The sequence below is a fragment of the Trachypithecus francoisi genome, unplaced genomic scaffold (assembly GCF_009764315.1).
Source record: "Trachypithecus francoisi isolate TF-2019V2 unplaced genomic scaffold, Tfra_2.0 Lachesis_group17, whole genome shotgun sequence".
Lineage (NCBI taxonomy): Eukaryota > Metazoa > Chordata > Mammalia > Primates > Cercopithecidae > Trachypithecus > Trachypithecus francoisi.
In genome coordinates this window covers 10,408,506-10,552,684 of record NW_022681462.1, presented here as the reverse complement: position 1 = coordinate 10,552,684, position 144,179 = coordinate 10,408,506, and the positions used below count along the sequence as shown (strand labels likewise).

Sequence of the window (144,179 nt, the reverse complement as noted above, 5' to 3'; positions counted from 1 at the left end):
CGTGAGCTGTTTGGTCCTGGCTGTTCCAAGCGCAGCTCTGCAGGGGTCCAGGAAAACTTCTCTTCTCTCGTGTCCTGGCACGCTCTAGTCCCGCAGTCCAGTAGAGTTTACTGGGATGATGCAAATGTTCTGTCTCCACTGGCCAATATGGTGGCCACTAGCCACACGTGGCCGTGGATCGTTTGATGTGTGGCTGAAGAACTGAATTTTAAAGTGTATTTAATTTTAATAAACTTGAATTTAGGTAGTCACATGTGGCTAGTGGGTTTTGTAGTGGGCCCTGCAGTTTTAAGGGCTCAAGTTGATCTGAGCACTTGAATATGTAGTTATGTTGTTGACCGTAAAATTTTATAAAGATTCCCATAAGGCATGGAGCATGTGCCTGTTCCACCCTAAAAGATCCTGGAACTAGGTGTGGGGGGTGGGCTGGGAAAGAAAAAGTGGTGCCAGCTGAGTTTGTTTTGTCTGTTTGGGGAGATGGTTAGGGGGTGCCCTGCGTGTGGAGTAAAGTAGCATGAGAAAGAAGGTAAAGATGAAATAGGTCCTTACAATGCGAATGGGACTGCTCAATCTTTGATCTATCGTTACAGAAAGTTTGGGACTAATCACTGTCATCTATTAAGTGGCTAAGTATATATATCCCACACCTTGAGTTCTTGGGACAAGATCATTCCACCAGAAACAATTTTAACGGAACCTGGGATCTTTTGCGGTCTTGTGTGCTCAGGAGGAGGCGTGGAGGAGGGCCGGTGTCTGCACAAGCTTGACCATCCAGCGTGAGGTTATGTTACTGCTGTTTTCTCTGGGTATGTGATAAATATGAAACAATGGCAGTATCGTTGTGTGTTAGGGTGGTGTTTATCTGTGGGATGCAAGACAGTCCTGGGTAGGGAAACTGGGGGATTAGAAGTGTTTTTCTCATGAGTTGAAATTTCTTGGTGGCAAGCCAACTTCTCACTCATCATCAGAGCAAAAGTTGAACGTAAAATTCACAAGTTGACCGGGCGCGGTGGCTCAAGCCTGTAATCCCAGCACTTTGGGAGGCCGAGACGGGCGGATCACGAGGTCAGGAGATCGAGACCATCCTGGCTAACATGGTGAAACCCCGTCTCTACTAAAAAAAATAACAAAAAACTAGCCGGGCGAGGTGGCAGGCGCCTGTAGTCCCAGCCCCTCGGGAGGCTGAGGCAGGAGAATGGTGTAAACCCGGGAGGCGGAGCTTGCAGTGAGCTGAGGTCCGGCCCCTGCACTCCAGCCTGGGCGACAGAGCGAGACTCCGTCTCAAAAAAAAAAAAAAAAATTCACAAGTTACCTGCAGCAGCAATCATCAGGGTTCTGGTGCCTCAGGAATGCCTTGTCACCTATCTCCTCCAAGAATGTAAACCAATCAGTGACTTCCATTTATTTTTATTGAAAATAAGCACGTATACCTTCTTGTAGGTTCCTTGGTCTAGTGTATTGAATCTTTCCAATACGCAATTCAATTATGTGACTGTTTTCTAAAATCTGAGGTGGATGCTACCTTTTAGCATCCACCTTTTAATCTTGCAGGTAACATTTGTGTGTGTGTATGTGTGTGTGTGTGTGTGTGTGTGTGTGTATAGAGGTACATGGTGGGCAAGGGGCAAAGATAGACCAAGAAATATTATATTCTCCTTGGAGATTCAGCATACCCTTTTACCTATTCTAAAGCATCCAGAAATAGACCTGTGAGTGCTGACATCTTATTGCCCTACAGCTGAGATGTCCTGGCAAGACTCCTTGCCCTTAGTAGGCATTCAATAAATTTTTGGTGAGTTTTATGTAAAAAGGGAAAATGGGCCAGGATTCCATATCCAAGCTATCGTTGCGGGCTGTCCATCCATCTCTTTTTGTTTTTGTGTTTTCCCCTGGAGATGTTCCCGACCACAAATAAAGAACAAGGGGGAAAATAGTTAAGCACACCTAGAGCTGCGTCCAAACAAAAGAGGAAAGAGACTAAACAAACCCAAGGTTTTCTATTTCTCCCTGAGCCAAGTAATCCCTTTGATTACATCTAATACCTGCCAAAACCCAGATGGTGTGCCCACCCATCTCCCGTGTGATAATGCCACATTGTGAAATCTACCCATTAATATTAATTGTCAGCTAGAGAATCTGTCTGAACTACTAAAGCTTGAGATTGCCTTGAGAAAGCAGGCCCTGCTTTAGCAGGGATTTTAAGATAATTCTCATTCTTTGATTCTGTATCTCACATATGTAGAATGTTAAATAATAGCCTGAGAATGCTTTTCTAATTTCAGCACATGCCTGCCTCTTGCAATCCAGGTCTTAAGCCACTGTTCATTTGGGGTCTACACCTGCTGACCAAAATATTACCTTAGACTGCTGTGGGCTTGCCAGTGACATGTAAGCACACACTGTTCACCATATAGAGAGAATTTTAACTCCCTGGGAGCTGTTTGAATTGAATGTGCCCTAGCATGCGATGCTCAACTGTTACCTTTTTATTTTTCTCCCTCTCAGTAATTGACTTGGTAATCCTTGAAAAGTATTACAAAATCTCAGTTTTTTCAATTATTGTATGGGTCTTCCTGAGATAGGAATGCAAAGGCAGAAGAGAAGGCCTGAGAAGAGAACTTGAGGTGCAGGCAAAGCTGTCGCATGGCAGAACACAGGGACCTTCAGGGGCGCTGCTCCTGGCTGATAATCCAGTCTGTGATGTTTGATTTAGACTGTGATCATAAACATGCCCAGGTCAGCTCCAAAATCCAATTTGTGCTTCCAGATCTCCACACTGAAATGTTTTAATGTTGCAGTTTCTGCTGCATTCACAGAACTTTTTTTTTTTTTTAAAGCCACAAAATTTTAGAATCCATTTATGCCTGAAATAGGTATGAAAATGTAGTAGGTGTGAGATTGAGTTTTTCCTCCGGAGTCTCCCCACTTTATTCTCATGGGTTATGCTGCAATCGCCTTTTGACAGTCATTCTTATAGCCAACACCTTAAACTTTATGAGTAAATGCAAAATCCAGCCCACACAGTGTCTTTGTTTTTGCGAGGAGCATACAGGGCTTGTGAAATGAATTAATTCAATATTCTATGTTCCTTGTTCAAGGAGGTGGCTCTTCATCATATCTTGAGCTTGATGTCCAGCTGTGGCCAGAGCTGCAGCCTTGCTGGGTAACTGACTGACTCTGGCAGAGGGACACCAAGCAAATAAAAACTGGCAATGTTCTGTTCTTTTGGGTACATCAATGAATGTTTACTTCAAAGACCTGACAGTTCTTTTATTAGCAAATATTAATTTCAACTGAAAAAAACCAGAAGACCTTCATGGTGCAGCACATTTAAATACACATTGAGATAATTTTTAAAACACCTATTGGTATGTAAAGCAACCTTCCTCATGAAAAGAAGTCACTGAACAAGTGGCAGAAGCCAGCTGGTAGAGCTAAATATTTTGATTATTTAATTTATTGCCATTATTTTACAAAACATAAAAAAAAAGCAATTGAATTGCAATTTTGTTCCCATTCCTGCCCAACTTTGCAATGCTATTTTATGACTGCTGTCTTTGGAAAGAGATAAGGGATGAGGCAGCAAATGGCTTTTTATAGAGAGAGAGGTGGGTCCCCTTACCTACTTAGTCTTCTGTTTCTACAGGGATGGTAAAGGTGAGTTAAGGCCCTCCGTGGGAGGAGACAGACCTCAGTGGGTGTTCTCAGAAGGAGCTGTTAAATGCTGGTGCGTCTCCACCTCTGTCCCGCCTGTGGATATTTTGCAAATTGTTTCTCTCAGCCTCCTTCGCAGACGGCGTCAGAAGGGAGGCTTGTATCCTGGGAGAGGGGGCTGGCTCCCTCTATCCTTTCCTCCCCTCTCACTCGAAAGTTGCTTTTTGATGCCAAAGATGGGGACAAGTTGTTATAAAGGCACCCAGAAGGCAGAAATTAGCGCTTTTAAACTGAAGGTGAATCACAAGTCCTATTTCTGCCTCCAGGGCTTCTGTTCAACCATTAAAAAGACCAAAATTAACTTTGAACACATCTATTCTTCGCATAAATAAGGAGTGGGAGGCACACCAAATCATTTTGTAAAACAGAAATCCTCTTGGAGAGTTTATGTTTCATGTGTGCCTATTTTTAAATGCCCAAAATTCAGGTTATTATGGTGTTTGAGAGAATTCGCTTGCAAGATCAGACTTTAACATTCCAAGCTTAGCTCTGAGCAACTTTCTATGACTGGTTTAGAGACCTTTGAAAAATACACTTAATTATAACAAGGCAGCATTGTGCAAACATGCTAGGGTGATGTTTACCCTACCCCGTTCTTATCAGTTAGAAGAAAAACAACAAAAAATATTAAAGAGCAAACAAGCCGAAATCAATGTGAAAAGAAAGTATGCTTAAATGGAAAAATATATGTATATAAATAATGTAAAGATTATAAAGTATCACCACACATAAGGTAATATGTGTGGTGATTTTTTTTTTTTTCTTTTTTTAGAGACAGAGTCTCACTCTGTCACCCAGACTGGAGTGCAGTGGTGCAATCTCGGCTCACTGCAGCCTCCACCTCCTGGGTTCAAGCGATTCTCCTGCCTCAGCCTCCTGAGTAGCTGGGACCACAGGCGTGTGCCACCACACCCAGGTAATTTTTTGTATTTTTAGTAAAGACAGGGTTTTGCCCTATTGGCCAGGCTGGTGTTGAACTCCTGACCTCATGTGACCCACCTCCCTCGGCCTCCCAAAGTGTTGGGATTACAGGCGTGAGCCACTGCGCCTGGCCTGGTAACATTCTTATTATCATAATTACCTATAAGCCTTAAAAGATAGTACAGGGCATGACTAGAACAGTTTCCTAATGTGTTGAAGCTTTCTGATGTTTCCTGTATTTATGTATTTAAGTTGCAGGACAATGAGCCATTTTAAACTTCTGTGTAAACCAGTTTCTATCTTCCTTTTATTCTGTGCTGCTTCAAAGAAATCTCCAAAAACCTGCAACATTTCAAATGTTCCTCATGAGAACTCTGGATGGTAAAGTCAAAATAGAATCATAAGTAGTTTCAACTAAACATTAGTTTTCAGGGAACAGAATATCATGGATGGAGAAGGTCAATTTGAAAAACAGTGTGGGGTTTTATAGGAAGTGGCCTTATTTCTGAGTCTATAGGTGTCATCTAAGCTCCACCCCCCATGCCAGTTTATGCGATTTCTTCTGTAGAGGTTACCTATCTTGGGGCCAGGCTAACCCCTGCCCACATCCAACCACTGCCCTAAAGCCAGAGCCCAAGAAGCAAAATTCAAATGTCCTGGAGGCCTTAGGTCTTTAAAATATTAGCTTACGGTTCCCACTCAGGTGGGAATAGAACCCAGGGCCTTTAAGCTGATACCCTAGGGGTTCCAGAGGCTTCCTTACCTCTAGCATGGATCTGCTATGTTCTTATAAACACAAATGAAAATAGATAAATCTCTTTGGTGTCTAATCTGTAGTATCTGAAACCAAGTTTCCTTTTGCATAAATAAATTGAGGGGGTAAAAACTTTGAAAATTACCTACTTCCTTTCAAACTAGAAAAACAGACATGAAACAGACTGCTTTATTTCATTGCCTAGGACCTTGAAATTTTTAATTGGCTAAGAGAAAGTTATTTTAAAATAATGGGTAGGGCAAAATAAATACATAATTTGATAGTCTGTTAGCAACTCTTTTACTTATTGTAAGCAGAACACTTTCTCATTTTCCCTTTGATTGTAAACAGAAACCTAGTTTATTAAGCAGAAACATAGATTATTAATAAATAAACCACTTGATGGCTGTAAAGCACTTTGAGGGTGAAAAGCCCCTACTAAATGGCAAATATTATTATTTTTATTGCAAGCTAACGGGAGGAAACTAAGCTAATGAATGCTTACAGAGCTTGGAAGTAGTCATCACACTCAAATTGCCACATACTGTAAACTATTAAACTTGTTTCTTAGATAGAGATGCTTTTACATTTTAAGTTGATACTTTTTAATTTTTGCCAAGGATGAAAAGCAATGCTTATGGGCCTGTAATTTAAAAAAGAATAACTCAAGGGTATAATCACTTTTTAGTTGAACTAGAAGTTGCCTAAAAGAGAAACTATTTTTGAAAGTACAGCTAGCAAAAGAAGATAAAAATAAAAGACCAAAACTAATTTTCTGAGTTAAATCTCAGAAATATAGCTATTTATGAATATCTCTTCCCTTGAGTAATATCATATGCATGTACCAATTTACATTAAAATAATACCCTAAACAGATAAAGTGAAGCCTGATATTTCAAGGTTCAGGCTGAAAGGTATTTTTTTTCATGCCATGACTTTTTGGTATTTGGCCTTGACACTGTGGTGTAAGACACTGATATGTAAGACAAATGAAAGCTTTTACTGTTTGATAGTTGAAATAGGGAAGAATATAAAAATAATACCAAGTCATAATTAAGACTGGAAGTAAGAATTTAAGTCTGATATTCCTAGCATTTTTCTAAAGTAAGACCATAGGTATTCAATTTTGATATCAAAGTGGATGTACTGTATATTTCTATGTATTACATAAAATTTGCTGATATGCATGTGAACTTGTGTTTATATAACTGGATCCACACATTTTGCTCATTCTTATTAAGATATTTTATTTAAACAACAACAAAAAATTTTAACAGACACTTGTAAACATACAGTAGAAATTCCTTTGTTTAAATCTAACATAAATATATATTTTAACTAAATCCTGTAGGAGAAATTTTTGAGTTGCTTGAGATTTTCCTTACTAACATGTCAAAGCAGTCTTCATTCTCAAGAGAACTAGATTCTGATCTGGGATCACAGTTAAGGTGTGCTAAGAAGAAGGCATTTAAAGACAATTGTTTTGTCTCTCCACCCTCCCACCCCTCTAAACACACATACACATTCCAGGCATTTAAAACTGACACCAATTACGTTCCATGCCCAGGACCGAAAAACAAAATCTCCTCCTGTATGACAAGATTCAGCCTGCAGTGATTTTAGCAGCCAAGATACAAGATTTTTAAATTAGGGCCTTCAGTATATTAGCAGAGCCATATTAAAACAATGCTGGCAGCCCTTATGATGATACAGGGTAATTTTCTAATTAGCAGAAGGCTATTTGAAATGCAGCATGGTATCCCATTTTTCATACTGTTGTTTTCTACTGGATAGAACTAGAAAAGTAAGACAAAAGCCGTGAAACTTCATGGTTAAAGTTCTGTAAGTTGGTCTCTCCAGCCTTGTAAAAACAGAATCTAATTTTAAAGGATTTTTAATTTACAAAACTTAGCTTTGTTGCACCAGGGATGTGTCAAAAACCAGCTCACCATCCAACCAGTTAACAGATAGCAATTGCTACTCTTTAATCATTTGATTTTAGGTAACATTTAAAAATTTATAATGGCGTGTATTATTCATCCTTGTTTTCTCAATATCTCTATTTGGGTTCATTTTTTAAAAGAAGATTCAGCAAAAGGTTGTGTGTATAGTGGATACTGAATGAATATGATTGTATAGTGGGAAGGCTTAGATATCTTCAAATGTTTCTTCCTAGAGGTAGAGAAGAGGGATTTTCTTCATAAATTTGAGTCCTACCTTTTGGCAAGGGTCAAGGGAAAGGGTAAGGGTTAGAGGCAAAAACTTGTGGGGCCCCCACAGGGAAGGATGAATTAGGTTCTTAGACAGTCCAAATATAGAAGCATTCAAAGAGTAGACTTTCTATGAGAAGATTCAGCCATCCTGTGTATGTAAATAGAAATCACTGTCAGAAGCATCATCGTCAATTATGGAGGAGAAGATGGTGAATATTTCATTCCTGGTGAGATCCAAATCACTTCATTTGCATATGGGCCACTTCCTCTGCAGATTGGCAAATAGAAAAATAAGTTGAATGGCAGAGAACAACTTGCTTCAAGCCACTCTCTAAATTGCCTCCAGCTTTCAATTTTTTCAAAGAGCGTGTCACCCACCACCCCTACTCCAAAACCTCTCATGACTTTCCATTGCCTACAGATTCAGGTTAAGACTGTGAATAACGACATTCCAGGTTCTCCCCAGACTTGCCCCAACCTCCCTTTGCAGACATCTTCCTGTCACGCCACTGTGCTTCAGCTACACCAGGCAACTTGCAGCCCCAAACTCACCAAGCCTGCCCGAGCCACTTGCTCTCGGGTCAGCCAGGACTTCCACTCTATGAGTGCCCTTCTCACATCTTCCCATGTAGCAAAGGCCTACTCATTCCTCCCCAGCAGCTGAAAATTCTCCCGCTTTGGGACACCTCCCTGACCTCTTGTCTACTGCCTGTTCCCCAGTCAGACTTGTATGTGAGTCCCTCCCCTGGACTCTGACCCATTCCACAACATGGACCTTTTCTTGTTGTTAACTTGTCTTCGGTTCCCTCAACATCTGACACAGGCTTCTGATACTCAGAAGCACCTGGTATTGAGCTGACTCTAAATAAGGGACCTGCCTATTTCACATTATACACAGTATTCAGTATTCTATGTGTTTAGAGAGATTGTTTACGAATGAAAAACAAATCAAAACAAAAGTAGCAGTACCATGTTCAAGGAAATATACTTTGAGTAGAAAGAGAGCAGCTGATGTTCAAGGTCATCTGGAGGCATTTTTTGACCAGTTAGTTCTTCATTTTCTTCTACCCAACTCCAACATGATGAAGCAACTTCCTCATCATTCCGGGGGCCTGGGAATTTACACCCTCATTTTTACCTGAACTGAAACTGAACAGTGACGGTGATAGGCATGACAACATGACATCATTTGGCTCACTCTTCCCTCCCCCTGGCAAAGGGTGATTATTGTAGACACAACTTATGAAGTTCTGGCTTTTTGATCATGGTGCCAATGTCTTTCTATAAGAAAAATGAGGCATCCCCTCCTCCCTGGGCAGTCAGAGTTTTCTTCTCTTAAAGAAGAAAACAAAAACAAAAACGAAAGAAAAATACATCATATTATTCTGTGAGTAATAGAATTGGATTTCTTTATTTTTAGGATGCTTGAAAATCAACTTGCATTATCTGTCATGTGGAAGCCTGGGATATGGTTTTAAAAACAGGACACTTACCTCTCCATCAGATCTTCTATTACATGCCCTGTACTAATGGCTCCTGGCTCATTATCTTCATTGCTTGAATGCTTACAACTTGGTACATCCTGGATGATCTGTATTCTGCTGTTTCTTCTACTGGGGGAATAGTAAGTTCCACTGGGTCCTGGATGCCAGATCATCAGCAACTGCTTTCAATAGCCCTGGATGGCAGATCCACCTACCTACTTTCTTTCCCACAAAAAGATAATTGCTTATCATAATTCTTTGTATCTATATATCTATTTGATCGTTGTGCTTTTCCCTCCAAGTCTGGGTTCATGGAGGCTTTTTTCTTCCCCCCCCCCGCTCCCAGAGGATACTTTGAATGTTCTTACAGGTCTCTGGCATAGTTGACACCGAGGACCAAATTGGGGTTAATGCACAATGCAGTCTACTTTATCATATCAACCCAGGGACTTAAGAGTCCTGATAAACAAAGCTAAGCAGATTTGCACAATATGTGGGAAAAGCACTGGAACCTGAATCTTTTGATAGAACATATGTAAGTAATTATGAAAAAAATAATTGCACGTTTGAGAAGGTGGACTCACCAGGCAGTTGTTGAACTATAAAAATGCATTAAGTATAGTCAGTTTCTTTTTTAAATTATTCAGGAATGTTGTTTATGTTATCATGAAAAAAAAGAGGTGAGAAAATATATTCGGCAATTTTTGGTTTTCCCCCATTTGAGCAGATGGTGATTCGTAGTTCAAAATTTGTAACTCAAATTATTTCACATTTTTATTAATCAGTACAATATGTTTTTAAAACAACAAACTGCACTTAGAAATATCAGTGTAAGTTCCCCAATTCTCCTAGTTCCATCAGAGAGCAGTTTGAGAATTAGAGATTTTGTTAGCAATACTGGGAAACAGGGCATTCTAGTTCAGTGTTTCAATAGTAATTATTTTTATTCCAGTGTTCAAAGTGTCTTATATGGGGGAGGGGCAGTTGAAAATAGTACAGAAAATTGCCATGGGGAGCTGTAAAAAGCTGGGAGAATCTGTTTCAAGATGTTTGCTTTTTTGGTAGAACAAAAAGTGCATTTTGTTAGAGACAAATATTTTTTGTGATAAAAAAACATTTTATGTGAAGTGTAGATTGGACTTTTAATATAAAAAAGAAATGTTAAGACATTCTATTTTCGGAAGGTTTGGCGTCTTAGAATGAAAGCTGTTAGAACTGCATATATTGGAATGTTCTCACAACTGTTGTCGTCCTATGTTCCTCTCCAAACCTGTTAAATTACATGAGTGTAGAAATAAGGGAGTTTTTTTATTATTATTAATTGACACTCATTTTTAGCTGGCATGTGCTGGCAGGCCTTTCCAGACAAACCTCAGACCTTACAAGGCAGAGCTTCAATCTGAAAGTTTGGGGACTATTCCTAAAGCTCTGTAACATGGAAGCTAGGAAGTGTAATATTAAAGTGATAAACATCTTAGATTCAGTGTAATTCACAGTTTCTTTCATTCTTTTTACTATCTATAGATCTAAATCAAAACAAATTCCATAAAAGAGGGGGTTATTTTCAAGCACATTTTCCTTCAGAGAGCTCTTGAATATTTTATCATATCTATTTCTATACATATGCTATACGTTTCTAGATCCATGTTGAACAAAATCCAAGGTGATGATATAAAAAAAATGAGACTATGACATTAGAATTCCTAGGAGATATAAAGTTAGCCCTTGTAAATGAAATAAACTTTGTTTTGGCAGGTAAGGAATACACAAGGATATTAAGTCAAAGAACAATATGTCTGAACTATTAAATTGGCTTTTTCCAGGAGGTTATTAAAAATGTATTTCAAATTACCAGAGTGGCAGGAAAAAAATAAAAAATAATAACTTAAAAACGGTTACATTTTCCTTCGTTCTTGAGAAGGCATATTGGATTTCATAGAACGTGATTTCTAAGTAGAGTCTTTTCAAGCAAATACCCACTCTAGGATGCACCAGAGGTTCACACTGCCCCCCACCTCCCTACCAGTTCCAAATAGTGAGAGCTTTTGAGCTGTCACTACAACAAACTATGAATGGGTGAGCACTTCAACTGTTGTCTGGCAATGGGAATATATGGATTTTCCGGGTGTCCCTCCAATTGTGCAGAACCCCGGGATTCAGACAAGCTCTTCACAAGGTCAAACAAAAACCAGACCCGGATCACGGTGCTGCTCAGGATCAAATGGGGCAGGAAGTATAAGCTTACGATGTGAGGATGGAATCTCTGGTGACTGAACAGCGTCTGCGTCCTCAAATGGTTAATTCCCCAAGGCTGTCATATTGCATAAACAGATCTTCCTTTAATAAAATTAATTAGGTTCTGAGCTTTATAGGGTGATGCCCACTGACCCTTTACATGCCTATTGTTCCTAGATTCAAGAGAAAGAAAAAAAAAGAGAGGCTGCCCAGTAGACGAGAGAGACCCAAGTTGAAAGATTAGAGATCTCAAGTAGGATCTGGGAGAGAGTGGAGGAAGCTAGGTAGCGTTTGCTTTTGAACCGAACTGGGAAAAAAAAATCCCCAGGAAAAAACAACAGCGCGGTGGTGGGGTTTTGTTAATTTCGCTTTTTTTTTTTTTTTTTTTTTTGCACGCGCCACGAAATTCAGGCTGCGTTTAGTTCCTGAGAAACATCCAGAGTAATTGCAGATTGCGGAGACGCACAGCGTTAGTTCAAAAAAGACCCGAGGCATTGGGGCAGGGTTAGGTGGAGGGCACCGGAGGCTCTGCACAAGAAAAGCAGGAACCTGCAAACCCACGTAGATTTCCACTACACCCTTCCCTTTTCTTCCGGCTAGCCACCCAGCACTCTCCATGGCATTGCATGGCACAAGTTGCTTCTGATAGTCTTTTAAGTTTGCTAAGGGAACTCCTTGAGGTGGAGTCGGGGCTGGGGTAAGGAATGAGGATCCTGGTCTTTTTCTTTATCATAAGGAGCTTGAGGTTCCCATCCTGGGGATTACGTGAGCTCATCCTGGGCGCCTCTTGTCGCAGATAATACGAGGCAGGGCAGCAAATACTGCCTGATTTTGTCGGAAAATTTTTTGAAAGGGAAAGAAAAGGAAAAAATCGTCGTAGACCGGATGTTTCCAATTACAGGGGAGCCAGAGAACAGAAAGTGTGTGTGTGTGTGTGTGTGTGTGTGTGTGCGCGCGCGTGCGCGCGTGTGTGTGTGTGTGTCGGGGGTGGGGGCGCGCGGTGATGGGGAGGGATGGAAGGATGGGGCAAGATTTGGAGAGGGTGTAGGTTGGAAGTGGGAAGAGACGCGGCAAGGCAAAATGCAAGAAATGAGGCTTCTGTGAGGAGAAGAGGAAAATAGGAAAATGAAGCAGAACTAGAAAAATGACAAAGTGTTGAGTGCTGATTTATTGCAGAAGCCTCTGGTCATTTCCATATATTGAAATGCGCCCAAGCGGCCAGTCAGTCAATTTCTTTTGAGCTGCTGCCGCTGCTGCCCACCGGCTGCCCACGTGACTCCCCCTCAGTCAGCCTCTTTACCACCCAGTCCCTGATACAGAGAGAAGAGGAGGAAAGAAAGAGAGTGTGGGGCAGAGGAGGCATCTGTGTACTCTAGTGGGTGATCTGGAGAAGCAGACGTCCGTGTGGGTCTTTGGGAAAGGAGGAATGTGGCCTAGGGAGGGGAGAAGAGGATTTCAAGCTCCATTCAAGTGTTACATCGTTACCTCTCTCTGTTTGGCATCTTTCCATCTGTTTCTCTCTCCTCTATGTCTCTTTTCTCTGACTCTCCTCTTTCCCTCTTTATCTCTCCCCTCTTGATGGTTAAAAAAGGGGTCAGAATTCAGAGATGGAGAAACTTATCTATCTAGAAATAGATAATGAGGATGGGTGTGGAGATGTAGGATATTCAAGTCAGATTTGATTTTGGTATCTTTGATACTATCCATTTCTTTGGTAGATTTTTCTTAAAGAAAGGCACATGTGCACACATGCACACACACACACACACACATACACAAATCCTAGATAAAAGCCAGTGAGTTGTTAAAAATGAATTTGCAGCATTAGAGCTGTTAGCATCATTCAGCAAGCAGGAAGCTTGATAATTTCCAGGTGTTGGGGAAAGCCGTTGTCCGGGAGCTCTTACAGAGCTTATAAATCCCTTTTGGGAGGGAGAAAAAAAAAATCTTTGGAGGTGAATGAAATATCAAATCACAAGACTCCTATGTAGATTTATGATTGCATAAGAGGCTTGATCATTTCCATATACTGAAATGTGCTGTTCTCCTGAGTCTGCCCAGCCCTTCCAGGAGAGGAGGCGCTCCGTTCTGCCTTGATCAATGTTGACTATGAAGCAAAAAAGGAGTGGGGGGGGGTGGTGGTGGAAAGCAGGCTGGCACCAGATGGAGCGGGGTCTCGGAAAAGGTCAAGGTTAGCCCAGGCTGCTATTGAGTCGGTAGCAGCCTCACAGATAGATCTCTGCCTCGAAGGCACCCACTGGGGCTTCTCAAAATCAAATCTAATAGAAAAGGCAGTCACAGAATGAAATCGCTTCATCTGAATGCTAAAATTGTTATTAGGCTACATTAGAGACATATCAGGCACGTGGTTACCAAAAAAGGGAGCATGCCTAGCAGTTTGTGTCTGAAAGAAAAGCTATGAATATGTTGATAACATCAGTAATGGGCAAGTAGAAGAGATGGATATCTTTTTTTTTTATCTGAAGACAGATTAACATATTAAACGAATATTCTCCCCCACCCTTTAGCAGGACTACCTATAATTCTAATTGCTTAGAGTTCTTCTTTGGGGGGGTGGGGGCGGTGAAAAATCATTCATTCCAGCAATAGTTGATCCTTATTGATCCAGAAGTTTGACTTACTGGAGGAATTTGTTGAGGTTTTTTTTCCAGGTGTGGGCCTTTGGAAATTTATTCCTTAGGCATTACATGAGGGGTTGACACTGGCTGGAAATCAGTCTTTCTGGCTTTGGACCATTGGAAATCTGTTAGAGGACTTCTTCCCTTTCTTCTTCCCCCTCCTCTTTTTCCTTTTGCATTGTTTTCAGAGACTGAACTGTTTCTGGAGAAAATTTCATTTTACAGGCAAACCTCAGCCTCGGAGAATGCCTGGGATCAGACATCCATAGCCTGTAAGGGTAGCCACACTAGTATTTTTCAGACAGTCTCTCCCCCAATTATCATAATGAAACCCACATTAGCTGTTTTTAACCTACAGCACAGCCATATCTTAAAGAAGGATTTAGTCTTGTAAAATAAATGCGGGCTACACTAGATTAAACATGATGACTGCACTCCAAGGGTTAATAAATTTAGAATTAACAGATCATCCCAGCTTGATACAGCTACTATAGATGATTTAATATGCAGCCTAAGCAGGTTGACAGTCAGCTCACAGATGCAGATAAGATCAAACAGTCTCTTGATTCAATAGATTGAATGGTTGTACGGAGTGTCTAGAAGGTGAGCGACAGAGCATATATGGCAGGGGTTCTGGGAAAGAGGAGCTTCCATTCCCAGCTGCTGTTTTGTGCATGCTGGTTTTCTTTTTCTAACAGTTCACCTTCTGTGGCAGTAAAACCTGGAGTAGGGGTTTAAAAATTCTCCTCATCATATAGAGTGATGGGTACTTGTGTAAGTTTTGGGTAAGGAAAGGATTGGTACCTTTAACATCAGAATCTATTTCTAATTAGTTCTGCCTGGTAAAAGCATCCACCAGTTTCTTTTCCTTTCTCTCCTCGTGAGCCCTCAGGTCAGAGCGCAACACACAGGATACAAGATTCCTGGATGGTGCAGATAAAGGCAGGCTCATTGCTGAAATTACATAGGTAATTTCCTCAATCCTCTACTTTGTTGTAGCTGTAAAGATCTGAAGATGGAAAAGAAGTACAGAGCTAAGTTGAAATTCAAACTTCAGTATGTAGCCACGGTGAGATGTTTACACTAGGAGAGAGCTTATATTCCTAAAACTGATGTTAAAAAATAGCAAAATTAGGGAGCGTGGGGCCTTGGGGAAGATTGAGGTGAGTCTCACAGAAAAACTTGAGCGTCTTTCATCAAGGCTTGCCTTGGTGGCTCAGAATCTAGAGTTTTTAATGTACACCTGAGTTTCTTTTGGTAGGTTTAATTTCCTTTTATCTATTTCCACTTTAGAATTTAAATAAGACAAAAAAATACCCAATTTCAATAGAAGTGTATGTGATTTGATGTGATAGACAAGTTTTAACAGTTTTTATGATTTGATCAAGAGCAAGGACTCCTCCTCAACCCATTAGATTCTGTCATGTGAATATATATTCAGGCAATTTAAAAATGCATATTATGTATTCAATAGACCGTCACAGGTCTGAATTGTATCATATTATTCTGTTCTGTCAGCTACCCCCTGCCCCGCCCATCTTAATATGAAAATCTGTAATAGAGTGACTATAGAGCTATGGCCATCACTTTTTCAATGTGCCTAACTTGGTTGTTTCATTTATTTATTTTATTTCATTTTATTTTGAATATCAAAATGTCCAGTCTACACTATAAGCTAATGGGTCACAAAATTTTCCTTTAATACATAAAGCCATTTAAAGCTGTGTAATATCTGTACATGCTGTTAACACTAACTTTTCCCTTTCTGTTCTAATGTCCTAGTAAGTGGCAGGAAATTCTTCTAATTCAGAATTTATTATCATTAGGTAACCTCTAGGAAATTCTTAAAACATTTCATTCTTTGAAAATGCTGTTTGGGATCTTGGTGAGATTTTTTTTTTTTAAACCTATCTCTATGTAACATGCATCTTTAAAGGATTTGAGATAAAAGCGAATCTTCCAGATTTTAGGCTGAGGAATGTTTAAAGTGGAATTGTGGCTCACGGGAGGAACTCTGAACTCAGGTATGGCTGTTCCTGGAGCAGGGGAAGTGGGCATTTATTTCACATATTAGCCAGATCTAAATGCTTCTGAATTTTATTCTCCCTTTCTTGGACAACCTATGATTGCAGCAGGGGGCACCACCAACATACGAATTACTTGAAAGTAGGAAGCTCCGGCTTTCCTGTTTCCCTTACTACTTGGAGGCATAACCACTGAAAACAGTTATCTCTCAGAAATTTGCATATTTATAGTGCCTCCTGCAGGTTCCTGTGATTGCTTTACAGTCAGGAAAGGTAACAGAAAAATATATATCCTCCTTTAAAACATGAAAAAGGATCATATAGGAACAGTGACTCTAATAGGAGACTAATCCTTGCAAAGCCAGTAGCATGAAATTTGTTTCCTGAATTTTTTTTGTTTTGTTTTTGGATTTGAAAGGAATATTCTGAAAGTTATAGGACTAAGTCCCTGATTCCTTGAAAATAGATATAGGAAAATACTTAATGTTTTGAGAAAAAAATCAGCATAGACTTACTTATTCATTGAATGACTACCTCTAAAGAACAGAAAATTCCTTACAGTTAAGGAAAAGCCATGCAATAGATCATTTAAAACCCTAGTTCCATGGCACATAACATTCTTTTAGTTCTCGTCATAAGGAAAGAACAAATGTGCAGTGTACCTCTGGATATAAAAGTTAATTAGGTCTCAGAAGAGAATAGTTTCATTTTTATTGGCTCTGAGTTCCAAGGATACTTTTGATATACCTTTTCTTTCAGCCTCTCTTGACTGACCCTCTTTGTGGAAGCTGTCCATGGTCCAGACACTCGGGCCTGGTTGGTTGTGGATGCCAGATTTTTGTTACTCAGCTTGCTCTCTTGAAAACCATTCCACCAAAAGTCAGCATCATAATTGAAATTACACCCAGAAAAATCTAATCTTATCTCCACCTCAGGACCAAGGTGCAGTTAATGTGCTGTTTCACCAGGGGTTTCAGTTCAGTGAGAGATTTCTTTTTTTTTTTTTTTTTTTTTTTTTGAGGCGGTGTCTCGCTCTGTCGCCCGGACTGGAGTGCAGTGGCCGGGTCTCGGCTCACTGCAAGCTCCGCCTCCCGGGTTCACGCCATTCTCCTGCCTCAGCCTCCCGAGCAGCTGGGACTACAGGCGCCCGCCACCTCGCCCAGCTAGTTTTTTGTATTTTTTTTTTTAGTAGAGACGGGGTTTCACCGTGTTAGCCAGGATGGTCTCGATCTCCTGACCTCGTGATCCGCCCGTCTCGGCCTCCCAAAGTGCTGGGATTACAGGCTTGAGCCACCGCGCCCGGCCGAGAGCTCTTTAGTTGGTGATACTTGGACACAGGAACATTCAGGGGGGAGGAGACTGAAGCTTTAATTCTGAGTCATCCTGCTTCCTCCCTGTATCTTTACCAGAACCTCTTTCTTATTTTATCACAAGTACTTAATTTCCTTTTCTTTTAAAAGGCCGGTGTACATGGTGCTAATAGAACTGGTATCAGCAATCATCAGCACATCCTTCGTGATAGTGGAATTCCATAAGACATGGCCTTCTCTGTATCTTACCCTTTCTGTGCAAATGCCTATCAAAATCAAGAGGATAAAAATAATTTTTCCTGCAATTAGGTTTTATGTAATAAAGACACCATGTAGTAAAAATAATATGTGCTATCAATAATACTGGAGACACAAATGCCCAAACAGCAAGCAGAAGGATTCTCTTATCACCCATTAGTCACCACAGCACTACGTGTTCTTATATTCTACCTCTCAGTGTAACGTTAGGTGATCTCTCTGCTCGTTACTCTGGCTGGGGAAATTTTCAGTGAAATAATTACTGCCATCATCTTATTATTTCAGTGAAAGTTTACACACAATGTTTAGGCATTTGTTATTATGTTTAAAAAAATGTACCTCAGGATTAATATTTGTTTCCTGGCTGCTGGTTAATCTCTCATCGCTAAAAAATTAATAAAAGATACCAACTAAAATCAGGGTCTTTTTTGTCCCTTTTAGCATCCATAGTGACAATCTTCTTCCTTCTAGAATGTTTAAAAATTGGAAGTATTGAAGCACTACTTTTTAGCATTGTCATAAATGTATTAATTTTGGTTGTTACTACAAATCAGACATCATGTCAATCTTACTGAGGGTAAAATAGCTGAAAACACAAGTCTGGACTCAGCATTTAAATTTATTTCTTTGTCACATTAACTTAAAGAGATCCAACCCCTTAAATGTGAAGATCAGTGGAAAGAAACGATCCATCTTGGAATTCTGAAGACGTTACTAAAGCTAAAATCATATCTTTTTTTTTTTTTTTTAAAGAAAGGAGTTCCTTTTTGGTTTGAGGCTGCTTCTCAGTTTATTTATGCTAAAATAAAAGAAAAAAATGGAGAGCTGCATGTTCTTATGAAGGAGAGCTGATTTCTTATAAAACATGTTTTTAAATGAGCATATTTAAAATTTCTAGAACCTTTAAATCAATACAAGCAGAAGATTTATAATCTTTAGCAAAACCGCCTTATGTGCTTAATATTCAAATAATGTATATGCTTCCCCCTAATATATTTGTAGTCAGAAGCTGTGTGTATTTTAAAAATCTACTAATTTGGTGTTTTCTCCTACTAATTAAGCTCTGAGTTCAAGATTCAATATGTTGAGAAGAGGAGGTCATACTTCTTTCTTCATCATATGTCAAGAGCACATAGTGATATTTCCCTTGCTCCCTGAGCCAGGACAGAAAAATCACTGTTTGGGGGTGTATGGGAAGGGGGAAAGCTCTGTGAGCTTTGCCTGTTGCAAATGAAAACCAGCTAGACAGGTCTTGATATTTAAAGAACGTAGTGTCTGGAGAATCAGCCTCCAGAATTAGTCTCTCAGAGTTACTCTGTTATGATGCTCTTGAAATTTGGCTCTTTGAATATTTTGCTGCATTTCAAAATCTGAGAATTGAGGACAATAAAAAGGACATTTTGTCTATGGTAGATAGGATTTTGAAGTTCCTGCGAATCTAAGTGGTTTACTTTGTAAGTCTTTGTTCATGTACCAGACATTTTCCTAAGGTTCTACTCTGTGCTGAGGGAGAGAAAGATGAAAATGACGGAGACTGTGCCCTGTAAGCCCTAACAACTTAGGACTTGGGTAATGTGGTGGCTTTTATGACATATATACAAAGATATTATAAACACATATATACACAGATATTATATGAAATATACACAGAGAGACATGTAATTGTTTCCCACTGATGGAAGTGGGTGTGGAGTTTATAATATGTAGGTTAAATAGCAGTGCAAATGGCCCATGTTTCTTAACTATTTAAAAAATGAAATAAAATAATTTTCTATTACTGAGTACTTATTAGTGAGCAAACGCAAATACCCATGTCTTTTTCTCTGGCAGCAGCAACTGAAAATATATCTGTGGAATTCATTCCTTGATTCAGCAAATGTATTAAGTGCCTACTATGTGTTAGGGAACCAAAATAATGTCACTTAAAAAATGGACTGGGCGCAGTGGCTCATGCCTATAATCCCAGCACTTTGGGGGACCGAGGCGGTTGGATCACCTGAGGTCAGGAGTCCAAGGCCAGTGTGGTCAACATAGTGAAACCCCGTCTCTACTAAAAAAAATACAAAAATTAGCCCGGCATGATGGTGGGCACCTGTAATCCTAGCTACTCAGGAGGCTGAGGTAGGGAGAACTGCTTGAACCTGGAGGCAGAGGTCGCAGTGAGCCAAGATTTTGCCACTGCATTCCAGCAGCAACAGAGTGAGACTCTGCCTCAAAAAGAAAAAAAAAAAAAAAAAAAAGGCACATTCACAAATACATGTTCGGAATAGTCCATAATATTGCCTACAAAACAAGTAGTAGCACAGAAAGCTCATTTCTCAAAAGTAACTGGTTAAGCCATTTGAAAACATTATAAAAACTGTGATAGTGATAGATGATCACAGATATCTATGACCAGACCTCATTATTTACCATTCTCATTTAAGGGAAATCAAGTTTTTTCTCCAGAAAGTACAAATCTGTTGTCAGAGAGACCAGATCTGTGTTGCTTCACATAGATCCTTGCTATAGGTTTAGAACCCCTTAAATTAGTAATATGAAGCTAGGGCTATACAAAATATGATAATAGTGTGCATTTGTATGGTTTTGGCATGTATGACTGGTGAACTTTATGTGAAATGCTTGTGCCTCTGTATGTGTGTCTTAGTGCCTTAAAAAACAAAACAAAACAAAACCAATCATCCAAAAGCAGGGACCACATCTTATGTTTGCACAGTGCAGTGCTCCATAAAGAAGGAAAGAATAACAATTCTTAGGACCAGATTCTTCATTTTATAGGAATCTGGAGGTTTAGATAACTGAACTTGTGCAATGATTTTTTTTTTAAGAGAAAGAGAAAACAAGCGAGTTGTGTGCAACTGGGAATGGGAGAATAGAGAGATTTGTTTATTCTCTACTAAGCTGCCAAAGAAAGATGACAGAGGGATAGGTATTTTCTCCCAGAAAAGTTCCCTTTGCTGAATTTGACAAGAAAAATAAAAAAGACTATTGACTATCATGGGAAAAAAAAAAAAGTCTTAATTTCTAGAGAAGGGACCAGAATAGTCTGGGTTGTGCAGTGCCCTCTGGGAATGACTGGCATGCAGCTGGAGTGGTTATGGGGCTAGGCAGTTTGGGGTTTATGAGACACTGGTAGAGAAGGAACTTGAGCCTGGTGACATGTTTTGATGACTGCTTCCCTTTTATCACCCATTGAATTCCAGAGGAGACCAACTAAAGCTATTGTGAAGTGAGAATGATCAAAGCCTGTGGTCCTCAGTGGCCTAATTTGGTGGTCTGATCCCAGTCAGAGGGAATAGAGGAAAGGAACTGCTCTTCTGAAAGTGAAAAGATTTCTGAATGCAGATGTGGTTGCTGCAGAGCTCTTGGTGGGCCTTTCGGTGTGAAGTCAGTGACCTTAGGGGCTGCCAACAACATCCAGCCAAGGCCCCATCTTGGTGGAGGGGCCATGAGCTCATGCATTTGAAAACTTCACTTTAACTTATCTGCCACCTGATCTTTATGGAGTGGCTTTTTTTTTTTTTTTTTTTTTTTTTATTATACTTTAAGTTCTAGGGTACATGTGCATGACGTTTATATCATGTATAACTCCCCAATGCAATCCCTCCCTCCTCCCCCCTCCCCATGATAGGCCCCAGTGTGTGATGTTCCCCTTCCCGAGTCCAAGTGATCTCATTGTTCAGTTCCCACCTATGAGTGAGAACATGCGGTGTTTGGTTTTCTCTTCTTGTGATAGTTTGCTAAGAATGATGGTTTCCAGCTGCATCCATGTCCCTACAAAGGACGCAAACTCATCCTTTTTTATGGCTGCATAGTATTCCATGGTGTATATATGCCACATTTTCTTAATCCAGTCTGTCACAGATGGACATTTGGGTTGATTCCAAGTCTTTGCTATTGTGAATAGTGCCGCAATAAACATACGCGTGCATGTGTCTTTGTAGTAGAGTAATTTATAATCCTTTGGGTATATACCCAGTAGTGGGATGGCTGGGTCATATGGTACATCTAGTTCTAGATCCTAAAGCAACAAGATTTGGAGAAACAATGTGTTAGAGCTTCTAACCTTAGCCCATCTTTCATCCTATTTCTACTGCCCTCTGGTGGACATGTTAATTAGAGAAACTGCCACTCCCCACCCTGTCAGCACTACCTTCTCCACCACCATCACCACCAGTAACATCACCGCCACCACCGCCACCCCTATTGCCACCATCACCATCATTACCACCACCATCCTTGTTTTCCTCATGCACATAATCAGCATCAGTCACATCATCACCCATAAACATTAGTTTCATATTGTGGTGATACACCAGGTTAATAGTACATATTTCAAAACTCTGGTCCATCGCATAATACAAAGTAAATTCTTCATCAGTCTGTTAACAATCAAAGTCAAGCAGAGAAATACACGGTGTTTGTGTACAGTCCTTGGGTAGCTCAGGGATGGCTGCACCATGCTATTGCCTTCCAAACAAAGCGATGCCAGGAAAGCTATACCTTTTATGAAATAAGATGTGAATACTAACTCTTATTTTTACCACACAGCTGATAGACAGGATTAAGATGATCTGAGGTGCTTTATTTTTCCTTTCTGGTAAGTTCATACTTTTTCATCGGAAGGTAGCACAGAATGCATACCTCTGTGTATATGTATGAGATCGCAACATTCCTTGGCATATAGTCTTGATTTTTAAGTTGCTTCTTTCTGTGTGTGTGCCTATATATATGTAGGAACACACACACCCACACATACATACTCCAGGATAAAATAATAAAAACTTATAAAATCGCAAAGAGTACTTGTCCAAATAAAGGACTAACTGCCTATAAAATTTCCTTTTAGACAGTGAAGTCATAGCTAGAAGTTGGCAATAAGACCATCTGAAACTACTAAAAACATTCTGAAATGTTCTGGAGGAGAGAGAGGGAGAAAGAGAGAGAAACAGGAGCGAGAGAGAGAGAAAGGGGGGGGGTTGCAGAGAGAGAGAGAGGGAGAAAGATCGATCCAAATCCAAAAGCTTCCTCAGCTGAGTTATTCTGCTTTTTATAAAACAACTTCACATCTGGACTGATAACTTGAATTCCACCCAGTGCCATTTAAATAGCCCAAGTTATAAACCTCTTAAACTTGGGGTTTATAATAGAAACACTGACAGACCCTTAACTATAGTGCCTCTATAGTAATGAAAGCACAACTATTTCATTATAGCAGTGTCTGGCAGGGCTGCTATAATTAAGAGTCTGTCAGCGTTTCCATTATAAACCCAAATTTTAAGAGGTTTTTAACTCACATTGTTTTAAATCACATTGGGCTGAAGCTGGTTGTACAAAATGTCAGACCAGATGTGTGTGCATGTGCATTGCTTTTCTTTTTATTTACGAGAGAGAGGGAGAGAGAGAGAGAGGCATATAGGTGAAGGTTGTTTTTAAGATTGGGTTTGAAAAACATGTATTAAAAAATTACTCCCTTGCTAAAGGTAAAAGATGCATGGGGTGGGGAAGCATAGAGAATCAAGTTTGGAATACCTTTTATTTTTGCTTGTTTTGATTATATATTTTTTTCCTTTAAAAGTGGTCTCATTTGAGAAAGCAGATTTGTACGTATCCAAAAAGGAATGTTAAAAAAATCATTTGATACCAGGTTATTGATACTGGCTTATTTGGAAGATATTTGATAATGTATGCTACTGGAGACGATGGAAATATCTTGTACTGTTACTTGTTCAGCTGCTCTGATATTCAAGATAATCTTTTCTGAGCTCACCATCCTTGGTGGGAATCACTTTTATGTTTAAACACACTCTTGGAATAGGGTTGCCTGATCAAAGCCTTATTAGTTTTTGGGGAAAATGAATAGAATTTGGATGGTTATGTTGGTTTCATGTATGTGGTGATTGGATTTGTTAATTTCTTATTTATCAAATTATTGTTTATCAAATAAATTTATTATTTATTATTTATCAAAGACCATTTATTGAGCATCTACTGTGTGCTGAGTATTGCATTAGGAACTCTCTAGTGCAGTACATTCATTGGACTGGCAGCATTGCCCAGCACCTACGTGTCTTTGATGTCAGTATTAGGAAGCTAAACTGAGCATTTGTCATTCAGTAGTGTTCTAACTAGAACTCTTTATCTCTTCCAAGGGGCCCCTTACTTATGTGGTAAGACTACTGCTCCCTCTTCCCCATACATTGTTGACTTAGCACACAGCAGCCTTGTCTAGAGGCAAGTATAGACTTAGAGCAGATTCAGCCCCTTCCTTCCTTCCTTCTTTCCTTCCTTCCTTCCTTCCTTCCTTCCTTCCTTCCCTCCCTCCTTCCTTCCCTCCTTCCCTCCCTCCCTTCCTTCCTTCTTTCCTTTTCCTTTTCCTTTGGATGGGTTCATTCAGGTATTTGAAGCGCTGACTGCCAGATAACTAAAGGCCTAGGAAACCTGGAGAGAAAGATGCCAGACTAATGGTTCTCCCAGGAGCCTCCTTGGGGGATGTCTGTGCCTTTGTAGAAGGTATAAATACTGTCCTCCAGGGGCCTCCCAGCCTCTGGGTCACACTGGGAGTAGAGGAGGAAAAAGAGGCTCACCCTCTTCCACAAGCAGCTCCCCAACATTTTTATTATTATTTTTTTGAGACAGGTTCTCACTCTGTAACCCAGGCTGGAGTGCAGTGATATGATCTTGGCTCACTGCAACCTCTGTTCCCCAGGTTCAAGCGATTCTTGTGCCTCAGCCTCCCAAGTAGCTGGGACTACAGGCCTGCGCCACCATGCCCAGAAATTTTTTGTATTTTTAGTAGAGATGGGGTTTCACAATGCTGGCCAGGCTGGTCTTGAACTCCTGACCTCAAGTGATCTTCCTGCCTCAGTTTCCCAAAGTGCTGGGATTACAGGTGTGAGCCGCGGCACCCAACTATCCCTAACATTTTAAAATTCATTTTTCCTTTGTCTCAACAGCAGCCTAGCACTCCCATCCTTGAGAACCCAAAATACAAAACCTATGCCAAGCATAGAATCCAAACTTAAGTTTTATTTTTATGAAGATGACTGCCTGTTCTCTATTTTGTGACCTGCCGATTAGGAAAAACAAAACAAAAAATAAAAATAAAATAAAAGAAATAAAAAGAAGAAAAAAGGCTAATGTAAAATCAAGAAGGGAATGATTGTATTTTTAATCATTCATTCAGTCATTCACTTATTTATCTTTAAGTCTATGAAGGTGTTTCCCCCTAAAGGCAGACAGCGAATATTTTATTTTAATCTTGTAGTTTCCATCTTGACAGACCTTTTAACCCTTAATCTTCCAGCTCAGCCCAAGTCCCTCGCGCCAGGCGATTCTCAGTCCGAGGGCTGGGACTGTATTAAGTCTCCCTCTTCGAGCTGTTTGTTGACCACATTCACGTTCAGAGCCCTGGAGCTAAAAGCACTTTACACCATAAAATAAAAGCACTGTCTTTTTTTTCTAAAAGGTTACGTCTGGAGGCCACGCGGCTCATACTTCATACCGAAAACTACTGAAAGGACTATGAAATCCTGTATGATTTACACTCTCTCACTGCATTAGGGTATAGATCTACTCAACTCTAAAAATACGGTGGGTTTCTAATCGACGTGAATATATGTACATTATTTCAGAAAGTCTGTTAGAAAACTTGTCAACACATTATAAAGCATAAACTAGGACTTGGCTATTAAGTACAGAGATCAGAGGCAGAATATATACTGCAGGAAGTCCTGGGGCGTCTCCTCCGCGGGCAAGATAAAAAGAGGGAGGAGGGAAGGGGAGGGGTCGTCTGCTGGCCTGGAGTTTACACGCAGTGTCGTCACCAAAGGTTTGGGAAAGAGCCCACGGAACGTAATTACCCTTTCAATGGGAGCAGCAACAGCTCCACAGCCCCAAACGAAGTTAACTGAACGGCCAGAAAATAATTTTAACGTTGTCATAAATTATGACTTTCTAAAAGCCACTTCTGGAAAGGTAAATATACTTACTGTGTATTCAAGTGTGCACATTTAAAGTGACATTTCACCCCCTCTACAAAACCACCTGCATCATTAATCAATACTTATGTAATATTTTAAAATCTCTTAAAACCACACATCTTTCTTTAAACACACATACAAACCCTCCCCTCCCCCACTTTCGGGCGCTTTAGCGAGCATCCAGCAGTGCTGAGGGAGGGGGTGTCGCCGTAGGGGAGGGCACCAGGGGCCGAGGAGGGGGGTCGACGACCAGGAGGGATCAAATGCCGACACACAGCCGTGGTTTTCTGCACTGGGTGAAATCTGGCTGGGGGAGGGGCGGAAGCGGAGGGCACTTCCCATTTCACCCTGGGTATATTATGATGGTGAAATTAAATATATGTTAATCGGGGAATAGTCGCTGCTTACCTCTCCATTGGCACCCAGGGAAAGCAGCTGCAAAACTGGCTTTTTAATGTATGTTTTAAGATGTGGTTTCGGAAGGAACCCCCGGAATCTGAAACAAGTGCAATAACATAGCAGACCTACTTGTAACTAAGTGCTTAATTTCCTATGTTTTTTTAAAAAAAGGAAAATCAATAAAATGTTGCCAGTTATTTATTGGAAATAACCACAGATAGCGGCCCTGATAGGGTGCCGTCGTTAGAGCGCACACAATTGTGTAATGAATTGTAATTCAGAAGACTGTTAAATGTGAACCACAGAACCTTTCAGAGGTAATAAAGTCATTACTTTTTACACTACAGCCAACCCCGAAAAGCTTTATACACACCATTATATATAAATCATATATATATATATATATATATATTTCCACAACACTCACTCGCTCATTTCTATATCTTCGTCATAGATAGACTTTTATGGATGGGTGGGAACAATATTCAAATCTGAAAAGCCTGGTTCTGAAAGAATCTGGCTCACTATTGTTACCTGAAGGGGCTTTTCTTTTATTTATTTATTTTTCAAAGGCCTCCCAGTTGCACTTTCTTCTTCCCTCTCTCCACCTTCCCTCCAACTGTCCCCCACTTCGTCCTCCCCCGCCACCCCCCAAGAAGACATTCTTTTGGTGACTCCAAGGCTGGTTTAACAAGACAAAAAACAGAATGCGGTGGAATAGAGATGCTGACCTGCTCTGAAGAAGTCAGTGAAAAGGGGAAATGGTGTCACACACAAGCTACAGAGCTTAAGTTCTAGTGAATCTTCCCGCTTCTTAAACAGAATTTGAGGTCTCACCGCCCCCCGCAAACTGGAGGGAAACAACAACAAACAACAAACCACATTGAGACAATCCCAGTCCAGCCCACATCACTCTCAACGTTGAGCATCAAAACCTCCTTTTCTTCCTTAGAGGGGTCCGAAGCTCCGCCGAGCTAGGCAAGCCAGTCATTTTCTAACACAGTAGACTTGAAACTTTACTAAGACGACACAGGAATAAACAGTCGCTTGCCGGCAGGGCTGCGGGATGGGTGAGCGCGTGCAAGCCCGGGACCCTCGCTTAAAACAATAAAGCCCTCCACTGGGTGGGTGAGTTTACGGAAACGACACCCCTTAGACTGAAGAGGGGGATGAGAAGACGGGGGTTGTGGAACCGCTCCGAGGAGAGGGAAGGAGGGCTCCTCGCTCTGCAGACACACTCACACATATCCACCTGCAGCTCAGGGTCTCGCGGGCCGTGGCGACCCGCCTCCACCCTGCACCCTCCGCACCTCCCTTGGACCTGAGTTCATTCTCCTCTCCCCCCAGCCCCTTCCCGATTTGGAATCGGACCGCGATCTCCCCGGCGGCGGCGGCGGCGGCTGCAGAGTGGTGCTGGCAGGCAGGGAGGCTGGGAGGCGGGAGGCGCCGGGGGACTTTACAGGCACGTTTCTGAATAAACTTTCCAATCGCAGGGGGTGCTGTTGCTGTACATTTTACGTAAAACTGAAAGTATCCCACGCCAGAGTGAAGCCCGCTTTTTGACAGCGGCAGCACGCGCGTGAGTGTGCGTGTGTGCATTAAAGAGACAGGGTTTTATTTCCAACAGGTTTTCCCTAATTTCCAGGGAACGTCTGCAGAAAGGCGAGAGGGGGCTGCTGGCTCCCGGGTGTGCGCCTCGGCGGGCGCGGCGGAGCGCCTGGGGAGCGCGGCGCTGACCCGGGGCGGTCATCTCACCACCGTGGCCTCCCCGCTGCTGCTGCGAGCCTGTCGCTCTCTCTCCATTCCCCATTTTCTCTTTCCCTGGGTAACAGCACAGGAACAGTTGTGCTCTGCCCGTAAGAAACATTTTCTTTCCATCCCTCTGTGCTTTTGCAGTTGCTCTGGAGTGGGAGGGGGTGTGTCCCTCTCAGGGACCCGGCTCGGGGACCTCCCGCGGCGCCGGGAGCACATTCCCAGGGACTGGGACTCCCGGGACTGCCCGCGCTTTGTCCTCGGCCGCTCAGAGAGGTGGACGCCTCGGCGCCTCTCTCGCCCAGGCCCCCGGCGCTACCCTCCGGGGGCCAGACTCTGGCTCCTCGTTCTTTATTCCTCGGGCTCTCTTTCCGCGACCCTTAGGAGCTGGGGCACTTGGCACTTCCAGTTGCATTCAGACCCAGTCGCTTGGCGGGGCGCTCAGATTCCGGGTCCCTGGCTCGGCCTTGGGGGCGCCCTCGGGCCCTGGCCTGCGCCGCCTCCCTCTCCCTGGTCCCCTCTTTCCAGGCCGCCCGGGCTCCTGGAGACTCGGGCGCTGCCCTTCCGGACCCGCAACCCTCCAAACTTGGGCTGGATTCCGCGTTGCCGTGCGCTCCCTCCCGTCTCCCCTCGCCCGCTGCGGAGCTGTAACTTGGAGGCTCAGCTCTCAACTTCGGGTGATTTTTCTTTGCTGTCCTCTCCTCGGGCAAAGTTTCCCGAGCGCAGCCGCGGGCTCGGGGCTTTTACTTCGGCCCCTGGCGTCCGCACGCGGGGAGCAAGCGCGGCGGCGGCGGGGAGGGGAAGTGGGTGTGCGTACGGAGGAGGGTGTCCGGGAGCAACTCTACCTGGCTTCCCTCCGCCCGCGCTTCCCCAGCCCGGGGCTGCAGCCTCCCGGTGCACTCTCGCTCTATTTTTTCCTTTTTTGAATAATCTTTCATTTTAGAGTCCGCGTGTGTGGGGGGGAGCAGGGCGCACGTCTTGCTCCCCCCCACCCTTTCCTCCCACCTCTGCCACCCCTTTCTTCTCTCCCGGCCACGCCACCGCCGCGGCGCTCGCTGCGGCCACTGGTGAGCCCGCGGCCCCAGCGCCCCCTCCCCTCGGCCCGCCCCTCCCCCGGGGGCCGCGTCTGGCGTCCGCGGAGCCCCCCGCCCCGCACCTCCCCCGCCCCGCACTGGCCATTGGCTTGTCCTGGTCTCTTTTTCATGTCCAGCCCCTGATGTGTGTCCATTGGTGTGAGCTTCCCCTTCCCTCCTCCCCTTCTCTCCTGCTCGCCCTGCCCATGTTTTGTGTGTCTCTGTCCATCCAGACTCCTGACGTTCAAGTTCGCAGGGACGTCACGTCCGCACTTGAACTTGCAGCTCAGGGGGGCTTTTGCCATTTTTTTCATCTCTCTCTCTCTCTCTTCCTCTATCTCTCTTCTCTCTCTCTCTCTCTCCCTTTTTTTTTTTTTTTTTTTTTTTGCTTAAAAAAAAAGCCATGACGGCTCTCCCACAATTCATCTTCCCTGCGCCATCTTTGTATTATTTCTAATTTATTTTGGATGTCAAAAGGCACTGATGAAGATATTTTCTCTGGAGTCTCCTTCTTTCTAACCCGGCTCTCCCGATGTGAACCGAGCCGTCGTCCGCCCGCCGCCGCCGCCGCCGCCGCCCGCCCGCCCCGCAGCCCACCATGTCTCGCCGCAAGCAAGGCAAACCCCAGCACTTAAGCAAACGGGAATTCTCGCGTAAGTAACCCAATAATAGTAATAATAATTACTAATAATCACGAGAGCGCGCAGGACTAGAAGCAAAAGCGAGGGGGAGAGAGGGGTGTGTGCATGCATTTTTAAATTTTTCACGAGAAAAACCTCCGAGAGTCGAGGTAAAAGAGATTAAAGGGGGAAAAACCGTCATCCCACCTCGAACCATTGCCGTGTATGCACTTTTGAGACAGTACGCACCTTTTAATTTTATTTAATTTTACAAAAATTTGACTCCTCCTCTTTCCTCCTTTCCGCTGCTTTATTTCTCTTTTCGAAAAGGAATGCAATGATTCCACCCCCGCCCCCCCCAGTTTTGCAAAATAATGAACAATGCTAAGGATGCGAACAACTCACATGCAAACCTGGGGGTGGGAGCTGGTGGGGAAAGGGAGGTTGCTTCCCACTCACCGTAAGAAATTGGAGGAGGGGGGAAGTGAGTGAGTACAAGTCTAAAAAACGATTCCCGGGGAGAAAAGAGGTGAGACTGGCCTTTGGACACCAGCGCGCTCACGGTCAAGTGTGCAGCGTGAGGAAAGTAGTCATCCCCACAATAGTGAGAAAGTGGGACTGTGGAAAGGGGCCCCCGGCGCTCCTGAGTCCGCCGAGTCGGGAGAGGGGCCGCGGCGGCGGGGAGAGCAGTGGGACCGGGAAGGTCAGGAGACGCGGCCGGCACTGCCGCCTTTTGTTCCGGCCCGAGGTGGGTGTTTGTCCCGCTGCCTTTTGTGCCGGCTCCTCGCGCTTGCCCTCCCGCGCCGCCGCCGCCGCCGAAGGGCAGGAGCCAGGGCCGGGGGAGGAGGCGGCCGGGGGCACGCGGGAGAGGGAGGGAGGGAGCCGGGACTGCTGCCGCCTGGGTTGCTGCTGCCCTCCCCTCCCGACCGAACCTCAGAGGCAGCAAGGAGAAGACTGGCACATAAACAAACAAATACATAAAAATAAAATAAATAAAACAAGGCAAGAGAATGTACAATTTCTTGCCCCCAAACCGAAGCCAGACGCTCTGCCAACCCTTTTCTGTGACGGCCTTCTCTTTGACTCCCCCACCAGCCCCCCTGCAAAAATCTCACAATCTCTAATCCAGAAAAAAATTTACAACCACCCTGTTCCCCAAAACCCCTTCAGTTGCAAACTTAGGGCGCCGGCGGCACGGAGAGGGAGAGAGGAACTCCCTCCTCTTACTATTTTTTGGAAGATTTTCAAAAAAAGTGGAAGTGGATTTTGATTGGGAAAAATCTCGTGTCTGAATGTTTACAAGCACCGCGTGTGCGGGAGCCTCCTGCCAACAAACAGACAGAGGACCGAGCGCGGCGCGGCAGCCCCGGAGCAGGCGGCGGCGGCGGCCTGGCCTCGCCCGGGCCTTGCCCCACCTCGCCGCGCCCCAGCCCAGCCCCAGATCGCCCACCCGGCGCCCGCCGCCCACCCGCCAGGCACGGCGGCAGGCCACGCAGTGACTCCGCGCTAGCCTGGCCCGCAGTCCTGGTCCGCCCCCAGCACAATGCCCAGACCTCTTCTCCACCTCCCACACTGCGAAATCGGCTGGGTGAAACTCGGCTTTGCAAAGCATTTTTATTTTGCAAAGCAACGGTAAAAGCGCGTTCTGCGCCTCCCCTCCCCTCTGCCCTGGGTACTCTCTCAGATGTCTCTTGTCCACAGCTCGCGACCGCGAGGAGGTCACCACGTGCTTTCCCTGCCCACCCCCCACCCTGCCCGGTCTGGCCACGAGTCCCCCTGCTCCCCGAGCACGGCCAGGCCAGGTGGCGGGGTTGCCGGGGAAGGGCAGGGCAGAAGTGTGTTTGAGTATGCATTTTGAGGGTGCTGGATCTTGGGACCCCGAGTACTTCACCCTTTGGGGCTTGCCCTCTTCCCCAGGCCTGGCTCAGTCTGAGGTTCTTGTGAGTCTATATAAGAGGTGGTGGTGTTGGCTGTCTCCCGCTAACTGCGCCTGGAAAGGCGGGCGGTGGGCACTTAGGAAAGTTTGGCAGCAAGGGAAAGAAAGGCGTGAGGGCCCACATTCCCCCCCTACCCAATTTATGATTCTTACTTTAAATTTTTGATGCAGTTTTAAAGGACCACCTATACTTGGTTCTATGTTTTTTTTTTAAAAGGGGTGGCGGTGGGGGGTGCGCACAGGGAATTGAATTTTTCACTGGGCCCTGGATCTTGTCACACACTTCGGAAGCTCCTCCGCCCCGGCACGTTGCGGGGCCCTCCCTCTCCCCACCCCCTCGCATCCCTCCCTCGCCGCTCTCCCCCGCCCCCCACTCCCCCGGCCGCGCCGGATGCAGATCAGACGCGGCGCGCGGCGGTGTGAAGTTACAGCCCGGCCAGGTACCGGCGGGAAGGAAGGGCAGTGTTCGCAGGACTCGGGAAAGTCAGGCCCTTCTTCGGAAGGATGCAGTGGGGGCTCAAAGGACAGACTGGGGCACGCAGTCCAGGCTGCTCCCTCGTACCCCTCTCCCTCTTGGGTCCATCTTGGGACACTCTAGGCAGGGAGGGTTAGTTCCCCCTCCTCCTGTCCCGGGGTTAAAGGGCCAGTTTGGGAGGGGATGAGGGGGCTACTTTCTCTCCTCATTTTCTGGGTGCGCAGAGGGGGCAGGAGCCATCCCGGTCCTCAGGACCACTCCCCCCACCCCCCGCCTTTGCTATGTGGGCTGAATGAGCCATTCGGTCGCTAGGAGGCAGAACAAGATCAAGAAAGCTCAGCGAACTTGAACCTGTACCAGAGCCTCCCCCACCTCCTGCCCGGCGATTCTCGTCCGGGGAGGAACGAGCTTTGCGAGGGTGGGGGTGGGGGTGGGGGTGGGGGGAACGAACGGTTAGGCAGAATTCCCTTTCTCTCCCCCATCACCTCGTATGTCTTTGTTCTTCATTTTGACTTTAAAAATGCTTCTGGCAGGGGCCGCGGAGAAGCGACCGGGCGCGCGGCCGACACCCCCGTGCGCGAGCTGAGACCAGCGCGCGCCGGGCTCGGAGCGGGGTGCAGTTTTTGCTTTCTTTCCGGGCCGGCATTTTTGGTAGTGAGGAACCGGGAGTGCGCGCTCTAGGGCTTCGGGGCATGGCCAAAGAGGGGGATATGGCAAGTTTGCACTTGGTCTCCAGGCTCACTTCTTCCACCCCCTCACCCCCATGGAAAGCACAGACCTCGGTGGCCTCGGCTGGCTTGCTCGGCGGCTCTGCAGCCCGGCACCCCCCTCCCCGCCTCCGGTGGCTCTCGCCTGGGAGCTCGGAATCACAATAGTAATAGTTATCATCATAATGATGCAGGCAAGCAGCGTCATTAATAATGAATAACCGCAGCCACCTCTGCGCGCACACCCAGTGCTCAGAATTGCGGGGGAAACGCATTTGCAGAGATCCCCCAAAGTAAAAAGTGTAAGCTTGTGGACACAGAATGAATTTCAGGACCCGCACTTGAGGTGTGTGCAGAGATACTGAGACTGCACCAGGTTAACCAGCCGGTTTTTCCAAACCTCACTTCCGTTTTCACCAACTGGCGGGCCCAGGGAACCATCACCCCGCGGCCGAGCTGGACGGGCATGGAGGCAGCAGTCAGGGCCCCTGGCTGCCTTCCGCCGCCGGGCCCCCGGGCCCCAAGACCCCGCGGTCGCTGCTGCACGTGTTCGCAGCAAGCGCGGCGGGAGCCTGCAGCCAGCACGCTGCTCGCTTTGTGCCTTAGAGTCCCCGCGCCCAACTTCACTTTCTGCACGGTCCACCCCTGCCGGGCCCCCTGCCCCGGGCCCGTAGCCCCCGGCTTTGCTTTTGTTTCTTTGCTTTTCCTCTATGAATTTCAGTCTCCGTTTGCTTCTTTACCCTGTTAAGACAATCAAGGGGAAGGACTTGGAAAGCAAACTTGAAGACACAGCTCCCTTTCCCCCTCCCCCTCCGCTCCTCGGCAGCTCTCGTTTCCCTCGCTCCTTACCAACATTTCTTGTAAGGATTATTTTTTTTTCGTTATATTTATTCTTTTGCAACTACACAGAGAGGAAAGAGATCTCAGTCTGCCGCCGAGAGACATTGAGACGTTCCAGGCTCTCTTGCTCTTTGAACGTAGAAGCATTTTATTTTCTATGTCTTCCTCCCCTCGTAGAGAGAATTCGCGGCTAATTATTATGATTATTTGCTCACTCCCTTCCACTTCAATCGAGGACTCCCTGCTTTGTAGCCGGAGTTTAGGCCGGAGCTTAGAAACGTTGGTATTATTGGGGCGAAGGAGGATGGAGTTGAATTGAGGGAGGGGGTAAAATGGCTGAGGTTAGGAAGGTTTTTAGGGAAAGGGGAATTTGCGTTAAAATGCAGAGAAATTATCAGATGCCCAGAAAGGAAATGTTGATTGCCACTGAGAAAAGATGTCAATGCAGATCAGTAGACTACACTATGAGAATTGTGTTTTCATATTTTCTTTGTGTCCCACTTTGTCTGGTTTTTAATAATATAGCAGCACTATTAAAACACGGTTTGGTATTTCTCTGAACATCACTAGCCAAATGTTTTGCAAGGAGACCGATGTTAAACGTATTTCATACATCAGGATATAATTCTTGTTAATTAGCAATAATTTACGTTAAGAGCATAGAAAATGTTGAGGTTACAGGTTTTATATCTGTACATTTGATCATCTTGTTATTTTCAAGAACTTTGCCTCCTATAAAATTAATTAGGTGAAATGTGGAGGTGTAATCAGCAACCTCTGAATTACCACTTCATTTCCCGGTTTTGATTGTAAATCAGTTCAGTCACTACATTTAGAAGACTTTAACCAAGTCTGTTTTGAACCACATTACTTTTAACTATTTGATACCTAGGAGAATATTTCCTTTTGCACCTAAATAATATTCCCACTTTTAGAAATGTATCAGGCCTTGGGGAAAAAAAAATCTTAACTGTGGAATTAAAAAAAATTTTTTTTGCAAAGGTTCTGTGTACTACTAACTTTGATAAAATAAAATATTTTCCTGAGTCTTCCTTCAGTCTGTAAACCTCAGAACTTGTAGCTAATGCTAAACAAAAAAGCCACATTTATCAATGTGTACTTAAAATCCTTAATTCAGACAACAGGAATATTTTGAGAATGAGTTCCCTATTCCTCACTTGGTCAAAATGGAAGCAAATGTAAGAGAAGAATGACATAAAGGCACAATGCAGAAGCACTTCCGTTTGTCTTCTTTTATTTGAAAAGTATGCATATGTATTCTGTATTTATCTTTTGGCCAGTATGTTGGGCAAAGAAACATAAATGCTTACTTTACTATCTTTATTAGTAGGAATATAACCTTCATATTCCTGTGGTGACCTTATGTTAAATTAGGAGGAGTACCAGAGGCTAGAAATTATGAGATGTCCTACTTGAGCACAGGTGCAGCTAGGCAGGGCTCTCTCAATATTATTTCACCTAGCACATCTGGGAGTTACTCCAGATCTTCCCCCTCAATATTCAGCCTGGGTAGGGTTGAAATAAATTTAACCTGAGTTCACTGGATTTTTGCACTTTATCAAAATCTGTTCCAATATTCTACACTCAAATTAAAATCTATTTTTTGATTCTCTGTGGCTTTAAGTTCATTAAATGTGAAATTGGCAGCTTGCTAAAGAAGGTCAGACTGATTAACTGTTTAAGACTTGTACATTTTCTGCTTCAGTTTTATTAACTGGCAGCATCCTGGATGTGTTTTGTATTTTGTAATTTTTTTTTTTTTTGATAGAGCAAGCATAAGATTTCATAAGCAGAGACTTACCAACTCTCTTTTCCCCTTTGGAAGGTTAAAAAATGATAGAAGCTGGTAAAGTAGATGCTGGAGTATTTTAGTACAAAGTTAAAAAAAAAAGCCAACAGGAAAAAGATATGGCTGCCTTGTTATACCATCCGCTGGTGATTATGTGTGCAGAAATAGTCACATAATGAAGCATTTTGGAGCTCATTCAGAAAATTAGTCAACTTTGACAACATTAGGTGAAGTATTTCAAGTCTAAAGAAAGGACTTCTCAGCCTTGGTCTGAAATGTGGTGTTTGCTTGACCATTCTGATTTTTATGTCATGGATGTCACCAAGTGCAAACATATTTAGAATATTTTAGGCATTCCGTTTCTCAGAATAAAAAAAAATGACTAATTGGCTTATTTTCTTAAGTACTCAAAAGTATCCCATTTAGCTAATGTGTCTGAGAAGTATTGCCAGTGAATTTGGTATTTCTTTGATTTTGTGGCACTGCTGAGAGTGAAAGCAGAAAGGTTTTTGGCAGTGTGAATTATGCTGCGACATGATTATTATTTAGATCCGTTTCATAGGTGCATGCAGTCGTTTTCTTATTACGGCAGTGTAAATATGGCACATTTTTCGTGTGACATAGTAGCTTTCTAATTTATGAAGCCATGTCTGTTTACTTAGGAGTATATACGTTCACACACAAAGGGTGTGTGTGTTTATTCACCTCTCCTTTCATTCTTTGGCACAATGGACAACTTAGTGTATAGGAAAAAAGAAACAAATTTGGTTTCTCTCCACTTTTTTTTTTAACCAGTTTTTCTTGTAGTTATTATTTAAGCTTCCTTTATGTTCCCTGTGTTAACTATTTAAGTAGCATTCTTTCTAAACTTACAAACCAGACACATTTGTTGCTGTGTGTGTGTGCACGTGTATATGCGTGTGTGTGTGTTCTCTGGAGTTATGCAAGGAAGACTGTTTTCTATACATATATGATGATTTGCCTCATTGATAAATTTGCTCTCTGGTTGATAACCTTCACATCCTTGTACATCTTGTATACTCACATTTTCTGGGTATTACATAGAGAAGCCTACTTTACATGATGTGGTAGGATAGCATGGGGTTGAGATGTGCTTTCCCCCCTTTCTCTCCTCTCTGGCACTCTAATAATTGTGCTTTTGTTTCTCCAACCACAGCCGAACCTCTTGAAGCCATTCTTACAGATGATGAACCAGACCACGGCCCGTTGGGAGCTCCAGAAGGGGATCATGACCTCCTCACCTGTGGGCAGTGCCAGATGAACTTCCCGTTGGGGGACATTCTTATTTTTATCGAGCACAAACGGAAACAATGCAATGGCAGCCTCTGCTTAGAAAAAGCTGTGGATAAGCCACCTTCCCCTTCACCAATCGAGATGAAAAAAGCATCCAATCCCGTGGAGGTTGGCATCCAGGTCACGCCAGAGGATGACGATTGTTTATCAACGTCATCTAGAGGAATTTGCCCCAAACAGGAACACATAGCAGGTAAATGAGAAGCAAGGAGAAAAGCTGTTTGCATGTTTTCTTTTCATTTTCAGAGGTGCTGTAGCCAAGCAGTAAGGAGTGGTGAAGTGCTTTCTCTATTTCTCCATGTGACTGTCCATGACAGCCCTGTAATGTTAAAATAATCATTTCTGTTGCTTACGTCCAGAACACAGAAAAATAAATATTTTCCACCTAACTGAATCAGATGTAGGCAGGACAGGTACACACACCAGACACCCTCTCTCTGGATCTGTCGATTTTGGATTTCTTTTCTTCCCCATCCCCACCTTCTCATTTTGAAGTATTGAGCTTTACTACACCTAGTCCAGTTCCATTGTCCATTTCCAGACTTGGTGACGTGTCAGAGGCAAAGTGGCCATATAGGCATTTGCAGTTCAGCTAACGACTTGTTTGACTCAGAACATCTGGCCAGGCCTCCTTAGGGGTTCAGCTCGTTCTCAAGGCTTCCCTGAAGTAGACTGGGCTGGCAGGGTAGTTGGAGGAGGTGGAAAGAGTTAACTGAGCTTCAGGGCTAGCCTTGGATCCATATTGGCTGTCAGCCCGGATGGGGCTGTAATTAAACACAGCCCCGTGGTGGGATGACACCATGACCTTGACTTTAAGATGCCATTTTCGACTGGCCAGGCCAGAGTAGAGAGGGCAGTTGCTGAAGCGCACAGACATGCTTACTCGAAAAGTTTAAGGGCATGTTGGAAATTTCAAAAGGTTGGTTTGACAGGAACGGCTGCTCCCTGCAGCCTGCCTCCTCAGCTAAATGATAAATGCTTCTCTGTGCTCTCTCTTGTCTCTGATGTGGTTTTGACAGATGTATCTTGATTTTGTTTGTGGTTTACACAGCCTCATGTCACCCTTACAAATGTCCAGTCCAGACTCCACTGTTTCTGCTATAACACAATGTAAAAATTTTCTTGGAAAAATCCATACGCATATTCAGCAGCCCTCCCTCCTTCGGTTAATTTTAGCAGGGAGGTAGCTAGGTGTGTGGGTTTCTCGGCAGCTCAAGGGAAAAGGAATTAAAGGCTAGCAGTGGGACTTAAATTCCCTGCTCTAAGTGATAAACAGCAACGCTATATAGTGACCCTCAAAACATTTTTTGATTGAGCACATTAGACAAAGTCGATACAGATTCTGTGATGACCGACATGCCTTGCCTATTGGTGGATCACTTTCTTCCATCTGCCCCCAACCCAGCTCCTGAAAGGCAAGAGGTTTGTTCAGTTTTAGGAAGGGTGGTGCATATCATCAGTTGATTCACTGGAACTTGTCTCTCTGACCTAGTTTGACCACAAAGTTGAACCATAATAGGTCAGTGGTCCAGAGGGGATTAAATGTCATATTATTTCTCCTCTCCCCCTCTAGAATTTGATCATTAAAACCAAACGTGGCATTTTCTTTCTTTTTTTAATGCTTTCTGTAATAACACTCAGATACACTCCCTTTAGTGAAATGGGAAATCTGCTACTGGGGAAGCTGCATTTGCAGAGTGTGTTTCTTGAATCCACCACATTTACCTTATGTGACATGTAGGTGAAGATTTTATCTCCCCTACCCCCCAGTAGGATGTGGGAATGACCATTTCCATGTGTTGTCTTGTGACTGGAAGGAAAATGGACAGAAGTGTAAAGCATGATTAATGAAGCAAGAGCAGGCGGAAGGGGATTTGTCGTCTTCGGAGATCCAAAGCCTTGCTAAATCACCAAATATGGAGTAACACTTGCGTGATGTAACATCGTATTTACATATCGAGCTGCTCGTTTAAAAGACAAAACACAGTGTCTGTCAAGCAAGAATTAAAACCACACTTCTTACTGAGGTCCCAAATAGGTTATTCAGTCTCAGATTAACCAGCTCAAAAATTCTGTGCCTCTGTATTTGGAGGAGGAATCTAAAAGCTGGGGGGAAGGCCTTACGTATAGTTAAGGCTTTTACTGCTGTTGTTGTGAATCTATGTAGGGGAATAAAAGATATTTGCTTGAACTCCCTGGTTGTCTAAAGGTTCTGTTATTATTTTTTTTAAAGAACAAGTACAATAGCAGGGCCTGGAGAAGCCAAAACCAAAAGCAAATTTAAAATATATTTTATAGAGCTGATAATCAATTGTTTAACTGAGACGAAAAGCTCTCTAAGATGTCTAAGATATTCAATGGGTGCACAACCAGTGCTGCGACCCAGGTGAGGTAAACCTTTCGTACATGAATAATTACAAAGTCTTGATTTCTTTCATTGTGTTTAATCACCTGTTCCCACCCTGGAACTGGCTGAACATAAATAGTGTGGTCACATCTCAAAGTGAGATGTCAGTAACTAGAATCACGACTTCTCATAATTCACACTAATGAATTAAGAGTTTCCTATGGTGAAATTAACATTCTACCATTGCACATAAATTCCGATGCTCTGGCCCTCAGGTGCCCCTGAAGCGAAGTTCTGGAAGACGGCTATGTGTGTACCCCCAGCCCATTTCTCTAAAGCACGTCTCTGCAATTCCAAGTCTGCTTTTCTTTTTATGATGAGGAAGGAAACAATAACAGTAATCATTCAGTAGATATTTGAATTGTGTCACAAAAAGAAAAGAGAAGCAATGCTTTTGTATTAAGGAAAGAGATATATTGATGAATCTCTAGAAGAATATGTTTGGCAACCACATAAAAGATAGTCATTTAAGCGTGCTGGGTAGGAAAGCCTTTATTAAAGTGATGTAAGTTGGATTTGAGTTCACTGTGAGCCTGTACCATTTTATAAGCAGGAAGCAAGAATAAAACACTGACAGATTCTCCCTAAGATAAATAAAACTTAGAGTTCGGGGCTTTCCGATAGGAGAATAAGGCAGAGTTCTTTACATGTTGAGTAAAATGGTATGCATTTTCACTGTACTCACGCCTCTCCAAGCTGAGGTTTTTTTTTTTTTTTTTTTTTGAGACAGAGTTTTGGTCTTGTTGCCCAGGCTGGAGTGCGGTGGCATGATCTTGACTCACTGCAACCTCTGCCCCTCCGCCTCCCAGGTTCAAACGATTCTCCTGCCTCAGCCTCCCTAGTAGCTGGGATTACAGGCACCCACCGCCAAGCTTGGCTAATTTTTGTATTTTTACTAGAGATGAGGTTTCACCATGTTGGCCAAGCTGGTCTTGAACTCCTAACCTCAGGTGATCCACCTGCCTCAGCCTCTCAAAGTGCTGGGATTACAGATTTGAGCCACCGCGCCTGGCCCAAGCTGAGTACTTTTTTAGAGAGGATTCTTTTTACCTGGTGAGTAGATGGGTATGTACTCCACCACTTCATCCACATACATATATGAGCTGTACACATAGTTGTTAATCAGGTTGCTTTTTTCATTTTATTTAAATATTCAACATATCGTGTGATTGTGACCCATTGAGATAATTGAAGTAGTATTAATTTAGCTGGTAATTAGCAGCTTATGTTGTGTGGGCCCAGTTCATCAATGTGTGTGTCAAATATCCACCCTCAGATATCAGCAGCCTTTGACTTGCAGTCAGAGCTTTCAATAGGGGTTTTGTTTTGTTTTCTTTTTCTTTTTTTAGTCTCATATGTTATGATGCGGGAAATATTCATGGAAGATGACTGAATGTGAAACTGCTGTTCCCTTATAGAAAAGACCCAAGCATGATCTCATCATGTCAGATTTGAGGTTTTGGCTTATTGCACATAGGAATCTTTACATTAGGTTTGGGCTGTCGTAAAGTTAGCTTTTTGAGAGACTAGAGAAAAAATACGACAAATCCTATAAAATGTAGTAAAGCCTGCTCCTGTTCATATATAACATTTTTTTCTCTTTAAAATCATAACATAGGCATTTATATCAGGGTATTTAAAATTATTTGCCTAGACAGTATAGCTGGTATTTAAATAATTATATATCAGACAGATACTCTAAAGAAGGGAGATACACTAATTCAAAATGGAAATACATTAGCATGCTACTTAAAAGTAAATCAAATATAATATGCTTTTCAGAATTTAGAAAATTAACTTACCTTTTCTTTTTGTATCCGTTCTGATTCTCTCCTAGCTCAGACTGAACTGGAGGATGTATTTGTGTAACTTGTGGTATAATTGTAAATGAGACTATGAAGTATAGTATGCTATTATGACTACTTATTTTTCTTTTCTCTTTATTTATGTGATTCTGAATAAAAACAACTGACCTCTGAATTTTCAGCATGGCAGTTAAAACAAAAAAACACCACTACCACAAAAACAATATACTGGTGAACATTTTATTTACCTTCAGAATCCAGAGAGTAGAGAATATTGTTTCCTAATAAATACCTAGGATTTTCATAGGGAGCCTATGTTTGCGAGGCCAGTATCCAAAGACTCATGTTCATGAAACTGGGAGTCCTATATACAAGCTGTATTTGTAAATAAGACAGAGAAAGGTTGTGAACTGGCAGCTTGGATGTTTTGTCAAAGTACAATGTCAGAGAAACTCTTTCTAAGACAAATTGTAAATAGAACTGTCACAGTGATTGCATGATTGAGCTGCAGAAGTGTCCTACAATTGTTGGCATTGTCAGGACTTTTGAAAGCTTAATTAAACACAGTGGCCCGCATGGCTGCTAAACTTACTAAGGAAAGCCAAAAGGAAAAAATATATATATCTAAAATGTAGCAGATCCTAAAGATCCCAAACTTCTTCAGACATTACCCTTGTGGTGACACAGAAAAGATGCATTGTGCATTTTCCTAGTCGTCTTTTATAAATAATAGTTTTGAGAATAGGTCCACGTGATATGAAGATCATCCTGTGTGTGATGTGGAGATTGTGTTAGTTTTTGTGTCTCCTGCTGTTACAGACAGTTAATGTAAAAATGGCCTTTTATTGGAAACACAAATATGTATTCACTTCAAGAACAGGAGCAGAGGGGGACAAAGTTTCCCTCCCGTTCTCTGTGTTTATTCTGTGAAAGCTTAAAAAAAACAACAACCAGTGCTGTAATTTCTTAAATCACCCCATTCCTTGTTGTGTTGCAAGTTGTGCCTTTACTATAAAGGATCTGAAATATGTTTTGCACACCTTTCTCTTAGTGAATGTGGCATTTAATTGTGGAGCTGCACATGGACTGGAAAATGCAACTGGGTGTAGAAACGTGCAGGCAGGGTCAGGACAGGCAACCTTCAGCTCAGGGAGGAGGCGAGTTGGATGCATATTAATGGCACCTTTTAGAGTCCTGGAAAATCATTAATTTCACACTGCAGCCTCCATGTAGTTTGGCTAATGTGGGAGTACTAAATTGGGGTACATAACAAACATGCAAATCTTAGGGAAACATTTTTTAGATTTTTGTGATTTCTCAATGAAAGTGTTTAATAACAGAGAAGAGGTGAATGGTGGCTTTGCGTGCTGGTCAGTAAGAAAGGAAGAAAGTTTGGCTTTCCTTTGTGGGGAGATATTAAATTTAATATCTTTCTAACCGAAGTAGAAAGCATAGCGAAGGAGATGCACCAAGACTGCGTCACTCGATGTTAATTTAATCTACTTTGGTTGGTCTGTTCACACCCTTTATTGCACAAAGAAATCATTTGACAAAATTTACCCCAAGTCCAAGTCTGTTTTAACATACAGTAGTACCAGCTTTGTGCAATAAAGAGCATTTAGCATCAAGCTGGACCCAGCCTGGCACCTTGCCACTTTTTTAGCATGAGATTTAATCACCAAGGATCTTTAGTACCTTTCTGCTTGTTCAGATTTCATTTGGGTCATGGCTATGTCAGCAGTGTTGTTATTTCAAGGATTAAAAAAAAAAAAGATTCTAACTTAGAGCCCACTTTTAACATTATTTCAAATCAAGCAGGTTTGTATGTTATGTGTCAATTTGGATGACATTAATAAAGTTCATAAAATATGTTCAGACTATATAATTTAATGGATAATGACTACTATTTTTATTTGTAATACAAATAGGAAATTGACCATTGTCTCCCTCCCTCCTTGGTTCTTTTCTCCTACCCAGGTAAATGAGCATCCTTAAACAGCTTCTTCCCTTTACGACCAGCGTACAGAGCACTGGCCAATATCAGTAAATTTACCTTTGTAATTTGCCACGTAGTTTTTACAACATGACCTAATTAATTTGAGCACGAACCATATTATTGCTTCTGGAGTCATTTTCTGTCACAAACTTAATTTCCAGGAAATGTAACCTGACAAATAAGAATTCTTTAGCTCTCTCCATGTGCTCCTAGAGACCAAAGGCAGATTTAAAATAATAATAATTTTAAAAGTGCCAGCATTATTAAAGTCAGTATGCTTGATGCCAAACTCAATTTGAAGCCAGTAAACATCAGACTGTATTTCTAATCAGTTTTAGAATGTAACGTATTCCATATTGGATTCATTGGAATTTGTCTCCTTGCTTTTTACTGGCCAGCTGCACTCCCTATGCATTTTTAAAACATTTCAGCAAAGGCTTTTGCTGTTCTTAGCAGGGTTAGTAACTTGGGGTCTATTTCTGAGCTCATTCGTCATTCTGCAATGGCATTGAGTTAGGTTGGCAAGGGAAGGATTTGAGGCATGGGGGGTGGTGAGGTCACTTCTGATCCCAGCAGGGAATAGGTGAGCTTCATTTGCCTTTACAATAGGCGCACAGTTACTGCACCTTGGAGGAGCTCTCAGGTGCCGCTCAGATGGGCGCATGTAAATGCCCTGTCAGATGTGGAGCTGGAATATTAATGCTTCTTCCACCACCGCACCATAATAAAGCTGTACACAGCAAGCTTAATATGCAGCTAGTCTGGGGAATTGTATAAACTTAGATAGCCCAGTGTGAAAGACAGCAATGGAAAAATGCTCGATATGCCACAGTGTCCATTCTTGTTCTCCTTTGATCTATAGCAAAATGAAAACATCATCCTTTTCTTCTCTTGGAGTTGTCTCCCCAACTCTGCCACCTCCCAATTCACCACCAGAATTTTTTTGCATGTGCTGGTATGGAGAAATGCAACATAATTTGTTTCATATGGTTAATTACAGGCGTTTGAATATTTAAAATTTTAAATAGCCACAGTTCCAGCTTTTCCTGTTAAAAGTATGTGATTTGAACAAAGGGAGTACAGTGTAAATATTTGTGGTGATTTGCAACACCCCTCTTTCCCCATTAAACACACACACACACACACACACACACACAAACACAGAGAGAGAGAGAGAGAGAGAGAAAGAAACATTCAGTTTAAATCTAGTACTGATCTAAAGGACTTCTGTACCTTCATTTGTACTTTTTTTAAAAAAAAAAAACTTTCACCTGGAATTCCATTAAAATATTTCACCATTATATTTTTGAGTCCACATTGCTTGAGGTTTTAAAGAAGATTTTTATAATGTGTTCATTTAACAGAATCAACAGCTGTCAGAAGCAGTTGTGGTAGATCCACAAAACGTATAAAGAAAAATACATGTTTCCTGAAACAAAACACTTGGAAAAATAAGCTGCCAAGAACTGGCGAATTAGAAGTTTGCAGACAGGGAACTGAAGTGTCGTCTCTTGGTTCACCCTGGAGACTGATGTGAGTGGATCTGATGCAATGCTGCTGGAAGATTTACCTGCGCAGGTTGGTCCTCTAAGGCAACGTGCAGTGCACGATTGACGTGTGCACCAGAGCTTAGCTGGGCCTCAGCTCGCTCCATCTTCTGCCCTATTTTTTTCCCTTTTTGATCTCTTTAGATAGATAAAATGCCAAGTTCTCAGAGTGCTAAACAACAAATTATATATACCTAAAGGTGAGATGATCAGGTTTAAACTTACTGTAAAAGAGGCGAGAAGGCGCCTTGCACACTCTTTTCCAGATAGGGCTGGCAGCATGTTATTCAGAACTGAATCGGTCTCTGCCAGGGAATTCCCAGTGGGAACCTAGAGCAGGTATGTTGATGAAGGGGATACCTGGGGACCTTTGGTCACTCACAATGAGTTTTTGTTTGTATTCTGACTGTTGTTAGCATTGCCGATGAACAATTACACCTACAATTTGATTTTAGTTTTAGATAGAGGCGAATCCACTGATTAAAAACTCCCATTAAAATAAAAAATGGAATTATTGTGAAACCTGCAAGGGTGCCTTCAGAAAGAACACCGGTGTTGTTGTGTACCTACCTCGCCTTTCTATTTGCTTTTTGAACATTCTAAAAAACACAAGGAAGCTTTTTGCTAAGCATCAGGGCATTTAAATTTATATTCATCAGTTGTTCATTTTCTTAACATGTAATGATGCATACAAAAGCTGCAAGGAAATCACATCTGTTAATTTTTAGAGAAATAAGGTGTAGCTTGGATTCTTATGTTGGAGCACAAAGCACTGTGTGCCAAGTCTGATCCTGTACGTTTTAAATATAGAGTTTTAATATTTGGCCAATCCCCCCTCTCCCCAAACAAAAACAAACCTCAAAAAACTAAGAGAAGCAAACCTGAAGTATTCTCCTTCACCAACTCAGGGTATACCATGATTTTATGATTTATTTACTTTTAGGGGGGAACCCATCCGTGAACCATTTATTCCCCATTTTAACTCCCCTGCCCCAGATCTTTTCAGTTCCCAGTTAAAACAATGCATTAACCAATGTTCAATCTTCAATTGCGTGAGTTTCTCTCTCCTACTCCATTGCACCCTAAGATTTAAAAAAAAATTATTCCTTTACATTTAAAAGTGAACATTGGCTACTGAAGAATGATTTAAAGGCTGAAAAAAATTTTAAAAATAAATCGTAACCTTCTCATGTTATGTTTTTGTTATGTTAAGGGGAAAAAATCAATAAGGAAAAATTTAATTCTGATAAAGATACTCTTGGATCTTTGAAAACAACTGCTGTCCTTTTAACTAAAACATTTGAGCAGCTTCAAAGACTATGTATTTCTTCTGATCTTGGAGCTGTGTGACTGGTAGCAAGAAAGAAAAAAAAATCTTATTCTACATACAAGTGGATTGCTTAACAAGTCAGCACAGACACGTACTTGTTTGTACAATAGAGATAAAAATTCCTGTATAAAAATAATTCAGCTGCTGACAGCAGGCATTGTTGTTGGACCTGTCTTTTGTGCTTGTCCCAGCTCTGGGCCCCCCTCCCCTCCTATCTGCTTGGGGCAGCCTGCTGCCTGCACACTCCTGACCAGAAGTTAATTGCTATATATTAAGTATATAGGTATTGTATTTAAAGAGGAATATCTCAAGGCTTCCTATATGCATTCCACTTTACTTTCTGATGTGATTGCAGTGTTGCCAGCAGGGGGGTGGCAGGCAAACGCTCTAACAGGGAAAATCACTTGAAGGCAGTTAGGGGAAATTTGGCCTTCAAGTCCCATTTGCTCTGCAGTGTAGCATCGGTTTCTAAACTTTTGTTTTTAATCTAATTCTGATTTACCCTGTCACATCCCATATCAACCCTCGTTGAACTCTACTCATGTAGAGTAACGTTAGTGTCAAACGGAATTGGTCAGGACTGTGGACCTGTGGCTCATACCGTTGGTTGTGGATGTGGGTTCCATGCAGCTCTGCATCCTATCCTTTCTAATAAATGTTAAAATGTGGCACATTTCCGAGCAGGGCCCAAGGATAAGAGAGTTAAGAAATCAGGGGGTAGTACCTGAGATTTTCTCCCTTCTCTTTCCCATTTCCTTGATAATATCCACATTTCTGGTAAGATCAACTCTAGGAGAAAGTCTGAGGCTGGGGGAGAGAGGGGGAGAAGGGTGAGGAGAGAGGTTCTTGGAATATTCTTCGATAGCAGTTCAAATGAAATCCCCACAGCAGAGAGCTTTTGGGTCTAGCAGTGGAGCGGTAAGCTCGGACACGTGGCCTTTCGAAGCTGTTATTCTCAGTCTGACTTGCACACCAGCTAAGATAGGACTTAACATATACTTTCTTGCTTTCACTTGGGTTGGAGAGGTTCGGGTTGGGTGGAAGAGGAGTTCATTGGCAATTCTGTCACTAGAATTTTTTAAATGTCAGGAGGTTAGCAAGGTGTGAGTTAGCATTCAAGCAAAGGATTCTTCTCCAGACTAGTAATTGGAAAGCCTGAAAATCCAGGTTCCCACGATACTCTAATAACTGGGGTGGGATGGTGGTGGTGGGTGGACACCACGGCTTTCTGAATGTCAGCTGATGTCTGCATGACCCGTTCACCATGGATTCAGTGTGGCTAGTGCTGAATGGGGGAAATCAGAAAGGCAGATCTCAAGCAACAGGATATGCACTCCTCAGAAGTAAACCAGACCTTGCTCCTCTCCCTCCTGTGCCTCTCCTTTCTTGCTGGTTTCCCTTTGGAAGCAGAAACTTCTAAAATTAATGCCACTCCAAGCCAGTGAAAAAGCTGTTTTTATACCACAGTGGATGTTTACACAGGAGAGACAACTTGAGGGGGAAAAGGCTTTTTGGGAGGGTGGAGGGACTCGAGTTAATCTGTTCTGTTGGAGGACTGTGCAGTACTGCCTATGAGCGACTCTGGGCTGTTTTTGATAAATTACCATGTTTAGAGATAGGTTTGGCTCTTAAGGGCTTAGTTTTATGAACAAAGTCCGTGACGATGTTTGCAGCCTCTGTTTGTCTCTTAGCCCCTTTGGCTTGACTAGAAGCTCTATGTTTAGTTTAAGCTCAGTCTGGAAGATATAACAATTTTGCATTAAAAAAATGAGGAAATCATAGGAAGAAAAACCCTTTGCTTTTTGGATGAATCTTACTGATAATTTGCTAAAGCTCATTTGAATTTTAAGCACTTCTTTAATCTTCAAAGGCTAAATTGCTTTATGAATATGCATGGTGTGGGCAGACTTCAGTTCATTACCTAGTTGTAAATTCTAATGACCATTAGGTCCTTCCAGTAATTGCGAATTGTTTTGCATTTTTGATTGGCCTATTAACATGTACATTCGGTGCACATCAGGCTGGCCTGTCAGCCTGCTGAAGGAGAAAAAAAAGGTGAAAATTGTTTATAGCACCAAGATTCTTAGATTTTCAATCTTGCAAAATTGATGATGTAAAAAAATTAAAGCAGTGTTTTTTCTTCTCAAGATTGAAAGTTCACCAAGAGATTTGACATATTTAATTTACATGATGACTTTGCACTCCTTCATTAATGCAATTTGCATATGAAGCTGTTGTTAATCACTTTTGATCATGTTTTGTGTATTAGCTGCCTCAGTGGCTCTCCTCCTCAGATGCCCCAGTAGAAAGGAGCAAAATGATGCATCTTCTTGCCAAGTTTCCTTTAGTGAATTGAGGAATTAGAAGTCTAACCTTGAGTAATTACATATGTTTTATCCGTTTTCTTTTAATGTTAAGTACAGTTTGTGAACGTGTTGGCTGGAAATCGTTCTCATTTGGGGAGAAGACTGTAAAATTTAAGTATATGATTGAGGCACTTCCAGATACATAGAGAAATATGTATTGCCAGTTTCTGTTCCCCATGAACGTTGCAGGGCAGTTTTATTGTTAGCAGTTTGATGGCAGGAAGCCTTGGCTATTCCAGTGTATTAAGACATCAGGTTTCTCCTTTGGAAGAGGGAAGGCTACAGAACTACAGACCTTTCTAACAATGCTTTAGATTTCTTCTTTAGATAGATGGCTAGCACCTAAAGAACTTGGGCCTGGGTTTGGCTGACTCTTTTATCTTTTAGATCAAGTAAGTTTTCCCATTTAGCTGCTGCTCTGAGCTACAATGTGTCCTCCCCTCATCACCAAAGTATATCCTGGTCTCCAGGCTCCCTGGGCTCCCAGTGTCTCCCTCAAGGTACACGAGTGCCCTGGTCATGAAAACAAGGTGCTAACTAACGGTTTCCAATTTTTGAGAGCCTGTGATTTTGGTGTTTGCCTTTGCTGTTGAATAACCTGTGCTGTATTATTGATGTTCATCTTGGGTTTGTGAGTTTATCACTGGTTAACAAGCAGAATCAGAACACTGAAAGTGATATTCTGATTAAAAGGAATGTTTAATGAAAGAAAATAAATTGTGATGGAAAATGAACAGTGTGTAAGAAACATAACTCTAATTTTAACCTCCGAGGGACCTAGCACTGCCCTACTGCGACTTCCATCTATACCATGCTAAAAGCATGCTTCAGTTTAAAGTTGTTAATATTCAGCTGGGAAACAGTATCCAGAACACAAATAAATTATTAAGTGCATGAACTTTTTAGGCAGTAAGATGAACTGATGGGGTCCATCTGTGAGATCCAGGGGCTTTTTATTTGTGTGTGTCGAGCGATTCTGCCCTCTCCGACTTCACAGCCTTTGGTCTCCGGCCAACTGCATGCATAATTGATTCCACACGCACTATCATTTTCTTGATGTAATTGCTTTACTAAGATATGATGAAATCTAATGGATAATTTGCTATTTGAAAATGGGCAAAAAAAAAAAAATCTTCATACTTTATGTGGGACTGAGTGGGCAGTGGAGAAAGGGGTATTCAGCTGACCTGGTATTTAAGAAAACAAAACAAGCAACACTGACTTATGCATGCTGCTTCAGTCGCGTTGGCTGTGGATAGGAAGGTCTTTGTGACATATGGAAGCCAGTGTATAAATCTCTCTCCTTCTATCTTGCATCACTCCCTTCATTCCTTCTCTCTTTCTCTCCTCTCTCTCTCCCCCAAACTTTACAAGAAAGGGATCCTAACAAGGTAAAAAGTAAACAATTTAGTCATCACAAGCCTTATTATTCAGTCTATCCAGGAGTTTTGCCATGTCGGTTTATTTAACTTCCAGGAATGTAAACACTGACACAGCCCTAGAAGCAGCAAGAAAGATTACAGTATTAGAGTTAAAAACATGAGCATGGAGGAGCTGTGCTTTATACTCTGCTATAATAACACTTTACATTGAAACATAATGGTAAGTCAAAAGCGGACTGGAAACTTCTGCTTATATGGAGTACAAATTTCATTCTAATAGATTGGCATAATCTAGTGTACCCAGGGTAGATTGTTATATAATGGAGAAACTGTATAAATGTCAAGTACACAAATAATTCTACAGGAAGTAAATGAAAAGTATTAGAATTTCTTAAGTCACCATTAAATTTTGTTGGTGGGACAATCTCATTAGCTGCTTCAAAATCATGTGGCTTTGCATAAGTCTTTCGAAAATGTATTTGCAGGGAATTTACAGACGGTGAAACATTGTTTTAATCCAAACCAGTTCATGCTTTAAATGTACCTTTAAAAAAATTGTACTGTTTTTCGAAGTACTTAAAGGGAGTGGAGGGGTAGAAAGCATATAAGTGAATCCATCTCACTGTGGCAAACTGTTTTTCAAGTAAAGTCATAATAATGAACAACACATGATCTGAAATTTGATCAGCAAACATATACTTATGCCAAGGAATTTTCTTTCTTTCTTTCCTTTTTTTCTTTTTCGCCATTCACATAACCAAGGTTCTGTAAATCAGTAAACCAGGCAGAGAGTAACTATTGTAAGGGGGAAACCAAATCATAATACCCAGAATGGCCCAGAAGCTGCCCTTCTGAAGAAACATTAATACCACCACCACCAAAAAAAGAAAAACAAAAAAACAAAACAAAACAAAACCTTTTTACAAAACTGGAAATGACAGAATCGTTTTAAAAGAAAAAAAAACCACCTTCTGATGCTCAAAACTTCAAACTATTAATAGACCACCAGTGAGATAGACTGTCTTTGTGCCTTGAAATGCAAAATGAGGGAAATAATTAGCAGAGGAACAAAATTCTCAAAATTTGAAGAACTTCTGTGATTACTGGGGGTACAGTGAAAAGAAAATGCAAATTTCTTCCTGATCTTAATTAGATTCGATTGTGCGGTGGGTGTGTTGGATTGGGGGGAGGGGCAGGGGCAGGGAGTGCTGGGGTGAGGCGTGAGGCAGAGTGTTGTGGAGACAGGTTAGCAGGGGCCTGGCGGTGTGGCAGGAACAAAGGCAGCTTCGAAGGCTGGTGCAGGATTCCGTGCCTTAACCCAGATGCTCATGGTGCCCCAGTCTTGAGTCCTTCATTTAGGTGGGCTTATTTCTCACTGGGTCTGGGGGATTTCATTTGTCTTTTGAGGGGCAGGGTGGACACTGACAGAACAGCTGCCTGGGGAGCCTAGGAAGAGGGAAGCAGCCTGTGGGTAACTTTTCTTGATCACATGGGAAGGCTAAGATGTTATGGATCCTGCCTTGGGCACTGGGGTCAGCGTCTCCTGGTGGTGTCTGCACAGGGCCCCCCAATGCCAGGGCACTGCCAAAACACACTCTTGAGTTTAATGGTAGTGGTTGGTCTGAGTCCTGCCAAAGTGTATGGAACAAGTTTCATTGGCTGGACTTTCCCCTTGCATGAAATAATAAAAGACCTGGCCAAGGCTTATGAATCTATTTCTGTTTCATTAATATTATTTATTATGTATTTTATTAATATTTTTAGGAGGGACTGTGCTCTCATTTGACCATTTGTAGTTATAATTAATACATTCCGTACTGGTTGTAAAAAGTGTACTTGCATTTAATTGCAAGGCAGGGTAAATTAATGGATATGATTTAAAACAAAACTCACTTAAAATATTCTTGCAGAAAGCAGAGGGGGCAGTCCCAGTATTTAATTTATTTTCTGGGTTAGTGTCAGTGGTGAGAGGGTCGAAAAGATTGTGTGGGTCCAACGGGATTTGTGTCTGTGTGTGCAGGATGGTGGGGGCAACACACAGGGAGGAGAAAAACCTGGGCCGGAGGAGGGGTAGCCAGGAGCTCTTTTTTTTTTTCCTCTAATTTCTGAGGTTGCCAGGAGGGGCTTAAGCAAAGTGGTCAAGTCCATCTGCTCCGGAGAAGGTGGTAAAGAAAAGAGGTTAGTGGCAAGAGGGAAGGAGCACAAAGGGAAAATTGTACATTGGGAGCGTTACTCTCCCTGGCCGTGGTGTAGCCAGACTGGTTTAGCAGACAGAATGATAGATTGTTTTGTCAGGGGTCCCAGGGTGCGCCCTGAACTTGAAGCACTTTGTTTATCTTGAATAGAAAGGGAAAAGCGCAGACATAATCGATGTCTAGTTTTTAGGAGCTCGAAAGAGGTAGGATAACAGAGAAGACTCGGGAGGGGTAGTGGGAGGTGGGGGAGGTGCGGGCCCTGGTTGTGGTTGTCCATTAACAGATGAACTTGGCCGAGGGCCAGGCTTTAGATGAGAGCGTGTCAGGGCCCCAGTGCAGCCAAGCCTTTTCAGTGTTTTTTTTTTTTCCTTTTTCTTTCTTTCTTTTTTAAATACCTGCTGACTGTACATCAAATGCTCCCTGGTCTTTTGGCTAAAGGCAAAAAAATAAAAAATAAAAAATAAAAAATAAAAAAATAAAGAGACGCACAGCTCAATTTTTTCCCTCCTCTGAACCAGTTGAGGCCAGTCTTTTGGCTACACACGCGGGTTCTATCATCTTTCCTGGCTTGCCATTGGGAAAAAAAGAGTTGTGATAACGCCAGTAACCCGAGGGCCAGATGGGAAGGGTTTGGTTGTGTTCAGGCGACCAGGTGTGAGAGCTCGTGGTGCAGTGGGGTGGGGCGTGGCCGGCGTGCCTGCGTGTGCAGGTAGGAAATCAGTGGAAACTCTTTTTTTTTTTTTTTAATGGCTGAAGTTTAACTTGTTGGAAGGGGCCTGTGAATTAAGCTGTCGGGTGGCTGAGAATAATGTGCAAGGAAGGCTCAGGAAAGGCCAGGGGTGGGGAAAAGGTGCTCTTGCTAGAGGCACAGCCTTTCCTGGGCAGGACCGATGGCAAACCCATGTGTTTGGGCTTGTTTTGTTCTCGATTTTCTTATCTTCTTGGCCTCTTCCTGTGTTTTTTCGTTTATTGTGACATTATGCATTCATATATGAATGTTGGCAAGCAAGAGTCATCATCCCAATAACTTCCTGACATTTTTAGCTCTTTTAATGTGCAGTCTTTGCCCTTCTGCCACAAGTGGCGAAGTAATTGAATTTCCCTGTTACTAACTGGCAGGAGGCATGTTCTAGTTCCCACCAGAGGAGCTGCTGGGGCTAAAGCTGGGTTCATAGAATCCCACCTAGGGGACACCAGGGCTTTCTAGTGGTTTGGGGACCTGTCTGAAATGAGATTCACACAATAAAAAATATTTTTCCCATCATAGACTTGAAAATCACCATTGTGCACATCTATATAAAATGTGATAAAATCACATTTACTTCTCCTGGCTGAGGCCTCATAAGGGAGGCGGGATTTTCTTCTCCTTTTCTAGTAGCAAATAAAAACTGGGAAAATTTGGGGGCCTCTGGGTTTATCCCATGGATACCGCCCCCAACTCAGCCAAGCCCTTGGAGGCAGTCTTCTCTCCCACCTAGGTGTCTTTGTAACCTGAGCTGGTAAGAAAGGGAAGAGGGACTGAAAGAGGGGAAATATGCCCTTAACGTATGGTTTCTCTCCTTTCTTTTCTTCTTTCCTTTGATTACACGAAATAAAATGGTTTACGCTGAGGTTAAAGAAGTAATACCATTTCTAGTTGTGTGACCTTGGGCAGATTTCATTCCCTAAGCCTCCGTTTCCTCAATCTGTAAAGTTGGGTGAATCACGGGGCTCACTTCATAGGGCCTTTGAGCATCCTATGAGAGCACGTGGGGGTGCTGGGCTCAGTGCTGGGCACATGGTAAAACATGTCACAAAAGCTCATTACTATTACGGTTATGACTCATGGCTTGGAACTGTGTGCTCCTGGGGTCTCAATGTAGTTCCCCCACTATGGGGTGACCAGGTTGGGATGAGAGTAGAGCAGGGCGGGTGGGGCTCTAAAGAGCTCAGGGCCTCATGATGTTTCTGGTGGCAGTTCCCTCAGTGGGTGGGAATCCCCTCTCCCCATAGGCATGTGCTGCCTTATGAGAGGCTTGTGCCTGGGTGTGTGACGCAGTTACTCTGGGTTCAGATTTCTACATCACCGCTAACTGGTTGAGAGAGTCTGGGGGAATCATTTCACCTCTCTGTGAAATGGAGACAACTCAAGGTCCCTTACCTTACAGAGTCCATGTGAGAAGTAAATGAGGGAAAGCACAGACATTACTTGCTCTGGGGGCTGCACCTCCAGAATTGCTGTTGTCATTACCATGTGTGTGACACATTGATATTCCATCCCACAACAACCCCGGAAAGGAAACACTCCCATTAGCCTCATTTGGTAGAGGAGGAAATTGGGATTCATCAAGGGTTAAATGACTTCACTGAGGGTCCACAGTTGTTCAATCCTTTGGCCTGCGGCCACCATCCTCTTCTACCGCCTCAGTACGTGTGCAGCTTTCTTCAGCGGTGCCAGGCAACAACTGGGCAGGAAGCTCTGGTGCTGGACAGTTGTCCCTCCCATGGGTTCTGTGGTCAAGTTTTTCAATCTTCTGGGAAAGGGAAGAATGTTCCCCTCCAGTTCTGGGCATATTGAAGGAGCACGGAGCTGTTGGGAAAAATTGCAATGTAAGGAATTCTGCTTTGCAAGTAGTCATTTCCTCATCTGTCCAGAATGAGCCAGAAATTGAGTGAGGGTCCTGAGCAACAGAGGGAGGAGGTTTTACTGTTTGTGTGTGGCTTGGTTAGGAGACTGCAGTAGGCTGAATGAGAAGCCAAGCTAGGACTTTTAAGGAGTGGTGAGACTTGGCCTGCAGCAGTTCTGTGTGTTGTCTCTGTGGCATTCACTTCTCGGATTGTACCTTCAAAGGGTGGGGAGAATCAGAATTATACAGGGAGGGAGAGACTGAGTGTGAGTGAGTGTGCATGGCAGGGGTGCTTCTGAGGACGATGGGTACTGGGGGATCATAATCTGCTTCGAGGAGGTTTTCATTTCTGGCTGAACAAGTGCTGTGGTAAGGCAAGTCCAGAAGGCATGCTGGAAACTTGAGGGAAGTTTTGAATGGAAACTGCAGTCAACAGCTCCGTATGATCCGCATGTGGCTTCCCCAGAGGCAAGTTTTCAGCTGCATGGTGGCCTCTCCCAGTCACTCCACAGGCTGCCCTGACACTATTAATATTTGCTGAAGCAAGACCTGAGCTTCGTTGCAGATGGATTACACAATGTATTCCAAAACCAAATGTCACTGTTTTCCTGTACTCTCCATCCTTCCGAATTGGCCGGGCCACCATAGACCTCCACTGATAAATTTCAGAATCATGTGGTAGTTGAGAAGCGCCTACTGCATGTGGAGGCCCCGTGAGAGGAGTGGAAGAGTTGGCCTCCGCACTGACGAGTGTCGGATGGGAGCTCTGCTCGCTTGGTAAGTCCTTCTGCTAGAACCAAGAGAGGCTGTTCAGATCCATCACAAAGAAGTTGTCGCTCACATCCAGGTTGTCTTCTGAGCTTGAGGTAGGATGGAGGTGGCTGCTGAGAACCCATGTGGGCCGAGCTCCAAAGTTTCACTTTCACTTTGCACTCTGTCCAGGGGCATGGATGTCCTCAATGGAGGTCATGCAAGCCCTTCCCTCTCACCCCTTCTCTTGGCCCTCTTCGTTGTCTCTGTATACCCCTGGGTCAAGAGTGTAGTGGTAGTGGTTCTCCTTTGTCACACTGGAGGAGAAGCTCTTAGTTTTATTTGCTGGGTCTCCTAGACTGAAATGATAAAGCTGAAATGATAAAAAGCGTATGATGGCCTTAGAACCCTTCTTATTTCCCTCTCTTGCACCCCCTAGTTTTCCTTCTCTTCCCTTGAAAATCAGTGAAAATCAGGCCACATCTCTGATGATGGCCTTTTGTTTCTTTTTCTTTTTCTGTTTCTGCCTTCGTTAGGTAAGCACAAATTTAATGTCCCAAGAGGCAGGCCGGTGACCCTTCAGGCCAAGTGCCTGGATGTGGCAAAGCTACAATAAATATCGAATGGTGAGAGCAATGGAAATTTAACAAAGCCATAACCAAGGAGACCTCAGAGGGGCAGTGGACTGGTTAAGAGGCTGTTGGATGAGCCGGGTAGTATTTCTACTTCAACCTGATTGAAATGTCGACTAAAAATCAATGCTGTTGACTAGTGATAATTTACAACGTTCCTGGTGCTAAGTAGTTCCCCGCTTAAGAATGCGTTTGCTGGGCAGAGATTAGTGCAGGGAGTTGTGTGTGTCACAGTGAATCAGACGCATTATAGGTCAGCCCTTGATTTGTTTCATCATGACTTTTACACAGTTGTCGTGTAATTTATGGCTGCTTTCACGTTGTCAAACATTTTCATTGCATCTTCTTCTTTAACACACTCCTGACATAGACACACTGCACTTGAAGGCTTGGTATTGTTTCATAATCTGAGAGGAGGCCTATAAACCATCAAATGACACTATCTTTGGGCTAATCTAAATGCGCTGCAGATTAAAATCAGAGCTCATTTGTCCCTGATGCAAATTATTAAGTTCTAATTATAAATATCCATTTAATTACCCCATACGTTTTTATTTTGCGGACCCTTTTGAGCACTGCTGTCTGCGACGCGGAGGGGGTAGGGGGAGATGCATAGGAGACAATCTGCGTAATGAATGTACACTTCCCAAATGGTAAAGGATAAACATATGCTGCTTTGTTTGTCTTATTTATTGATTGATTAGATGTATAGAGACTTTGGCATGGGCACAATCTGAAGTTGAAATCCTTTTAAAAATGAAAACTATTTAAAAATCTTTTGGGGAAGAAAGAGCAAAATATAGCCAACCAATGGCTTTCTGCTAGAACACATCATCCCAAAATATGGGATTCTGAATTGGATCAAATCACCAGTTTCTGAATTGGATCAAATCTAGATTTTGCAGAAGTTCAGGGTGAGAGAAACCATGCCTGTTTTATATCTAGAAAGTGAAATCATTGTTATAGAAAAAACCTACTGTGGTTAGAAGAAAACCACATTCTTTTTTTCCCAATTCTGCTGCCATTCTCTACCAGAAAATAACAGTAGCTGCCTATAGTATGAAGACCTTCCAACTGAGAGCATTATGATAAACTATTTTTGATTACCAAACACGAATGAAGGAAGAAGATAACATAAAATTTAGTAAAGGCCTTCCAACTAGACATTTACCCTTCTGTGAAAGCCATGGAGAAATTACCAAGACTGGTTTGGAGGGAGGGCATTTAAGGTCTTTTGGGCATTACAGATTTTCTAGAACCAAAGTTTGACTTTTAGTGTTAACAGAGAGACACTGATGTGAAAACCAGGACACCTGAGTTCTGACCCTTATTGTGTCATGCTGTGAGATTTGGGGCTCCCTTCACCTGTTAGCATTTGTTTCCTTGTGTTGTAAAGTAGGTACAATAGATAGTTTGAACTGGGTGGGCCTCTGAGTCCCCATGATGTTCTAGCATAGTATGAACACCACTGACCAGTTTCCTCCCTGCTATATTTTGGAATCTGGTTGCTGAATGGGGCTCACCTGCAAAGACGGCAGAATATTTTCTTGATTTGCCTCAAAGATGGAAGCTATGGTGGAGACTAAGGCTTGGATTCATGATTGCCCAACAGAAAGCTTAAAGGCATCTTTCAAATTGCTGGAAGCAAAATTGAAGTGCAGTATAATGGAATGGTGATAATTCACAGAAGTTTCCAGCCTTACAAGCTTTCTCCATCTTTTAATTGTTGCAAGCTGTTTTTTTGAAAAACTCCAAAGAATGTAATGTGTATTTTCTCCAAGTTTGCTTTTTTGGGCAAATGTAACTACATCAAAATAGAAGTACGTTTTTGAAAAAGAAATAGTTGAATTCAAACAACCAGGTATTTTAAATTCAATTAACTGACTTAATTCAGTGATATTTTCCTCCTTCCTCCTCCCAAAAGCTGGTTTCTCTGTATGGACATAGCCTACATATGCTGAGTCCCTGGAGTTAGGAATTTTTGCTTGTTAAAGGCATCCGATGCAACATGTTTAGAAGAATTCTCCCTCTGTTAGTGTTGAAGACAGCATAAATTGAGGGAAAATGTTCTTTTTTTATTCATCATGTAGGTAAAAGCATATGGCCTGTTCTGGGACATGCGATCTTCGCAATCCATTTTTTAATCTTGGTGTTTACCATTGGCTTTTAGCACGGATGCTTCTGTTTTCCACACTGTCCAGCAAATACCATTTATATGTGGAATTGAATGAGATATGAAATGATGTTTTCAGAAGCATGCTGAGAAAGGGCATTCAAAGTTATCCTTTGGATAATGATGATCTAAAACTTTCTTTTATTATCCCATGTGCTCAGAGTAAGGGGCAAATGAATCGGTTGTGAAATATGTGTTCCTTGTAGGACACAGGCACTCTTGAGATCTATAGCTTCAATAAAAAAGTAATTTATTTAAATTACTGCCTCTTTAATTTATAATGTTTTGGGGATTTTTAATAGGCGTGCTCTATAAGGGCACTGGTAATCAGCTGTTTCCGATTTCGCATGCTCTTCTATCTCTGGTAAAAAAATAAAATCTTAAAAAACAAGAAACAAGAAAAAAAAAAAAAACCGAACAAAACCAGGGAACATGAAGTTTAACCCTAACCCAACACAAAAGCAAGTAACAGGCCAAATGAGTGGCAGCCCCCCGGAGGCTCTACTTTCCTCTTCCGTTATTACCTGAAATAAAAGCATGATAGGCCGGGCGCGGTGGCTCAAGCCTGTAATCGCAGCACTTTGGGGAGGCCGAGACGGGCGGATCACGAGGTCAGGAGATCGAGACCATCCTGGCTAACACTGTGAAACCCCGTCTCTACTAAAAATACAAAAACTAGCCGGGCGAGATGGCGGGCGCCTGTAGTCCCAGCTACTCGGGAGGCTGAGGCAGGAGAATGGCGTAAACCCGGGAGGCGGAGCTTGCAGTGAGCTGAGATCCGGCCACTGCACTCCAGTCCGGGCGACAGAGCGAGACTCCGCCTCAAAAAAAAAAAAAAAAAAAAAAAGCATGATAACATTCATGCCAGAGATAGGTGACAAAATTATGTATTCAGATATGAAGTTTAGGATTTCATAGCCCGATGTTCTCTCTTCTCCCCCACCCCTTACTGTGTTGTGTAAATGTATCAGCCATTGTATTGTTAATGTATGATAAGAAGCTGCGCTAGGACAGTCTTGGCTCACTAATGGGGTCAGCTGTGTCACAATGTGATATATGGATTATATTTACCATAGCATATTTTGTTTGCAAGCTGGGTTGTGAGATGGGAGTGGATGATAACTGAAGATACCCTCCAGTTTTCACACTAGTTCCTGTGGTCCCAAGTCTCTAAAACAATAAAGCACCCCTGATAATGGAGAGGTATTTATGGAAACATAATTGACTTCAAAGTTTTAGATCTCTGGCTGAAGTTTAAGATGGGATAGTCCATTACATTAATATCTGTGCTTAAAGCTCCTATTTGTCTTAAATAAATGATTTAGGGTTTACTGCTAAAACCTTGGTTAATTCTTGAACCTTTGGGCTAGTTAAATAACTTTCCAGTGACTCTCTGTGCCTTGGTGATTCATTTACTTGATTGAGCTCCTGTGTGCTCATATGATTTCTAAATTTATTTCTCAAGTTTTGCCTGGCAATGAATGATTTTGCTTACTGGAGTCTTGTGTGGTACACCTATACAAGGCTTATTATCTCTTTTTGAAAAAAAAATTCCCCAAACATATCAACACTGTCATCATAAGATAAAGCATATATACATATGCATCTATATACACACATACGTATGTACATACTACATATATACATATGTATATGCACGTATGAATATATGTATTAGTTGTGTGTGTGTGTGTGTGTGTGTGTGTGTGTGTCTGTGTAGAAAGGGAGAGAGAGAGTAGGAAAGTCTTTAGAATTTACCGTGATTCCATCAAACCAATATAGAAGTTTTTGAAAGCTGTCCATGTAGAAACCACTTTTCATCAAAATCTGACTTAAGCAAATTATCTCCATACTGTTTATCTGAAAGTCTATTGTTCACATAGCCCTGGATTGAGGATCATAGTGGTTAATTTAGGAGCAACAGTCCCAAGCAGGAATCCTGGATGGCAGGCTGTCCTTTGTGCCTCCCCTGAGTTGAGGAGACTGGTGTTTATTCTTTCTCTAGGTTGCAACACGTGTTGCCTTGAAATCTCCCTTCTTTACAATTCTGCCCTGAGTGTATTTTCTGTGACCTGCCTCTGCATCTGGTTAAATGGACTTCAGTAATCTGTACACAGTTACTTCTTACTTATTTTATGTCCTGAAAGATATTAAGTCCAACAAGCTTTTACCCACAGAGTCTACAGAGAAAACGGCCAGGCAATTTTTGTTTCAATCTCTGTGTCTCTCTGGAGCACTAGTTCCAGAGGCTGATCAATAGGTTTTATTGTAGACCTCACTGTCTCTAAAAGCATTGTGACCTTATCCTGTCTAAAAATAGTATTTGCTCTTGCCTGCAGAACCTTGACCTGTGAAAACCCATTTGGAACATAACTGACATATCTAGTCAGCTGTATATCCAAGACATGCTCTGTGAATGAATTCTGTGCAGAACCATCCAGGAGAACACTTTCTTCCAAGACAAATGAATTCCAGTTCTGAACACTGGGAGTGCACCTGCTTGTCTGATGTGGTGATGGGCCACATGGTGGGGAATGAGGGAGACACAGGGCCTGTGGGGCAGTCGATGTGGGAGGACTGTCACAGAGACTCTCAGGGGGTGCATTCAGCCCTGAATAGGGCAAAGGACTGCAAGGGGCAGGAGCTTGGGGGGACATGCAAGGTGGCTTTCCACAAGGCCCTTTTTAGAGAGTGTGATTCTCTGAAGCTTTTCTTGGCAGCTTCAGTCTTGAACCTCACTGATCCTCCAAAGCATGACCCAGATGGAAAGAAGTATTTCTGAGTTTAAAGTAACTCCCCTATTTGGTAATGCAGGACTTTATTTGTCACTTGATTATTTTTAGGTGTGATAATGGTTTTGCGGTTGTATTTAAAAGAAAAAAAAAGTTCTTGTGTTTAAAAAATACATACAGAGGTGTTTACTGATGAAATGATATGATGTCTGGGGTCAACTTAAATAACAAAATGGACTAGGGAGGCGATAGGGTTACAGAAGACAAGAACGACTGTGAGCTGTCGTGGTTGGAGCTGGAAGATGTGGACTTGGGGACTGATTTATAACATTCTCTCTACTTTTGTAGTATTTGAGATTTTTCCAGAAAATTAAGATATTGCCCGACTGGTAGAGAGCAATATGACCTTGTTTAGTCGGTGTTTTTTCTTCACCAAGGGTTTGGCTCAGAGGTAGCAAGGGGACAAATGTCATGTGGGCAAGAAAGTACCTGTGAGCTCCAGTAAGTTCATTGTGAAGGAGTCATTTCAGGGTCTGTACTGTGCACTGTCGCCCATTCTCCTGGAAGAACAGAGATCCCTTGGCTTTTTCAGTGCATGAGGCAGAGTCAGATGTGGCGTTTGCTTGAGTTTCAGCACAGGTGCCTCTGTGCATCGTGGTGGGCTCAGGAAGAAGCAGCTGGGACGTGCCCACTTGGCTGGTAGTGTTGATGAAGACAAGGCTCTGGGACCTTCCTATGGCCATTCGATCCCTGACTATTAGAGAAAGATGGTTTGCCTGAGAGGAGATTGACCACACTCTCAGAAAGAAGGGGACAAAGAACATGTCAAGGGTTAAGCAGCCTTCCCTTTAAGGGAGGACTGGGACACAAGATGGAAGATGAAAGGGAGCAGAGTGATAGTTGCAGAGCTGGAAAGGGGCATTTTGTTCTTTTGGTTAGCAAAAGCCAGGACTGTCGCTGTATGACTTGAAAGCTAGGTCACTGGTGGGCTTGGTGCAGCCCATCACACGGGAGCCATGGTGGGCCTGGTCTCTGCCGTACCTGCTGCCTGGAAGCTGAGACTGGCCTAACCACATCACGCTGTTCCTAGGCCCAGGCCCAGGTCCCTCTGGTTTTATAAAATGTCCGCTCCCTCTCGCTTCACACCGAGGCTATTATTAGCAAGTGTCACTCAGTTATCTGAGAGTGGCACTTTTAGCTGCCATCTAAGTGCCCGATACTTGGGTTTACAGCAGATTAAATGAAATTTTAGGCTGGTTTGGCTTCACTGGCAGTAGACAATGGAAGGCAGCTGTTGTAGAAATGTAACCTGGCACCCTCAAGGATGTGTGTGTGTGTGTGTGTGTGTGTGTGTGTGTGTGCTGACCACTAGGCTACACGTTTCCTTTTCCTTTCCCCCTCATATCATCCATTTCCAAAAAGTGTTTGTTTAGACAAATAGTTTCCCAGACTTGGTTTTATCATCCTGGGTTTACAAAGGTTGTGTACAGAGCTGGAATAATTTTTTCTTCTGTCTACTGTTGGCATATCAATATCTTTTTTCTGCAAAGAAGGGGCTAAACTTGCATGAAAACACCGGTGGGAACCCACTGGAGAAGGGTATGGGTGGTTTTTTGGTTCAGTTGGTGGCTGATCTGATGGGTGGCATAGGCAGAATGTCTGACTGCCCCTTCGGATTCCTGTAGGTTCCATAGGCGACCAACATGGGGTGGGGGCGGGGACTGTCTGCTCTTTTTGATGCAAATATCTTCACTCTCCTTGGTGCTTCTGTGGTTGTGCCTATGAATTTAGGACCTTATGCCTCATAATGTTGAGTCAGAGCAAAGCAGTGTACATCAGAGGCCACTTATTTAATTTTCCTTAGAAAACTCTGTGAGGATAATTTCTCCTTCTTATAAACGGAATGCAAACGTGTACATTATCCCACCGAAGGGTGATGCTCTTTACTTTTATAATCTAGATTTTAAAAAATTTGGTGGCACTTGATTTCAGGTCCTCAGACTCCAGAATTTATACTCACTGATTAGTAATGCATTATGCAAATAATTCAGTTTACATATCCAAATACTGTTTTGCATCATTCACACCTCATGTCTTGAAAAAAAAAAGTGAAATATTTCCTCAAAATAAACAAAACCTGCAGGAGAGTTTATTGTAAGGGTGAAAATTAAAGAGGCACCCATTTGCCTGGGAACTTTTGAGGAAAATTTTAATACTCCTGCATAAATAATTTTGCAATTATTTTTGATTCCTACCCAAAGGATCTGCCACTCAAGGTATATTCTATTCTCTTTGGCTTTCTGAATTTTTCAGTTTTCAGAAAAAGAAGCCATAGTACTACATCATACACACATTTGTGCATAAATATATAGGCATAAGTGAAAATTCAGGCCGAGTTATTTGAAGAGGATACAATAATTGCTTGCCAGTGACATGATTCTCCTGCCAGAGAGGGGAGAATAACTAGGTGCAAACTTTTAGCACTCCAAGTCTAGAGAGAATTATCCAAGCATAGCCACGAATTCCTAAGTTATGGATTGGCAACAAAAACGATCTCTTTGTCTTCACTGAGTTTTTATTGTCATTGGAGTAATTCAGGAGAATACAGGATGTGACCTGGAGCCCTTTCTGAATAAGCACAGTCCCATGCCCACGTGAATTCCTAAACCAGTGGCTCCCAGCTTCGTGTGTCAGAACAGAATTGGCCTCAGAAATCTACAAGATTCCAGTGGTTCCAGCCTCACTCCAGTGGTCAACTTACTGCTGTTGCAAAGCATGTCAGATTTCAGGGGCAATTTCCCTTGTAAGGAAAGAAGGCAGGCAGGCAGGCAGGCAAGCGAGGACCTTATTTTTTTCTCTGCAGCATGAATGCAGTCACCTTTTTCCTATGATGCTCCACACCCATCTCTCCTTACAGGTTATAGACACATTTTTGGCACTGCGTAAAGTAAGCGTTCCAATGTGTTTTTAATCTTTAACTTTCACGTCATTAAAAGGCTGATGTACTGACTTTCAGCTGCCTGGAGATAGTTCAGGGCCCAGCACCTGACAGGTGTAATGTTCTGTGTTTTATGTCTCTCAATATGGAGGTTATAGAATCAAAAAGAACGCAAAATGCCTTAAAGGTGTTGATACCCATAGACAGAGCTTGCATAGTCCTCAGGTTCCCTTTCTTGCCCCGCTTCCACACCTACTTCTTTTTTTGTAGCACCTGTATTTGAAAGGGGTTCCTGGTGTACTTGGGAGAAAAGAAGCTTCTTGGTTTGGTATTGCTTACCAGAGACTCCCTGTTTCCTGCTGGTATCAGGATTGAAAAATCCCACTTCTCTTCATTTTCTCTCAAGACTTGAGAGATGTGTGCCATCTCTCTTTTAAAGAAGGAGCTCTCCTTTTGCTGTGGATTGTAGGGAGCAGATTTGGTGCTTATTGTGGCTTCAGGACCCACCTTGAATGACAGAACGTCAGTAACAAGCAGCCCCAGGAAATACGGCTGGTGGTGAAAGACTGCCTCTTGATCTTTGCCCATCGAGCAGCAGCATGTGGATGGGGTCCATCCAGCTTGACTTGAACTTGAATAGTAATTGATGAGTCCTTAAAATCTACTCCTGGCCCCTAGGAATGCCTTGTGGCATCCCATCCCACATTCTGATTCTGGATGGACTTTTAAGTGAACTCTGTAATGATGAGTAGGCTCTTAAAACTCTTTCTCAACGTTCTCTGCTGGGTTTGTGTGTCACCTCCCATGCCCTCTCTGGCATGTGGTGATTCTCAGATCTAGAGCAATGCTTCCTGTCTTGTCCCACCATGCCTTTGCGTGTGGGAAGCTAAAATTCACATGTGTGATGCCCTCCCATGTGCCATTTTTACCTGGGCCCTTCTGCTCACTCTTTATTCGTATTTAAATACAGGTGAGTTGGAATGTCATCTTACAGGCATAATCCTGAGTCTGCTCTAACGCAGACATTTTAAAAGCAAATTAAATGTTAGCACTAAGTAGTAACCAAATTCTCAGAGTCTGCTTCATGACAGGCTGTAACACACTGGTATGGAACTGTAGGTCTAATCTTGTGACTCCTTTGTCTGTGATGTTTTATGCATTATGGGAGCTCAGCAGACGTTGACAGAGGGAATGAGACAAGATGATTTTAGGTCTAGGTTTGATAGATAAAAAACTGGGCCAAATATTATATTTTCTTTAAAAAGATAGCTAAATCTTAGTAAGTATTTTATTTTGTTTATTAAGCTTTTTGTAGAGACAGGGTCTTGCTCTGTTGCCCAGGCTGGTCTTGAACTCCTAGCTTCGAGCAGCCCTCCCTCTGTGGCCTTCCAAATTGCTGGGATTATAGGCATCATGAGCAAATGCCCCTGGCCCTCAGTAATTAAAGTCTTTTAAAATTTTTCTCTTCTCCCCTAAAATTGGCTTTTAGAGTAAGATTCTTGTTCCTCTAGTCGACAAGAGTATCTGAGGAATCATAGAAGAAAGTACAACTCTTTGAGCATAGATAGTTTCCTTTGTGGAAAGGCAGAGTGAATACTTATTGAGCATCTTCTATGTAGACATAGACTTGTGAAGTCATATCATTAACCGTGTCATTTTACAGATGAGAAAGGTTGAGGCTAAGAGGGGAGTGAGTGCCAGAGGCTACCTGCTAGGCAGTGGTAGACTTGGCCCAGAGCCTGGGGCTTCCCACTTTCATTCCTGGCTGACTGTACTAATCACACATGGCCTCTCCATGGCCAGCGGGAGCCAGAGGTGGCCCGCATGTGCTTTGCAGAGGAACTTGCACCCACACTTTTATGGGTGATGGCTGGAATGATTTTCTTAACTGAAGCTTTGTTGATGAAGAGCCTGGCAGTACTAACCTGGGGAGCCCATGATAAAACCCAAGCAACAAAACCACCACCCAATCACCTGTGCTGTTGCAGAGAATGGTCATGTTCCTTTGCCCTTTCATCTTGCCTTGTTCCTTTCTGTTTTCTCTGCCCTGTTTCGGGGCTGGTCTTCCTACCACCTTTCCTGCTAGGGCTCCCAAAGTGTGGCCCTTCTGAGGTTTACATGGTGCGCCCAGGAAATAGCTTGGCTTTTTTATCCAGATCATTGGAGATAATGGAGTAGACGGAGTTGGGGTGGTGAAGGAATGTGTAACCTCTCAGGGGCAGATGGGCCTCCAGAATTGGCCAGCCCAACCACTTCCTCACCACGCTAGTTCTATTTTTAAAGACACCTTTCAATCGCAGGAAATCCTTCCTTTCGTCTACCTTCGATCCCTTATGCTTCATTTTGAGCCCATTTCCTCTTCATTCCAGAGAAGACAAAGTATCTCATCACCAGCTTTGGGCTGAAATGCTTCATATTTTAGATTCATTCAGAGAAGACAAAGTATCTCATCACCAGCTTTGGGCTGAAATGCTTCATATTTTAGATTCTTCACTCCATTCTCTGACACTACTTCTTCCTAAATAATCTCTTTCCTGAACCTGAACTCATGGATCTATTATCTTGTAACTCATTTGTTGTTTTTGTGCCTCTCTTTAGAATCTGCTGGTTTTCCAGCTCTTTTACTCAAACATTAGCCTGATTACTGCAGAGTCCAATGGCAAGATACCTTAGTGTTTTCCACATTCTTTAGTCTTATGTCTGCCCTCTTACGTCCTGCTTGCTGTTTAAAAAACCAGTGCTTCATTGATAACTCATGCTTGGTGTCCACTAGGAATGCTAGATCTTTGTTAGCCATCTTTGAGGGCAGTTAAACTTTCACTCCCAGTTGTCCTGATGCCACATTTCTCCCATCCCAGGTGCCCCTCTCTGTCCTTGTCCATATTGAGCTTAGCTCTCCACTCCCAACACAAGTTCCCTGACTTCCTCTTTACTTCCCCGGATGACAGTGAGTTACGATCTTGTCTCCAAAGGTGCCCCCTCCCTCTTGGCTCCTCTCCCAGTGACAACTTCATGGAGGCTGAGAAATATAGTGAGTGGCCTTTCTTGCCTCACTTACTGCTCGGTAAGTTAGCTCAGGGGGAGAGCTGTTCATAACTTTACGCTGACATCTGGAGAACAAAGGTTTTGGAACAGCAGAGCCCAGATTCACTGTGAGCCAGCAGAGCCAAGTCTTTTTTGAGTTTCCAGCAAAACCTGTGTTATAATCATAGGAGTGGGTCATTGTGTTTAATAGTACAACAAAACCTAAGTGCACATAATAAGCACATCTTTTCTGTGTGCTGGGGTGAGAAGAGGTGACAGTGAGTGTGTAGGATGATATGAAAAGCATTACAGACATGGGAAAGCATCTTAGAGCACACAAAGGTGGCATGAGTCATCACAGGCTTATGGTCACAAGGCTAGATTTTCAATCCCTGCTTCCCTTTTTCATACCCCAGTTCAATGAAGACATAATTGAAGTGGTGAGAAGAGGGGCCACCGCCCTTCAGACTCCAGGGTATTTGTATTCCAGGACCCCTCCGTGGGTGTTGGCCAGGCGGTGCCCAGAGAATATCCCCTGATTGGATCTTTCTCGAATTGACTTGTTCACTTCCTGTTCTGCCCAGCCTGGTTGTGACTCGGTAATCCCCACAGTAAGACCTCACAGTGGGTTGAGTGGCCTGGGAACTCAAGTCAGGGGCAGAAATGGGGAAGCTGGAAAGTTGGGTGATCAAGAGTCATTTGGAAGCCCCTGTGTCTGTGTCAGTCCGCTCACATATCTGTCCGCCACCCACCACCAATTTCTCCCCGCCTGAAAGCACTGGGCTGTGTTTCAGAGAGGTAGCTGGGTACCACAGATATTTATGGAGTGCTTGTTTCTGTATCTCCTTCCAGTGGACTGGACCTCCCCGGGCCGTTTTTCTAGGTAACTAGGAAGGCCTGACTCTGTCAACAACTTGGCTTTCTTTGGAGGAGGTGTCACTCTGGGATTCGTTAAAAGGGGATCAGTGGTATTCACATTGGCTCGTGAGTGTATTTTCTCCTCCTCAAATTATAACCTTTTGGATGGTGGGAGTCATGTTTTATTTTTTGTGCTTTCTTGGTGCCTCACATAATGCTGGTTCACATGTAGTATTTAATCTGTACTTTGCTCAGGCTGCTTGATTCAACAGAAAAAGACCAGGCTTTGAATGGATCCCCAGTTCCCTGTCCAGGGAAGGTGTGAGGCTGGGCAAGTTTATTTCCTCCTTTCTCCCTGTGGAGAAAGTGAAAAAGTGAAAGGGTTGGGGTTGGGATAGTGGGTAGTGTCTTTGTGGGCTTCACCCCATGGTCAAGCAGTGAACTCTGCTCGTAGCTTCTGTCTCGCTCACCTGGAAGCCAGTGTTGGGGGAGAGCACATGGGGGAGGATCCTTAGGTCTAGGCAACACTTTGGAGTTAGGGGGTCCCTTGGAGGTGTGGGAAGCTGGTAGTGGCATTCCAGAAACAAGCTAGAGCCTGTCTCACCAGAGGGAGAATGGCTGAGTTCAGAAGGGACTGGGGCCTGCTTTCCTTTGGGTGGCTCTGACTGGCTCGTGGATGAGTTTAAAAGGTGATTTTCTCTCTCTCTATCTGTCTTTTCTCTCTCTCTCTCTCTCTTTTTCTGTTTTGGTGTATGTGTATTCAAGACCTTTGCTATTTGAGTACGGAAATCCTCTCTTATCAATGGAATTCACAGCCTCTTATGGTGCCTTACCCTTTCAGTGTGTTGTAAAGACAGTCAGACCAACTAGATTTATTTGTACAACTCTGATTTTTTTTTTCCTAAAAAGCTCCCCCACCCAGTTGAATTTTTTTTTTTTTTTTTTTGAGATGGAGTCTCGCTCTGTCACCCAGGCTGGAGTGCGGTGGCACGATCTCAGCTCATTGCAACCTCAGCCTCCCAGGTTCAAGTGAGTCTCCTCCCTCAGCCTCCCAAGTAGCTGGGATTACAGGTGCATGCCACCACACCCGGCTGCTTTTTTTTTTTTTTTTAAGTATAGATGGGGTTTCACCATGTTGGCTAGGCTGGTCTTGAACTCCTGACCTCAGGTGACCCACACGCCTCGGCCTCCCAAAATGCTGGGATTACAGGCGTGAGCCACCGTGCCTGGCCATTTAATTCTGTTTTTAGATGGCTTGTTCTCCAAGTCTTGGGACTGCCCAGAAACGGGTTGCCCAGTAGGCCTTGTGGCTCAGCACTTTGATCCCACCAGTGGCTGGGGTGGTCCTTAGCCTTCTAGTTCAGTTGTGGCCCTTCTGGGCTTCCTTTGCTACCACTTTCCACCACACAGCTGGAGGTAGCCCAGCCTGGAAGCCTTTCAGAGAGTCCTTGGAGCGCTGCTAGCTGCATGTGCTCTCAGGAAAGTCCTCAAGGAGATGGCTGGTGGCGGCTCAGAGTCCTTGTGTGCTGCCTCAGCCCATGCCAGGCTGCCTGTGACTGCCTGCCCTCAAGCCTGTCCTCCTTCTTTGAGGATGTAGGACCGTGAACCTAGAGAATTCAATGTAATGGAACTAGAATCCAGGTCTCTTGACTCCATCCAGGGAATTTTGCTCACCACAAGCCAGGAACAGCTTCTCTTCCATGGAGGTGTCTGTCTGGAAGGCAGCGAATCTCTGGCTTGTTGAGAAGAGAGAGCAACTACCCGACAGACTGAAAGGTGTTCACTGCATAGGACCCTTTGTAGGTGCCAACCCAGCTGTGCCCAGTGCTAGAGCTAGGACTCAGTTCTAATTTCCCAGAGGGTGGTGTGATGGGAGGCTATTTCTTTTTCTTTCTTCAGTCCCGATCAGGGACGAATCTGTGCTGTTGGGTTTATTCGCTTACTTTAGGGTGTGAGTGGGGAGATGCATTAGGTAGCAGGCCCTTGGAAGGGTGGGAAGACTCAAAAGAGAGAGGGCAGGACTGGAAAGATCCAGACAGGACATGAAGAGCTGCTCCAAAAAGAGAGAAGCAGCAGGAGTTCTGGCTAGAGGCTGACCCAGCACCCACACCCGGCAAAGGGGCTCCCATGGGGTGGCTGGCTTGAGGGAATCTGGTTGCTGGTTTCTGCTGTGGACAGCCTCAAGTGGGGCATGGAGGCAGCATCTTCCGAAGCACACAGCAGATGACTCCTGAGGGATCAGGGACTCCTTCTAATGCCACTCCTGGGACTGAATTCCTTGTCCCCTCCTTGTCCCATATTTAGCATCTTGGAGCAGTGTCAGCTGCAGAGACTGGGGTCTGGGGCATGATGGGGATGTACCTGAAACCTAGTGAGAGTCATCCTGACTCTGGGGAAGAGCCATTCAAAGATGAGAAACAGAAAGTAATTTACCACCCCCAACCCCTCACAGACAGCCATCCATGGATTTCGGTGGGGTGGTGAGTCCTCATGATCCCTCAACCTTTCGTCAAATGGTGACTGTTCTGGGGGTCCGTTCTCTGCCTTTCTCAGGGGGTAACCAGAGGTGGTGGTGTGGTCCAGTGTGACTTGTCAGCTGTTGCTCTGTGTGTTCATTTTTGAGAAAATATTAATCTCTGAGACGTCTAAGAGGTGAAACTCCTCTCTCTGTGTCTCTTCCAAATGGATGCCATGTGGGTGGGCAAAGTGGTTGGGTTTATTCATTTACTTTAGGTGTGTATTGTAGTAAAACCTGCTTGTTCTCCTACCCGTCATCAGAGGTGACTCATAGTTGAGACACTAAAAGAGAAGAAGCCATCTTCATCAGGCTGTGAACGCCGCCAGATTGCAAACCAACTTCAAGTAACATAGGGATGCCTTGATAATTATATTATTGAAACCATCTCCAATTAGATACTCAAAATGAAGTTTCTAGGGGCTTCAGTTTTCTTTAGACCAAATAATTTAGAGCTGAGAGGAGAGGCAGATACCATCTAGTCTCACTTTTTACAATTTAGCATTGGGTTTGTTGAGCAGGTACTCTCTGCAGAGCATTGTGATAGGTTCTGGGTTGGGAGGGGAGTCGGGAAGGCAAGCATCCTCTCTCAAAGCCGACTTTCTCATCTGAGAGGTGAGTGTGTGCAGCACAGGGGCAGGTAGAAGGGGACAGATCCTTTATACTTGAGAGCAAGATGTGCAGCCAGGAAAACTCAAGGACACAGGCCAAGGGAGGTGAAGTGACTTGCCCAGGCCACCCAGTTACCTAGCACTGCTCAGCCACAAACCCAAATGAATGATTCTGAGTTCCACATCAGCATATCAGGCAGCCACTGTGGGCAGTTCCACGGTGACAGGTGGGGCTCTAGGTGGCTTCCTTTAAAACGTCTGAGGAAAGCAGGCTTCCTCTCTGACAGCTCTCCAGGGGTGGTGAGCACAGGGGTTCCTCTGCAGCTCCCCTTAGCTTTCCAAGTTGTTTGAATTAAGTTGCAAGCCCAGGTGGCTGCACACATACTCATTTTGGAGTGACTGTGATGCTTGTATTTCCTGGGAAGCGTTACTGTGTCTTTGGCCAAGTAAGTATTATGCCATGAGCTGGTTCCCTTTCTTTTGCCTTTGAACACCTGCGTTGCTGAGAGGATACCTTAGTGAGTGTGCCTGGGCCACTGGGCATAGCAGAGGAAGCACCTCATCATTTTACTGATTTATTTGAAAGAAAAAAGCTCCCCCCAACCCTTGCCTTCGTAGAAACGGAGTGCTGAAAGCTTGGAGAAGAATTAATGACTCCCCTGCCCCTTAGTGTCTTACATTACTAGCTGCTTCTTTGCCTACTGCATTTTCAACTTATTTCAGCTTTTCTATGGCTTGGAAAATACATTGACTGAGTGATGATTGTTTTCATGAAATGGTGCAACATGTAAAGCAATGGTTGTCATTAATAGTGCAGTTATGTAGAGTGTAGCTCTTTGAGTCTTCAGTTTTGAATCAGATTAGCGCTCTGTTAACTTAAAATAGCCCCAAAAAAGAAGAAAGAAAAAAAAAAGAACTGTCAGAAATCAGAGGGAAATATTAGCATTATGAAACATGTTAACAAGTGGCCATTAGCACTTTATGTCTGCATGAATAGCATCTTTAAGTGTTTTATCGGTAACAGAATAGAGTGGAGTCACATAGAATGGCATTACTTCCCAAATTGGCAAGTTCTTTTAATTCAGACTTCTCCTTGTTATTGCCTACTAGGGAGCACTTATTCACCTGTCAAAATGTATGCTAGGGTGGGAAAGGGTATTTTAGCTTTTCTGGCTGCATCCCGGGCTCTCAGGTAGAAGGGATTTGTCCCTTTACCATGGCCTTCTTCTCTCCTGCCCTCCCCAACGCCCCTGCCAGGAGGAGGGAGAATCTGAAAGCAAGAATGGAGGGAGAGTAATGCCGTGGAGGCAGCTGGGATTTGTGCCCAGCCAGTGCCCCTGCACAGTAGTGGATATGAGTATGGGCATCTTGGTGTGCCTGGAAACACAGTTGGCTGCACAGCCCCAGTGAGAAGAGCACTGAGGAACTGCTGGTGGTTGGCTCTTCCCCAGGCTCTGAGCCCCCTCTCTTTCTAGAGGCTCCACCTAAGCCTTAGGAAAATGACTCTCTTTTGGTTTTTACTGGCTCCTGTCAAGGGTTCCCCCAAACCAGCTCAACCCCTCCATTTATATTATAATGCAAAACCTCTTCCCTCTGGGCCTCAGGGCCTGTGGGGAAAATGGAATTTGGCTCAAACCCAAGATCCAAAGCCAGAGTGCCCCCAGGTTGGGCTGCCTGACAGTTTTATACATAGGGCATTGAGTGGCCTCCTGGCAGTTTGGAATTGTGAAGGTTTACTCATTCATTTTTCAACAAATATTTTGAACACCTGCCACATGGCTGGGAACGGTTCTTGGTGTTGGGCGTAGAGCAGTGGTCAAAGCCTTAAAAACTCCCTGCTCTTGTGGTGCCCCCTTTCTAGCTGGGGAGAGACAGAAGACTCACCAATAAATATGTGAATTATATAGTATGGCAAAAGAAGATCAAACTGCCTGCATGAAAAAAAGGGTGGGGAATAGGGGTAAGGGGTGCCTGTGGCCATGCTTTTAAATAGGACGATTAGAGGAGGCCCACTGAAAAGCAAAGGCTCTAAGGAAGTGAGGACGTTGGCCATAAGAATTTCGAGAAGATGGTTCCAGGAAGAGTGGTAGAGAGCAGAGACCTTGTGTGTAATACACCTGGCTGCTGGAGGAGGAGTGAGGGCCCCTGGGGTCAGAGTGGAAAGAGTGCAGGAGGAGGAGGAGAGGAGACCAGCTAGCTCCTTGAAGGACGTAGAGCAGGGATTTTTGGCTCTGACTCCAAGGGAGATGGAAGCCACTGGAGGAGTGATGTCATATGACTTGGGTTTCCAGAGAGTTGCTTTGGCTGCATTTTCAGACTTGAGCATGGGAAAGTGAGGCAGAAGCAGTTAGAAGGCAAATTCCATGCAAATGATGGTGGCGTGGACCAGGGTGGTGAGGACGTGAGAAGGGGCTGGATTCTGGACATATTTCGAAGGTAAAAGCAGCAAGATTTGCTGACTGATGGGATGGGGGGTGTGAAAGGAAAAGAGGAGTCAAGATGGACCCCAAAATGTGTGGCTTGGTGACTAGGGGAATAGAATTGCTGTTTATTGGGGTGGGCCAGAAAGGCTGTGGAGGTGCTCAGAGGATGGGCATGTCTGGGGCTCCTTCTCCACTTCAGGTCTTCGGTAGATGCTGAACTACTGCCCTGTTGAGGAAGATCATGAGGGGAAAGAGAGTATCCCCCCGATTGCGGCTGTTAGGAGAGCCCCAGTTGATTGCCCATAGCCGAGATGATTTAAGTCAAACTCGAACTGTAGTTCGTTAGGGAAGGCCAGGTGTTTTTCTTCTCCTCCTAATCTTTTTCCTTCTCTGTTGTTCTTTAGCTACCAAAGACAACTTAATCTTTTGATGCAGAAAGATGCGCTTTGTTTCTTGCATTTCTTTCCCTTCGTTTGTTTCCTCAGGTCTCAGGTAGACCATCGGGCTGCTGTTAATCGGTGATATTTGGGAATGGGTTGGAAGCTGCATCTTTTCCTGGACTTCTCAGGACTCTCACTGCCACGTGTCTTGTGCTTCCACAGAATGCTTTTCTGAGACGCCCGTGTGGCTGTGCTGTGCTCAGGTCCACGGTTAGCCCCTGGCTTGGAATTTCTTCTGGAAATCCATTGTCCTCCTTTCCACAGGTTCTCCTCCTCCCTTTCCCCATTCCTGGAAAGAAGTGGGCTGGCAGATAGAGCCTTTTTCCTTGAAAGGAGAGTGCAGAGCCCTCTAATGGAAAAGTAAAAAAATTCTTGGAATCCTCATAACATCCAAGCCAGCCAAAGCTGAGACCAAGTAAATTATTGGGGGGTAATTTGCAAGAGCCTGAATCAAACAAATTGCTTTCTTGTTTCTCAGCTTGAATCTTTAGACCAGAAGCCTGTGATTTCGGAGTCTGATGAGAAACAAGAGTCAGTGTTTCCGTCTGAGCCACTTTTCTTTGGAGGAGGTCTTCTAGGCTTTAGCAATCACAGAAGAACCAGTGACAGGTTCCTTGTCATAGGAGAGCTCCTTGGTCCTCAGGACTCAAAAGACACCTTAAATAGCAGTGGTCAGAACATAAGTTTAACATCCCTCAAGGTAGGCCTTAGGTTTCCCTCTGTCCCCTCTATGGTGCTGGCTTTGCCACATGTAGAACAAACTCTTCTGGAATCATAGGTGACCCAAGGGGGAGCTCAGAGAAGAGTCCAGGCTGCCAGTGCAAAGGTCCAGCCCTGTCGCCAAGGAGACCCTCAGGGAAATGCACAGGCCTCCAGCTATTCCCACGGTCCCTGTAGCTGAGCCCCAGCTTCTTCCTGGGCCAAGCTGAGGCTGTTTCCTGCCGTGTCCATCCTCCTAGCAACGCTTCTCTTTGGCCAGTTTGCCGTAGTACCTGAGGTAAGTTTTGTCCTTTGCCTGCCAATCAAATACTTTACATCCCGGAGGAAAGCAGAATCCTCTTCAGAACAGGAAAAGTCCAGTGCGGTTCCACACTGTGCTATTCCAGAACCTCCCAGTGCATTCCTTTGCCAACTAGGTAATGTGCTAGGGATATTTGTCTTGCAGCAACTGGCAACCCCCTGTTTGGGTAAAAGTCAGACTGGGGGACCTGGCTGTAGTGCCTTCTCCTGTGGCCCCTGCAGGGAGTGTGGTCCGGGATGTAATTCTGCACACCCAAGCAGCTTCTCTGTCTCCTCCTTCACATCAGGCCTTCCCTGCATTCTGAACCAAGTGTGGATGAGTTTGATTTTCCTCCTAGTTTTTATTTGTGTAATTGGTTGTTGTTGTTGTTGGGGGGTGGGTGTAGACAACGCTGGGCCTGTCAGCATTTTAGGTTGGTTCTTTGAGATGAATAACTACGTAGCTGTTTCTCAACTACTTTTGTTTGTGAAAGAAAGGGCAGTAAGCACCGTGACATGAGAGAATTTCAGGTTTATTGTGATTTCTTTTTTGTGTTTGCATCTGTCGTGCTCAGTTAGGGCATTATCCGTAACCCCATAGGAACCAACACCGAAGACCATATGATTTTAAAGCTTTAGAAATCTGCGTGTGTAATATGTCTTTTGTGAATTTTTTTTTGTTCTTTTGCTTTAGAAACTGTAATAATAATCCATAGTAATTATCCCATAGTATGCTGTCCTTTGTTACAGGAGCATTGGATTAGTGCAAAAACGTGTCCTGTATACAGTTTCAACAGCTTGATTTTACTTCTTCCCTTCTCCCCGCACCCATCGCCTCCCACCCCACCCGCTTTCTGTCTTGTGCTATTTGGAAGACAATTTCCACATTTCTGCCATATGTCTTAGAAAAGCTGGGGACCTAGAAGCAGTAGCCGACTTAGGCCGGCGAGCGCAGCTCAGGTGGGGAGGCAGCCCTGTGTAAGAGACTCTGTTAAACAGACAGTGATCTGTTGAAACAGCTGCATGTGGAAATAGTTCTTCCCCTTGCCTGTCCTCATTTCTTGAGAGACTCCAAAACGTGTGGAAATGTACAAGCACTTCACCAGGTTTTAACTTTTCTGGCTTGAATGGAAGCAGCTTCAAGTCAACAAGAGCACAGCAGTCTTTGTAGGTTTTGGACACAGTTTTCTAGCTTTTCAAGAAAGGCATGGGCCCTCCCTCTCCCTCCTTCTCTCCCTCCCTCCCTCCCTCCTTCCTTCCTCCCTCCTTCCCTCCCTCCCTCTATCCCTTCCCTTCCCTTCCTTCCTTCCCTTCCTTCCCTTCCTTCCCTTCCCTCCTTCCCTTCCTTCCCTTTCTTTCTTCCCTTCCTTCCTTGTCTTGTTTTGCATTCTGCTGAACTGGAAGAGCATTTAATCCTTGGCCCTCTGTCTGTTGGGATATTATGTTTTTTTAATAGTGCTTGTTTATGACTAAGGTCAAAGACAGTATTTCAGAACAAAAATTAGAGTTAGTTCATAATTGAGTACATATGTATGTTACTGTTTATTTTTATAGTTTGCTAATTTATTTTTAAACAGCTCAGTTACGCCAACATGTTTATAGCTCTGTTCATCACATGCCTTAGCAGTCAGGGTGTTAAAACGCACATGCTTTTCAATAGTTTGGATCCCAAGTTAAATTAGATAATGCCATCAGGTAGCAATTTAATTACATTAATTGAATGTTTAGGCGGAAAGGTAGTTTTGCCGAGGCTATAATGAAGTCACATTTATAAGTACCCATGTATAAATCTCAGCATTATAGACATTATTTGAGGTTGCTGACAGAAAAATGGATATATATCAGGCGTTTAGAAGGAAACACACGGGGGGCTCTCATCAGTGGTAAATGCTGCCTTCGCAATTTAGGAGACTGCTGGGCACAGTTGTTTCCTTAGTGAGCTGCCTTTATCATTAGCCCTCTAAGCAGCCATGCACAAAGGTGCTTGGGTGCTGTGTTTTGTATAGCCAGGGCTTTCCTGGGACTTAGCATGCCAGCTTGGGCCGGCTCACTGAGGCTGGAAAAATGAGATACAGTCTAGTGAGGTCTTTGTCACCTCGAAGGGTCTGAGGATTGGCGCACTTGGGTTGACCCGTGTGGCGTCCTGAGCCAGCTCTGTCCTGGATCTGAGGAACACTGTCTCAAGGTTTCCAGGGGTTTGACAGACCAGAATGGAGGCCACTGGCAGGGCCTCGTGGCATTAGATGTGGCAAGTCAGACCACAGCTGGCCTGTGAAGGTGACTCTTCCTCTGATGCAGAGAGAATTAAATGAGGAGGCCAGAGCCCTAGCCGCTGGCCAGCTGCCTCCCCTCCATGCCCTCAGACAAGGTGGGAGCGCTGGCATTTGGCCAATAGGACAAGCTATTTTGGGCCCAGGTGTTCTTTCCGACCTGTCTGTGATTTCCATGGTGGGTGTCAAAGGATGGTGGGAAAAGGGGATTTTTAGGTGTGCTAACAACATCCCTTGCTTGTGAGTGATTCACTGTCTTCTTGCACCATCTGGTTTCACCCAGGCTGCAAAGCCTAGTGTGGTGTCCTATACCCTGCAAAGCCCTGCTTGGGTTATTTACCAAATGCCACCATGCCACCTCCACAGCATCTGGCAGATAAACCAGGTGGGGCTGCTATTGCTTCTGGGTATTTTACGGGATGCAGATTTTTCTGCCCATCATTGTTTTGGGAGGTATTTCCCCCTCCCTCAGGTAGGGTTGTTCTCAGAGATATCTGTAATTGTCCCTTCCCATTTAATAGTCAGCCACGAATGGCTTATTTTAAAATGATAGACCCAGGTAGAGAGGTTACCCACTCTCATCACAGAGTGGCCAGCTGTGTCCCCTGCCTCCGGGAGGTGGGAATGCATGCAGAGGGGTCACTGTTTCCTAACTCTCTGCTCTGGTAGCCTGAAGAGCTGTCTGTGCCCTGAACAAGAGCTTAGGGAGCTGGAGGAAAGAGAAGGAGGTGTGCATTTGAGGGAGAGAGGCCCACTGGGTTGGACAAGAAGGTAAGAGAGGGCTGGTTTGGCCCCTGAGGGAAGGACAGGAAAGCACTCGCTCATTCCCCTGTGGATGCAGTGTTTGTCCAGCTGAAGGCAGCCCCACTCGGCTGACTACCTGATGAGTGATTTTCCCCAAGCTGACAGCTGCTCCAACACATTTCACCTACAAGTCCTGACAAAGTGGTGTGTTCTTTTGGGGCTGTTATTACTGCAGCAGGCATTTGGAACAATCTGGAAGAATGGGGTGCCAAAGGACACCCTTGAAGCCATTTCTGAGTGTCTGTCCTGTCTCTTCTCTCCAATCCTCTAGCTTTTTTGGCTTATGAAAAATTGGGCCCATCCCTTTCGAATGTCCATTGTGCCGTTAATAATGAGGATAGAGATAAAAATCACATTTTTTTTTTTTTTTTTGAGTAAGCCCTTTGAGGAGTATTGTCAAATTGAGCCTCACCTCATGAGTAACCCTGTGAAGAGGCAGGAGAAGGGCTAGTTGAAGCTTAAAGAGGTTAAATGGCATGTCTGGTCTCATGCAGCCGCAGGGGTAGACTAGGGATTCTGATCCAGAACTCCTTGTGCCTCTGGGTCATCCCCACGCTCCACAGCCTGGACACAGGGTAGGGAAGTCGCAGCTTGCAGAAGGCTGGTTTTTTGGGGGAAGCTCTGTTTTAATAGTTTGGAGTAAGGAAGCTGGTGGTGGGCGCTCACTGGTAGGGGAGGCATCAAATTGATAGGAATCAATTTGATCTTTTAAGCATTTTCGGGGACAGAAATGTACCTGATATTCCACCTCTCTATATAATTTCAAGATTTGATTGGCATAGTACCTAAGCACCAGTAGAAAGCTTGAAGAAGCTTCTCAGCAAATACATCAGCTGTATTTCCAGGTGAGCAGTACCTGCTGAAATGCTGAGAGAAGGTTCTGACTAGGAGGGCTTGGGGGAGACAGAGACGGAGTTGGCTGTTTCAGCAGACTCATTCTTCTATTTGCTTTTTGCCTTGGACATTATTTTTCCTGGGTGCCCCAATGCTGAGCTCCCACTTCAAGAAAAACATTGGTATAAATTCACAAACCATGTATAGTCAGAGGTTGACTTTTTTGTTCTGTTATTCCTTCTTTGGGAGAGCAGGCTGGCCAGGTGGAAGGTTCAAGTGTGTCATATCCTAGCATTTGGATGGGTGGCCTCCTCTGCCTTTTCAGTGGGTGGCTGGGCTGGGTGAAACCCCACCATGACTAAGAAAAGGAAGGGTGAACCTAGGCAGACCCAGAAGGTACTGTATCTTCATCACTGATCCTGCATGCGTGCTGGTAGGCAGCAGTTCTGGAATTACTGTGGAGAACACAGTGCAGCATGAGCCCTGGGGCCTGCTCTCTCGTGCCCGGCTGAACATCTCTGTTTTGTCTGGGGAGTCCTGCCAGGCAAGTGTGAGTCAAAGAGCAGTCCAGGGCCCTGTGGCACGGGGACAGTGTCGGCTGAATGGTACTCTTCAGAGTTCTCAGAATGTACCACTCGAAGCCATGTGGGCTTCCAGCAGGTGGGGTTTTGGCTGGGTCTTCACACTCACTGTCTTTCATTCCCTTTCTGCCCCCTCATTCCTCTCCTGCCTTTCTTGCTTTCTTTTTTTTTCTAGAATCAATGAAGCAGCCAATAATCAATTTTGGGGAGGTTTAGATGAGTGTGAATTACTGTTTAATATACAAATTTTATTAAAATAATCAAGCTCTGACAAAAGATCCAGAATATCGTCCCTTGCAGTGGGCTTTAGGGTTGCATCTTGGCTCCTAGATCTTCTAGGTGGGTTAAATTAGTCCTCACAAAATGTCACGTTTCCCTGGCAGCTATAGGTTTCCAGGAGGGTGAACAAGGGCCATCTGGGTATTTGCTGAGGGCTTTTCGATCCGGGTGGGAACTACTGGGTGTAGAAACCACCAAGGCTTTGTAAGCCTGAAATAGCCACTGGTATTGGGAGTTCGATCCGTACTCAGACCTGACCGCCACAGATTCTTTTCCCAGATTTGGGCAGTCTAATGGATAAGAGGGAGGGTTATGCCCCATGCTGGGAATAGGTAGAACAGAGGGTCCAGAGAAAATTGTTGCAGTGCTCACAGGAAGCAATAGCCTGCTGTCTTCCAGGGAGATGTCTGGCTCCTGGAATGCCTGTCTGTGCTGCGGTGGGTGGCATGGGTAAGGGTTTTTAACAAAAAGTCATAATCCCTGGAGAAGTGAGGCTCCTTTGCAGCCACCTGCCTTTTCTGTCCTGGGTCTCCTGGTTGGACCCCAGTCTGACTTTCCACCTGCTCAGAGCCTGCTGAGGCTGCAGAATAGCGCTAACATGATCAAGGGTGATATGGCTTCTCCCTCTTGGGACTAGGAGTGATCAGGTTTGGAGGAGGTGGACTCCTTCCTGCTCCCATTGCCAGGACAAATGCAGAGTGGATCTGGGTCTGTCCCTTCCACACAGACACCTTCATTTCAACACATTCCATGTGTATTAAAATGACAGACACGTTGGTTTTGCTCCAAGCCAAGTAGCCATCCCCCTAGACAGCCCAGGCCTTAAAAGACAAGGAGGTGTTCGGACAAGAGCAAGCAAGAAGTCTGGCTGTGTCTTCTGGGAGCCCCAGACAGACCAGTGTTCTTTCTCACTGGTTCACTCCTTCCCCAGCTCATTTTACCCACTCGAGACTTGACTCTCTTAGAGATTAAGTACCTCCCCTGGTCACATACATAGTTTCTGGGTGACAGGACTAGAGTTGATTTCTTTTGATCACCAGTTGAGTGCTCTTTCTGCTCTACTGTGCTACCATGATCAGAGGTAAATTTGTTTTTCTCTGATGATGATTGAAACAGTTTTATTAACATATCAAGAACATTACAACACAAAGAGTTTCTGGTTTAAAAAACCTCTTTTCACTGGTATTTCTTAAATTCATATTTTAATATTAGAAAGCATGGGATTGGGTGTGAACACTCCTTTTTGATGTCGGAGGAAGATGAGCGAAGGAAGCTGGCTCTTCCTTTAGGAGCAATATCTGAGGTCCCGGAATTGTATGTGCAAAGTGTGTGATGGCAGAGCTCCAATCTGTGCTAGCAAGAACCCCCTGATACTCCTCTGAATCCGATGCAGAAGTCATTCTGTCTGTGCAGTTTTATTAGGCTGAGACTTTTTCCGATGGTTTATTTTTCCGTTTGCTCACAGACTGTAGAGGAGCGCCAGGAGGGAGCTGACATGTTCCCACTGTCTACCTACTCCCCGACTTTGAAGCTCAGCAGATCTGCTGTCCATTGTTTTGTTTCACCAACTTTTACAAAGCAGGATAATAAACTGTAAGCTCATTTGGAGGGACCTGATCTCTGATTGTTGCTTTGATAAGGATCTATACAAATATTGATATCATTCTGACCGTCTTGAATTGCATTGTTACCACATGCAAGCCTGTCAGGTTTCCAGGACTTCTGGTGGTATAGCTTCTCTGTGGAGTGAGGGATATTTTTGGTCTGGCCTTTCCTCCCTGAAGCTCTGTTAACCTGAGATTTCACCTAGTGCAACACAAGTTGTGTAGAAAGAAACATAATACTACTTTATTCCATAATTCACTAGTAAAATATTAGAATAAAAGGCAGTTTTGGAATGTAGAGAGGCAGAGGGGCTGATACAACTTTTCAGAATGCATCTTCCTGTTTTCACCTCTTAAATTTTTATGTGAGATGAGCACGTTGCTGTAATTAAGAAAGCAGTGTAAGGCTGGGTGCAGTGGCTCACGCCTGTAATTCCAGCACTTTGGGAGGCCAAGGTGTGTGGATCACTGAGGTCGGGAGTTTGAGACCAGCCTGACCAACATGGAGAAACCTCGTCTCTACTAAAAATACAAACTTAGCCGGGCATGGTGGCGCATGCCTATAATCCCAGCTACTCAGGATGCCGAGGCAGGAGAATTGCTTGAACCCAGGAGGCAGAGGTTGTGGTAGCCTGAGATCGTACCATTGCACTCCAGCCTGGGCAACAAGAGCGAAACTCTATCTCAAAAAAGAAAAAAAAAAATAAAGCAGCGTAAGTACTTGCAAAAGGCCTTTCCCTCTTGCCACTCAGGGAAGCACCTGAAAGAGAACTTATAAACCAGGTAAAGTATTTGGAAGTGATTAATCATATTACAAGAGTGTTCTTCATTTCCCCCAAAGGACCATGGCTTCCTGTGACACTTACCTGTGCTCTTATAGATATTAAAGACAGAGCTGCTGGACTGTGAGCTCCTTGAGGGCAGGGATTGAGGCTCATTCCATTATGTTCTGGCAAGTAGCACTACAGGTTTGGACCAAATGAATGAAATTGGCTGCCATTGAATCAAAGCAGAACAAAGGTAGTGTTTCTGAAACAATAATATAAATAAGTGCAAAAGTGGATGTTTACCAACAACTTTCCAGAAACAAGTCTTGTTTCAGAAGATGTGCCAAAGATGTCTCATGTGGACAGGGCTCCTGTGGAGACCTCTGTTGTTGAGCGAGTCAACCAGGAGGTTGGACACTCTTTTAACCAGTTCCATCAGCAACCCCAGGTTGGCCATACAATGTCATCATGCACATTTTACCAGTGAAGAAACTGAGGCTTGGAGAGGTTTAAAGAGCTGTGCTGAGGCATACAGCCAGGAAATGGTGGTAGATGAAGATTCCAGCTCATCTGTCTAACTTGGGAGCCTGAGTGTTCATCTTACTGACCTACCAAGGCTTGAAGTGAGGTACCCCGACTCTGAGTTCCAGGTTTGGTGCCTACGGCCCATTAGCCTTATACCTTGTCTTGTACCTTAGCTGCTGGAGGGTGCTGTCTCTATGTAGCAGCCACCAGCCTGGCTCTGAACCCTGTTCTGAGGGGTTGGGAAGTGTGGGGTGTCTGGTTTATCCCATCAATATACGTAGTCCCTTCCATTCTTCCCCCATTTTTTCTCAGGGGCTTCCTTCCTTCCCTGGCTTTCTGGTAGGCTGCCTGCTCTGATGTAATTTCCTACCGGGATGATTGCTCTGGCCAGGCCCCCAGCTGTTCCCCGCCCTTCTCTGAAGGCACATCTGTCAGCCCACAGAGGTGCGGTTCATGGGGGCGGGGAAGCAGAGGCAGTGTGTAATGGGGGAACTGGCCCCAGGAACCTCACCTGCCCTATCCCTACCTGCCCCCCGTCCCCTCTCCGCCTGGGCTAGACTTGGCCAGTTTCACTCTCAAGACCACCCCTCTCACACACAGCTCCTGTGCTGCCCTCACACCTTTGCAGGCTGCTGGTTTTCCATCCAGGGCACAGCTGCAGGCCTCTGGGCACCCCAGCCCTCAGTGCCCAGGGAATAGCCCTGACATGCAATCTCACTGGCAGGCAGCCTCAGGCAGGCCTGGGCAGAGGACCGAAAGGAGAGGAGGGAGGGAGCTATAGTACAGCAGACAGGAGATAAACACCAGCTAAGAGTAAACAGCCTGGCGGTGGGGTGGATGCCTGGCCGGAGGGGCTCACCTGGGCTGGCCTGCCTGGGAGGAGCCAGGTCTGCGGCTGTTCTCGCCGAATCTTAGTCCTGCTCGAGGTCTAGCAGCTGCTGGAGCTGCACATGGAGCTTGAGGTCTGGTGCTTATGGGTTAGGAGGAAGAGAAGAAGAGAGAGATGGCAGAGTACCAGGCAGCTTAGGAACATGTCTCCTTCCGCACGCTGTGGCCCAGGTGCTGTGCAGAGCTGTTTCACAGCAGCCTCTGCTCTCAAGGTTGAGCAGTTTCCTTCAGTGCTGTCCACCCCTTTGGTCCTGGGAGCCTCATGTTCCTGGGCCTCACTGACACCTGCATGGGGCTGGTGGGGGGCTGTGAGGGGTTGGAGGGGTCTCTTTGCTAGCCCTGGCCTGTGGCAAACACTGTCTTGAGAATGTGGGACGTTGAAGGAGCTTGGACTCTAAAGCCAGCTACACGTGAGTCTTCTCACCTGCTGGCTGGATGGCCCTGGACAAGTTGATCAAGCCCATCGGGCTTCAGGCTCTTTGTCTGTAAAATGGGGCTAATTTCCTTTTTTGCCCCTGGGAAGAAATGTACTCAGAGGAGTTACAGAATGTGCAACCTTTCCCAGGAGTATTGCTCCTGAAGGAATAAGGCACAATGGGCTTTGACTTCAGCCTCCAGCACTGTGGCCCAGAAGGGTATGGCTGGGCAGGGGCGTCACACCCCTGCGGCCCTGTGGGGGTGACGAAAGGGCACTATCCACTCGCCTTGCACATGGCAGTCGTGCTCCACCTGGCCAGATACTGTTCTTCAGCTCTTTGGCTTGGGCCCCGAGACCAGAGAAGATAATGGCAGCCCAGAAAACCGAATACTGGGGAACACATTGTAGGGTGATCTCCCAGAACAGCCAGCGAGAAATGGACTGTGGCTGTAGCATTCTTCCCTTTGGATGCCTGTGTGGGGACAGAATCAGTGGAAGGAAAATGGAGAAGAAACACTGGCCCTGCCTCTCATCAGTGCCCCCCAACCGCCCACCACCACCACCTGCTTCCTGTTCTATCAGACAAACGTAGTTTCTGGATGAATTGGGCAGTCATCTGAGTTTGATGAAGACTTACAGGTGATTCAAATGTATTATAAGGTACATACATATTAGTACATTCATCAAAGAGGCTTCCTTAAGCCACACAATCTCTAGCTTCTCAGAGAATTGACAGTCTGACTGTCAATGGGGTGGGGTTGGACGAACTTGGACGAACTTGGACCTATAGATGACCTCACTGGCTCTCCCCTTGTCACCTCATCTTCCTGCTTCCTTCTCTTTACTGATCTTACGTGAGTAGATAGAGGGGTCAGATCACCTCTGCTCAGCTCTGCTCAGCACACTAAACCTATTTGCTATTAAAATTTGAAAAACAAATGCAGGTGCCAGAGGTGGCTAAATGATGAATGTCCCAGGCCAGTTCTAGGAAGGGAAGTGGGTATGGGGCAGCCATTGCCTTCCTGGTACCAGGATGATGCAATGCTTGGAGGCTGTGAGCTCCCCACCTCCTCGGGGCACACCCTGTGACCTTGTGGGACCCCTCTGTCCAGCCCAGCCTGGGTGTGCATCTTGTGTGCTTGGTCAGCACTGATAGGGGTCGCAGTGGGGAGGAGTTGTCAGCACACACTGCTGCATGTCCTGTGAGCAGTCCCCAAGGCTGTGCCCAGCCTTCAGTGTCCAGGGCCTCTTCTGCCAGGCCCTGCTGGTTATCACTGTTGGCATTATCTCCGCTCACCACCTCTGTGCCCAGGGCTGCTGGGTCCCCTTAAGGAGCCTCACGCCCGTCTACATAGAGGCCCTTCCTGCTCGGAGTCTGATCCAGTTATCCCCTCCATGCCTCCCTTCTCCCAGACTTTTGACTCACCCCAGCCCTGCTCAGAGTGATGTCCTCCCCCAAAGACAAGACCCCTGCTCTTGAGGGACTGCCAGGTGGGTCCCTCATCTCCCCACCTCCACGGGCAATCTCTGCAACACCCTGACCTTTATGGGGTCATCCTCGGCCAATGAAGCATTGGGTCCAGGCTCCCCCTTCTATCACGTGGGTCACTTCCATCCTGCAGAGGAAGCTTGGTTTCATTTAGGACAATGTGCAGGATCCTTTTGATCATTTCTCTACTGGATCATCAGCAAAGGGAAAAATGAGACAAAAGAGGCCACTGAGTCCTTTGGGGGAAATACGTGCCTATAGTAAGGTGATAGTTCAGAGAAAGGGAAGAGTAGAAGGTTGGTCCTGAAGGCTTTCCAAATAAAGTAAAGGATGTTAAATTGCTCTGGAAGATGCAAAGTGCCATCCAGTGAAAACTATTATTATTATTATCATCATAATGGTCATTATCATTACCATTATAGGATATGGCACTGACATAGGTAGTGACTGGTAAGAGCCAATTGAGTTTCTAGCTGATTCCTGATGTTAAGGGCCATGAATCTCTCTATCTGGAATGTTCTAATTCAATTCAGGAGTGGGGGTTTGAGTCTAGACTTCAAAGCACTCTCATATATCCTTGGCCTGCTAACCTGAGGGCTAGTTTCTAGGGATCGATTAACTTGAAGACAGTTCATATATGCTTGAATACTAGTTATTCATATTCTGAAAAATCTGACTTGATCAAACAGAGCAGTTAAAGGCGATGCTTCATTTTACAAAAGATTTTTCCCCCCACTTTACAAAAGGATGCACAGTGGTATTCCTTTCGATGGAATGTTTCTCTAGCTCATTAAGTGTTTACAGGTCATTAACTACTGTGTGGAAGGACTTTGCTAGAGAAAAGGAAGGCTGCGAGGAAATAGCCGTGGCTCTAGCTCTAGCTTAGGGGATGCTAGCTAAAGAGAATTAGAATTAGTTGACCAACAGGTGTCTGCGGCATACTCCCTGTCCACTCAGCACCGCGGAGGGGAGTAGAGAGCTTGCTTCCTTCCGTGTGAGAGCTTACAGTCCCTTTGGAATCCAGATTTATTGTGAAGTAATCGTGAAGACAGAAATTAAGTGCTAAGTTGTGTTCACTCATCTCTTATGACTGTCCATGGGGAAATGGGTCCCGCTTTACAGAAATTCAGTTTGCATGCTGCTTTTCAGGCCCGTATCTGTGGCATCCAGTGAGGGAGATTTGAGGAAGGGGCTGATGTAAGACTCCTCTTGGGAGCATAATGAGAGAGAGAGAGAGAGAGAACTCACAATGGAACCCAGAGAGAGAGAGAGAGAGCGCGAGTGAGCGCGAGAGTGAGCTCACAATGGAACCCAGAGGGGGAAAGGCTACCTGTTGGCTGTCCTGGCATGTAAGTCTGTGTGGTCAGGGCTTGCGTTCCACAAATGGCCCAGGCCCCTGCTGGCTGCTGGGAAAGAAAGTCAGTGAGGAGAGAGGGTTGTACAAGACAGGAGAGATGGCCGGGCGCGGTGGCTCAAGCCTGTAATCCCAGCACTTTGGGAGGCCGAGACGGGCAGATCACGAGGTCAGGAGATCGAGACCATCCTGGCTAACACGGTGAAACCCCATCTCTACTAAAAAAAAAAAAAACAAAAAATTAGCCAGGCGAGGTGGTGGGCGCCTGTAGTCCCAGCTACTCGGGAGGCTGAGGCAGGAGAATGGCGTAAACCCGGGAGACGGAGCTTGCAGTGAGCCGAGATCTGGCCACTGCACGCCAGCCTGGGCGACAGAGCAAGACTCCGTCTCAAAAAAAAAAAAAAAAAGACAGGAGAGATGTACTTACCAGGCTCTTCCAGAAGGGGTAACTGCCTCAAATCCTTGCCTTGAACCTGCAGCAAAGTGGAAGATGGGTGTTATCCTCCTCTCTTCCCTCTCTCCTGCTCCAGGCTGCTCTGAACTCACTTTTGCTGTGTGTCCAGAGCTGACTAGAGGACAATGGCAGACTTATTGTCAGACTGGCAGCACCAGCCTCGTGCTCTGTCTCTGCCTGGGAATTGGTTTCACAAAGCTCCAGTTCTGCCCTGGACACTTGTCTCATAGGGCTATCCCTTTGCCCCTCAGTAGCACCACTGGGATGGTCCACTCCCACCCTGTCCCCCACCTGTGGCAGTCTGTGTTGCCTTGTGGGACAAGGCATTCTGTAAATGTGTATTGGACTTCCATTGCTTTAGTCATGATTTGTTTTTCCGACTTCCAGGACTTCCCTGGTTCTGGTTTTCTGGGATTTCATGAACAAGTCCCTGTTTCCCGAATCCATTTCCTTCACATGTGCATTGCTTTCAATCATCTCCCCTCTGGTTATCCTAAAGCCTTCATCATCAGTTGACTTTTCACATAGGAAGGTGACCTCTGGACCACTTCTCTTTGGTTTGTTCTTATTTCCAGATCTGCAGTATGTTTCTTAGGTGTTTTAAAAAATATGCTAAGAAGAATGAAAACGCCCTTGTAATTTAGAGACTCTCAGAAAAATGACAGCACCATTTAGAGCCTGGAATTACAGTTTGACTTCCCTGTGCCTTCTCTGCCCCAGGCTCCCATGGTGGCAAGGGTTTGGGTTGGGGGAAGGGATATCGAATTGCCTGTCTCTGAGCAGGAAAAAAATTAGGGTTTGCCAGGTACCTTTTGTGTATATGTGCCAATTGAGGGCCCATTTAGAACATTTTGACTTTTAAGGAAGCTCCAAACTCTCAAACCGCAGGGATCACAACACATACATGTGTTTGTTATAATGTTATATGTAAGCATCGTGACAGACAGAGAATGTCTGCACCACACGCCGGAAAACAGCCTGACTGTCCCCCATGGGCAAACCAGACTAGTTTATAGGGGGTTCTGCTCTGAGGTACTGATGGACCCTGGGTGCTATCCCTGTGATACGGAAGGCAGCTAGCCAGGACTTGGGAGTTATCTGTAGTGAGATGGCTGAAAAGAGATACAGGGCTGGTTCCATGCGCCAGGTGTGCATAAGTAAGAGCAGATAGCTGATTCCAGTGCAAAGTCCATACAGGTAATAACATTGGCCAGAAAAGAGATATGGCATCCACTCTTAGACATAACACACCAGGGTCAATACAACTTTGAAGCTAGTCTAGTGCAAGCTAACAGTTGCTTTTATCACAGGCGCCAGGAAGGGTTTGGCCTCTGGTTAGGGTGGGGGCATGGGTGGGGTGGAAGAGGACTGGCAGACCTCTCCGTCAGTGGCCGTTTGCCCAGGGGGGCCTCTTTCAGAAAGCTCTCCTGCTGATGGATAATTGGATTTTATTTCTCAATGGGAATAAAATAATTTGTGTGCCATGCTGTGTGGACTCTCAAAATTGTAAAGGAGGTGAAGGTTCCCCTGTGTGCACTCTCCCTTCCTCATCACTGTCCATTTTTGATCTGTCGGTCTGTCCACCCATCCATCACATATTGGCACCTATGAAGTACCAGCTACTGTGTTAGCATCTGTGTTCCCAACTGACTTGCCTCCCCCGACATCATATTCTTTTCCTTTTTCCTCTCCCTCTTCCCTTTTCTTCTGACCCAAACTGGGAATTCAGGAAAGGGCCTGATAACCTTGTTTGTGCTGAGGTGTAAATGATAAATACCTGGAGGTATGCGTTTTAGTTCACAAGCTCAGAGCACTTACTCTGCTCTAGGAGCTTTACAAATACGCACTCATTTTATTTTCATACAAACCCTATGAAGCAGATACTATTATTATTCCTATTTTATGGATGAGTCCATTTTTTAAAATTCCAGCTGAAGAGAGAACATTTGGTGATGAATCATTAGGAATGAGCTAGGAGTTATTTGTCATCACAGAACCAGTCCGTGTTGCCCCAAGTCTGGCTTTGCCAATTGGAGATTAGGGAGATGGAATGAATACTTTTCCTCCCCTTTGATATCTCACCTCACTGAGCTCTGGGCCGTTTCCACTCTTCTTTTCCCATACTCCCATCTTGGCAAAAATTGCACAAGATTTATAAGACGTTAGGGTATTGGAGATAATTTATTGCAACCTCCTACAGAGGGGCAACCCAGGTCCGGAGTGGGGAGGTGACCAGGCCATGATCACTGCCCAGTTTAGAGGCCATGCCCAATTGAGAAGCCAAACTCCCAGCTCCCAGCCCACTTCTTTCCACTCTCCCATATGGCCTGTCAGCATCATCCTCTCTCACTCTTGCTTAGCCTGTGTAGCTCAGAAGGATGTATTTATTGCCCCAGGCATAAGAATGTGCTCGGGTGTCTTAAGTAATGTAGGTGTGCCTCACCCATGGGACTTCACTTTCTCTCTGTTCATTGCCAGTAGTGGTCTCTGTTCTGTTTTCTTCAGTTTCTCCCCCTTGCATTGTTGTCTAAAATGGCTGTCCTGTCTTTTGTCCACTTCCCCTCCACTTCCCGTGCCTTCCTTTAATCAGCTTCCACCACTGCCTGGGACCACTCAGCTCTGGTCCCACTGGAGGGCCTGTCTCCCCCAGGGGTCCTTCTGCTTCCTGTTCACCTCTGGTCCTCCAGCCCTTCCCTGGCTCAGCTGATGAGGATGGGGGAGAGAGAGGGAGGGGGAATCTTAATTTCCTGCACGGCTGCTTTGCTGTCCACAGCACTGGGCAGCAGCTGTCTCCCGGGAGTGTTGTGTGAGACCTTGATGCTGTCTTTCTTCCCAAGGCCTTTGGCAAGGTAGAAGTCATCCCTTGGACTCTCTATGCTGCTAATGGAGGTGGTCAACTAAGCCCATCTCTGAGCTAGTGAGGGTTCTTAGGACTCTGAACACCATAGTTAAGTTATCTCTGACCCAGAGTCCAATTCATTTGGCCTGAGTTCAATTGAATGCCCATTTTAAGAATGTTTTGGGGTGTCTTCCCATCATTTCCTTAGAGTAGTGGAGAGGTTTCTGTTTGGAATAGGATGACATTTGGTAGTTGAGCCAAACAGATGGGTGGGATACAGGTTTGGAGTTGAACTCTCCAGGGAATGGGGTGGAAGGGGGGCAGCCTGGAGGATGACAAAATGAGGGCTCCCTGGACTCTCAAACTCAAAACCTTTTCTGTGTTCTCTATGTGCCTTAGATATTTACCTAAGAGAAATGTAGATATACATTCCTATAAACACATCTACATAGTGTCCATTGTAGCACTGTTCATAATGGTCAAAAAGTAGTCACAATCCACATGGCAACCAATTGGTGAATGAATAAACAGACCTATGGTGGAATACAACTCAACAGTAGACGAATGAAAGAGTAACACACTCCATACCATGGATGAATCCCAGAATCATTCTGCTCCGTGAAAGAAATTAAACACAAAAGACGACATCCTGTATGAGTCCATTTATACCAAATTCTAGAATTCTCAACACTGTAGTGGTAGGTGGGGATTCAGTGGAGAGAAGGAAGGGGTCAGAGGGTTAGGGGAGGGGATTGACAGCAAAGGGGCAAGAGGGGGCTTTCTAGACTGGTGGATGTGTTCTGTATCTTGATTTTGGTGGAGGCCACACAGCTGTATACAATTGGCAAATTGAATCCAACTGTACACTTAAAATGAATGACTTTTGTTGTATGTAAATTCTACCTTAATAAAGCTAAAACGAAACAAAACAAAATACCGGTCACTGGAGTGGAACCAAGTCTGTCTGTAACCTTTAACTGTTTGGGTCTCCTCAAGACTCTGGCTGTCTTTCAAGGTAGCACCAAAGTACATTTCAGGGAAATGAGAATGCCCTTTGGATTCTGAGATGTTATAGAAGTTGGTAATGAGAGAGAGAGAGGCCCACTGAGATGGGATTATCCACCATAAGCACAGCATGTGGGTCTGAGAAGCGCATGAGCACTGGTGAGTGTGTGAGGAAGGAGAGAGTAAAGGGAGGAAATCTATTTTCTTAGAATTCCAGCAGGCTTCAAAAAGTAAAAAGGGAAGGGAGTACCCAACTAAGTTTTTTCTTCTCTAGAAGTAAATTTATTTTAAACATTACCCCAATTAGTTGTTTTTTGTTTGTTTGTTTTTGAGACAGGATCTCACTGTGTTGGCTAGGCTAGAGTATAATGGCATGTTCATAGCTCACTGCAGCCTTGATCTCCTAGGCTCAAGCCATCCTCTCATCTCAGCTTCCTGAGTAGCTGGGACTACAGGTGCACGCCACCATGCCCAGCTAATTTTGTAGAGATAGAGGTTCTCCATGTTGCCCAGGCTGGTCTTGAACTCCTGGGCTCCAGTGATCTTCCTGCCTTGACCTCCCAAAGTGCTGGGTTTATAAGCAAGAGCGACCACGCCTGCCACCAACTCAGTCTTATTCATCAGTGTATCTTCTCCTTAAATGGAGATGCTAACAGTGTAACTGGTAAATTCTTGTAAAGTGAGGGTTTTTGTTTTTCTTACATCCATATTCCTATCCAGATTCCCTCTCAATTTCCAAGGTATTTAGCATAAATGCAATATCTGAACTTCATTCGTTTGTTTGGCAGATTTGTGTGGACTACCTTTTCTGAACTTATTTGGGTGCTAAGCACTGTGTAGATTTGGGTTCTTAACATGGAAAATGTCTGTGCCTGTGTAGTGTTGGGTCCTACCTGGCCATACTCCAGGTCTTAGCTCTCAACACAGAGTGAGGATGCCCAGGGTGTTTTGATGTGGACAGTCAGCCCAGCCTGGAGAACTGAGGGGAGCATTTCAAATGATAGTTAGAACTTCCTTTTACCATACTTAATGGCTGAAGGGGGCCAAGAATGTCCATGTTTGCTGCCCTCTGGCATCAAAATGAGGTGCTTTTTAGTAGTGCTGTATTTAAAAGAGCATTAAAAATATGTTTTTAGAACTTCACTTTTTGCATTGAGGATGCACAGGTGGCTGAGACTAACTTCTTTGCAGATGACCATGGTTGAAAGTCAGCTATAGAGTTGCACAACCATGTAGTTGGGCTTCACATATAGAAGATGTTGTTATTTTTTGGTAACTTTGTCAGACTTGACCAACCTGGCACACAATCTGGTTGGCACATGAACTTCACATTTGCTCTTCTCCAGGGTATGGGGTGGCTGTTTAAAGAGGGTGGATATTCATGCTAATCTTTGTGTAGCATAACATGTTACTGCAACTTGCTTTTTTTTTTTTTATCTGAAAGTTCAAGTAGATATCAGAAGGGAACTGTTTGTGGGTGCTAAGAAGGTTAAAATTACCATTTTGAACAGAAATGATATTTGGAAAAATAACTTCCGTTTTAGGAGGTAAATCAGTCATTTATATGCTATTTGTTGAATTCCTAGGATATATGAATATCATGTCAAATGCTGTGCTGGTACTTTCAAATATAATAGAAGCAAGTAGGAGAAAGAGTCCCTGTACTTAAGAAACTCATTGGGAAGACATGGAATTAATTAAAGGCATAGAGGGTTAACCAGCAACATAAGGCTTAGATATGAGTCAGGGGGTGGTGCATGGGATGAGTGCTCTATGAGGTTGGAGAAGGATGAGATTGATTCTTCTTGCTAAGGTGACTAGGTAGACCTTCAGTGAGGCCTTAAAGTATGAGCAGGATTCCAGGAGGTAAGAGAACAAGAAGAAAAGCCAGGAAGGAAATGAGAACGGAAGGGATTTTTACTTGGGCGGAATATTTTCATTGATGGGTATAGGGAACTAAGACTGGAATAGAAAATTGGAGTTGGATTGTGGAGCTCTGGAATGATGGCTTAAGGAGTTGGACCACATCCTATAGATCAGAGAGGGCTGCTGAAATACTCTAATCAGAAGACAAAGGCAGCATGCTAGGGGATGTTAACTGAGGACTCTGCAAAGTGGGTGGATGGGTTGTTGACATTCTCTGAAATACCCTTCATGCCTTGTTCTCCCCTGTTGACTTATATGTTGTAGAGGATGGAGTTGGTTGACTGTAGGGTTTCCTTTCACAAGCAGAATGGAACCAGATATTGTAGGAGCCTAGCACATGGGTCTGTTACTAATATAGAGGACTGTTTAAATCTTGGAAAACTTTCCTTTTGCTTTTGCCCCCGTTGCAGATGGGGAGTGGGCAGGAATGAAGTTCAGAATCAAGGGCCCATCAGGGTCTGTATTGGTCCCTTGTCCTTCTCCTCCAGTCCGTCCATGTTGGGATGCTCAGGGCATGGATGGTGTTTCATGATAGCATGTATCATTTAGATGGTACATAACAAAACAAGGCAGGCATCAAAATTCATATCCCTGTGATCTCTGTTTAATAGTGTCCTTCTGCTTTGGGGGTTGTTAAGCTAGCCTGAATTTGAGTAAACATTTTTGAATGGGGTGAGAAGGGGCCTGATAAAAGTGGTTAGTAAGTAGACAGTTGGACAGGAGAAGGGCCTGGGGGCTCAGGAGATGAGCCAGGGAACAAGGAAAGCAGAGACACTAGTGACCCAGAGTGTCCTAGAGGGGAACGAGCCTCTGTTAGAATTTCAAATATCAAGACTTTCTTTTCAGCCTCCTTCAGGTGCTTCCTCTTCTAGTCAGAATTTTCTTTTGAGACAGGTGCTGGTCAAACAAGCTTTTGTTTGTGGCTGATCACTTGGCACACAGTGTGGCCCTTTGTCGTCCTGGATGATGAGGCAGCTATTTTAATGGCAGGCAGGGCAGCTGTGTGTTCACTGCCAAGAAATAAGGGCTTTTAGGAGACTTGGTGGCTTTAGGAACAAACTTCCAGTGGCAGAAATTAGTTAGGAAGTAGAGTAGCTCTGGGTTCCAAATGCTTCTATTATATGAATTTGGATATGTTCTGGGCAAAATGACATAAAAGAAATGGAATGAGAAATAGTGTGACTGACAAGGACCCCACTGGCAGGTGGACTAGTGTTGACTGGCTCCCACAGTGTGAATTTAGTTAGGTGTTTCCGCTTTATTTTCCCCAAACTCTACAGCAGCAGTTTAATTGGGGTCTAAGATATCCTGTAGAAACCTCTTGACCACCTATTATTTAGGACACACAGCATTTTTTTTTTCTTTGAAGATAAATTTGTTTTGGGTATGGCTGGGCGTGGTGGCTTATGCCTGTAATCCCAGCATTTTGGGAGGCCAGGGTGGGTGGATCACCTAAGGTCTGGAGTTTGAGACCAGCCTGACCAACATGGAGAAACGCTGTCTCTACCAAAAATATAAAAATTAGCCGGGTGTGGTGGCGCATGCTTGTAATCCCAGCTACTCAGGAGGCTGAGGCAGGAGAGTCTCTTGAACCCGGGAAGGGGAGGTTGCGGTGAGCCGAGATTGCACCATTGCACTCCAGCCCGGTGACAAGAGCAAAACTCTGTCTCAAAAACAAAAAACAAACAACAAACAAACAAAAAAATTGTTTTGGGTAGCAGTGGCTTTAGGCTGTTTTTGGATCTTTGGTTATTGATATTGATTTGAAATTTTGTGTTACTATTTTCATGTTAAGCAAAACTAAAAAGTTTTACTGAATTCCCCTGCAGTACAATAAGTATTTTCTTTCACTGGGGGAAGCAAACTATTTACAGCCATAACAGGGTTTCCAGTGAATTGTATAAATAGTACTGACTTCTGTGTCAGCAAAAAATGAAACGAAAACTGATCATAGATGACATTACCTAAATGACAGTACCTACGTGTGTCCTTACTTTCACATTTGCTGTAATCCTGTTAGGGCATTGTCCTATTATCTCAAGTACTGTCATCTTTAAATGCTGTCAGATTGTAACTGGATTGCCAAGGACAGAGGAGAGGAACCGGGGAGGACACAATAGCGATTCCCACTATACCAAAGAGACGGTCTTCTTCTCCCTCTCACAGTTTGAATTCTTGGAGAAATTGTTCAGTTAAAATCATGACTCAGGTATCTTTTACAGGCTTTGATGAAATAGTCAGATTCACTCCTCATGTTCCTAGAAGGAAAGGAAGAAAGAAACTCTTTGAATCGCCCGTGAGACAAACTCTTCCAGGATAATTTAAATGTTTCTACATAATGAGAATACATTATAAGTGTTACTATGTTTTTTTAACCCAGGTCAAAAGTAATACCACAGAGATGGATCTATAAACATTTAATATCTAATTGTTCATATATTGCTTCCCCAGGTTTGGATGGGGGCTCCATTCTAGAGTTGGGAAAACCAAGTCAGTAAACAGTTAGTGGCAGATGTTATCATGGAGCTGGAGTTGGAATACTTGCATTTTGTGTTTGTGCCAGCTGTCCATGTTCCTCTTCATATTTTTAGACCAAATTCTTATCCAGATTTCTCATTAAAGGTTCATAAATTTCCAGTTTTCACCTTTCTGCAGCTTCTTTAGATAGAATGGTTGATGGGAAAATTACTGCATTAAAATTAAGCCTTTTGCTTTTTACTTGCTGCTGCTCATAAATAAGGGAGTGGGAAATGGTTACTTTGAACACCCTCATTAAAGGCTGGTTTGGTTGTCAGAGACTAGGGCTAACTTAAGGGGGATCCACTAAGCCTTCTTTTTCATGCTTTTTGTTTTGTTTTGTTCTGGATTTTATAAAGGCGTCATTTAGTTTTTCCTTAATCTGAATCTGTATTCATTTTTTAATATCTAATGTTGATTAGTATGTTCTATTATTTATAGCCCTCCAGAAGGATCCCAAGGGAAGATAATCTCAATTTGAGAAGACGATTTCCCAGTTTCCATACAGATGACGAAAACGTAACTGCCCACTACACCGCTCCCCCTGCTGAATTTTCTTCTTCCACTCGTGGTGTGTGGCATTGTGGGGTGCAGACACCCGAAAGCCTGACTGGAGATGTAACATGGGCTCCGCTGACATTAGCATGAAGAGCTTGGCTAATCGACTTGCAAAATATAGGTTAGGGAGTTTTATAGGATATCAAATTATCTTACTCTTTCATTGATTAAAGACAAAATATTATATTAAGTAGATCATTACGTGGGTAAAAGGTTAGAACTTCACACACTTAGGGGTGTCGCACTATCCTTCTCCCTCCTACCTTGTGGCAAATCACAGGTTGGAGGCAGGGACACTCCCTGTGCCTAGCACTCCTAAATGCCTGAATAGCAACGTTAGAATAAAGCAGAGGCATTTGCCTTCGCTTTCAATCTCCTGAGTCTTTTTTATTCTGATAGAATAGTAATCTTAAAATTAAATATTAATTTGTTCTGATTCCGTTTCTGTTAGCAGGGGAAAGGGTGAATACATGAAAGGGCGTGGGCTGAGCCGTGGCCAGGTTTGAGAGACAGAGTGATTCATAGTAGTCTTCCCAGGGTGTTGAGTGGGAACGTCTCCCTGAGAAGGGACGTGGTCATTCTCAGACTGTGGGCTCAGACTCTGTCACACCATAATACCTCTGTCAACCATCTAATGCTATCAGGGTCTTCCTGAGAGAAGTTTCAGGCCCAATCCTGGTGTTGAGTTGGCGTGTTCACATGTCTGATGATAATCTGCCAGCGAATCCATCATGCTGCTCATTTCTGTGCATTATTTATCTTAAAGCCAGAAGATCTCATGTCCACCATAGGACTGTGGTCTGTGGACAGGGAAAATTTCAAGGCTTTTCTGGGCCTGATGTAGCCATTTTCTTTCAATATCTTAGATTGGTAGGTCTTTAGAAATTATCTCTCAGAATGTGTGTGTGTGTGCCTAAGTATAGTTTTCTTGAATTTCTCACTTCAGTACTTAACTACACATATGTGCAGAAAGTGAACTCTTAGAATTTGGCTATCCGTTCTTTCTCATTGTGTGAGAAGGAGGCAAAGTTGCCAAATTGGAGGTGGGGCAAGGTGGGCCAGTAAAGCTGTGATTGGTGTCTCATTTTGATGTGTAGGAGAGAGAACAAATCACAAGTCATTCTCTGGAAAGGAGCCATGGTCCACCCACAGAACAAGGACCCTGAAATCCCCAGTACCAGTCTCCCTAGGATGTCTTGCCTTTCAGCAGCTGTTCAGTCAAATCCATTTCAGAATGGAGAACAGCTTGTCACAGTTCTCTACTCTTGACCTGCTGATAGAACAAGGGGCTTGGAGACTTTGGGTAGATATGGAAATAGATCCCTAAACATACGAAAAAGATTTTTTCGTACGTGTGGTGGGGGAGAGGAGAACCAGAGCAGAAGGTTGGAGAAAGAAAGTTGGGGAAGGAAACTAAAATGTGCAATCTCATTCCTCAGCCTTCTTGTTGAAAATGAGAATCAGATGCAGCAATGTATATTTCCAAGAGCTATCTGGTGATGGGATCCATCTGGTGAAGGGCTACTTCTGGGGGACCTGGAATTGCTGTGTGACCTTTGGGAAACACTTGCCTTCTCTGGGTTGAGCTCAGCCCGTAGTTCACAAGGGGCATTGCTGATATTTATAGACTGTGTTTGACAGTCCCAAGTGAAAGGCAACTTCACTTCTCACCCCAGAATAGCAAGCGTTGTTTCTCATATCTAGGTTGCTGGGACAGCTTCCCAGGAACCTAATATTCAGCAGCTTTGTGACGTTGGATGGAGGGTTTTTCTTTTTAAATGAGTTGATTGGCTTTTGCCACTTCACACATTATTCTCCAGGTCTAGGCTTATTTTTCCCTTATAGGTAGAATCTAAAAGAGTATGGGGTCTGCCCTGGCTCACACCATTCTGTTTTTGCAGTTAGCTTAAAGGCATGGAGGACGTTCCTGGGGCTGGCGTCTGCTAGCCAAGAACCAAGATGACAGCAGCATGGCTGTAGAGGCATGGGCACTGCTGGGGCTAGTAGCCCACTGTGGTGGCAGCTGCTGCTGCTGCTGCTGCTGCTACTGCTGCTGTCCTTGGCATTCTTGCTGGAGTGGCTTTGCTCCACCCTGCCTGGTCACTGTGCCGTTCAGTCTGGGCTATGGCCTCTCACCCCACCTCATCCCATTGCATTTCGTAAGCCAGTAACTCCAAGGCCAGACTTCCATTACCGTCTGGATGGCTGCGTTTGTTTGCAGGAACCTCAAGCAAGAAGGGGCCTGTTTAGGAAATTGGGCATTGGCCTGGTGAGAAGGTCAACTTGGGAAATGGTGGCTGCAAGGGATGCCTTTTTCTTCCAGGGCTATGCCTTGGTGGTGGTGGTGAGGGTGTACTAATCATTTTTATATTTCCTATTTTGATTTAAATACTGTTCTTTTTTTTTTTCTTCTTCAAAGTCCTAAGCAAGTGCCACAGAGGATTTCTTTTTGGCTTGAACTTGACAAAATTTGGAGCACACAAATTTACACACACACAGTCATGAACACACACCCCTTCTCCTGTCTCCCCAGACCCCCAGCACATATATTCCATAATGAGGTATTCCTAAGTGAGAATTCCTACAATTTGAGGTTTTACACTGGAATGGTGATAAGGGCAGGAAACCTCAGCCTATATGCATTTTTGCTTGAGTGGTTAACCTTTCCTCTCTTTCTCCTTCTTTTTTCGCCCTCCTCCAAAGTCCCCCCTTCTCTTAAGAAAAAACATGTGAGCCATGTTGGAAGTACGGCCTTGACCTCAGCCTCACCAGGTGCGGCTGCTGACTGGTGCAAAAAAATAGGAAATATTATTTAAAAGGCAGGGAGGGGAGAGTTTCTATTCCACAATCACTGCTGTTTCAGTGAAAAGCAACCCGGTTTATCTGTAAAACCTACTTCCCTTTCTGGTGAATGTGGCTGTTTTTGACAGAAGAGGACCCCAGTTGTTGGTGACTAAAGAGAGGGAAGGTGAGAAAGAAGATGCTGGAAACAGAGGTTGGAGAAAGAGAGGCAAGGAAGTAGAAAGGAGGAAAAGGGGAAGAGAGTAGGCAGGGGGAGAGAGGGTTGGAATTCGAGCTATTTTCAGCTGAATGTGAGTGCAGATTTCATCAGGCTTCTGGGCTGCAGGGAAACTGATGTGTGCAGACCTTCTGTGTAACTTCCTGTGAAGCGGCCGTGGTGACTGCATTTTCTGACACTGTCAGAGTCTGGACAACCCTGCCAGCTCCTGGAACGGCAACCCGACAACTGTCACAGACGAAGCATCAAAAGCATGAGCTGTCGATAGTGACCTGCATTTGCAGAAAATCTGAGGGCTTTCTAATTAACAGAGGAGCTCTAAATTAGAGTAAAGCTGTTCGACAAGACCCCTCATACGCGGTAAGTGTCACAATGCAGATAATCATTACATCTAACAAGCTTCTGATTTTTAACAGAAGCTATGAGACCAACTCATATTTATAATGGTTCAGTTTCAAAGGGGGGAAAGAAAGCAACCAAGAAAGAAAAAGAAGGAAAGAAAAAAGAGGAAAGGAAGAAAGAAAGAACAACCAGAAGAACAAAATAGGAAAGAAAAATAAAAAGAAATCCTCCTTCAAGTGCTTTGGGCGAGCGCTTAGACCCAGTCCCCAAATTCTTTCTTTGTTGCCTGCTGCAGCATCCAGATACATCCTCTGTTTTAGATTTTTCTTACTGTAATCCACGTCTGCTAATATGCCAGCTCATTCATTTGATGTTTCCTGGAGACGAGCATCCTCTCTTGAGTTATTTCTGACAATTGCAGCATTCCACAGGGTCTGAACTGTTGAACACAGTGCCCTAACTTAAATGTTACAATCAAAACACATGACATAGCAGTTGATTTGGGTTCTGCCTTGGACAGAGAAACAGACCGGGGCTGAAGGGACTGCAGCTATACCTGGGGACTTGCCTGAGATCATTTGGGACTTGCCTGGTCTCAAGTCTCCTGACCTTGGCCAGGACTCTTTGCACTGGGCAGGGGAATTTGAGTCCCAGTTTGAGGCATTGATTTAAATCACGTTTCAAAGGCCTGAGTGGAGCTGATTATTTGTGTGTCTTCTTTTCCTGGTGTTCCCCTTGTCAAGACCGTTTCTCTACCATAGGATATATATTAGAGGGGAAAAGGGCTGTAAACCCTGATTGTTGGCTAGCATTGTTCAGGAAGTGTAGCATTAAGGAGCAACACTTCTGTCGCCTGTGTTGATTCTCCTCCAACTACCCACACTATCCTTGCAATTATTCATGGGAAATAATATAAATCACACTACCTGATTCTTCTCAAACATCTCGCACAGTAATCACAGGCGGAAGCGCAGGTTTTCTTGCAGTGCCTTTATCAGTAAATCAGATTTTGAGCATTTATCAGCAAAAGTTAGACTTAAGCATCATCATTTCTGTAATGTTTGAAAGAAAGATTTGTTTCAGTGGGGACTCTGCCAATCAATGATCTTTCAGCTCGACTCTGCTATCAATTATTGCTGCAATTATTTGTCTAGTTGGATATTTAAAATGTCATCAGAAAGAGATGATTACATATTCCAGAAAGCAAGGCACTGTATAATCACATGAACTGAATCCAGTTAAATGTAGTGTGGTACTAACCTGTCCTTCAAAATAGAATTCTTGAGCTACCACCGAAGCAGTCTTCTGCCCTGTTTTCAGGAAGCTGATCTTAACCTTGGGATGCAGTGTGCTTTCAGGGTCGGGCGATACTTAATTATGGAGAACTTTCCAAGTCTGAAAATGGAATTGCTCCTTCACATACACGAGAAGTGCATTTTGGTTATCTCATTCATCTGCAAGTCCATAAATAAGCAGTCCCTCTATTCTTCTTGCTTCCTGTGGATTTAAATGCCAAATCCTGATTTGTGGTAAAGTTGTCACATGCCCCTTTCCCACTCTCTATGCCTGGTGCCCAGGAACTAAGCAGTGGCAGTGGAAATTACAACTGTTTGGAAGCCAAGAAAAAAGCTCCGTTTCTCACTTTTCTCCAGTTCCGGATATTCTCGGCTCCGCTCCATGTATCAGCCTCCTCCCCACACACCTCCTCCACTGCACACCCTCCTTCTGTCCGCTCCGTGAACAGGAAACAGAAATACAGCTCCAATTTTTTTTTTAATGGAGGAAGAGAAACCACAACCCGAACAAACAACTCAAAAACTAAACTCCAACAAAACTAAACTCTCAAGATAGAATCATGAGAGATGCAAAATATCCAAAATGTCCTAAGTGGATCAAACCACCCTCCCCGACCCCCGCCCCTTAACAGGTCTGCCTCTCTTCTTGGGAGTCAGAAGTGACCTTGATGAACTGGATGTTAGGTCCGAAAGTGACAACCAAGGCCTCCGCTGGGAAGCATCAGTCCAACCGCCTTGTTTTGACACCAGGACTAGAACAAACCAGAGGTTCCAGAGAAAGTCTCTATACCTAGGTGGGTTTCCTGAGCTGGAGAATTTTCCATGGGGCTGTCTGTGTTGAGGCTTTTCCCCATTCACTTTCCCAACTCACTTCCCAGAGAGCATGCTGAGCTCATTCCAGGACACTGTGATAGTCAGAAGACTCTCCCACCATCACATAAAATGTACTGGGGTTCTATTAGAAAATTAATCTCACCTGTGGAAAAAAAAATATGCCTTTAAAACACTGGAGCCCTGAGTTGTGTGTGCTGGAGCATGTGGGAAAAAGAAGGATGTAGGGGGTGGAGCATCAAAAAAAAAAAAAAAAAAGACAAAAAAATTCACGAGCCATGGAAATGGAGAAGAAACACTGTTTCTGCTGCAATTTTCTTAGCCAGGGGCCAACCGTGGACAGCACTGTCACCTTGACCCCTGTCCTGCTTCACCTGCCAGCTTGTGGCCTGGGTGGCTTCAGTTCTAGCCCTGGGTGACCCTCTGACTCTTGAGAGCATGTGTATGTGCTTGTAGTGGGTGGGGTGTAGTGCGTTAAAGCCGCAAAGCAGAGGTGTGAAGGGTCTGGTGTAGCTCTTGGGAGACAGAGAGAAGGCCCTGGGTTCTGAATGTTTTTACTTTTCCTAGGATCCCTGCTTCATTTTTGTTTTCAAGGTGTTACTTGTTTCTCTCTTCTTGCCTTCCAGCATGTCCCAAGCAGAGGTGGGTGGCTAGGTTTGGGAATGGGGTGCTGGGAGGGGAGGGGATATCCCATTCCAGGGCCCTTCCTAGTTTTTGGGCTGGGAAGCCACAATCTCCTTGAGCACAGCAGGGCTTTGCCTTCTTCCCTGAGCTGTGGCCACCACTGGGCTGCACCAGGATCTAGTGCAACTTGGGTGACAAGGTGTGGGTGGCTGCAGGTGTTCTCCCTGCATCTGAGGCAGGGAGGCAGCTGGGGGCTTCCAGCCAGCCTGTAATGCCCCTCCCAGGGCTGGCTTCCTAGCCTTATTTTTAAGCCCTTTTAGTGGAGCAAAAACTATTTAGAACTATGGGTTCAAAAATAGGGATTATTCAAGCGGATGTACTTCACACTGTTCTTTCTCTTGGGACAGAGATGGGGGTGCAGGTAGGGGATGAGAATAGAGGAAAATGTGGAGGATTGCTACAGCAAATTGAGAGAGGAAGGAGAAAGGGACCCAGACTAGTAATTGAGACCAATTCATCAGAAGACTTAAGGAAATTTGACATCCACTGTAGCTCTTCTAACTGTGTAATTACCCAGCATTTGGAAAGTGAATGATTAACCCGATTGTCCATAACAACCATTGAGCAAATACACTATTACAGATTGCCAAAATAGTACAGTGAAGCGATGGACCAGCAGCCACTTTCAAGGGGCTATAATCCTCTCCTGGGTCAAGGCTGACCCAGAGGCTCCTTGGTTAGTGAATCATTTACTAGGGAAGGTTTCCCCCGTCACTGCTGGCTCCATGGCCTGGTCCTTCCAGCCAGGTCATTTAGAATGGCTCTCCCACAGGAAGAAAAGTTCACTGCACAGTGCTTGATTCCTAAGTATTTATTGAGGGGGTCTTCTTTGCCCAGCATGGTACTCAGAGGTAGACCACTGAGTCTTGGTTCTTAGAAGCCTTGAACTTTTAGTTGACAAACCAGTGGTAGATGCTTGCTGATTACAGGGAGACCTGGATCCAGGAGAAATGGAGTGGAGAGCCAGGGTCAGAAGGGAGACATAGCCTTTGCAGGCCTTTGTGTTATCTAGCCAGTGCTTTCATGTCCCAGGCCCCCTGGCCTCCAGCCCCTCCGCCCCCACCTTCCCCCCACTGTCCTTGGTGCAGAGTGGGGCAGTCATCTCAGTGGGGCCTCCTTCGGGGAAGTCCACGGCTTGCTCCACACTGGAGGAGCAGCCAGAGTCAGCCAAGAGCCGCAGGCCATAAATGCAAAGTATGATTTAACAAAAGCAGCTTTTGAGTGAGAAAGCTGAGTGGAGTTGTCCCAACCTGTCAACTTCAGATTTCTTTCCTCCTCCCCATAAATCAAAAAACGGTTGGTGGAAGGGAGGGACAGAAGCGTTTCATTTTCAGATTTTGTAAGAAAATAAAATCAAATCAAAAGAACCTGTCCCACGCTGATACCTTACCTGCCAGGTTTGAGCCTGAGGCAAATTTTTGTGGCCATGTAATAAGCCTCTTTAAAATGGTGACAGACCCTTGACTCTTTGCCTTGAATTACATTGATAAAAGACATTTTATTGCGTTAGAGCCGGGGCAGGAGTACAGGACGGTTCTTGCCTGGTCGGCCTCTTTGAAACCGTGTCAGCCTGCCGTCCACACTCTCCACTGCCTGACAGGGTTTGAGTGCGATGGCAGCTGAGATCTGTGGGCTGGTGACAGAGGGGGCTTTCTACCTAGCAGTCGAAGGTTGAGGCCCTGGAAACAAAAGGATTTCAGCCTGAGGGGCTTGTTAAGGAAGAGTTATTCTTTCGTGTTCCTAGTAGACCTGAGAGATCTTGACATTGGTGGCCTCTGGTCAGCCTCATGGTTGGGACTGCATGGAAATGCTAGACCTGAGAGACCTCATTTTCCAAGCAGTCTTGGAGAGACTCAAAACAAAAGATGATCCCCGGGTCCCACCGTGGTGTTGGGCCCCTGTGCCTGCAGAGGCCAGGTGTCCATAGGGCTGAGTCCCCAGGTGGACCTGCTAGGTGGGTAGAAAGGAATTGAGGATGTTGTGCTGTTGGATGGAGGAGCTTGGCGGTGTCTGGGAACATTGGATGTTACTCATACGGAATCAGCAGAATTACTAGTCCCAAGAACAGACGGCAGTGCCCCACCCCGTGGCTGGACTGAGGCTTCTCCAGTGATGGCAGGTTGTATCTGTGGGCATCTCCGATTTGCTCAGGGAGCCCTTTCCAGATTGGTCAGCGGTATAATGAAGGATTAGGAAATTGGGTAAAAAGCCAGGGAGGAGGGGGAAAAAAACCCAACAAAGCCAAGGCCTGTGTTTTGTTCTGTGGGACTCTGCCAGAGAGATGAGGACTGAGGCCAGAGCTGGGCTGCTGTGTGCCTGGGAGGTGGGAAGGTGCTGAGGCACTGCAGAGAAGCAGCTGCCATGTGCCCCGGGCAGAGGCCTGTTTCTGAAAGAAGGACTTGCCGTCATGGGAGGAGGCCTGGCCTCGCAGCACCAGAGCTCTCCTTCATTCAGCCTCACCTCAGGCGAGAGGGCAGCCTAGTTTTGTTCCTGAAGAAATGTTAGAGCCTGACCTGCTAGACCATTTTTTTTTTTTTTTTTGGTAGAGCTTTGAAGCCTTAAATTAGTTCTCACAATTTCCGAGCAGCTCTGTGTTAACCATAGGACATAATAGGTTTTAATTCTGGAGAATGGCCAGTTCTGGTTCTCAGAATCTCTTAGCCAAGACTGTCACAGAGTATTAGACCTGTGAAGTGCCTTCCACACTTCCCCTGAAGTCCACACACCACTCACTCAATAGTGCCAGAAAGGCAAGTGAGGAGATTGCCTGAAAGGGGCTGTAAGACCAGTGTCCAGACGACACTTTTCTGCCATGGCCCTGAGGTGGCGGTGGGAGGGGGTTCATCAGAAGGTGGGCAGAGTTCTGAAGCCCAGCCCTGTCCTCCCTGCCCACAGCAGGACTCTTCTGAGATCTTCGAGTTCCTCACTGGGAGGTGAGGCTAATACCTTCCCTCATTCCACAGGACAACTGTGGGGGCAGGATGTGAAGAGAGAGTACTTTGGGAAGAATAGAATGCTTTCCACCCAGCCTGGGCAACATGGTGAGATCCCGTCTCTACAAAAAATACAAAAATTAGCCAGGTGTGGTGGTGGCGCATGCTTGTAGTCCCAGCTACTTGAGAGCTGAGGCAGGAGGATTGCTTGAACCCGGGAGGCGGAGGTTGCAGTGAGCCAAGATTGTGCCACTGCACTGCAGCCTGGGCAACAGAGTGAGACCAAGTCTCAATTTTTTAAAAAAGCTTTCCATAAAGGCTAGGACAGGTGTGCTTCCTTAGGAAGGGCTGGACTTGGAGGCCTTGCCCTCCTCTGGGCTTATTGGCCTTCAGGGAGGCCTGACAGAGCCTTCCTGGGGCTGCCCATCCTTCTGGCCCCTTCTCTGTGCACAGACCAGTCTTGGATGATAAGTCAGGAAAGCCCTCCAGCTGGCCGGGCTGCAGTGTCGCTGGGGCTGCCCACACCTGCTGACCATGGCTCCCCACTCCCTTGTCACTCACAGCACCACTGCCCCTGTTTCCACAGTGCCCACAAACAAAACATCAGGAGTCTCTTGGAAACACCATTTTTGGTTATTTATTTATTTATTATTTATTACTTTAAGTTCTGGGATACATGTGCAGAACCTGCAGGTTTGTTACATAGGTATACATGTGCCATGGTGGTTTGCTGCACCCATCAACCCGTCATCTACATTAGGTATTTCTCCTAATGCTATCCCTTTCCTTGCCGCCCCCTCCAACATGTTTGGTTTTCTTTAGCTTATTCTAGTATTTTCTCAAGACCGAGTGAAATGATAATATAGAGGCATAAAGCACATTTGTTGTGAGTTGACGCAGATAAAAAGGCTGGGGTGGCCTCTTCAGAGTAATTTGGGAGTCGTGTGTTCTGCTGGCTTTGATAGACAAGCCCTTCTCTGCCCTGGCAGGTGTTATCAGAATCAAACGTTTGCAAATGGTCATTCTCATCGCATCCATCTTCACAGCCCCATGCCTCTTCCTGAATGCTCAGTTGAAAATGCGTATTTCACCTTCCTCAGGTATCTAATACTTAATCTGGGAGAAACGCAAGTGTGGTTTGCAAGGCTTTCCAGGTGTCCGAATGATGATTTTCTGTTCTTTTCTTCATTCCTCGAGTGGGGTAGGGAGGCATTGGGGTGTTTGTGATACGTTTGTGTGAAGCTGGACAACTCGGGTGACAGAAATATGTTCAGGGCAGCGTCTTTTATCATCCCTTCTAACTACAAAGGCATCTATTGCAGTTGAGCTCCACTTTCAGAAGGTCCAATACACACAAAAATCTCATTAATGGAAACTGATAAATTAGAGAGTGATTTTTCACATTACAGAAAGATTGTTAACTTTTCAAAAGGTTTCTCCACAGGGTTTCTTTAAATAGTGAGCTCCCCCACTGAATTTAAAGTGTTTGTTTACAGATCATTAACTACTTGACAGAGAGGATATTGGGGGTTGGGGGGAAGGAAGACACACTTAAAAGGTAAAATGTTAGAAGCCCTGCCAATTTTCAATGAGCCTGGAAGGGTGACGAAACATCTCTGAAATTACATTAGTTAGCAAATGTGTTTTATTTTACAGAAATTCATTTTACACATGGCTTTCCAAGAACTCCGTGCTGATGGGGTGTGGGGGGAGGGCAAGGACCACAGGGTGCTGGGCTTTGCTGTCCTGGTTTGTGGTCGCTGGGGAGAGGACTCCCTTTTCTTAGAGTCCTGTGTGTGCCTTCGTGAGCAGTGGGTGCCAGGCTCTGGCATGAGGCCGAGCTTTGCTACTGGCCTTCTGGCATGAGCCACTGAGACCTTTTCCCTTGACATTTAGCCTGGGTTTGGGGAAGTTTCTTCCTGGTTCTCTGACCTTCAGTCTCATTGGCTCAGGACACACCTAGGTTTCCTCCTTGAAGCTCAGACAGGTGAACTTTGCAAGACTGTGTCCCAGGAGGTTGAAATCCACCATCAGGCTCACTCTCTAAGCCTAAGGATTAGCCTGGGGACTGAGCCTAGCCCTGAACTCTCCCATAAGGCCCTCCTCATCAAGGTCAAGGTCGTGAGGGGAACAGGTGTATCCTGGCCAGCTTCTAGCATGGCCTATAGTAGGTCTCTAGGCTGGTCCGAAGGAGGCCTGGACTGGCATGGGAGGCAGGAGAGAGAAGCCACCCGTCTAATCCAGTCTTCTCCTTTTAAAGATGGAAACACTTAGGGCCAGAAAGAAGAAAGGATTTATTCAAGGTCACGAAACAGCTGGTGAGTTGCAGAGTTGGGGCTGCAGAACTTAGGTTCCTGACTTCCCTCTAGCAGTCTCTCCAGAGGAACAAGTCCCTGCTTCCTAAAGGAAGAAAAGAAACTGGGGAGTGGTGGCAGTGGGAATACATAGAGCAAGGGCATCTCTGAAAGTAGCTCCCAAATAACCTGATAAATACCTCGGACGGAGGCAAGGCTACACCCCTCTCCCTGCCGCTACTACACACAAACATCCTCAACTGAGGATTCAGAGCAGGAGTAAGGGCACCCCTATCCTCACCATGGCTTTGAAAAGAAGAAAGAGGGGAAATTTGGAGGGATGGTCAAGTTGATGATTGAAGAGACAAAGTAGTGTAGCAAAATCTCAATGTTTCTTGCACAGTCATTTGTTGAAAATGTGTCAGCAAGTACAAGCCCATCTTAAACTGGCAATGAGACATCTGAAATAGATTATTTAAGCCAGGGAGGCAGTATTGCAAGGAAGAACGTGGCCATCAACACTTGTTTGTCTGACTCAGAGGAATAAAACATAGTAAATTTTGCCTTAGCGGGCCACCCACACTCATTGGGGGAAGAAACAATTGAGGTGGGGGAAAAACAGAACAGATGAACCTTCATGGAGTTTCACAAGAGTCCACATGGCTGTGTCCCTTATTTTCAGAAAATGTGAAATTGGAAAATACGCACTTGTGAAAACGGAAGATGTCACAGAAATCTTCAGAGGATTTATTTAGATGGTCGTATCCTCTGCTGTCAACTGGATGAATCAGTGTGCAATATTTTGATGTGAATGTAACCACCTATTGGGCCCCATTTACTCTGTGCCCACCTTGGGCTTTGCTTCTCTCTGAGCATCTTTACCTGCTTTTTCTTTTTATCTAGGAAATCCTTTCTCTTGGCTCTCCGGGTTTAACTCATAAGTTTTCCTCTTTCCCAAAGCCTCTCCCCCTCCCTTCCAAATGGAAGTAATTTATCTTCCTTTGAATTTCCATAGCAGCTCATCTGTACCTCTCTCATGACACACTTTCTGCATTGGGGTAGAGCAATTTCTGTGCAGGCCTTACCTTTTCTACTAAATGAAGCCTGCTGTGGGAGAATCTGTGTCTGTGTTTTCTTTGTACTGCCCACAGTGGCTAGCCCATTGCTTTGGGCATTGCAGGCACTCAGTAAATATTTGTTGAATGAATGCAGGAGAGGTTGAATGAATGCATGAGAGAATGAATGAATGGAATTTATCCTGGGGGACACACATTTTGCATAGTGAGGTATGTGATTAAACAAACAAAACAAATTGTCCTAAGACAATTTGTCTTTTTTATGCAGCTGCCCTCTCAGTCTCCTAGATAAGTTCCACCATTCTAAGGCAAAAGCTTAAAGTATAATAAAAATTTATCTAATTCACGATCAAGTGAAAATACTTTGGGCCCAGAGCCAAAGAATATTATTGGAGTGAACTTTTTTTTTAACACCCTAAATTTAACCAGCTGGAATTCTTTTTTTAAGTACCGTCCTATTCAACCTTTTGAAATGAAGGATTTGCCTTTTAGTGGGAAATCTGCATTTCAACACAAAGATGGAACACAATGTCTTTGGCTTAGTTACTCTTCAGAAAAGCAAGACTTTTTTTTTTTTTTTGGAATTGTATGCTTTGCTTATGTTAAAGACACAGCTTGCAGAAAAATTTTGTTTAGGCCTGACAGATTGGTGGCTGGCATTTTTATAGATAAAGGGTCATGCAAAATGTCATCTCTACTACTTCCCTTTATTGAGAAAAAGCCTAGGATGAGAACTCTTAAAAGGTGAAGTTAGTAACCCGTTGTTTGAATAATCAAGGCTCTGAGAGGATAGCATTGATCAAAAAAGAGTTTTAAAATGAGTGATTGATATTATTTAAAGTCACTGGTGAAGGATCAAGGAATCTGAGGACCATAAGCGAGTTTCTAGAAGAAATTCTGTATTGTAGTGTCTATAATTATTGCTTTCTTTTGTTTTTGCAGAATACACTTTTTAAAGAACATCAGGATTTGGTAAAACCTTAGCCAGTAAAAAAGCAATGAAGGAAAAAAAATGCTCATGTAAATGCTCATTTCTAGAACAAAAGAGAATGCAATTTTGACAATATCAGAAGGTTAATTAAGAAGTCTGTGAGTGATGATAAAGCTGGCACATTTTCATTACAGATTGACACAACTCAAGACACAGGCATAGCTAATGTTTGCTCTATAATACTCTGATAAGTCAGAGAATCTAAGCAAGAAGAACTGGTATCTATGGTAAACATAGGGTCAAGAGCTAGATGCGGCTGAATAGAAAGGACATTTACTTTGCAGTTAGATAAAGAAGCCTCTAGCTCAGACTAGCTGCACTGTTGTTATTTGTGTGACTTGAACCTAGTAATCGGATTCAGAACTGGAATAGGTTCCTTCAGGGTACTTTACAAATGTTCAGGATGCATTTTAAGTGTAGTCTAGAAGGTGGCTACATGGAAGGGCTGAGGGACTTGAGTTTTAAGAACCGGGAAAGGACTGTAGGGAGTCCTGTATTTTGGCCTGTCACCAATATAGAGACCCCTCCTCAACACAGTGTCATCCATTCTCTTTTTGAAGACCCAGGGTGAAAGGAAGGGAGGTCACGGCGTCATGAGATAGCTCACGCCATGTGGGACAGCTCTCCTGCTTTTGTGCCTGTCTTACTGAAAAAAACAAACAGGGAGATTATCTAAAAACATATGTTTAGGAAATATATACACATTCACACACGTACACAGACACGCAGGCACACACATATACACACATGCATGGACACGCTCACACGCGCATGCACACGCTCACACGCATGCACACGCTCACATGTATATATACACACATGCACATGAGCATGCATGCACACGCTCATACACATATGCACACATGCACTCGTATACACATGCACACGCTCACACGTGCACACATACGCTCACAAACATACTTGCACGTGCATGCACACACACATACAGACTTATGCATGCACATGCTCACACACATATACACACGCTTGCGCGCGCACACACACACACACACACACACACATACTTTTTAGTGAATAGCACACATCTATATACTCCTGTGGAGAGTCCTGTGGTTTTAGTACCTGTTAAAGTTGGGCTCCCAAAGCAGTCATTAAATGTGTTGGAATGATGCTTTTTTGCTTAGCTGTTTTGGGACATTTGGAAATCTGCAGTATTACCTATTGATTAGTAGACAGTAATGTGGCTGTATTACACACCCAGTGATTAGTTTCAGAAACAAATAGCATGTTAATAGTCAAGGAATCTTTGAGACGTTCTTGAGGAAACCAAAAAACTTGATTTAATGACCTTAAATTCCAGGAGCATCCCACTGGGCTTAGAGCTCTGGGTCAAAAGTTGGTATCCAATATATGTAGAAATGTAAAGTGACCAAATGTATAACATTAAATCAAAGCCATTCCCAGTTTGTTGCATATTTTTTAATGAGACCTGAAAAATAAGAGTCATTATTTTTTAATTCAGCCATAAGGAAACTTTGCAACCTAATAATGTGTAAGGCATTTCTGAGGCCCCAAGTGGAAATGCTGGGTCTAGAGAGACCTTTATGAAATAGAACAGGTTGAAGCACCTTCCACCAGAAAAGTGTAAGACATTTGAAAAAACATTGAGACAGAAAAGGGAAATGTGTCCCATCTGAGAGACCAGAAAGGGAAACAAGAGTCCAGTTCCTGCTCTGTCCGTGCGGTTGCTACAGCTGCGTTCTCTGACATGTCGACTTTTATGGAAGCAGTGAGGACACAATCTGTCTGGCACAAGCTGGTTTGGGTGTTGTCTCATGCTAAGAAGGCCCTCAAAGTGATGGAGAGCCTGGACCTGTTCTCTGTCTTTACCAATGACAGACGGAGGATGGAACCTGAATTTCCTAATGGAGGGACCCTTAGGGATTCCCTAAGCTTAATTTGATTTTGACTGTTCCAGTCCTAAAGGGGGTGGGGTCCTGGACAGGAGGGATAACAGCCTCATGGCCCATGGGTCTCTGCCCAGGGAATCTCAAAGCTTCCAGCATTCATACTTCCCTTCCCCTAAGACAGCAGTGCTGATTCAACTTGAGTGTGCATCAGAATCAACCTGGAGAATTTATTCATCATAGACTGCTGCTTCCCTCCCTCAGTTTCTGATTCAGTAAGTCTGAGGTGGTGCCCAAGAATTTGCATTTCCAACAAACTCCCAGGTGATGCTGATCGGGGGTGGGCTTGGGTCTGCACTGTGAGAATCACTTGCCTAAGAGCACCAACAAAGAAATAAAGAGGACATAACTAGATCATCCACTTCCTGGCCAGCAACCAGAGCCCATCTCTGGCTGGGGAGAATGAAAGTGAAGGTGGGAAAAGAAGAGGCTCTCAACCAGGGGCAGCTCTTCCCCCACCCCGCCCCCTGGCCTGGGAAGGCAGAGCTGTTCCTTGAGTTTGACGCTCAGAAGCATTAATTGTGATACTTTACTTTGTCTAAGCCGTGATGAAATAATTGAAGGCATCATAGCAAGAAGTTAAGCCCTAGGGAGGCTATTAACAATTTAGCATTTCCAGTTCATGTGGGAATGTCGATTCTACTTACCAAAGAGAATATTATGGATGTGTTCAGTGGAAGAAGCAGCAGAATCAGCTGGGGTCCTCAATTGGCTTGGCTTTGACCCTCTTCCTGGAGGAAGATAAATGCAAGGGTTAGTCTCACAAGGACAGTGTGCTTTTTTCTAAAGTAAATAGCTTCTTAGGCTGATAGAAATGGTTTCAGCTATCTAATTCTGCAGGGGAAGCAGAGGTAGAGGGTGAACACAGCAAAGGTGAGGCCAGGAGGCCCAGGCAGCAGAGCAGGCCTTGTTTTCCAACTGTGAGACCAAGTCAGTTCATTGGCACCTTTTGAAAGCCCCATGTAACACTGCTGGGCTGGACCCTCCCCAGGACTGTAAAGTACTGCCTAATGGATCAGCAGAAACAGGACCTTCTTATTGGGCAGTGAAGACCACGGCAGTAAGAGCAGAGGGGAAGAGACAGATTCCCAGGAATGATCACTGGATCAGGAGTCAGGAGATGAATTCTAATCTTCACATTGTGGTTAACCATCAGTGTAGCCATGGGCAAGTCGCTTAATTTCTCATGGCCTCAGTTTCCCCATCTGTAAAATGAAGGGACAGACTTGATGATAGCTAAGGTTTTCTACAACTTAGAAAACAAAAACAAAAATAAATGATGCTGCCAGATACTCAGATGAGACCTCACTTTGCCACATGGCCTGACACTATAGAGATCTGGTCCTGCAGTCAGCTTGTTTAGGGCTAATGGGTTTGTAGACGAGTTTGCCAACCAGAAATTCATGCGAGGGATTAAGCATGGATTAGGTCAGCAGTTCTCCCATTTCTTGCTGGAGGCCTGCTGAAGCACTTCAGGGTCTCTTCCCAGAGTAAGTGGCAGAGAATTTGAAATTAGATGCTCCCCATACAAGGATCCAAGTACCTGTTGCTTTTATGCTGGGATCACAGAGATACCCGGGTTGCGTGTGTTTCCTAAGAAAAGGATATCTGTTTTGGCAGCAAACTTAGCGAACGGCTGAGGCAAAAACAAGTGCAAAAATGGATTCTCAGATTTCTCATTGAAAAATGCCATGACAAAATCTGTAGTAATTTTACACCACACTCGCAATTCAGTTGACATAAACAGTCAAATGTAGACATACTTGTTTGTTAAGTCCGGTCTTCCTGCTTGTGTTGGTTCACTTTGCGGTTGTTTATTTTGTTTTAGGTCAGAGAGGATGAAATGTCTCTGTAGACGGTCTCAGGCTAGGTGGTGCTTCCACCAGGGCCTCCCGCTGCAGGCCTGGTAACAGCAGACCTATGCTGTCTGTGTAAGAGCCTTCTCAGCAGCACACCATTGTTACCCACCAGGCTCCTCGCGAAAGGAAATCTTGTCCCAGCTGCCTTGGCTGTGCTTGGCAGTGTGCTCTATATAAGGAGAACAGGATGTATTTTACACTTGAGACCTGCTATCCTAGAGTACAACAACAACACTTCTAAGTGCGCTTAATATTAAGCTAATGGAAAACATACTGTTTATTCACCATCAAAGTCTGTTTTTCTTCTCTCCTGCCCTCCCCAATCATCACGAACTCCAAACCTCTAGAACACACAGAGCGTTTCCTGCACCATCTATCCTCCAGTCTGTCTCAAGATGGACAACTACATGGTTAGTTAGCTAGAGGAGGACTTGGAAAAGCTAGGCACTTACCGCATAAACCATAAAATCCCCAGACTGCACAAACCAAATTTTCCTCTTCTCAAAAAAATCTCAGTGCTAGAAATGTTTCGTTCACTATCAGATTCATTTTATTAGTGTGAAAAGTCACTTGTCTTCACCAGAGTGCAACAAAGTGCAATAAAATGGTGAAGGTGGGTCAGGGTTTCTGGGTGCTGGTATTATTGGAATGCTGGTTCTTTCCTTGTCATGTAATGGCCAAAGTTATTTGGACCCCAGAAGTCTAATCTTTATCCTCCATTGCTTTGTATTGTGAGAAGCCACATCTGTATAGGGTTTCCCATTGACAGGACTCTAGAGTATGGCCCAGGTCAGTCCAGAAATGCCCAAGGTTCCCCTGTCACTGAAGGCTCTATCATAACTATAGCATGGGAAGAGGGGGGCAGAGGGACAGAGAAAGCAGAATGGGACTCTGTCCCATAAAAAACGGTTCACAAATCTACTAATTTCCTATCAGCATTTTGTTTTTTGCTTGGGTTTGTCTATAAAGTTAATGTATGCATGTAAACCAGCCTTGCAGATAATGCCCCCCCCCGCCATGTTTCCAGGCTACCCACAATATTACCAGTTTTCCCCTTGCTGTTTACACATCTCTTTCCACAAGACAATAATCAAACAACAAATAAACAAGCAAATGAACTAAAGACCACCTCTCCCCATTCCTAAAACAAACCCTTTCCCTTTTGTCAAAAAGACCGAAATTGAAAACAAAACAGAAACTGTGGGAAATAACTCTCCACTCTTCTTTTGTTTCAGGCCTTGGGCCTGTTAACTATCTGCAAGGCTGTTGTAATGATGTTAATCTGTTCTAATGGAATTGAAATGTGATATCCTGTGGTTTACGATGCACGTTGTTTGTAGCTGTAGTGCTTGATTTTGGGTTTCTTTCACAGATAAACTTCTGCACTGGAGGGGCCTCTCCTCCCCTCGTTCTGCACATGGAGCTCTAATCCCCACGCCCGGGATGAGTGCAGAATATGCCCCGCAGGGTATTTGTAAGTTGAGCCTTATTTCTTCTACAAATGTCCATGTGTATAGAGATGACAGTTTCTGGAAATTGCCCTTACTTTTTAAGTACCGAACGGAGTTACTTCCAAAATAGATTGTCATATGTATTATTCCATTACTCACTTGGCAGACGCTCCCCACTCCACTCAGCCCCAGAGGGACTTCTTGCCTCCCCTTTTTCTTTCCTCACTGGAGGCTGGGAGCTGAAAGTAGCTCACCCCTGTGGGTCTTCTCCCCAGGGTCTTGTCTGGCTCCATGGCTAGTGATTGAATATGCCTGTGCCTTTGGAGCCCATTTTATTACTGGACATTCACTCCTGTGGCCTCATTTAGGACTTCGGGTGTAGTCCAACGCACACATCTTTAGCCAAGGCCAGAATCAAAAGCAGTCAGTTTAGGGTTATTCCAGAGTTATTCTAATACATATTCCTTATGTATTTACATGTGTATTTGTACATAGTATATTTTATATATACATGATCACACATAATTTTGACTTACTTTTCTCCCAGTTTTAGAGGAAAATGCACATCATTGTAGTTAAAATGTGAAGGTTCTACTATCACCACCACCACCACCACCACCACCATCATCACCACCATCATCACCACCAGTACCATCACCACCATCACCACCACCACCACCACCATCATCACCACCATCATCATCATCACCACCATCATCACCACCAGTACCATCACCACCAACACCACCACCATCACCACCACCATCATCACCACCATCATCATCACCACCAGTACCATCACCATCACCACCACCACCACCATCACCACCATCACCACCACCACACCACCACCATCACCACCACCATCATCACCACCATCATCATCACCACCAGTACCATCACCATCACCACCACCACCACCATCACCACCATCACCACCACCACCACCACCACCATCACCACCATCACCACCACCACCACCACCATCACCACCACTGCCACCACCATCACCACCACCACCATTTACTTGTTCAAGCGAGCTTTTATAGTAGGGACCATTTTATGAAACTTAAATTTGTCCATTTATACAAATGTTTTCTGAAAGATATTGTTTTAGAAAATAATACGGTTTGCTTCTCTGAGTAGGAAGACATGGTATGAATCATGCATGGCTAAAAGGTTGGGGGGTGGGCAGTGATTCCGCCCTAAACACGAAAAAGCAGGTTCAAGAAGAAAAGAAGTGTGACCTCTCATTTTTATTTGAAAGTAAATGAAAAATAACCTGCTGTGGAAAGAAAAAAAAAGAAAAGGAAAAGGGTCATGGAAAGAGAATAACAAAGAGCAAGATGCCAGAGTTAAGGCTCTAAGGGGGACTGTTTTTAGATGGGAGGGAAACGACACTTATCCATCTTGTAAATGGTATCTGAAGAGCAGGGCATGTACCCTGAGACCAGATTCAAAGCCAGTTGTTTATTTTTGTTAACTCCTAGGTAATCCTAGGTAACAAAGAGTTATTGTGTGAATTTCATAAGCCCTCAGGTCCTGAGGGCTGGGTGGTTCAGGGGTTAAAAGCACCTCATCTGCCCCCCTCCCCCAAGCTGGGCCTAAGCCTGGGTTAGGTCACAGATTGCAGAGGGTTTAGGGGGTTGGACTCACGGTTTCTAGTCCCTGCATGCTGGCTGGGTGGGGAGAGCTCTCCTGTTGCTGGGGGCGTCTGGGGCCTGCATGGGGCTGTGGGAACGGAGCCGCTTTTGGAGGGAAGGGAGAGAAGGCAGTTGAGCAGTTGAGAGGAGGGTGGAGTTGAGAGGCCAAGGGCTGCTGGCCAGGGAAACATAGGTCTCTGTCTTCAGCCTGGTCTTCCTGAGGGCCGGGAGTTTGATTTGACTGGTAGGGAAGTCTGAGCTTGATGGGGAACCCCGTCCCCTCCCACCTTCCCACAAAGGGAGGGTACGTAGTTTACTGGTGCCTCTGCCGGCAGGACCAGTTTAGGAGTGACCAGAACAAGGTATGTGGAAATGGGTTGTGTGGGTCCAGAAAGCTCTAGAACAAACCTGATGCCCATACCACTTGGCAGCATTAACCTGCTGCCCCCGGCTTCTAGAGCTCATAGCACTTCCCTTCGGCCGCCCTGCTGTGTGCCAGTCACCCCTGCTCTTTCACTACAGCCTCCTTTTGGCCTGGATTAGGCCTGGACTGGGACCTTCTCTGGAAGCCGTTCGGGGTGTGTAATGTGGTTAGTCATTACCCTCAGTAATTAATCACCCCTGGTAGTAATGAAAACTCACATTCATGTTGGACCTGATAGTTTACAGAGGGCTTTTATATACTTCTGTCATTTGAACCTCCCAACAATTCTTTACAGGTACTGTTTTTATGCTCATTTTACAGATAGGAATTCTAAGACTCAGAGAAATCAAATGACTATCCCAGAGTTACAAGCTGGTGAATAATAGAGCTAGGGCTCCCATCTCAGGCCTCCTTGTTCTTCTGAATCTTGAGCCTTAGATCACATGACTTTTTCACGTTGGTGACATACTAGAAATGGGGGTCATTCCTTCCCATAAAGTAAAATGAAATAAGATAAAAGTCAGTAGGTGGGCTAATAGCTGATTTTAACCCTTTTGATGCCTCAAGTTCCTATGCTTAGGGGCCAGGTGTCAGTTTATTGCTCTAAATCAAAACAATCCCTGTAAATGCCCAATGAGGCTCTCAAATTGAGAAGTTGATTTTCATCAGAGTAAATGAAGAATATTATTATATTTTGCACATCAATAAATCAATGTAGCCCCAATTTTGCCACACAGGAAATCAATTCTGGTCTTTCTAAATCATCAAAGATGTTATGAACAAAGTAATTTCACAAATTATGGCAAGTAACACATTTATTGATGACTGCAGTTTAGGAATTTAGAATCTGTGAGCATTGTAATATAATATGGTACACCGGCACAAGCTGAGTGAAATACAGATTATATGGTGAAATTGTAATGCATCATTTGCTATTAGTGGACTGGTAATAATTACCAGTTTCAAAGCAGCTCTCTCCATGTAATCTTTAGTCTCAATCGTAACAGCCCTTCTCATTGACATTATGATTACACTAGCTGCCCTCATGATCTAGACTATCTAGTTGATGGGAATACTAAAATGCGATAGTGAAAACTGTATGTTGTATGCTCATTATAAGATAAAATGCCATTTTCTCTGACCTGATGTATGAGAGAGAGGGAGGATAACATCACAGTGTTAACATACTGTAGCATGATCACATAACTAGCTCTGAAAAAAAGTTTAGGACGCTCAGGGCAGCAAAATAAAATGGACTTTTCTCATTTAAGCCTCTTTGAAAGGATACAAATGAGATTCTTGATGTAGTGCTGTATGCCACAGATTTTGGCATTTATCAATGACTACATTCATGGCACATGTGAAACCAGCACCACTAATTATGAGTCCAGTCCTGGATTTCTATCGATTTTTTTATAAGGTAAAATATAATTTTAAGGCATTTGGAGTGATGAACGTGTTAAGGACTTACATTATCAGACAAATCTTTTTACTTGCCCAACTCACATTGTCAGGCTAAATGGGTGTGATAGTCATGCAGAGACCTAGAGAGGACAAGGAGGAAGCCACAGAGGATCATGTAGTTGGAACCAGATCGTTTTTTTCCAGCCTATTTGGGACCCAAGTCATTGTTCAACAACAACAAAAAGTTTATGAAAATGCTCTCAATGAAGCTTTTTATTTCCCTTTGAAGAGAGGAGGCAAACAAAAATAGGCAGATAATGTGATACTAATGTCAGCGTTTTCTTTCAAAATCTTTCTGCCTTTTTTCCCCCTTCCACATTTGACAAATGTTTGAAATCTAATTTTGGTATCTTACCATCTAATCTTGTTTAAGAGATTTACCCAGGAGTGGGATATATTGAGTGGGATTATAAATGCATTGTAAAGTAAATTACAAGGTCAGGGCAGGAGTCCATTATTTAGACAAGTGCTTGAGCAAGGCTGGCTTGTTTTGGAATACCAGTGTTTGGGGGCTCCTGAGAAGACCCTGCCGGCTTTTCTTTCTGACTTGCTAAATGGAGGCATCATATAATTGATTAATTCCTCATTCTCACTATTAACCTCCCTGGTAGATTTTTATTTTTTTTCCCTTCTTAGAAAGTTGACTGACGAATACTAGCTGTGGCCTTAAGGAACTCTTGTAGCCTTTCTTGTAAAAGGAGAAAAGTTTGTTATTTCTCAGTTGTATTTTAAGTTTTTTTTCAGAATCCCTGGGAAGTTTTCTGTTTTTCTCATCCTTGTCCTTTGGCTACCATTACTTCTGCCCTTTTTAATGTTGTAGTTGACTAGTAAACTGTTGGTTAGTTATTCCATATATATATATTTAATTTAGCAATCTCCCCATATATATTTAATTTAGCCATCTCCCCAAATGAAAGATTTTGTGAAGTCAAGCTGGCCCTTCTTTGCCCAAGTGGCATTTACCACTCTTGGGTTCTTTTCAGCAAGGGAAATAATGTGACTTAAGCAGGGCCCCTCTCCAGACGGCTTGGCTACTGGCCAGAGTTGACTAGCTGAACTGTATCTTTCTGTTTCTTTCTCAACTGGAGCTGAGTCTCAGCCGAGGGCGCAGGATGTTGTATAATTTGGTTCACGTTGTTAGCCTCTCAAAATAATGAGGAGGAGGATAGTGTAGCATTTCTCAGCCTGCTGCCTGTCATGGTGCTGGCTGCTTTAACTGTTCCTTAAACTAGGATGCTGTGTCTGCTTAAGTCGGCACCAGCCTCTCCTCCTAACTTTTCCAGACTTGCATTTATCTGACTGGGGGACAACTCCTAAAGATTGGATACAGCCTATCCATTAAATCTGAATGAAGTTTTTCTTTCAGATTTTTAAACATTCTTTGAGATAAAAATGGGCGTCCCCATGGGGTGCTGTGGAACCAAAATTGGGACTCACCGATCCTCCCCAGTCTGGGATATGAGAATGTTGCTAGTCTTTTTTCCATGGAAGTATTTTATGAGTACCCTCTCATTTTAACAATATCAACAATTAGTGTGTTTCAGACTAAGACTGAAAGCATCTCTAGGGCCATATAACATTGTAGTGAGTTGACCTTCTCCCCCTTTTTTGAGTCTCTATGAAATGTTTGCCTATTTAGAAAGTTCACCTGCCACCCAGGGGGGAATAGAAAACTGGGATTTAGGAAGCCAAAAAGTTTCCTTGGGTTACCTTGTCCAAGTTTCTCACTTAACAAAGAGGAAACAGAGGCACATGGAGATGAGATGGCTTGCCCCAAACTACAGCTGATGGGACTGGAAAATTTAGAAGACATTTGTTGAGGTGCCTAGAATGTAGGGACCTTCATCCTCAAGCCAGAACTGGCCACGATTTTTCTGCTCTGGGGATTGGATATCAAATTCCTAGAACTGAGTTTAATGGCAGGAAGACTGATTGGACCAATATTTACTGGGTACCCATGCTCAGACGTGCAAGGCACAGGGGTAGGTCAGTGAGGGTTTAGGCCTTCGGGTTGAGGGGTGGGGGTAGGGAAGGCTGGAGATGGAACATAAATAAGCAATTGCTGATGCCTGCCTCAGTGATTAAACATTGATGTTGGTGTTGTATTATTTTGCAGGTAAAGATGAGCCCAGCAGCTACACATGTACAACTTGCAAACAGCCATTCACCAGTGCATGGTTTCTCTTGCAACACGCACAGAACACTCATGGATTAAGAATCTACTTAGAAAGCGAACACGGAAGTCCCCTGACCCCGCGGGTTGGTATCCCTTCAGGACTAGGTGCAGAATGTCCTTCCCAGCCACCTCTCCATGGGATTCATATTGCAGACAATAACCCCTTTAACCTGCTAAGAATACCAGGATCAGTATCGAGAGAGGCTTCCGGCCTGGCAGAAGGGCGCTTTCCACCCACTCCCCCCCTGTTTAGTCCACCACCGAGACATCACTTGGACCCCCACCGCATAGAGCGCCTGGGGGCGGAAGAGATGGCCCTGGCCACCCATCACCCGAGTGCCTTTGACAGGGTGCTGCGGTTGAATCCAATGGCTATGGAGCCTCCCGCCATGGATTTCTCTAGGAGACTTAGAGAGCTGGCAGGGAACACGTCTAGCCCACCGCTGTCCCCAGGCCGGCCCAGCCCTATGCAAAGGTTACTGCAACCATTCCAGCCAGGTAGCAAGCCGCCCTTCCTGGCGACGCCCCCCCTCCCTCCTCTGCAATCCGCCCCTCCTCCCTCCCAGCCCCCGGTCAAGTCCAAGTCATGCGAGTTCTGCGGCAAGACGTTCAAATTTCAGAGCAACCTGGTGGTGCACCGGCGCAGCCACACGGGCGAGAAGCCCTACAAGTGCAACCTGTGCGACCACGCGTGCACCCAGGCCAGCAAGCTGAAGCGTCACATGAAGACGCACATGCACAAATCGTCCCCCATGACGGTCAAGTCCGACGACGGTCTCTCTACCGCCAGCTCCCCGGAACCCGGCACCAGCGACCTGGTGGGCAGCGCCAGCAGCGCGCTCAAGTCCGTGGTGGCCAAGTTCAAGAGCGAGAACGACCCCAACCTGATCCCGGAGAACGGGGATGAGGAGGAAGAGGAGGACGACGAGGAAGAGGAAGAAGAGGAGGAAGAGGAGGAGGAGGAGCTGACGGAGAGCGAGAGGGTGGACTACGGCTTCGGGCTGAGCCTGGAGGCGGCGCGCCACCACGAGAACAGCTCGCGGGGCGCGGTGGTGGGCGTGGGCGACGAGAGCCGCGCCCTGCCCGACGTCATGCAGGGCATGGTGCTCAGCTCCATGCAGCACTTCAGCGAGGCCTTCCACCAGGTCCTGGGCGACAAGCATAAGCGCGGCCACCTGGCCGAGGCCGAGGGCCACAGGGACACTTGCGACGAAGACTCGGTGGCCGGCGAGTCGGACCGCATAGACGATGGCACTGTTAACGGCCGTGGCTGCTCCCCGGGCGAGTCGGCCTCGGGGGGCCTGTCCAAAAAGCTGCTGCTGGGCAGCCCCAGCTCGCTGAGCCCCTTCTCTAAGCGCATCAAGCTCGAGAAGGAGTTCGACCTGCCCCCGGCAGCGATGCCCAACACGGAGAACGTGTACTCGCAGTGGCTCGCCGGCTACGCGGCCTCCAGGCAGCTCAAAGATCCCTTCCTTAGCTTCGGAGACTCCAGACAATCGCCTTTTGCCTCCTCGTCGGAGCACTCCTCGGAGAACGGGAGCTTGCGCTTCTCCACACCGCCCGGGGAGCTGGACGGAGGGATCTCGGGGCGCAGCGGCACGGGAAGTGGAGGGAGCACGCCCCATATTAGTGGTCCGGGCCCGGGCAGGCCCAGCTCAAAAGAGGGCAGACGCAGCGACACTTGTGAGTACTGTGGGAAAGTCTTCAAGAACTGTAGCAATCTCACTGTCCACAGGAGAAGCCACACGGGCGAAAGGCCTTATAAATGCGAGCTGTGCAACTATGCCTGTGCCCAGAGTAGCAAGCTCACCAGGCACATGAAAACGCATGGCCAGGTGGGGAAGGACGTTTACAAATGTGAAATTTGTAAGATGCCTTTTAGCGTGTACAGTACCCTGGAGAAACACATGAAAAAATGGCACAGTGATCGAGTGTTGAATAATGATATAAAAACTGAATAGAGGTATATTAATACCCCTCCCTCACTCCCACCTGACACCCCCTTTTTCACCACTCCCCTTCCCCATCGCCCTCCAGCCCCACTCCCTGTAGGATTTTTTTCTAGTCCCATGTGATTTAAACAAACAAACAAACAAACAGAAGTAATGAAGCTAAGAATATGAGAGTGCTTGTCACCAGCACACCTGTTTTTTTTTCTTTTTCTTTTTCTTTTTTCTTTTTCCTTTTTTTTCCTTTATGTTCTCACCGTTTGAATGCATGATCTGTATGGGGCAATACTATTGCATTTTACGCAAACTTTGAGCCTTTCTCTTGTGCAATAATTTACATGTTGTGTATGTTTTTTTTTAAACTTAGACAGCATGTATGGTATGTTATGGCTATTTTAAATTGTCCCTAATTCGTTGCTGAGCAAACATGTTGCTGTTTCCAGTTCCGTTCTGAGAGAAAAAGAGAGAGAGAGAAAAAGACCATGCTGCATACATTCTGTAATACATATCATGTACAGTTTTATTTTATAACGTGAGGAGGAAAAACAGTCTTTGGATTAACCCTCTATAGACAGAATAGATAGCATGGAAAAAAAATCTCTATGAGCTAAATGTCTGTCTCTAAAGGGTTAAATGTATCAATTGGAGAGGAAGAAGAAAAGGCCTTGAATTGACAAACTAACAGAAAAACAGAACAAGTTTATTCTATCATTTGGTTTTAAAATATGAGTGCCTTGGATCTATTAAAACCACATTGATGGTTCTTTCTACTTGTTATAAACTTGTAGCTTAATTCAGCATTGGGTGAGGTAATAAACCTTAGGAACTAGCGTATAATTCTATATTGTATTTCTCACAACAATGGCTACCTAAAAATATGACCCATTATGTCCTAGTTAATCATCATTTTTCCTTTAGTTTAATTTTATAAACAAAACTGATTATACCAGTATAAAAGCTACTTTGCTCCTGGTGAGAGCTTAAAAGAAATGGGCTGTTTTGCCCAAAGTTTTATTTTTTTTAAACAGTGATTAAATTGAATGTGTAATGTGCAAAAGCCCTGGAACGCAACTAAATACACTAGTAAGGAGTTCATTTTATGAAGATATTTGCTTTAATGATGTCTCTTTAAAAATTCTGGCACCAAAAGAAATAGATCCAGATCTACTTGGTTGTCAAGTGGACAATCAAATGATAAACTTTAAGACCTTGGATACCATATTGAAAGGAAGAGGCTGACAATAAGGTTTGACAGAGGGGAACAGAAGAAAATAATATGATTTATTAGCACAACGTGGTATTATTTGCCATTTAAAATAGAACAGGTATATAAGCTAATATTGATACAATGATGATTAACTATGAATTCTTAAGACTTGCGTTTAAATGTGACATTCTTAAAAAAAGAAGAGAAAGAATTTTAAGAGTAGCAGTATATATGTCTGTGCTCCCTAAAAGTTGTACTTCATTTCTTTTCCATACACTGTGTGCTATTTGTGTTAACATGGAAGAGGATTCATTGTTTTTGTTTTTATTTTTTTAATTTTTTCTTTTTTATTAAGCTAGCATCTGCCCCAGTTGGTGTTCAAATAGCACTTGACTCTGCCTGTGATATCTGTATCTTTTCTCTAATCAGAGATACAGAGGTTGAGTATAAAATAAACCTGCTCAGATAGGACAATTAAGTGCACTGTACAATTTTCCCAGTTTACAGGTCTATACTTAAGGGAAAAGTTGCAAGAATGCTGAAAAAAAATTGAACACAATCTCATTGAGGAGCATTTTTAAAAAACTAAAAAAAAAAAAAACTTTGCCAGCCATTTACTTGACTATTGAGCTTACTTACTTGGACGCAACATTGCAAGCGCTGTGAATGGAAACAGAATACACTTAACATAGAAATGAATGATTGCTTTCGCTTCTACAGTGCAAGGATTTTTTTGTACAAAACTTTTTTAAATATAAATGTTAAGAAAAAATTTTTTAAAAAAACACTTCATTATGTTTAGGGGGGAACTGCATTTTAGGGTTCCATTGTCTTGGTGGTGTTACAAGACTTGTTATCCATTTAAAAATGGTAGTGGAAATTCTATGCCTTGGATACACACCGCTCTTCAGGTTGTAAAAAAAAAAAAACATACATTGGGGAAAGGTTTAAGATTATATAGTACTTAAATATAGGAAAATGCACACTCATGTTGATTCCTATGCTAAAATACATTTATGGTCTTTTTTCTGTATTTCTAGAATGGTATTTGAATTAAATGTTCATCTAGTGTTAGGCACTATAGTATTTATATTGAAGCTTGTATTTTTAACTGTTGCTTGTTCTCTTAAAAGGTATCAATGTACCTTTTTCGGTAGTGGAAAAAAAAAAAGACAGGCTGCCACAGTATATTTTTTTAATTTGGCAGGATAATATACTGCAAATTATTTGTATGCTTCAAAAAAAAAGAGAGAAACAAAAACGTGTGACATTACAGATGAGAAGCCATATAATGGCGGTTTGGGGGAGCCTGCTAGAATGTCACATGGATGGCTGTCATAGGGGTTGTACATATCCTTTTTTGTTCCTTTTTCCTGCTGCCATACTGTATGCAGTACTGCAAGCTAATAACGTTGGTTTGTTATGTAGTGTGCTTTTTGTCCCTTTCCTTCTATCACCCTACATTCCAGCATCTTACCTTCATATGCAGTAAAAGAAAGAAAGAAAAAAAAAGGAAAAAAAAAAAAAAACCAATGTTTTGCAGTTTTTTTCATTGCCAAAAACTAAATGGTGCTTTATATTTAGATTGGAAAGAATTTCATATGCAAAGCATATTAAAGAGAAAGCCCGCTTTAGTCAATACTTTTTTGTAAATGGCAATGCAGAATATTTTGTTATTGGCCTTTTCTATTCCTGTAATGAAAGCTGTTTGTCGTAACTTGAAATTTTATCTTTTACTATGGGAGTCACTATTTATTATTGCTTATGTGCCCTGTTCAAAACAGAGGCACTTAATTTGATCTTTTATTTTTCTTTGTTTTTATTTTTTTTTTATTTAGATGACCAAAGGTCATTACAACCTGGCTTTTTATTGTATTTGTTTCTGGTCTTTGTTAAGTTCTATTGGAAAAACCACTGTCTGTGTTTTTTTGGCAGTTGTCTGCATTAACCTGTTCATACACCCATTTTGTCCCTTTATTGAAAAAAATAAAAAAAATTAAAGTACACATTGTAAGCTTCTTGTGTCCTCATTTGACACACTCTGTAAATTACTTTCAAGAAAATAACAGGTTTTAAGAGAAGGCCAGTCAGTCTTTTTCAGGATTATTTCTATGGGCATTCTGATGCGTGTATTATACCCTAAAGGAACATAAAGTACTTACTATATTAAAATAGACATACCTCAAACCCTGGACATAGTTTTAAGGCTTTACAGTTCTAGAATAGTTTTAAGAAATGGAAGGTGTTTTCAGTCTGATGTTAAAAACTTACTCCATCTCTTAGCAGAAATCCATTCAAATATAAGTGAAAAAACTTGCTGGTAATAGCATCTTAAACTTTTATTTCCTTTAAATTTTTTGCTGTTCTTGTTGTCTAAAAGTTCTTTTCTATTCTCCCATCCTTGCTTTATCTTAGATCATAATGTAAAAAATATATATATATTTTTAAATCAGCTCTTTGGTTTCCATGTAAGAGTCTTTTCTTGTAACCAAATAACCCCACTTTTCAAATCTAAAAATCTGGAAACAAAGGCATCAGGTCTTGTTTTTTGTTTTTTGTTTCTTTTAAAAGAGGGAGAAAAAAAGAGAGAGAGAGAGAAAAGAAAAGAAAGCAGCCACTAGGGGTTTAGTCAGACATAGTGAAATCTTTGGAATCAGCCACTGATTTCCTGAGATGCATAGTGGTTTGCCTTGTGGTTCTGAGATCCCAGGAACCCTAGATGCTACAGATTACTTTAGGTGTTTTGATAGGGTCTTCCTGGATGACAGCAAATAAGGGCGGGAATACCCTTCAGTTATCTTCTGACCAGCCAGTGAGGTCTATTTTAAAAATCCTTCCTTAGAAATCTGTGTTGTCAATTTTACAAATACTGCATGTTGCAGCATCTATTTGCTTTACTAAACACACACCTCTGTGATATCGTCTCCCTGTTCCCAGTGTAGCTGAACGAATACGACATTGTTCTTATTTTTGTAAAAAACCAAAACAAAAGCCGTTCTGTTGTCTTCTTGTGGTAGCATTTTTTTGTCGCTCAGTTCTTATGCCCTAGTGCCTGTGAGGTGGCCTTTTCATGTCATGCCTTTTATCTGAGGCAAGAATAGTTTTATCTTTCTAAAGTGTAGAGAAAGTCAGTGTTTTCTGAAAAGCCAGTTTGGGTGGGAAGGAGAGAGTGGGGCTAGAGGAATCCACTGAGAAAGGATGTTGGAGAACATTACATAGGAGCTGGGGTGGGGTTGGCGTGCGGTACCTTGAGAACTTGATGTTTGTCACTGAACTTAGAAAAGATATACTGTATGTGTTTTGGATTAGGTTTCTCCAAAACTGAACCCAAAATGCTGCTCAAGACAGATAGAAATAATTCCCCAGTGCCATGCCAGCTTTAGATGTGGTGACTTCGACTCCACCATATTAAATGTCCATAAAACCTCTGTGTGTCCCTATTACTCTTTTATTAGGAGCTATGAGTGCAACTGTGCAGGTTTTATATACAGTATTCATTTTAATTTCTCAGTATATGATGCTTTTAGCGTAATTAGGTTTTGCATCCTGACAGACAGAATTAATGGTGGATATTGTATACTTGTCTGTTCAAATTTCTTAAATCAAATGGGGAATGGGGAGGAGTGCAAACATCTGGTGATAAATCACAGATTATGTTTGATTTACATGGTCCCAAAGTTAAATAAATTTATTGGGAGACGGGTTCTTCAGGTTACTCAGTCTCCTGACTTATTGAAATCTTCTGATAAAATATTATTTCTGAAGCTGATGAACAATAGAAGCATGAGAACCTAGCCAACATGAATATCACTTATAAATGACACTTTGTATCCAGAACTCTAAATTTTTTTTAATTTAAAACCTTAATATAAAATAACATATAAATTTCCAACAGTAAGATGAATTCATGATCTATTTTTTTTTTAAATGAGGAACTACTAAGAACATTAATATCTCTTAAAATCCTCAAGTAAGTTTTCGTAACAGGCTTGACATGCTGATGGAATGTTTCCTACATACCTGAACTCCTGATGCTTAAAATGTTCTTTTAAATCTTCATTTGAGAACAACTTAATAAACAGGAATACAGCAAATTCTGTTTCTCACAGATTTTACACCAGAAACTCTTCCAGTGCCTATATTACCTCCTTCCTGAACCCATTTGCTATCCTTTCTTTGTTTAGGACCTACAAAAGGGCTGGAACCAACACGTTACAAAGGTTACTAAGAAGTGAGGTGAACACAGTTCTTCATTTGCACTGGCCATGGCAGGAAGTATGAAGTAGTTGAGTTTTTCCCAGGGCATTCTGTAGATATAGAACTGTTTATTTAAATACCGTTTTTGTATATGCAATAAGTACATATTGTATATATTCATAATGCTAGAAGTGAGAATTTGAAAGGAAGTGGCGGGAGGTGGCTTAGGTATAATTCCAATTGGAGAAATAAGGAAATGAGGTGGTTTATTCAAGACACAGTTTGCTGAAAAGTACTGGGATTATTTCGGGCCTTCCTGAAAAGGAGTTGAGAAGCCTCAGGCCCCATCCTCGCCTGCTTGTAGCCCTTTGCTCACAGAGACTGAGGGAGGAAATACCGTGTTTTCTTGTTTTAAGTCTCTTCCCCCTCCGTACACACACGAACATGACTTCTTATGACTGTGTTGTAACTGTGTGTTCCTCATTACGATTCTGTTACTCCATTGTCCCTGGGCCTGGTGTGTTCAGGAATGTACCCATCCCATTCTCTTTTTTTCAGACAACTTCCTGTGAAAAAAATTGTGGGAACTTTGCCGATATGAGGATGGGATTGGCAGAGTTCTCTCAACCTGCTTGGAAAAATGTTTCTTAAAAGACTAACTTTTAAAAGGCATGAGCCATCTAGCAGATTTTCCTAGGTGTCACCTAAAGCCCTGCATCTTTCCCGATTGAGAATAAACAACCCATTGTTAGAGAAATGGACATCGGAACACATAGAGGGAATTGAGATGATGTGTATTTACTCTAGGGCTGCTATAGCTATGAACTGTGGACATGGGTTGTCGGGTCTGCACTTCTGCTTGCTGGCATCTCGTTATCCCATTAGCCCGCTGTTTCATTTACTACATACAGCACGTGGGCAGTGACTCAGCCTTTAGGGGGATGGGACTGTTTCTGTCTCTCTCTCTTTCTCTCTCTCTCTCTATTTCTCAGTGTCATCTACAGTCATGGGATACCATTAATTCCTCCCTTCCAAATGGGAAAGAGACCAATCCAGTTCACACGGGTCATTGTACTTAAGAACCTAAACTTGGCTGAACACAGCTCGATGGTTGATCCAAATACTGTTTTTCCTTTCTGTAAAGTGGCAAAAACTATTTCAAGGGAGCACGTGTATCAGATCTTTCATAGGGATGGTAGAAGAGGCAAATTAAGCCATTTCCCCAAGTGTCCTCTAAAGCGGGAGCCCCTAAACCCATATAGGGGGCTGTGCTTTTTTAAATAGCTGTGAACGTGGAACATGCCCATGATATACTTTGTCTATTAGGGCTTTGAATATTGGTAGCAGGTTGGACGAAGGGGTTTGATTGGGGTTTCAGCCAAAGGGGCCTCGACGACAGTGACTTAGCGCTGGACTGGGAATGGGATTCCCCAGAACCCACCTGGACACAGCATGCCCCTCAGCCCAGGTCTCCGCTGCTCTGCTCAGGGGTGGGATGCGTGAGAGCAGCTGAGCTCCAGACCCCGGGCCTCCTGCGGCGCCAAGTCAGGGGAGAGGAGGCCCCAGGCCCCTGCTTCGGGTCGCCGTGGCAACGAGGCCTGGAATGCCACAGTGGTAGCCCTCTTCCTCGGCACATCCGGACTCCCAGTTCTGCTGCTTCAAGTCAATGTCCACAGCAAGGGAGGAACCCCGGAGGAAAATAACCACTCCCTTCTTCCCTTCACCATTGCCTTCCCCCTTCCAAAAAAGAAAAGAAAACTGCATGTTTGAAAGAAACTACAGGCAGTTTTTGGTGCAATTTGAGAGCAACTCTTTTGGGTTCTGGTTTTCTCTTCAGAGATTTGTTCGCCTCTTGTAAATCATTGGCTGCTTTGACGTTGAACTTGATGACATTTCATGTTTTCGTTGTGCTGCTTTTACATCAGTTTTGATTTTTTGTTTCTTTATAATTTTATTATTATTTTGAGAAGGTGTCCCCTTTCCCTCCTCCCTCTCCCGCTCTCCTCAACCAAAGGACTGTTTCTTAATAAGTTTTCTCAGTCATAAGGGCAAGTGTTTCCTTCCAGGTGTGTCCCGAGTTTATTAGGACTATCATACAATTGGGCAGGGGTGGGGGAACCTGGGTCCTCCTTGGGGGGACGGAAGGGAGGGAGGCGTGGGAAGACCACTCAGAGGTCAGAGATACTTGGGGAGGGGAGACTGAGTTTGAAATCATGCTTAAGATGCCAGTGGCTCGACCTGTGGTTGGTTTAAGTTCTAATTTTTAAAAGCTAGTTAGAGAACAGAAAATCATTGGGCCAAGTCACACCTGTACTTTTTTTTTTCCCCCTCCTCTGTCTCCAACCTCTTTCTAGGTTCTTCACACACCCCCATTCGGCGTAGTACCCAGAGAGCTCAAGATGTGTGGCAGTTTTCGGATGGAAGCTCGAGAGCCCTTAAGTTCTGAGAAAATTTGAAGCCCCCAGGGGCGGGGTGGACGCGTGCCGCCCAGTCGACGTCAGCGTGGTCTGTCATCCTGCTAGTTTGTGATGTTTTCTGACAGTAGCCTCCAAGAAGCCGTTGTGCGAAGACAGAGTCCTGCAGAGTCCTTCCAGCCTGGACCTGCAGTGCCATTTTATTTATATTTTTTAATAAAAAGTAAAAACAAAAAAACAGACCCACATTGGAACAGTGAATCAGTCCCATAGAGAGGGCCCGTGGACCATCGCTGTCATGAGTGATGCCCTGGCCCTTCTGAAACCAGCCAACCTAATTACCCGTATTGTGGAAATGCGCATGAGTCCCCAACCCCTTGTTTCTATACATTCTATGTTGTCTTTTAAAAAGTGTGCTTAACATTGACACAATAAATGTTGGAGCTTTAGGTGGTGTTTGCTTGTTCTTTAATTTTTAATGCTTATAAGACAATGCGGCTGCTTATGACTTTGTATTTCTGTACCCGTTTCCTACAGACACCCATCGGGTGGGTAGGAGGAACAGATTTGAGAAATGGGCAGGAGATGTAGGAGGGGAACTAGGTTACCACTTATCAGATGGCATAAATTTTCAAGGAGAATCAAAATGCAAAACTTGGGAATAAATCATAGCAATATCATAATTAATGTAGTAGTAGTGTTGCTGTTTATTAATGCTGAAGTGTGTTTTTCCTAACTGTCTGACTTATAATTTGCATACCATTAAATAATGCATAAAATGGCACACTGAATCCTGTTTTTCAAATATATGCTTTTGGTGGCTACCATGCAGGATTTGATTTTGTCTTTTAATTTAGCTTAGGAAAGATAATGTCACTGGGTGAGCGGTAAATCCTAAAGAAGGTGATGAATGTCAGTAGTTGCTTATTAAATATTCTAATTTTAGGTTCCCAAACCTTCAGGAAATATATCTTAATGCAGACAAACAAACATAAAACTTCTTTAGTACTTAACATTAGGAAATTTGGGGCAGATTTTAGAGGGGTGAAATTATAGGAGGAAAGAGGTTCACATCAGAACAGACCATTGTAATCATAGTAATGCTCCATTCCTTAGAAATTAGTGCCACAAATAAGTTACATCTACAAACAGGTGGTAAAAATTCTTTCTGGCCCAGTTAATTTGCACAGAACTTTTCTCAGTTTGGTATTTTTTACTGCTTGGAGATCCGGAAGAGAATTAGAAACAATATAGCAAATTAAAATAGGTTTGTCAAGAATAGAGCTCAGACACCTGTGTGCTGTAGATTCACATACAGACCATGCACCTAAGTGGGGATAATCTTACCCATCCACCTTCTGGCTAGATTACCTAGCTTAGTGAAAAGATAGCTAAATAATTGGCATCTGAATTCTTTCCTGCTTATTCATAATAAATAATGACTCCCTACAGTAGGGAGTATACAGTATGCTTATACTTTAATACAGTGCTGTCTCGTGCATTATTTCACCTGCTCTCTGGGACAGATCTCATGACTTCCACTTTTTGGAGGTGGAGACCGAGGCTCGCCAAGGTGAAGGGCTTGCCAGAGGCCACATCAGTAAGAGAGAAGGCAGAGAAACCAGGTTTTCTGGTTTCTAGTTCAGAGCTAATTTCACCAAACTCTGTTTAACTGATCAAAGGGAGTGTCTTTTCCTGTGTTAGCACATAAGTCATAAATGTTCACAGACACACACGTGTGGCTTACACATGCAGACCCAGGATGGCCTTTAGTAAAGGTATGCAGAGTTGCCTCTTCCTACCAACAGATGTGTGCACTGAGAAAAGGGAGGTTGCGGCCTCCTTGCCATCACCTTTCCCCTGTGGCTTTTCCATGACAAATAACCCTGATTACACAAGTGGCCGGTTTGTGACTTCCTCTCTCCTAGTTGAGTGTGAGACTTCTAGACAAGAAGTTCTTTCGTAAAGAAACCCTCTCCCTGCCCCGTTCTCTACCTGTGTGTTGCTGAAATGTAAGACCATTAGGGTTTCTGTGACGGCATCCTCCCTAAATGTGCTGAACTCCTTGCTGATGCCTAGAAAGAGTGACACCAGTTCCAAAGGGAGGCCAGAATTGAAACAACAATCCTGGGTCTTGAGACAAGTTCAGCCTTTGTAACTGCATTTGGTGGTCACTATACTTTCATTTCTGGTCTGTGTATCTACCTCCACTTTTTATTTCTTCTCAGAGTCAGTTTGTAAATAAGTGTATCCACTTATTTACAATCTCTAAAAGTGGGATTTTTAAGGGGCAAGAGGATAATGGAAGTGGATAAAGGATATCTTTTTTTCCTCCCCAATTTGGAGAAGAACCCCCCCCAGAAAAAAACAAACAAAACAAAAAGATTGTCTTTTCCCATGGCTTTTCTTTTCTTTTTTTTTTTTTTTGAGACGGAGTCTTGCTCTGTCACCCAGGCTGGAGTGCAGTGGCCGGATCTCAGCTCACTGCAAGCTCCGCCTCCCGGGTTCACGCCATTCTCCTGCCTCAGCCTCCCGAGTAGCTGGCACTACAGGCGCCGCCACCTCGCCCGGCTAGTTTTTTGTATTTTTAGTAGAGACGGGGTTTCACCGTGTTAGCCAGGATGGTCTCGATCTCCTGACCTCGTGATCCGCCCGTCTCGGCCTCCCAAAGTGCTGGGATTACAGGCTTGAGCCACCGCGCCCGGCCTTTCCCATGGCTTTTCAAGTTGAAAGACAACAAAAATTTATTTACAGAATTTATTAGGAAATGGTATTGTGTTAGGTCTAGCCTTTTTCTTTCTTTTCTTTCCTTCCTTCCTTCCTTCCTTCCTTCCTTCCTTCTTTTCTTTCTTTTCTTTTCTTTTCTTTTCTTTTCTTTTCTTTTCTTTCTTTCTTTCTTTCTTCTTTCTTTCTTTCTTTCTTTCTTTCTTTCTTTCTCTCTCTCTGTCTTTCTTTCCTTCCTTCCTTCTTTCTTTCTCTCTCTTTCTCCTTCCTTCCTTCCTTCCTTCTTTCTTTCTTTCTTTCCTTCTTTCGACAGAATCTCACTCTGTCATCCAGGCTGGAGTGTACTGGCAAGGTCTCAGCTCACTGTGACCTCCGCCTACCGGTTCAAGGATTCCCCTGCCTCAACCTCCCAAGTAGCTGGGACTACAGGCATGTGACACTATTGCCCGACTAATGTTTTTTGTATTTTTGTAGAGACGGAGTTTCACCATGTTAATCAGGATGGTCTCCATCTCCTGACCTCATGGTCTGCCCTCCTAGGCCTCCCAAAGTGCTGGGACTAGAGGCGTGAGCTACCTCACCTGGCCTAGGGCTAGACTTTTGAAACCCCATGCAAGATTGATAATTTGGGAAGACATCTCTCAGTGTGATGAGTCAAGGTCATGGTTATCCTTGAATGGCGGAAACAGGGAAGGGGCTCAACAATCTGCCTGGGGTCCTCACTGTGTCCTCTGCAGAGTGGAACTTCAGATTGCAGAGAGAGAAACGGGTTGCCCGACATGAGCACAGACTAGAGGACAGAGTCCCAGCCACTCGGATGGAGGAGACCAAATACAGGGCATTGTTTTTACTTTTCCCAAGCCTTTTGCGGTCTGTTCAGATTATTATTTTTATTATTTTTGAGACGGAGTCTCACTCTGTTGCCTAGGCTGGGTACAATGGCACGATCTTGGCTCACCGCAACCTCCACCTCCCGGGTTCAAGCGATTCTCCTGCCTCAGCCTCCTGAGTAGCTGGGATTACAGGCTCGCACCACCTGGCTAATTTTTGTATTTTTAGTAGAGACGGGGTCTCACCATGTTGGTCAGGCTGGTCTCGAACTCCTGACCTGATGATCCACCTGCCTTGGCCTCCCAAAGTGCTGGGATCACAGGTGTGAGCCACCATGCCTGGCCAGATTATTACACTATATAAAAAAGGTCTGTTAGACTTTGGGTCCATGATGGGAGAGAAAGATACTCAGAGCTCCTGCAGCACCCAGCATCCAGCCTGTTGAATATCAGCCTGTTTAAGAAATAATTGTTTAAAAAACCAGTGATCATTGAAAGAAAACTCTTAGGCAAGGAGTGCAATCTTGGAACCTGCTGAGGTCTAACTAAGCGCCCCAAACCTTGGCAGCATATTTCCTGGGCACTTTTGCTTAGAGTTTCCAAGGGCATTCATATTAAAATCAAGACCTTCAAGTGGTGAGGAATAGCTTTCAGGTTTTGTGTGCATTGACATGATTTTTTCTTTTTTTTTTTTGATAGTGAGGTTAACATTGGTGAAGATGGCTATTAATATTAACATAGTTTTTTTTTAACCTAAGTGTCAATATTCCTATTTTTAAAAATTCTTATTTTATAAATCAGTGTCCCCGGACGTAGTAGTAGGATTAGAATGGAAGTATTCTGTAGGCTGCTGGTCCTCTTCTTACAGTATGCCACATAGCTTTGGCTCCTTTTTGAGTATAGTGTGAAGGAAGCAGATTTGAGGAATTTCGAGTCTGGTGGAAGTTCTGAAACAACCAGTGATGCAAGCACACCTTCCTTCTTCTAGAGTTCATCCTGAGTTCCTAACCAGCAGGGAAACAATATTATATTTCTTTCCTCTGACTGCCTAGGAGAAACAGTACTCTTCAGTTTGCATTCCCCTGGAGTTACATTAAGTCATGGAACTTCTCACTTCCAGTAAAATCCAGAAGCAGTCATTGTCTGTCTTCCTATCTTAGTTTAAATTAGAATATCTTATCACTAATCCCATTGCCTTTCTTTTTGCTTTGTATTTTAAAAAATGATCCCAGGAAGTACTTAAGGTTTATACAGTACTTTTATATGCATGATATAATCAATTTTCCTTGTGATTCTATAAGTTAGATAAGAAAAGAATGGACTGAAGTTGAAAGGAATCCTAGTAATCACCCATTTTAGAGATCAGAATAATAAGGGTCCAAAAATGAAGTGAAGTACCTAAGATCACAGTGTGAAAAAAAGGTCATAGCCAAGCTTGAGACCACACAGTTAGTGGCTGAGTCAGAATTGGAACCCAAGTCTCCCAGTTCTTGTGCAAAGGAATTCAAGTGGCAAATCTCTCCCTAGTGACCTGCTAAATTCAGAAATAGGAATAGCAGAAAAGTATGCATTTCAGAAGGATTTAAGAATGAACCCTAAACTCCTTTTGGTAGTGCCAGTACTAGTAGGGAACATGTCAGCCTGCCCCATATGGAATACCGGTTTCTAAAATAGCATTCCTATGACCGAGAAGATTTAGGTCACAACCTGAATGGATTCTTCTTTAATTCACCCCTCCAATGGTAGAAATAAACCTGGGGACCAAGAATTACTGAGAGACAGCTTTTAAAGTTAAAAGGGCTGCTCATCAAACCAAATTCATCTCCAGTGGCTTAAGTGGATCTCACAATCTTTTCCATTCTCTAGACAAGATATGAGAGAAACACCCACTGAATTTGAATTTCAAGGCCACATCACATCCTGTTAGAGAATCCAAATAACCAATAGCATAACCTGTATCTTTTTTTTTTTTTTTTGAGATGGAGTCTCGCCCTGTCACCCAGGCTGGAGTGCAGTGGTGTGATCTCGGCTCACTGCAAGCTCTGCCTCCCGGGTTCAAGCGATTCTCCTGCCTCAGCCTACTGAGTAGCTGGAACTACAGGCACAAGCCACGATGCCCAGCTAATTTTTTTGTATTTTTAGTAGAAATGGGGTTTCATCTTGTTAGCCAGGCTGGTCTCAAACTCCTGACCTCAGGTGATTCGCCCGTCTTGGCCTCCCAAAGTGCTGGGATTACAGGTGTGCGCCACCGCACCCAGCCTCTGTGGCCATTTCTTTTCTTGCCAGTCACCCTTTGATTCACATTTATTTCTAATGGACATGGGTTGACTTCGAATGTCTTGGGGCCCGGTAGGGCAGCAGTTGCTGTGCACAGCAGCTGTTTAGAGCCTGCTCAGGCAAAGCGCTCCCTGAAATAGGAGCAAGGCAGCGGGAAGCCTCACCGAGTAACAGCAAATCAAACATCCCTGTTGAGGATGGTCTGAGAGGAGTAATTTGCCTGATTTTTCCCCCAGTGATAGTTCCCTGAATTTCCTTAGATGGTGATGCAAGCAGGCAACTCCCGCTGCCATTTCTGAACCTTCTGCTTCTCTCTCCCTGCTGATTTGTCTCTCTTCTAGAATACGTAGAAAGTCAATTGAGAGGTACGCAGAGATTAGCTTCCTTTGGGCTCTAAGATTTGCAGCGTTGCTCACGCTTCTAGTTCAGTGACTGATTTTACCTGTTGCTTCACCATACAAAGGGGAAAACCCAGAATGCAAATATTCCTCTTCAGAAACTCACCCAAATCTCAGAACTCAGGAACACAAGAGATTTTTCTTTAAAGCAGTCCCTTTTGTGTAGATTTGCCTGTAGCCAGCATGCCTTATTTGTGGAACTCTTTTTATTTTTCAGCTTCTTTGAGAGCACATTTTATTATCCCTCTGACACAGGCCTATGTGTCGGGGCAGGATGGGGTTGGGGTTCCTGTGCTTTTGGTCTGGACTGGTAAAGGTGCTGTTCTCTGAGCCCACAGCTCAGGGTTATGATCTTGGCTTTATCATTGCCATGCTGACCCACCTGGCATCCCCTCTCTCTGCATGTGACACATTCAAGGCCCATTCCTTCTCTGAAAAAGGAAGGGCACAATCCTACCTCTTACTTCCCAGCAGCACACAACAGTCACAGCAGTGGGAGACATTCATGTGTTCCGGGCTCTTGGGACTGGAGTGTTGACATCCAGTCTTGATGGCCATGGAGATGTGGGGTTGTGGTCCATGTCAAGGGCGGGCTTTCCTTTGCTTTTGGCTAGAACCCATTTTTCTTTACAAGCTTATGTTACAGAAAAAAAGCAGCAAGTGATTTTTGTTTGAAAACTAAAGCCGTCATCATGCACACATTTTTTACACAGTTGCTTGTACAGTGCTCAGGGTGCATCTTATCACTTTGGTTGTACCTTAAGATTGGGGTCCCTCTTCACCCCTTTTCCTGCTGGAGGGTAGCATTAGCGGACAACCCTCTCCCACAGGGCGATGGTATCTCACTGAGGCTGGCAAAGCACCAAACTTCTTCGGGTGCCTGGAGATCCAGGCCCAGATGTTTCTGAAATGTGATCTCTGACTGAGAACCTAACCCTACTTGTCCTTGACTGGCAGACTGCTCAGGGCTTGCTAAAGAGGAAAATGTAGGTTAAAGTAGAAATAATCATATCAGCTAGTGTTTACTGAGAATTTACCACGTTCTAGGCACAGTGATAAGGGCTTTCCATGCATGTTCTTTCTTTCTTTCTTTTTTTTTTTCAAGATGGAGTTTTGCTCTTGTTGCCCAGGCTGGAGCCCAGTGGCGTAATCTCAGCTCACTGCAACCTCCAACTCCCAGGTTCAAGCAATTCTCCTACCTCAGCCTCCAGAGTAGCTGGGATTATAGGCACGTGCCACCATGCCCAGTTAATTTTTATACTTTTAGTAGAGACATGGTTTCACCATGTTGGTTAGGCTGGTCTCGAACTCCTGACCTCAGGTGATTCACCACCGTGGCCTCCCAAAGAGCTGGGACTACAGGTGTGAGCCACCTCGCCCAGCCTCCATGCATGTTCTTATTTCTTCTTCCTGATCATCGTGTGAGATAGGCACTATTATTATTTTCATTCTACTGAAGCTTAGAGAGACTAAATGACACATCTAAGGTTTTGCAACTCGTACTACTACTACTGTCATATAACTCCAGAACACTCACTCCCAACCTCTACATATTGACTCCTAGTATCTACCTCATCCTGAAATTTTGTCACCACTTGTAATGCCAACGCTGAGTTTACCATCTTAAAAAAATTAACAACAGTGCTAATTAAACTGATTAGAAGTCTATTCAAAGTGGTTTTGCTTTGAGGGCTCTGGTTCTGCTGACTATGGAGCAAGGCTGGTGTCATTTCTTGCTATGGTGCTTGCATTTCTGTCCATTTCTGGTGATGGGAGGACCAGTATGGTTTTGTGAGGCATATCTGAGGAATTCACTCTCCAGTCTTCTCCATCTGCAGTATGGCTCATTCATTTGTTCAATCAACAAATATTTATTAGGTTCCTGCTATATGCAGCCTGCTGAGTTAACTGCTGGGGAAGGGATGCAAAGAGGTAAAAGGCACAGTCATTGTGAATCAGAAATTGCTACCAGTGGAGAATTAAATTAATTAGAATCCTATTAAATAACTGGTCACAGTTAAGCTGGAATGGTGAGAATAGTGGGCTTTAAAAAATGCTGATATAGAATTCACTTTGCCTGTGTAGCCACCAGTCCCAGGCAAGGACCTGAGTAATCTGGAATGAATGGGAATATTATTCTTCATACTTTATCAGTGGTACACGCACTTAAAACTTGTTTTTCAAATGTTGGGGTGAGTATACATTGATGTTTCTTCACGTATTTGGCCCAGTCCTTCTTGTAAATAACAACACCAATGATTTAGAAAGAGGTTAGTAATAGGAACACAGTCTTTGTCCTGTGATTAAAGATAAAAGAACTGTAACAGGGGATAAGTCCATGTATTTTAACCTTCTGAGCTGACCTCTAACTGATTACCTGCCACTAATTCATTCCAAATGCAACAAGACAAAGAAATCTTTACTTCTCCTGTTTGCAGTATTATCTTTCTCAGATCACCAGCATAAGCAAATATTTCCCCCCACCCTGCGGTGTGCAAGAGGCTCTAGGCACTGTGGGAAATTATAAATAGGTATGAGACCCAACCCCTGTCCTCAAAGGGATTACAGTTGGTCCTACGTGGGGGCTAAGATTATATGCATAAAAGCACATAAGAATAGGAGAGGGCAATATGATTAATCCATAAGTGAGAGACGTCAACTGGAGGAATGTAGAGGAAGATAATTTCTCTGGGGCCCACAGAGATGTTAGGCTTTTAGTCATCAAAGACCGGCTAGGATTTAGATGATAGAGAGAAACGATGACAGCAAACCAGTTCAAGGCAGTACTGCAGTATTTGGAGGGCACTGACCAGACCAGTGTGGCAGGAAAAGGTTTGTCTATGAAACTAGTGGCACATAAGGTGGGAAACAAACTTGGGGCCATGTTATGGAGTCACTTTGACAATATGCCAAGGGGCTTGTATTTTATCTTATAGTCAATAACATTTTCTTCAATCTTTTTTTTTTTTTTTTTGAGACTGAGTTTCGCTCTTGTTGCCCAGGCTAGAGTGAAATGGCACGATCTTGGCCCACTGCAACCTCCGCCTCCCAGGTTCCAGCAATTCTCCTGCCTCAGCCTCCAGAGTAGCTGGAATTACAGGTGCCCACCACCACACCCAGCTAATTTTTTGTATTTTTAGTAGAGACAGGGTTTCACCATGTTGGCCAGGCTGGTCTTGAACTCCTGACCTCAGGTGATCCACCCACCTTGGCCTCCCAAAGTGCTGGGATTACAGGAGTGAGCCATCGCAACTGACCTTTCTTAAATCTTATAGTCAGTTAACGGTTATTCAAAATCATGTCCATAGAAAAGTTTTGGAAGAGTGTAGCAGGGCATGAAATAGATTGAAAGGGAATTCAAAACGAGCCAAGAGACCAGCTGGAGGTTGATCCTGGAAGGTGTTGGCTGTTTCACTGAAGGATTCTGCTGTGCATGCAGTACTTGGGTTAAACTATGTAGTCATCCTTGACACATTCAAATAGACATTAACCCTATTGTTTGAAGCTGTATCTAAATTCCCCATTTGTGCTGATCTAGACCCATCCCAGACTGTAGAAGCTTGAAAAAGTTCTTCCTTATGGATTGACACCACACCACACCACACTACAAACAGCCTAAAGATAAAGACCTTGAGGCCCAAACAGGTCAGTTAGTTCCTAGGGATTGACTGTTTTACAACGCAAAGGATGACTTCATGTCTCATTAAGCACTTAACCCTTTAGCATCATGTCTCAAAGCAAAATGATAAACCTAACTGAAGAAAGACTAGAATGCTACAAGAGTTTTGCAGATCAGAGAGGTACAATGACTTCTTTTTTAGGGGGGGATTTAAGAATTTTTTTCTTTTTGTAGACACAGGGCCTTGTTTGGTTGCCAGGTTGGTCTCAAACTCCTGGCTTCAAATGATCCTCCTACCTTGGCCTCCCAAAGTGCTGGAATTACAGGCATGAGCTACCACCCAGCTGTGATTTAAGACTTTTTTGATTCTCCTATTTGTAAAAGTTACATTATATTGTTTTTTCTTTGCAATATGCTTGTTGGCACAGGCCTGTGTCCCGTAATAATATTATTTTATTGCTATTTGGCCACAACATTAGATGAATTTCATAATAAAGGCATGGATTAGAATAAGCAAGCATGTGTATACATAACCAAAGAAGCATTCTCTGCACAAAGTAAGGCAGTGCAGGCTGGGACTTCACTCTCTTGGAGCTTGCATTTCAAAAATAGAGACTTGGTATTTTTGTACTGCAGTCATAAGTCATATCATCTGGTGTCCTTCCCTATCTCTCTCCCTCATGCCTACCATCCTGTTTCTCCTGGAAGCAGGACTAGTCTACGACTGTCCAGTGTCATAAGTCAGAATATTTAGGGCATATAAAGAATTCCTTTTTGGTACTGGGTTGCAAACTCTCTATTTCATCCTAGAGTTTCTTCCAGAGCTCCGAGGTCTCCACTCCTGTGACCTGCCATGGTCACAAGTCTCAGCAATGCCCCCCTGCAACACCTCCACCTCAGGACAGTGGCCTAGGAGCAAGCGTGTAAATACAAGCTAAGGATCAGTCACAAGGGAATGGCCGGGAGGCGTCTGAGGGGTTCAACACACATGGAAGTGTTCCCCTGAGGTGTGAAAACACTCTGCTATTACCAGGATGCCCCACATTTCCCCTCCCGCTGAAATACAGTAAAGCGTAATGAAAAAGTGAGGTATAGATCTTAACGGGGGACAGGGAGGAAAGCGAGGCCTGTGTGAGAAGTCTGTGAGCAGACAAACTTCCTTCACTAGCTAAGCACCCTCCTTCATGTCAGCACAAGGCTCAATCCGTGCCTCAGCAAAACATAATCACTAAAAGTCATACATACAATACTTGGGTTAGGAAATGCAAGCATGTGTTCCAAGGGCCTGTTTGCATAGATTCATTCTTTTCTATTTGCCCATGAGTTAGAATCATGGTCTATGTATGGGAAGTATGCACATATGCACAGTCACACATATAGTTCCTGTGTATATACCTATTTATAGCACATGCATATTCATGTGCCTCCCATATACACACATCTAGACAGAAAAAAAAATGCCTCATCTGTAATGACTATGATGATCTCAATGACATTACTGGCCTTGATCTTTAATAGTCATTATCCTCTAGTTTCTGTAGTCTTATCCTCAGAAGCTGTATTCACTCTGGGCTCCCACTCTTCTGGAGTTAAAGGTAAAGGCTAGAAAGCCAGGCCAGCAAAGGTTAGCATATCCTCTTCTGGCCTAGGGAGTCCTTGTGTCCATAGAACAGATGTGGGGTGGGCTGGAGCCGAGTAAACCTATCCCCTCTTCTACTGGAAATCACATTGAATTCTGACCCAAGGGGCCTCCGTGTTGCAAATGGAAAGGTAATTAAGCCACAAGTCTTTGAGCCTTTTGGGGCCAAGAGGGCTTTTCACATCTAGTATATTTTTGAAGGGCAGAGGGTAGAGGTAAGAGAGACATAAGAGGCCTTGAAGAGAATAGAAACAAGATAACAGGTGTTGGGTGCATTGCCATTAGGGGGCATGGATAAACAGAAAACACATTTAAAAATTAATTTTAGTTTTAAAACACACTGAGAATTCTTCCAGCATTCTTGATGGTGTGACAGAAGCATGGGGTTACCAACTTGCTCAGTGAGTGTGCTGGGAAGATGGATGGGTTGGAGTGCTCCTTCTGCTATTATCGTGATTATTTTTTAAATGATTATCATCGTGGAAAATTTCACCTGCAGGGACCTGGAGTGAGACCTCGAAGGACAGGAGCCCTCCGCTGGTAACGACACTTGGTTGTTAACCAACACAACCAAGGATGGAGCCCAGTATCTAGAGGGAGGTAACCAATCCCCAGGAGCAGCCCCCAGAGGAATGTCGGTCCCATTTCAGCCACTGCCAACAAGGAGAATTCTGCTAACTGTGACTCGGTGTTGATTCAGGTGATTCCTCCGGGATGTATGGCTGCAGTAGAGCTCGGAAAATCTGAAGCAAGCGAGAGGACTTGAGATTTCCATTTAGGAATGTTGACACCTTCCCATGTTCAAAGGACATGTGTATGTGTGTGTGTGTGTGTGTGGATGCATGGGTAAGCATGTGTGTTGGGCCTGTGCAGAGGGTGAGAGTCCATCCTTTCTCCACTACCCAGCTGTGTTAGGCTTGCTGAAGTGAAAGGTGCTGCCCGTAACTACTCACCCTCTCCTATCATCTCCCTTCTTTGGAACCAAGCTGACAGAACTCTTTAGCATGGGCACTCTTGGTTTTTTTTCTTTTTCTTTTTTTTTTTTTTTTTTTGATGGGCCAAGCTTACAGTTTTCAAAGTGCTATGACAGGATGGTTGCAAAAATAAAAAGCTAGTGAAAGCTTAGTCACAATATTTCTATAGCTGGCAATCAAAAGATCATATTGCATGCAACTGGCAAAATCATCATAGGGAAATTATGCATTTTCCAGAATACCTTATTCCCTTCTGTGTATTAAACATTACTTTAATATTCTGGTGACAATGTTTTATAATTAATCTAAATGTAAGGGAATGAACACACCAGAGATTATGTCTCAGTGCAAAGAGGTGAAAAAGGCTTCTTTGCAGTGGCAGACCGGATTACAGACTCAACTCCTTTCACTTACGAGCAACCACAGCTATCACTGAGGGCTAATATCCTGCCACATCCTCCAGTGAATGCAAACATTCTGTACACTTTGGGGAGTAAAACTCTTTCACTCATAAGGGTGTTAATGTTAACACAGAAGAAAAGTGTTTTAAAAATTGCGTTAGTTCGTAGACTTATATTGAACTCATGAGGGAGAATCTAGCCCCAGAGAGATAAAAACTAAAGAGCTCAGCCATAAACCAGTATGATAACATCCTTATTATAAGATGCAAATTGAGGGACCCAATTCACTAAAACACATGTTACTGGTATTTAATTTTGCTTGTGGGAATATATCAGAAGTTGGCCTATGCCTTATGCACGATGTACTTAAAACGAGGGCGAGTAACTTTAGCTATAAAAAACAGTGATAAAGCAGCACAGGGCAAGCCGGGATTGAGAGATAATTGCGAGGCTCTAATTTAAGTGTCAGCATACACAGCTTTCTTTCCTGGCTTAGGCTGGGAAGCACAGCGCCCGTGTGCTGGAGGCGAGTGGGCTCTGTGTTAGGGAGGCTGTGGTCCCAAACCAGGGCAGGGGAATGGTGGCCCTGCGTAGCTTGTGGACCTCTCTCAGGGATTCCTCTCAGCAGGGCTGGAAGAGCAGACCCACACCCAGTGGTCATTGTAGGAACTTCACTTGAGCTGGTCTGCTTGTGAGCCTGTGGTTTGGAGAGGAGAAGACACACTTCCCCATGAGAAAAAGGTCAGTTCCTCTTTCCCTGGGTGGCACAAACAGCCTGCTGGGTGTCCTTGGCCTTCCTGACACCCTTGAGTCCGTGAATTCCCTCTCAGGGTGTCACTGAGAGGATGCACTCTGTGTGTCTCCAGGTGGTCATCCCCGTGGGCTCCACAGTTGAGGACACCGGCTCTCAGCTCCGCCCCCTCTCAGAAGCCTTCCTCACCTGGGGGTTCTGGGTGCTCCCCATCGGAGACTCATGTGGGATTGTGTGTGGACCATAGAGCCACAGAGCGTCACCTGGGAGCAGGGCGAAATGCGCGACCTGTAGCCCCTCCCTCCTCAGACCTATGATTCACGATCTGCGTTTTAGGAAGACACATGAACTTGTGAGAAGTGTGCTACACCTACCCTCTGACCACTGCATGAGCCCCTCATTCACCATTTAGGGCTTGCAGGGTTTGAAGAATTAAGAGACGGTCTTCCAAATGCCTCATTTTTAGGGGGTTAAACCTTTGTGATTAGAGGGAAAATTATTGCAAGAAGCATAGGGATGCATCAGAGGTCAACAGAGCACAAGCATGAAATGCCATTAACACTATGTTAGATAACATCAGGGGTCACCTTGAGGTTGGCGGGGGAGGCAAGGGATGTCCAGCCCTTGAGGGCATGAGATGTCTGCTGAGAGAGACATTTGCTCTGATGGTGTTGGCTCAAGCCCAAGAGGACACTATGGACATCAGCGTGGTCTGCCCCTGCCTAGCCCTCTCCAGAAATAGGCCACCGACCACCTCCTGAAGAGTGAAAGTTAGGGAGAGCAGGGAGGATGGGGAAGGGGCCAGAGGACAGGGGTCCCCAGGCCACCTAATGATGAAACTCAGTTAACCTTGAGGCAGACTGGGTGAGCCTACAGTGATTGCAGGGGCTTAGGCTAACTCTGCCCCCCTAAACTGCCAATGTCTGGATTTCCTTAATAAGATGAAAAGCTTTTTGTAACACAATTACGAGAGAAAATGCTTATACCACAAAGGCTGGGTTGAGGTAACACTTAAGTGTGAATGGGTTAAAGAATAACCAGCCAATCAATCACCAAGTCTCAACAAGAAGTGAAGACAAGGCCCTCTC

The 144,179-nt window shown here is 44.1% G+C and overlaps 1 protein-coding gene and 1 long non-coding RNA gene across 10 annotated transcripts in view; both read left to right on the top strand.

Annotated features, from left to right (window-relative positions):
• Window positions 1–28,864: 28,864 nt before the first annotated feature.
• BCL11A (BAF chromatin remodeling complex subunit BCL11A) lies at window positions 28,865–129,927 on the top strand. 8 transcript variants are annotated; one of them, XM_033239121.1, is made up of 5 exons: window positions 28,889–29,411; window positions 36,324–36,653; window positions 113,926–114,027; window positions 119,652–121,674; window positions 129,419–129,927. In XM_033239121.1, exons 1-4 carry the CDS (start codon window positions 29,357–29,359, stop codon window positions 121,670–121,672), a joined length of 2,508 nt encoding a protein of 835 aa, XP_033095012.1. In that variant the 5' UTR covers window positions 28,889–29,356; the 3' UTR covers window positions 121,673–121,674; window positions 129,419–129,927. The 8 variants fall into 8 exon arrangements, with proteins under 8 accessions (XP_033095016.1, XP_033095018.1, XP_033095012.1 ...); XM_033239124.1 differs by having other exon boundaries at window positions 28,890–29,411; window positions 119,652–121,394; XM_033239123.1 differs by having other exon boundaries at window positions 28,894–29,411; window positions 119,652–121,546.
• Window positions 129,928–142,814: 12,887 nt separating this feature from the next.
• The window catches only part of LOC117062924, a 6,710-nt gene continuing 5,345 nt past the window's right edge, over window positions 142,815–144,179 (top strand). For both annotated transcript variants that reach the window (XR_004428630.1, XR_004428629.1), the window contains exons 1-2: window positions 142,815–143,081; window positions 143,207–143,443. This is a non-coding gene — a long non-coding RNA (uncharacterized LOC117062924). The remainder of the gene's footprint in view (window positions 143,082–143,206; window positions 143,444–144,179) is intronic.

What these genes read in the sequence shown, in the direction of transcription:
- BCL11A (XM_033239121.1), top strand. Translation starts at nt 29,357, where the DNA reads ATGTCTCGCCGCAAGCAAGGCAAACCCCAGCACTTAAGCAAACGGGAA. An exon ending in AAGCAAACGGGAATTCTCGC is followed by an intron (nt 29,412 to 36,323) that starts GTAAGTAACCCA and finishes CTCCAACCACAG; the next exon opens with CCGAACCTCTTGAAGCCATT. An exon ending in CAAACAGGAACACATAGCAG is followed by an intron (nt 36,654 to 113,925) that starts GTAAATGAGAAG and finishes TTTCTTTCACAG; the next exon opens with ATAAACTTCTGCACTGGAGG.